At 32.2% G+C, this 127,609-nt stretch overlaps 15 protein-coding genes, 2 long non-coding RNA genes, 1 other non-coding gene and 1 pseudogene across 26 annotated transcripts; 7 read left to right on the top strand and 12 right to left on the bottom strand.

The window, feature by feature from the left end:
* Positions 1–8,432: 8,432 nt before the first annotated feature.
* LOC100779548 (probable BOI-related E3 ubiquitin-protein ligase 2) lies at positions 8,433–10,794 on the bottom strand. Its single transcript, XM_006590525.4, has 4 exons — positions 10,116–10,794; positions 9,906–9,997; positions 9,498–9,829; positions 8,433–9,351 (listed from the first exon to the last, which is right to left on the bottom strand). Exons 1-4 carry the CDS (start codon positions 10,163–10,165, stop codon positions 8,836–8,838), a joined length of 990 nt encoding a protein of 329 aa, XP_006590588.1. The 5' UTR covers positions 10,166–10,794; the 3' UTR covers positions 8,433–8,835.
* A 3,286-nt stretch (positions 10,795–14,080) lies between these two features.
* Positions 14,081–16,220, bottom strand: LOC106795156 (uncharacterized). Its single transcript, XR_005887093.1, has 4 exons — positions 15,065–16,220; positions 14,879–14,989; positions 14,510–14,586; positions 14,081–14,429 (listed from the first exon to the last, which is right to left on the bottom strand). It is a non-coding gene; the product is annotated as an uncharacterized lncRNA (long non-coding RNA).
* Positions 16,221–18,180: 1,960 nt separating this feature from the next.
* On the bottom strand, positions 18,181–19,690 carry LOC102664213 (uncharacterized). Its single transcript, XR_416644.4, has 3 exons — positions 19,529–19,690; positions 18,772–18,876; positions 18,181–18,678 (listed from the first exon to the last, which is right to left on the bottom strand). It is a non-coding gene; the product is annotated as an uncharacterized lncRNA (long non-coding RNA).
* A 19,498-nt stretch (positions 19,691–39,188) lies between these two features.
* Positions 39,189–42,755, top strand: LOC100784912 (beta-amylase 3, chloroplastic). The gene is made up of 4 exons (XM_003539077.5): positions 39,189–39,795; positions 40,753–40,963; positions 41,303–41,413; positions 41,643–42,755. Exons 1-4 carry the CDS (start codon positions 39,239–39,241, stop codon positions 42,426–42,428), a joined length of 1,665 nt encoding a protein of 554 aa, XP_003539125.1. The 5' UTR covers positions 39,189–39,238; the 3' UTR covers positions 42,429–42,755.
* A 2,246-nt stretch (positions 42,756–45,001) lies between these two features.
* Positions 45,002–47,773, bottom strand: LOC100782248 (probable serine/threonine-protein kinase PBL19). Its single transcript, XM_003539075.5, has 4 exons — positions 47,175–47,773; positions 46,370–46,630; positions 45,811–45,933; positions 45,002–45,557 (listed from the first exon to the last, which is right to left on the bottom strand). The coding sequence occupies exons 1-4, from the start codon at positions 47,517–47,519 to the stop codon at positions 45,186–45,188; spliced, it is 1,101 nt and encodes a 366-aa protein (XP_003539123.1). The 5' UTR covers positions 47,520–47,773; the 3' UTR covers positions 45,002–45,185.
* Positions 47,774–52,419: 4,646 nt separating this feature from the next.
* On the bottom strand, positions 52,420–52,492 carry TRNAE-CUC (transfer RNA glutamic acid (anticodon CUC)). Its single transcript has one exon. It is a non-coding gene; the product is annotated as a tRNA-Glu (tRNA).
* Positions 52,493–52,596: 104 nt separating this feature from the next.
* On the top strand, positions 52,597–54,109 carry LOC100499850 (uncharacterized). The gene is made up of 5 exons (NM_001249960.2): positions 52,597–52,644; positions 52,887–52,926; positions 53,501–53,589; positions 53,719–53,801; positions 53,899–54,109. The coding sequence occupies exons 1-5, from the start codon at positions 52,642–52,644 to the stop codon at positions 53,960–53,962; spliced, it is 279 nt and encodes a 92-aa protein (NP_001236889.1). The 5' UTR covers positions 52,597–52,641; the 3' UTR covers positions 53,963–54,109.
* Positions 54,110–57,564: 3,455 nt separating this feature from the next.
* LOC100780095 (putative casein kinase II subunit beta) lies at positions 57,565–60,937 on the bottom strand. Its single transcript, NM_001357453.1, has 6 exons — positions 60,480–60,937; positions 59,930–60,148; positions 59,362–59,471; positions 59,116–59,281; positions 58,080–58,236; positions 57,565–57,962 (listed from the first exon to the last, which is right to left on the bottom strand). Exons 1-5 carry the CDS (start codon positions 60,712–60,714, stop codon positions 58,106–58,108), a joined length of 861 nt encoding a protein of 286 aa, NP_001344382.1. The 5' UTR covers positions 60,715–60,937; the 3' UTR covers positions 57,565–57,962; positions 58,080–58,105.
* A 2,168-nt stretch (positions 60,938–63,105) lies between these two features.
* LOC100778656 (NAD-capped RNA hydrolase DXO1) lies at positions 63,106–67,940 on the bottom strand. Of its 2 annotated transcripts, none has more exons than XM_006590524.4 (13): positions 67,563–67,940; positions 66,557–66,792; positions 66,117–66,182; positions 65,932–66,010; positions 65,698–65,780; positions 65,577–65,600; positions 65,307–65,431; positions 64,545–64,761; positions 64,375–64,428; positions 64,229–64,275; positions 63,961–64,045; positions 63,590–63,653; positions 63,106–63,424 (listed from the first exon to the last, which is right to left on the bottom strand). In XM_006590524.4, exons 1-13 carry the CDS (start codon positions 67,903–67,905, stop codon positions 63,321–63,323), a joined length of 1,527 nt encoding a protein of 508 aa, XP_006590587.1. In that variant the 5' UTR covers positions 67,906–67,940; the 3' UTR covers positions 63,106–63,320. The 2 variants fall into 2 exon arrangements, with proteins under 2 accessions (XP_006590587.1, XP_003539118.1); XM_003539070.5 differs by having other exon boundaries at positions 65,698–65,777.
* A 1,748-nt stretch (positions 67,941–69,688) lies between these two features.
* On the bottom strand, positions 69,689–73,244 carry LOC100779020 (calcineurin B-like protein 1). Its single transcript, XM_003538711.4, has 9 exons — positions 72,982–73,244; positions 71,971–72,120; positions 71,712–71,794; positions 71,216–71,275; positions 70,761–70,869; positions 70,617–70,669; positions 70,293–70,373; positions 70,086–70,198; positions 69,689–69,988 (listed from the first exon to the last, which is right to left on the bottom strand). The coding sequence occupies exons 2-9, from the start codon at positions 72,041–72,043 to the stop codon at positions 69,922–69,924; spliced, it is 639 nt and encodes a 212-aa protein (XP_003538759.1). The 5' UTR covers positions 72,044–72,120; positions 72,982–73,244; the 3' UTR covers positions 69,689–69,921.
* Positions 73,245–75,020: 1,776 nt separating this feature from the next.
* SPK-2 (protein kinase 2) lies at positions 75,021–78,901 on the top strand. 4 transcript variants are annotated; one of them, NM_001401174.1, is made up of 10 exons: positions 75,021–75,122; positions 75,550–75,711; positions 76,253–76,327; positions 77,096–77,197; positions 77,288–77,341; positions 77,418–77,510; positions 77,606–77,698; positions 77,818–77,922; positions 78,014–78,112; positions 78,428–78,901. In NM_001401174.1, the coding sequence occupies exons 1-10, from the start codon at positions 75,042–75,044 to the stop codon at positions 78,701–78,703; spliced, it is 1,140 nt and encodes a 379-aa protein (NP_001388103.1). In that variant the 5' UTR covers positions 75,021–75,041; the 3' UTR covers positions 78,704–78,901. The 4 variants fall into 4 exon arrangements, with proteins under 4 accessions (NP_001388103.1, NP_001388102.1, NP_001388101.1 ...); NM_001401173.1 differs by lacking the exon at positions 75,021–75,122 and adding an exon at positions 75,129–75,306; NM_001401172.1 differs by lacking the exon at positions 75,021–75,122 and adding an exon at positions 75,381–75,474.
* A 1,502-nt stretch (positions 78,902–80,403) lies between these two features.
* Positions 80,404–85,384, top strand: CYP32 (peptidyl-prolyl cis-trans isomerase CYP32). Its single transcript, NM_001255497.3, has 5 exons — positions 80,404–80,976; positions 81,494–81,601; positions 82,561–82,605; positions 83,453–83,590; positions 84,788–85,384. The coding sequence occupies exons 1-5, from the start codon at positions 80,599–80,601 to the stop codon at positions 85,130–85,132; spliced, it is 1,014 nt and encodes a 337-aa protein (NP_001242426.2). The 5' UTR covers positions 80,404–80,598; the 3' UTR covers positions 85,133–85,384.
* Positions 85,385–85,606: 222 nt separating this feature from the next.
* Positions 85,607–87,015, bottom strand: LOC100306332 (uncharacterized). 2 transcript variants are annotated; one of them, NM_001250231.2, is given in 4 exon segments: positions 85,688–85,993; positions 86,276–86,333; positions 86,438–86,715; positions 86,811–86,992. In NM_001250231.2, coding segments are annotated over 4 exon segments (588 nt in total). In that variant the 5' UTR covers positions 86,912–86,992; the 3' UTR covers positions 85,688–85,842.
* Positions 87,016–88,187: 1,172 nt separating this feature from the next.
* On the top strand, positions 88,188–96,416 carry LOC100812359 (DNA repair endonuclease UVH1). 2 transcript variants are annotated; one of them, XM_006590523.3, is made up of 9 exons: positions 88,188–89,371; positions 91,836–92,059; positions 92,467–92,552; positions 92,741–92,905; positions 93,561–94,370; positions 94,555–94,665; positions 94,758–95,018; positions 95,354–95,577; positions 96,048–96,416. In XM_006590523.3, exons 1-9 carry the CDS (start codon positions 88,503–88,505, stop codon positions 96,256–96,258), a joined length of 2,961 nt encoding a protein of 986 aa, XP_006590586.1. In that variant the 5' UTR covers positions 88,188–88,502; the 3' UTR covers positions 96,259–96,416. The 2 variants fall into 2 exon arrangements, with proteins under 2 accessions (XP_006590586.1, XP_006590585.1); XM_006590522.4 differs by having other exon boundaries at positions 92,464–92,552.
* A 909-nt stretch (positions 96,417–97,325) lies between these two features.
* On the bottom strand, positions 97,326–100,881 carry LOC100778489 (cationic amino acid transporter 6, chloroplastic). Its single transcript, XM_026124508.2, has 3 exons — positions 100,701–100,881; positions 99,342–99,375; positions 97,326–97,905 (listed from the first exon to the last, which is right to left on the bottom strand). Exons 1-3 carry the CDS (start codon positions 100,879–100,881, stop codon positions 97,326–97,328), a joined length of 795 nt encoding a protein of 264 aa, XP_025980293.1.
* Positions 100,882–103,156: 2,275 nt separating this feature from the next.
* On the top strand, positions 103,157–106,824 carry LOC100777957 (glutamate dehydrogenase 2-like; annotated as a pseudogene).
* A 2,081-nt stretch (positions 106,825–108,905) lies between these two features.
* LOC100777427 (expansin-like B1) lies at positions 108,906–111,247 on the top strand. The gene is made up of 4 exons (XM_003538709.5): positions 108,906–109,177; positions 109,589–109,695; positions 110,087–110,401; positions 110,834–111,247. Exons 1-4 carry the CDS (start codon positions 109,042–109,044, stop codon positions 111,029–111,031), a joined length of 756 nt encoding a protein of 251 aa, XP_003538757.1. The 5' UTR covers positions 108,906–109,041; the 3' UTR covers positions 111,032–111,247.
* A 1,622-nt stretch (positions 111,248–112,869) lies between these two features.
* Positions 112,870–118,242, bottom strand: LOC100776895 (histone-lysine N-methyltransferase, H3 lysine-9 specific SUVH6). Of its 3 annotated transcripts, none has more exons than XM_006590521.4 (3): positions 118,095–118,242; positions 117,731–117,835; positions 112,870–116,856 (listed from the first exon to the last, which is right to left on the bottom strand). In XM_006590521.4, the coding sequence occupies exon 3, from the start codon at positions 116,779–116,781 to the stop codon at positions 113,461–113,463; it is 3,321 nt and encodes a 1,106-aa protein (XP_006590584.1). In that variant the 5' UTR covers positions 116,782–116,856; positions 117,731–117,835; positions 118,095–118,242; the 3' UTR covers positions 112,870–113,460. The 3 variants fall into 3 exon arrangements, with proteins under 3 accessions (XP_006590584.1, XP_006590581.1, XP_040862518.1); XM_006590518.4 differs by having other exon boundaries at positions 117,933–118,234; XM_041006584.1 differs by having other exon boundaries at positions 112,870–117,536; positions 117,933–118,223.
* A 2,303-nt stretch (positions 118,243–120,545) lies between these two features.
* Positions 120,546–126,288, bottom strand: LOC100798504 (GATA transcription factor 26). The gene is made up of 8 exons (XM_003539037.5): positions 125,754–126,288; positions 123,931–124,308; positions 122,932–123,361; positions 122,587–122,659; positions 122,353–122,456; positions 121,821–122,007; positions 121,584–121,722; positions 120,546–121,063 (listed from the first exon to the last, which is right to left on the bottom strand). The coding sequence occupies exons 1-8, from the start codon at positions 125,791–125,793 to the stop codon at positions 120,759–120,761; spliced, it is 1,656 nt and encodes a 551-aa protein (XP_003539085.1). The 5' UTR covers positions 125,794–126,288; the 3' UTR covers positions 120,546–120,758.
* Between the last annotated feature and the right edge of the window lie 1,321 nt (positions 126,289–127,609).

Genomic DNA, 127,609 nt, shown 5'->3' with positions numbered 1-127,609 from the left:
AACTGCACATATATAGTTCCTATTCCATCTTGGATCGCTGATTCACTGTTGTACCCAATTCATGAGCCATGATTCTATGACTCGTGAATTTCAATGTCTCTGAATAGGTATTATGTTACGTATCAAAAGATACGGATCATGAAATTCCTCCTGCTGTGATTGATAACACTTCAAAATTGTCTTCTCTACAAATTGGCGGGCAAATGCTCATAAAAGAAGATACTATTTATACACCAAAATGATGTACAGTTAACAAGTAAGAAAACAAACAAAAGCTGTACTGTACTATGCCAATTGCTATTTACAGCTCAATTTTAATATTTCTTTTAACTTGTACACTTCAACCTTACAAGTTAAATCCTGTCAACCATTATTTTTATTCTTTTCGCTTCCTACCCCTAACAATCTTTGTGCTTTACAGCTCAACTCCTAGTCACAACTGTGGTAAGTGTACCATATTATTTAATTAGACCATACACATGTGTATCATTGTTATTTTACAAATCTTCTTTACCCACCGCCACTGACTTTGACACATTCATACCAAGGGACCCTTTTTCATACAGATTTTCAGCTGCATACTTCAAGTATTGCAATTAGTAGTGTGTTGTCACTGAAATATTCAACCCTCAATGAGAGTGTTCAATATTATTTGTTGTGTTGCCGTGCATGGTGCATTATTAAACATTAGATGTGAATGCGTGAGACTTTTTATTTTTATTTTTATGGACAAATGTTTATTGTTAGTATTATTAATGGGTGATTCGAATTCATAATTTCTGCCCACTTTCTTTTCCTTTTATCATTAAACCAACCTTATATCTCTAACTCTATCTTCCTTTTACATTGCATAGTGTACTATTTAGAGTAATTGACAAGAAAGGGCACCAGAATCCGTTACCCACAGACCTAAACATGCTATTAAATGTCAACATGCCTTTCAAGACTCTGTCACTGTCTTCTCTTAAACGCATATCCTCTTCTCTTGCCGTCTGAAACGAGGGCACCCACACCCCTGACCCAGATATTTGACTTGCTAAATTAACTTCACTTCCTCCTTCGGTCATAAATGCTTACTGCACAAGTCTTTTTGAAGGAACAAAACATGAAAATCATACTCATTAGCAGTTGCTAGAAAATTGATATTATGACGATAAGGACTCTTTTGTTAGCAAGAACATTAATTAGTTTATGACTCCTAGAAATTACACAACCCCTCACCCCCCAAATGAGGAGAGTGATAGATGTGAGTCTCAGAATGAAACTTAATGAATTTGTTGATAGATGTGACTCTTTCTTTGAGAGTTAGATTATCTAAAGATTGGATTAAGGTGCAAAATATGAAATATTGATGCTAAGCCTGATGTAAAAGAAAAGAGCTACCACTAAGTTAGTATCATAGAGTGAAGTCGTAGTGGATGCCAGCTCTTAAGGAAGTTAGCAATATTAAGAGTTTCACATTGATTAGAATAAAAAACTTAATATGATAATAGTATATACTTAAGTCGTGATTTCCCCACCAAATATATTAGACTTATGGTACATTGGTGCTAATGCATAGTGCTCTGTCCTTAAGTTATAACAGCGAGAATCTGAAAACCAACCGCAACTACAAACTAAACTTTTATTTTTTTTAAACGATCTCGTATGCTTCATGCTTGTGTGTGCAACAATTAATTATCATTAGCTTTTATTTACCGCGTCAAGTTTGTGTCAATTTTAATATTGCAGCTGTATACATTGGATATTTCTAACCTTCTTTACCAGCCAATTGTGACCAATGCTTGTGATCTTTACCAAATTAGTGTCAAGCACAGAGTAACCATGGGATGGGACCATCATGGGTGATGACTGATTAGACAAAACACGAAGTGGGCTTAACATGTCGGTGGTGAGACCAAAAAAATACGTTGCAAGTTGTCAAAAAAGTTTAAAGGCCTTCGTTTTCTTGAGTGAATTGGGGAACTGCAAGTGCGAGTGATGTAATAGGAAACTGCCATTTCATGTGGTTGTTGCCCGGAACCACATTTCTACGTGTCTGCCACATTGGTTCAACACCACCAGCTTTCATACCCAACACAACACTTGAAAGATATACTTCCAATTAATTTAAGTACATTTTTTTTTATATCTCTTGAGAGTATGGTGGAAGCATGGCCATATGTGTCTTAAAGAGTTTAATAGATCGAACTGTTTATATACATAACATAATTTAATGATATAAACGCTTAAACACTGAATATGATTTAAATAAAAGGGATTAAAAAAATAAAGCAACATAAGCTAAATAGACCAGTCAACACTCAATGCAATAACTTCAACAATTTTTTTCTTAAAAAAAACTTCAACAAACTGTAACTTGTTTTCTTTTGCTTGGCCTGGCCTAGGTTCGTTTCCTTCATTGATATTTCTGTCTTCTTCTTTTTTGACAAATGATATTTCTTACATTGATATTTCTTTCTTGGGTGCTTTGTTTTAATTTCTTGGTGGGTTCTTCAATTTGAGGGTTTTAAAAAAATGACAGCAACCCTCTGCCTTTTTAAGAAATTTATTTAGATATTTATATGTGCTATTATTTAGATGAATTTGATTCTATAAGAGTTTAGCTTTGAATTTGCCAATATACTTTTTTTTGGTTGGCAGATATGAAATTTATAATTTTAGTTTTTTTTTTCATTTGATTGCATGCTTTGGCTTTATAAAATAAGAAAGGATAATTTTTAATATTTCATATCTTTTAATCAAATGCAACTATATATATATATATATATATATATATATATATATATATATATATATATATATATATATTAGTAAGCAATTTAACTTATATAATATAAATACTGGCTCATATAATTTAAATATTAATTTATATTTATGCAAAGTTTTAAATCTTTGTATGATTATCAACATAAAGCGGATATTAATTCTCTTTTATGTAAAATTTTATCTCCCTATTCATTTTGATATTATTTATCTTGTGATTTAAATATTAATATAAAATTTCATATAACTATTTTAACCTCCTGTACAATCAGTATTTACCCCCTATAATTAATATGTTTTTATTTGAAAATTAAACTCCCATATAAAGAAAAAATTTATTTTTATGATTTAAATATTGATACACTTTCAAATAAACATGTCATCATTGTGAGATGTAAATATTTAATAACTTATAATTGTTAATAGAATTTTATGAAAATTTTCATCTTATCTAATTAATTAAAAAATTAACCATAGTTTTAAAAACTAAAATATGAACTAATAACTTTGGCTGTTAAGTAAAAACAAACATTATTTTGGATTTCGTGCACAAATTGTAACTGCTGCCAAATGCAGAAATTGCCACGTCCTTAGTTTTTATTTTTTTCCCATCTAATCATATAGTAATGAGAAGTCCCAATTAATGTTATATTAAACTTTCTTTTTTCTTTCGAATTACAGGAAGGGATATACACTACTTATACAACCCCAAAAAACCAACTACGCGTAAGATTTTCACCAACAAGATCCCTCCAGAGAAGAGAGCCGCACCCAACTATTAGTGAGATCATGCTGCATGCATTCGATCTCACCTGCCAAGAAAATTGCATATGTGAATATCAATAATATTGGTTTACTTCCACCCCGTGAAAAGCATCGACCTTATTGAGTCATTAAAGTTTGTTTTATTAACAACATACTTAGTAGTTTCTTGCTACTACTATCTATCTATACCCCACCTTCTGGATAAGCATACAAGTGTACCATTTATTTATTCACACTCACTCACAGGAAAATTCTGACAAGCTTTAATAAGGTTCACTGGTTAAGATTAATTTGAAATTTTGAATGCAATCATCAATATCAATCACGAATTAAATTTTACAAAAGCAAATCATGATCCTCATTGAATGAAATGGTAGGAATCTGTCATCTGACATTGCATCCATCCATAATATATATATTCATGACAACGCAAACTTGTTTGATCTGTAAACCAACAAATTTTCATGTTACGTACTCTCACCGAAACGAAACCATCTTGATGTAATTATTTCCCATCTTCCGTTATTTTGTTTTCCCGTTTCAAAATAATTACATTGGTTTTGTTTCTTCTCATGTAGTTGGAAATTAATCACATGTACATAGAATTGATAATTTTTTTTTCAGATAAATAATAAAAAAACAATAGATAAATAAATAAATTTCAGTAAAAATTATGGACAAGATGTATTATTATAATTAAATTAAACATTTTTAACCAAAAAAAAAAATCTTTTAATTTCTCAAGTATTACTGTTAAGGAAAAGAATAATTTTAGTTTTCTTTCAAATTTTCTCATTTAATAGATAAAGAAAATTAAACTTTTTTTTCCTTATAAATACTCCTAAAAATATATAATATTACTCCGATAGCAATAATTAGCAATGTTGATATATTAATTTGAGGGAAGCAACGTGGACAAAGTGGAGCGTGATCACATGTGGTAATAATTTGATAATGGTGCCTGTGTACATGATATCCATACGAGTCAGTGCCATAACCACTCGGTATTATCAGTTAGTAGGAGTCATATAATAGCAAAACAAAATAGATAGACCTGAGAATGAGATCCGATCTGTTTTTGACCACGTATTGCATCTAGAGTCTTCTAATAATAGCGAACCCCCTATGCTTCTCTGAATATATACCAATTCGTATTCAATTTGAGTTCCATATCTTTGATACTTGATTAGACAAACACTAATCAGAAGCTTAATTAAGAACTAAGAAATTATAAATATAAATTTCGTTAGAGGTTATAATATACCTTTATAATTATAATTTTTAATACATTCTCAACTTAATTTTCAATAAAAAGTTTCTATCATTAAATTCATAATCAGTGTCTTGATTTTATTAATTAACTAGACTTCATATCAAATGAGATGCTGAGGCTTGTCCCTTTCTCTTGTTTGGCCCGATAATACTAGTAGTATATCTTTTTTTCTTTGATTCTTGATTCTTTCGTTTTCCTTTCACACCGAGCACAAAATGATGTTGTTAATTTGATTTTCAAGATTTCATTGTTTTTTTATCTTGGAAGTTGAAACAAAGGGGTGTTTTTGTTTTCTTCCTATTGACTTTGGACTACATGGATTCGCTAAATGCTTGGATAATAGTGATTTTGGATAATCTATGTTAAAGATAATCAAGGCATGAAAGATGGGCAATTTTCATGGAAATTAATCACTTGAACTGCCTCTATTTGTAATGACTTACCAGTCCCCGTGTCTATGTGTGCACGACTATAACTTGCTTTAATTGAAAGGTTGGTTTTCGGTAGAAGCAAGAAAAGGAAAAAGCAGGTAATTAGTCATTATATACTGCAAAAGGTAAATATATTTATAAATAGTATTAGTTGGCAATTAAAGATATTTCAAATCTTTTTTTTTTATATCAAGATCTTTTAAATCTAATAAATATATTTTTCTGAGATCAAATTGTGTCTGTAGTTATGTACGACTATTTTCTGTATTCTTACAAATACTATTTTGGGAAGAGTTTTGAAAAGAAAAGCACAGACGAAAACAAGAAATAAAAAATCGGGATGGGTCCAATATTTCCTGGAAATGTTCTCAAAACCCACATGGGCCTTTATAAAGTGCTTTGGGCTTTTCTGCTGAAGTTATTATCTTGATGGCCACCCGGGTTTCCTACACTAAACGACAAGTAAATAGTATTATCTTTATGACCGTTAAACTATTTGAAAGCAAGCTTGATTTTTTTAAATTACTTGTTTTTCTCTTTAAAGTAAATCTAAGAGCCAAATCTTAAAATATCATGTCTCTTCTTCTGTCCTTCTGCAATATCCTTTTCACGTTCAAACTTTTTCCTCTTTATTTTGGTTATATGTAAAGAAATTTTTTATACAATTATTGTAATACTATAAGGGTCTCATGATATATAAAGAGAATAGTTTATGCACTAAAAATATTTTTTTATTTTATTTTTATTATTGTTATTCATCCATAATAGAACTGTTTATAATAAATTTATTAACTTGTATAAATTACTTTAAAAGTCATTCTAAATTCTTGATAATGAATTTTAATTTATTGAAGATAGTTCGTAAAAGATAGTGGATGACAATTAAAGTGAGATAAATGACGTCAACTGTGTCTTTACTACTTGAGTTTATTAGCATCAATTTCAGTAAGTACTAGATGAGCGACGATTTTCTGTTATGGAAAAAAGTACTTACTTGAGTTTAGAAAATAATTGATTCACCCATATATAAGTATGAATTGTAGATATTACAACTTTGCAAATTGCCTTTGTCTTTGAGTGCGTATGTGGGTGCGAATTTTTCGTTTTTGTTGCCTTAAAAAATGCATAAAAAACGGGGAGTCATGGAGTGGATTGACAACATTTGCAGTTAATTACTTGAGAATTGAGATGCTAGGATGAAGAGATTAACTCAAATTGATTATTTGTATAAATAAGAAATAGAAGTGAAAGGGGGTGAGGTTTGGATTGACCAGTTTGCAGAGCATCGACAGATAAAAGTATCTTGACAAAATAAATAGTGTCATCACATCAAACAAAAAGGGGGTAGGAGAGGAAGAGGTGGATGTTTCCATTGCAACATTTTGCAATGAAGAGTGTGATATTGTTAACATTCCTTGATCACTTACTTGCATATTCTAACAATGTTTAGGAAGATGACAAAATAGAATTCAACACTATAAAGCATATTAAGCATAGGCATGATACATAACAAAATAGCTTTTATTTTTTAATTTAAAATGTATTTTTTTTTTAATAATGATGTTGACATAACTAAATCATTCCATTTTTATTGAATGCTAATGTAAAAAGCTTTTACATACATTAACATACATGTCTATTAGATCCTATATGTGCATGTATGCGTGCGTGCCTTGGTAGATATGTGTGCCTGTGTGCATGCACATGAAAGTATGGGGAGTATGAAAAGTAAATCTTAACCATAAAATTATAGATAATCATGCTAGATAAATTGTGATTATTTTAATTAGTTTAATGTTAACCATATATTTCAATTATGTGATTAAATTGGCTACTCTCATACTTTGATTCCTCACCTAAATATACTTTTTATATTCTCATTAATTTTCTTTTCCATACAAATTGATGGAAAATTCAGGAGTTATAATAATTTATACATTTTATTTAACTAAGTGAGATATAGACTCCATCAATATCTCATGATTATTAAAGTGTTACACAAAACTTTAAAATATAATAAACCCCTTAAATTTTAGAGTGAAAATGACAATGACTTAATTCTTCTTAAACTTATTTATTCTATTAAAAATTAATTTATATGCATTAACATGATAAAATATTTTTACATCAACATTTTATAAAAAAATGTATCATACTGCCACATAATATTAATAAATAGGATGATATAATAATAATCACATTTCTCCTTACAAAAAATGATCACATTATATTCAATGTATATATAAATTAAATTCTTCTATCAATACTTCAATATGCATTTTGAAAAGAAAAAAGACAAATAATTTAAATTTGAAAACAGAGGTAATAAAATTTTACTTAATACAAATAAAGAGTGTTAACTTTGACCTAAAGGTAAGAAAATTATGGAAAAATATCTTAATTTTAATTCATTATTCATATTTTTTTATTCTATTAATCTATTAAACAGTATCCCAATTCGGTTATTTAAAGTACCTCTATTAGCAATTTTCAATAATAATATTATACATTATTGTCAATGTATTTTAAATAAACATTCAAAAACGTAATTCTGATACTCTATCTTTATAAATAAGTTAAACATAAATTATAAAATAAAAGGAGAAAATTCAAAATCCATATAATTAAAGTGATCAAAAGATAATCAACTGATTGGATATAAGTGATTAACGTACTCAAATTAAAATTAAATTGTTTGAATATTATTTAAATTTAATTATTAACAAAAATAATTATTGATTAAGTTTTACTTATTTTTTATTTTCAAATTAGTTAATATCGCAGGAGGGTTAAAACAAAAAATGACAAAAAGATATTTAATGTGCTCTGTACTATTTCCACCCGACAGTGGAGTCCATGAAATGTAGACAGCCATTTGAGTTCGATCAAAATCAATGGGTTCCCATAACCGAAGCCATCTCCTACTATTATCCAACTTATATGCCCCTTATAATACAGTGCGTGGAACCTGAATATAGTATACTTTTCAAAGAAAAAAAAATAATGTCTTGCAAATTAAGCATATACTACTACACAATTACATATACTCGAATTGAAAATTAAAAAAACCATTCGCCAGAGCAATGAAAAGCTATTAAATCAATGTGCAATTAGCATCATATTCGTAAGGATGACAAATTAACAAGACTTTTTGAAATTATGCAAGATTCTGACATCTAAATGGAGACAACAACACATTGATGACACCCTGAATTTGGAAAGGCATCTCAGTTAAGTATTTATCCAAGAAAGAATATAATAAATATCAATTTCTAAAAGAGAGAAATATCCCAACAAAAAAAACAGAAGCCACTACCCATTTGGCCATCCATGTACATCACTGAGAAAATGTAAGGAGGACTGAAAACTAAAAAAAAAAAAAAAAAAAACGAACATTGAATCTCACGGCCAAATTACCCAACCTTCTCAGTTTTCTCACCATCATGTACAACAACAACAAAAAAGTTCCTCGTTCCATTTCCATTCATTAAAAAGATAGAGAGACCGGAGAGAGAAAGTATTTTTTTATTATTTAATGAGTATTTTTTTCATTTTAGTCTATTTTTCTTTTGTTGTGATGGGCAGACATGTGAATTGGCACTAAGATAGATAGACTTGGATGGTTGAATTTTTAACGGTGAGGCAAACAGGGCAAGCCCGAAAATGCCCGTCGCATTCGGCGCAGATGCATAGGTGGCGACACGGCAACACCACCACCGAAGCCACCCGTTTCGCACACCCTCTACATTTCGGAGTGGGACCCACTCGCTCCGGGTCAACGTACGCTGACTCAGCATCCTCCGCTTCGCCCCCGGCGCACGATAGCCCTCCCCCACCACCGTCCTCACCGCCGCCGCTGCTCATCATAGCCTGGTGCAGCTGCGCCTGCAACGCCGCCGCCGTCGCTTCCTGCGCCTTGGCCTTGGCCTGCCAAAGCTGTGCCTCCACGCTAAGCTGCGCCGCGCGTGCCTCCAACTCCGCATTGCGGCGCGTGGCTTTCTCCACCTCCGCTTCCTTCTCCCTCAGCCTCCGCAACACTGATTCCTCCGCTGCTCTTAGCAGCGTCCGATAATGTCTCTGCCTCTTCTCCGCTAATGTCCGCCGCAATTGCTCCCCCTGATCCACCCACAATTCATCATCATTATTATTCAAATTAACAAATAATAATAATAAATTTATTCATGTTATATAAAAAAAGAACTAGTCTTTTTCTATTGTATACGGATTCAAAGGGGGGGGGGGGGGGGGGGGGCGACTAGTACATGGGCTTGAAGGAATTGGTCTATTTCGTCACGCTGTTGTTTGATTTGAGAAGACAAGCCTTCTTCGGATAATAGAGATATGAAAGGAGAGGAGTGACACCCATGCTGTTGTTGATGATGTTGTAATTGCTGTCTTTGTTGTTGTTGGTCGCCAAAGGATAAGCGTAACCCGGTGGAGACTACATTTTGATTATGATTATGAAGTTGAGTGAGGTCTATGAGTTGTGCCTGTGGAGATTGGGATTGTAAAGAGAATGAGTTGATAACGTTTGGCGCAATCCCGGTAGCTGCTGCTGTTGTTGTTTCTCTTCCTCTCTTTCGAGAATTAGTACCTGTTCGATCACAAATAATGAATTTTGGGATTTTCGATCAATTTAATATCATGAAAAAAATCTGCATGAAACATACCTCCGTTGTTGAATAGCATATGGGATTGATCAAGGAGTTGTTGTCCTGGCGGAGATTGCAATGAATAATCATGTGCTTCTTGCCCGGTTTTGCTGTTGATATTGCATTATGTGTTAGTAATTAGGATTATTGATATTGCATAATATGTGTAAGAAGGAGGATGGATGGATGGATTGAGAGATTGAAATGAAGAAGGAAGAAGATGCAAACCTGTTTAGGAAAAGTACATTGGAGGGATATTGAGCTTGAACGGCGCCCATGAGTTTTGTTTGCGAGAAGAAAAGGAAGAGTGAGAGAAAGGTGGGAAATGGGTGGGGGAATTAAAGGAATGAGCAATGTCAGAGGACAGGGCAATAATCACAAACACACAAGAAGAATGAAAGAGAAATAAAGATGCCCCTATAAGGCGGAGTCTTCAATATGAGGGTGGACCAAAAAAAAAATATAGTAAATGAGATGAGATGGGTAGAAAGAGAAGGAATCAGAAGAAAATGGAAATGGAACAAATGGTGTTTGTGTCTGTTGAGAAAGAAGCCACCGGCACCACCATCATCCTTTTCTTTGTTTTCACCAACTTTGCCTTAAGAGTAGTGGGTGGTAGTAGAAAGAGGTGGGAAAGGAAGAGATAGATGCGTTTGAGGCGAATCAGTCCAAGAGAGAGAGAGAGAGACACCTTTCCTTTCTCTTTTTTCCTTTCCTTTGCTTCCCTTCTTCGCGTCCAGTTGGCTTTTCTTCACACCTCTTATTATTGTTTTCCTAATGCCAACATTATTTAAATACCTTGTCAGAAAATACATATATATACTACTAGTATTTCATTTTATTTTTCAAACAATCCTCGTAAACAATAAGAAGAGAGAGAGAGAGAGAAATATGTGTGAAGGAAGGAGGCGTTGGTAAATGGGTGATGTATGTATTGTTGTGGTTGTAAATGTAATAGTTGTTGGTGTGTGCAGGTTTCTGCCGCCGGAATTGTTTGTGTATGGCCCATGCGTCTCGCGTCAGCTTTGCTTTCTTCACAGCCCTTGTTTTGCCTCAATAAACTTTACAAATCCATCAATATTGTTAGACACGTAATTACCAATAACTCCTCTTCCTTATTTGGTATTTTCATTTCACAACTTCTCAAAATAAATATGACACTTCAAAGTTATATTATTATTTATATGGATTAAAATATTTTTACATGCGTGCACACGTACGTGTATATATATATATATAAGTACAAATATGAGCCCATAAGGCATGACATGTATTGAGGTATTTGTATCCGCATTCATTTTCTTGAAAAAAAGATTGTAGATAATTACTTATACCTCTATCCTTACTCATTAAGCTCACAAATACTTTCCATCATCAACAATTTTTACATGTATTCATGAGATCTGTAAATTATTATTCTTCCTGTAAATGTGTTTTATTATGCTTAGTGATAAAAGAAATATGCTGCATGCAAAAATAAACAGAGAAAAAAGATATGAAATAGGGTGAATTTTTGGATTATTTGGTTTGAAAGAAATACAAGTAAAATTGGAAAGAAAACAAATATTATGAGCTTATTTGATCTAAATTTCTAAATTTATCAATTGTATGAGGAAAAAACACACACCAATAAATCAATATTTTAATATCATAACAGATAATTAATTAAAAAGTTAATATTTGAATTGTATTATTAAATTTTAATATTACCCGTAAGAGATTATATTATTAAATTAATTAACTATACTTAATTTTTATATTATAATTATAATTATTTTTACGATGAAAGGAGAGGCAAAAAAAAAAAAATTGAAATTTAAAAAATATTACTCTTGTACTACCTTTAACACCTTGCATATAAACAATCCAAAAGAGTATCGGTTTCTCACCACTTAAGATGCAAAAAAATAAAAAATTCATTGCTAGGCGAAAAAAAAACACACACAACAATCAATCTTAAACGAAAATAATCATTTTTGGGTGATGCAAAATCTCTCCTCTCAATTTCTCTCATATTTCACCTCTATTTTTTTATCCTTAAAAATTATAATAGAGTAAAAAAATTTACAATAAATAATACACACCGCTCAATATCACCTCTACTAAAACAAAATGAGAACATATTATCTCAAATTTTTTGTCTTAGAAATTGACAAATATATCAAAATATCTCGAATCTATTTGTATTAGTGGATGAACCCCATTGATTTCTATCGATGCTAATTTGTTTCCTTCTTAGAGAGGATTTCACAGACGACTATTTTTTTTTTTTTAAGGAACAGACTACCATTTCAAACATCCAAAACTAAACTTTCAAATTATACCCATCAAATTTTAGTAAAAAAATAAAATAAAATCCATCCGTAACGCTCAAAAGTGAGAGGAAAAAAAAGTTTTCAAACTTGTCATAATTTAGGTTTAGTAAAACTGACAATCATAACATCTTATCATCTAACAAAAATCAAGACTGAATTTGTTTAAATCAATATAAGCAATTTTGTTCTTGTAATTTTGACAATCTTTGATTTATAATATTCCTGATTTTTAAAGCCTTCATTTTTGTGTGTGCATTTTGTAAATACCCAAACTATCATCCCTCAGTCTAATTCTTTTTGTGGATGAAAGTTTGACATATTAGGAATGAAACTTAATTAGTCCAATTCACATGCCTGCCCATCACAACGAAGAAGTAGACTAAAATGAAAAAAATAAATGGCATTAAACAATAAAATAAAAGAATTTACTTTCTCTCTCTGGTTCTCTATCTTTTTAATGAATGGAAAGGGAAGGAGGATTTTTTGTTGTTGTTGTACATGATGGTGAGAAAACTGAGAAAGTTAGGTGATTTGGCATTTTGGCCGTGAGACTCAATGTTTTTTTTTTTTTTTTTTTTAGTTTTCAATCATCTTTAAAAATTATATGAATAATAAATTAAAATTAAGCTATTTTCCCATGATTTTCTTATCTTTTGGTCAAAGTCAACACTCGTTATTTGATTAAGTGTTAAAAAATGTGTTAGTTATTATTTTTTATCATTTATTATTTTTCAGATATTTTATCCCTAAACATTTGTCTGAGGAAAAAGTTTTTGAACTTTTCAATACATTAAATATTTTTAATAGTTGTTCTGAAAGTTCAGTATCCTTTATCTTAAATGTTATTTGCATATGTTCCAACTACTATCTGCAGTTTGCAAATTATAATGCTAGCAGTAACATTTTGTCATGTGAAATCTTAATTTTTAATTAAAAGTAAGAGAGAAAAATTAAATAATACAAAAAAAAAACATAAGATTTGAATGGGTGAGATTTATATTTCAGAGGATTCAAGTGAAAATATGACATGATGAGACGAACATACCGGCCGTGGATGCTAATCACCGATTTTTTCTGGAGTTTATACATTTAAAAGAAAACTGGCAATTGATGGAAGTTCGATTACATGACTAATGGCTAAAAATTAGGGACAATGAATATTGGTTTTTCTTTCTTCTTACTAGAGCATTTCGATCATTTTTCTTATATGGATTGTTTGGTAGCCTTGAAAATTATAGTTGTGGTGTAATTTAAGGTTAGTGAGTGAATCCACGAGGAAGAAAGACTGGGGCCAGTATTGGGTGAACTTCCCCAAAAATCATGAAGGGTTTCAAAACTTTAATTAATGAAGGAGAGTGATAAAAAAAAAGAGAAAATGCCACCAAAAAAGCCGATGGAGGAAATGTGAAGGAGAGTATTGGATTGCCATCACGCAATTTGTCTTATTTTAGGTCCCACCAAGAGGGTCGGCTAGCTCCCCTTGACTCTCCTTCTCATTGCTATCACAACTAGAAAAATGGCTTTTTACGACGGTTAATAAGTGCTTTTAACGACGGTTGTAAACCGTCGTTGTATATAACGTCGTTGAAACGCAATTGCTTTTTATGACGGTTATTATAACAACCGTCTTTGAAAGTGAAAAATTTTCAAAGACGGTTATTACATAATAACCGCCTTTGAATGTTACGTCTGGTCGACATTCAAAGACGGTTATTACATAATAACCGCCTTTGAATGTTACATCTCCTCGAGATTCAAAGACGGTTATTATGTAATAACCGCCTTTGAATGTTACATCTCCTCGAGATTCAAAGACGGTTATTATGTAATAACCGCCTTTGAATGCAGTGTCTGGTTTTTTGAATTCAAGGTATTTATTCCCTGGCAGAGGCTATGACTGAGAGTCTGAGACAACAAATTATAGAATTCCAGGAAACAGTTACTAGTAAGTAATAGCATGGAGTCTATCTTAATTTTAGCATTTGTAAAAACACACCATCACCAGACAAAATTAGGAAGCTCTGAAATAATGGAATATCCTATCAAACCAAACTACCAAAGGTATCCCAACATGAAAATTAGCAAATATGGCATCCATTTGAAGACAGACACAAACAAATAGATTGAAACACAAGTAAACCTGTTTTGAATTCACTTCTTGGTCCTCTTTGGGCTTGTCACTCATCACTTTCAACTGCAACTGCAACAAAGCCCTTTGCCTGTCTTCCTGCAATATATTCCAAAGAATAAATATAATAATAAAAATTATGACAAGAAATTAATTTATCATATCAGGGTATTCCATACTTTGGATTTTTGAAGATGCAACTCCTCTTCCAGCTTCTGACACTCATCTTCAAGTTCACACCTCAATGCTTTGATCTCTAGACCACATAGTCATAGAGAATTTCGTACCATGTCATTAACAAACTATCCAAAAAGCTCAAGCTGCTAGGTAACGATACATGAATGACTTTATATTGCATCTCTAACAAATACTAATCAGATAGTAACTTTATTTAAAAAAATGGTTTTTTCAATTAATTAGAACATTAAGTAATTAAAAATATAACTAAAGACAAATCAGAACACTTATGATCCCATGTAATAGAATGCAATGATAGAATATTTCTAAGCAGCCAATAATTTCAAATTCAAGACTTTTTCTATGCTTACGAGCAACGTGTGTTCATCTTCAATGCGCATCAACTGCTGCCTTTGTTCTTCTTTGCATTCTTCAATTTTTTGGCCACACTTTGCCTCAATTTCTGCAATGGCTTTGTCAGCCTATAAAGGTTCAAATTAATTAGAAACATGTTGATGGAAATTACATTCTACAAATACCAGGAAATCATATCGAACCTTTTCTTTTTCCTTGTTCACAATTTCCATATTCTCCAACTCATACTTCCTCTTAATATGATTAATAGCCTGTTTAGAATCAATTGCCAACGGCCCATTCTCTATCAAATAAAAAATACCAATAAAGAAATTTCTTACTGATATACAATTTTTTAATAGAAATGATCAATTTCCTTACCTGTAAATTCTGGTCTTGTATATCGATCAACAGGCTTAGTTGATATCATATGAGCAAATGAATTTACAATCATATCCAGCAAGCAGTGTCAACACAGAGACATTCTCACGAATGTCATCCATAAGTTCTGTAATTTTTTTCTATTACAATAGATATAAATGCAATAGCTGAAAATAACCTCCCCTATCCTGTAACAAAAATAACTCCTCAAGCCATGACTTGATTGGTCCTCGTGTCTTGGTTGGAATTAAATGCAATTACAAGTATACAACCTATAACTTTTTTTTAATCAATTAGAATATTACTAAGCAAATATTTTTGCCACTGGGATGTGATCATAGAGTATAAAGCTTTTCTATCAAAATATTCTTGATTCAAAAGTAATGTGTACGTACAATGAATCTTGATTCAAAAATATTCTTCACAAACTGCAAAACTACAAACAAAATTTATACACAGAACACATTAGCACATCACGTACATTGTCTTTTGTTTTTTCTTTTATCTAGGAAGGGAGGGACAGAGGAGGCAAGTGATTAGAAGGATACAACCAACAACACTACCTGTGCAGAGCTGCTTGCCTTATCTTTAATGCTCCGGAGCTGTTCCAGTGCGTGGATATTATTCGAATGAGAAGATATGAAATTCATATACATTGAATTCCTTGATGTTGCATGGAAGTGGTCACAGAACTGCTCAAACAACAGATAAAGCTCCGTTTACTGCCTAAAAAAACCAGATTATTTCTATAATTTATTCATAAATAATGAAGTCTGTTTACTTCTTGAGTCTGATATGACAATCCTCTATTTCATGCATCAAATTTTCCTGCATTTGGCTAATAAAAACTATTTTGAGCCGCACAAAAGAAAAAAGAAACAGTGTACATCTAAGTGTAAGGTGTCAAACTAGAAATATACCTACTAGAGTCTCTCGACCACAGGATTTGACCTTGATTTTGCAAACTCCACTCAAAAATCTGACAACAAAGAATAAATTAATATAAATGTACAACCCATTTCACAAGCTGGAATAACATTAAATTTATAATACTTGCCTTCCCATCAGAGCCCAGGCTAAAAATGCTAGTCTCATCTGGTCCAAACAGAATTGAACTGATGGAAGAATCATGTGCAGGCCAGCCAGTGATTTGTAGACCAGCAGACATGTCTTCGACTAGTTAAGGATGACATGATTGTCAAATCATGTGGCCACTGCTAGAACATTCTAAATACATTTATCTTTAAAAGAAATGCACCATTTTATTTCACTGAACAAGAAATCCCAGCAAATTGGCAACTCCAGCAAGGGAAGATATAACTTAATAAATGCAACCAATTGTTGAAATTGTGGGGATTTAAGTGTGATGGATATTATTGATAAATAATTAGAAACTAAAGAATTAAGAGAAATTAGAAAGAAATCAAATAACAATAGAAATATGGAAATATGACAATCAAATCAAATTATATTGGAAATATGTTTAACAGCAACAAAATTACATTATATTTTACTTCACATATTAATCACTAAGTATATCAAACCAAGGAAACAATCAAATGAACAAAATTAAGGATACCAAACATGTGAATCATTCCATCAACGGCAGAAGCTGCCAAAATCTTTCCATTGTGATTAAAGCATAGAGAAGTAATTGCTGGTGGATCTTCTCCAAGAGGAAGGACTGTCTTTATGAAATCCAAAATTAAAAATAGCCATAAACAACATAAACATAAAACATTTTATACAAAGCAGAGTTCCTGTCTATTATGAGCATTTTGTATCTTATACAGCATTTTGTCATCCAACTGAATGCTTATTATTAAGCAGGGATTTGATGAATCCAATATTGGAGAAAGGGCATAGCAGAGTTCCTGTCTATTATGAGCAGCCTACAAATATTATTGGACTTGTTCTGGTATCATATGCACCTAATAATTTTTTATTTTCAAACTGACAGTCTACCATGATTGTATATTCATTTTTCTTTCCTTGAAATCTCTCGGCTCCTTCCATGAGGCCATTTTTTCTCTCAGTGAGTACGTTTTATTTTTATGCCCTCAAAATTAAATATTATGTTTAGATAAATGTTTGACATAATTAATTTTAAAGTGATGTAACTTATATTTAAATTTCATAGGTTTTTCTTTTACTTAAAATATTTTTGAAGTGACATAACTTATGTTTAAATAACACATTGACATTTTTATTTGAATTCAAAGGACCATACAACACCGTGTATGTTCTTTTCTTTATGTTCAAATCCGCGTGAGAACACCAAAAACAGCTATAATAGTATAGTATCTAAGTTTTGTCGTTTGAAATATCTATGGTGAAACCAAACATTCAGACAATGGATGGAGTTAGGTGAAGAGGAAAAGTATGTAATGTATCCCCTCACCCTGCTGACACCCCTTTAGCGGACAGCAACCACACGTGATGAGGCTGAAGAGGGCCGGGCCCAGGGCCCATGGGCCCATGGGCCCAAAGCACCAAGTGAAAATGAAATTTGACCTGGGCCCACACCCTGCCCTCTTACTTGGACCAAAGTCAGTGTGGTCCAAATCTAAATGCACCAGATTCTTGTTTGTATCAATACCCCTCTAACATCTCTTATTATTATATGAATGAACTCACAAGTCACAACTCATGGTCATGTTTTCTTTAAGGAGGCCGAAGACAAGACACACAATATACCAACTTATAGCTCTTTTTGTGGTCTCTTTCAATTTACATGACACTAGACAGAACAACAGCTTTGGCAAGTACGAATATATTTTATTTTTCTTTGCAAAATTTAGTCCAAACTTTCCTTTTTCTTTTCACAGTTCTCTTGACGCTTGCTTCTGTCAAGTGCTGTGATATTTTTTTGACAAGGGTTAGAGAAACCGCACAATCACATTATTGAAGGGCAGTATTCATTAATTTATTAGGGATTACCAAGGACCAAAAATGAAATTGTTATTTTATTGGGAACTCAATGTAAAACAAATATTTATAAGGGAACAAACGCAAAAGTTGGATTTTTTTAGGGATCAAAAATATATTTAAGCCAAATGTAAATTGAATAAATGTTCCTTGGAGAAGGAAAATGCCTGACAATTATGTCAAAAACATTCAAATGCTAAAAATCCACTTAATATGACATGAGCGATACTGTTTGATCTCACATATAATTGCACAAACTTTATTTAATTAACACAATCAAGTCATTCAAGTGGTAGTATACATAAATTAAAACTGAATCTAAAGAACAAAATTACTCGAGGATTCAGGGTTGTGTATTGTCAAATTTATATATTGCAGTAGGAGGCCAGCTATTTGAAATAGAAATTACCTCTGCTGGGTCAAAAACAAAGATCCTTGAGATAAGGTGGCCACACTCTGGAGATATTTGAACACCGCCCGGAATGGAATACTGGACACTAAGAACTCTCTGGAAAGAAGCAAGCAGCAACCACAAGTTATACTCAAGCAATCAGACACTACTCAAGAAAAAAATGAGCACATATCTTAATATCTGATGTACCTGAATTGTCTTGCGAAAGTCCTTTGGTTCATTAGGATCTTCAAAAGGATATGCTCCCACTAGCATCACATATAACGTTACTCCACATGACCAGACATCTGCAAGCTAATATTAAATGCAAGAAAACATAACAGAAGCAACTCATTAGACACTTATGAAAAAATATAGAAAATTAAATTGTAGACATAATAAAAAGGTTATAATTTATCAAGTTATTCTGTTCTTGTGATATATAAAAAATTTTACATTGATTTTTTTTCTTTTTTGCAAAATGCACGGAGACGACAAGTAATTTTAGTGTATGAGATATGTCAAACATGGACGCAGGTACAACACCGACATGGCTACAATTTTGAACTGTCTGTTTTCTTGCTAAGTAAAGATTCTCAGCTAGTGTACGAGATGTGTCGAACATGGACACAGGTACAACACGGACATGGCTATAATTTTGAACTGTCTGTGTTTTCTTGCTAAGTAAAGATTCTCACCTAGTTCGAGAAAGACCTAAATTAGGTGGAGATGAAAACCAAAAAAATACAATGACCTTTGTTTGGAGTGCAGACCAAATTAATGACCATTGGACTGGGTGAAAAACTAGACAATATTATTACTTTAGATCCTCATATCACGAAAAGTCAACAAATTTGCAAGCTCATAAATGATGACAAGTTAACAACAAAATTGTTCATTTAAGAGTAACAGTAATAAATCTACAGAAAAAGAACAATACCATGAAACTAAACAATAACCACTCTACCTTGCCATCATACTCTTGTTTCAACAATACTTCTGGAGCAATATATGCAGGAGTTCCCACAGTTGACTTTGGTTGTGAATGAAGCACTGAAGACTGGGCGAATCACACCATCAAACAGATTTGTGAGAAAAAAAAAACTCAAACAAATACAACTACAAACAATTCATCTATCTAGTGATGTTATGAGTTTACTCCCTAAGTACTGAGATATGCACTAGATCCTTCTGTGGACTTTAGTTCATTTTTGTTCTCTGAGGAATCTTTGGGTTAGTCTGTATTCTAGGCCGAGGTAGACTAGCTTGCTTGCTTTTGTCAAGTTTGGTAAAATAAGTATTAGTTAATTTAATCTTTAATTTTAGGGATCAAACTAATTCATAGTAATCAAATTCAGACTTTTAAATTGTTTGATTATTTTTTATAATTATTAGAAATCAAATTAATTGGATAGATCAATTTAGGTAAGCCTTCTAAATAAAAAAAATAATTAGGAAGAAAATCTTCACTAAAAATAGTCACTCAAATTGTTAATAAAATTTAGTCATAATTAAAATTAAAAGATACTTCGTACTTATAACATTAAAATTAAAAGATACTTAATACTTATAACATGACACTAACCCAAATATATCAATTTTATGAATTAAATTACTTCACAGTTTTGAGAGCTTGTGACAAAATTTATTTATTCATATTATCAAACAATAAAATGTTTAATTATTAATAAGAATCTTAAGAATTAAATTGATGTTTTAGTTCAATCTTTTGTTTTTGAAAAAATTCTTTTGACACCCAAGACCAATTGATAATTTGAGAGAGATAAAGAAATAAGAAACAAAAATATTTATATAATAGATTATATGTAACTTGATATGATAGAAAAAAAATAAAAAATAAAATAAGAGTTGTTAGTTTGAGGTTTAAAATAAAAAGTTGCCAAAATATCACCATTTTTTTGAAGAAATTAGTCTATTTATATTATCAACATGTTAGAACTGAACTTTTCAAACTAGTCATGACTCAATAATTATAAATTATATCAGGCAAAACAAGACGTAAGACAAACAAAAGAATTATTCTCTGTAGTTTGATGCTTCTTGATCATTCTCTCTACTTGGTTTGAAAATAAATCACAACTGTGTGAGAACTAGAAGCAAGCACAATAAGTGGCAGAGATGTCAAAGTCTCTCATTTAATCATGGACAAAGAAACTTCATTTTAGCCCATCAAGAAGACAGGGGAATTTTATAATGGAACATTCTATATGAAAAAACATATTCAATAGTTTCATGGACCCTAAAATATGTCAAAGTTCATTTCTCATATATTTGGGGTGTTTCTCTCAAAGTGATTAGGTTCTGGTAACAATACTTGGAATTTTTAAGTGTTTAGTTATTTTGAATGGTGAATGGATGACATGCGAACATAGAAAGATGTAAAAATTTGTTTTCCAAACAAATGAAATGCAATAAATAGGAGAGAATGCCATAAAAAAGAAAAGTAAAATAACACAAGCAGAAGAACACAGCAGTCGGCGGAAGCTATTGATGGTGACACCACAATTACATTGAAGTACCAAAATTAAACCAACCAAATTCCAATAGATGCCAAACTTTTCATATGCAGACAAGCTAATTAGAGACACCTTAATTATTAATGTGGCAAATTTAAATAGGCACTAGCAAAACCATGAATACAAAGGAAAAGAAAAAAACTCAAAGCTTTCGCAACCAAGTGAAGGGAACCAGATATATGAAACTGATAAAAGAAAACTTAAAAATGAGAAGGGGTCAAGTCAGACATATTTGTCTGGGTCCTAAGAGATTATGTTTATTAAATCGAGCACCCGACCATCAAAAAACTCATTCAAAGCATCATTTTCTAAGGAATTTATCACACACACAAAAACATATCATAAAGTAAATCAAAACACAAGCAATCATTTTCAACACAAACATCGATTTATCACTAACTAGGTAGCAACAAACAACATCAGTTAGTGGAAAACAGCTAACAAACACCCCTAAGAAAATTCTAGCATTGGATATGATCCCAATCTCCAAAGGGGTCACACCTAAAATGCTTGAAATCAACAAACCCCCAACTTGAATTCGCAGAATATCTATAAAAAAATTTAACTTTTCAATCAAATTCAAAGAGAACCCCCAAATGACGTTTCGATCCACACAAAATCTGTGGCAATCAAGCGTGCGCTAAACAGTCAATTATCGCAATCGGTTAAAAAAAGAAAGGCCTAAATAAAAAAATTAAAAAAATTGCTGCGAAATTTGGAAACCCTAGATTTGAAAAGTGAGGACATATATAATGGAAGAAAAAGAATAGATCTAGCAGATGAGAAACGAAAGAAAGAGAGAAGCTTGGAGGCTTACATTGCACAGTGGTGGAGTTGTGCAGTACGGTTGTTGTTTGGGTTTTGAAGAGCTTTGTATTTCGTATCAAATAATAATACTCCCCTTCCCTGCTTGCTTGGATTCAATTAGGGTTGCATCCGATTTGCCAGTTTTGGTGAAGGAGCTTCAATGGAAGAAGGAGCAAGCAGAAACCGAAAATCAGTAGGGTTCATGCAAGCAGAAAGCGAAAATCAATAGGGTTCAAACACAAAGGTCTAGGATTCAAAGCAGAAAACGAAGGAGCAAGCACAAAGGTCTAGGGTTCAAAGCAGCGCAATCTCGAAAGCTAGCAGAAACGTGCACACCCGTGAGGCAATTTCCCTTATTTGTTTTTACAACTACGACGGTTTTTTTCTAAAAACCGGCTTAAATTTTATAAAACATAACATTCTAAGGCGGTTTTCAATAACCGCCTTAGAAAGTGCGTCGTAAAATGAAATTTGTTACACAATAATTACAAAAATGCCACCGCACCACTTTCTAAAGCGGTTCCTCAAATAACCGTCGTAAATCGCGTGTCTTAAAAAGCCATTTTTCTAGTAGTGTATTAAGCTATTGTGCTGATTCCATAATTCTCTTTCTTTCCCTTTTTCACTATCCAAAGTTTTCCTATGTGAAATTATATATTTATTATATAAATAAAGAGGTTGATGTCGAAAGAAGATAGGAAAAAGATGGTAAAAATGTTAGTATTTGATTTTGTTATGAGTAATCAGCTAAACTTGATGTGCGTTTCACAGAAGTTATAAATTAATACTTATGCATAAATACTAAATGCATGCATGTATTGAACGTGATTTCACTATTGTACGTGTGTATTAAACATGTATCCAAATACATTTAATATCTTTTTTTATCGATATATATTTAAACTTAAAGGACTTAATCAAGAGGTTGAACTTGATGTCCAACACACAACAATGGAGTTTTGTTAGGAGTAATCAAATTAATTTTATGATTAAAAAGAGAAGTTTAAGGATCAAATTAAGTGAGGAGGACAAAAGAAAAGTTATGGTTCGAATCCCCATTAACATTTTAATAAAAAACGGACCTATATTGTTAATCAATTTTTTTTTCAATTTTAAAGTTTTTCGTATTATGCATTAATTTTGGTAAAAATAGGAAATGTTGTCTTATCTTAATATTGTGTGGTATATTAATATTATTTGATTTACTTTGAACATTAAGTAGTATAGCATATATAATACTTGGATACTACTCGTATGTATAAAATATTTGATAGTATAATAACTTATTATGCTTTTATACTATCTTATATTTTATCATATTATTTTATCGTGTCTTAATAATCAAATGGGTTTTAACTAAAATAAGTAAAAGTATTAGTTGGAAGATTATGTAGGAAGGTCAAGAATCATTCATTTACTCTTACATGGAAATCTCGGATATCCACCCCCTCTCACGAGAAATTTTTGGGGATAAGTTCAAAACTATCTTATTAAACATAGAAACTTAACATTCTCAGACTCAGATTTCTTAAAAACTAGCTTGATAAAGTCTCCAACCAAACACTCCTTAAAATTTGATTAGAAATTAAGAAATACAATTAAAATTTTAGATTTCACAAAAAAATATTTTGTAACTTCCTAATATCTCTTTTATCTTTCATATGAATTAGTTTTTCTCTCATTTATAAGGAAAAAATGTTTTAAAATTGACAAATAAAATGAGAGGGAGTGATAAATATAACTTTCCAATTCATGCGTGTCATATACTACTCCACGATTAAATTATACTGAATGGACTCAAACGAATGCATGAGGACTCTTGTCCACTGGTCCACCTCAAAAAGGGTTCAAAAATAGTCAGCGAATTATTTATGAAATTGTAAGTGTATAGAATGGGTATCGTCGGTGATGTTATAATTTAAGAGGCAATGTGCTAATACTGTAGTACGTTAGTACATGCACTGCCTTCCGTTTCTGATGGTGATAATGGCAATCACAAGAAGTATTGTGGCTTCCCGGTTTTTATGTTGATAGTGGCAGTCTCGCAGACAGTGTGCAGAGAGATGGGTAGAGGAAGAAGGCAAATCAAAAACGACTTATGAGAGATCGAGTGGGGAAGGAGGCAGTACTGGGTTTCTCTGCCTTTGCGATCGAATCCAACCCTACTTGCCTCACATTCATTCATTATTGCCACAGCTTTTATTTAGATCCTTCAATTCTCTTATTTTCCTTTTTCATTCTTCAAATACTTCTTCTAGTTTAAAATATATATCAACATGTGATTAGTTCATTTATAATCTTATCGTTTAATTTTAAAACTTTCATTTTATATTAATATTGATGAAATTTAATGAAAAATTAGGATATCATGCAATGGTAATGTCACTGACTCACTAATACTCTAGAGGATCCTTTCCCGAGTTTTAGGATGATTATTATTTTTTTTTTTGAGAGAAGGATGATTATTATTAAAAATTAACAAAGATGAAAACTTATACTGCCTTCCTATATAGTTACAACTTTTCATAAATTTATTTGTCTGTTTTATACGATTCTTTTTTTAATTTTTAGAAGAATTAATTATTTTTTCATACATATTTATATTTAATTATTCTTTCTTCAAATATTAATGAGAACTAATTAAATTGATAGAAAAATAAAAAATAATAATTTTAGAATGATAATATAAATAATTAATATATTTAATACGATTAATTAAATTAATTATTTTTTTAAGGGACACAAATTAGTTGAAAAAAAATCTTATAATTAAGAACAAAGTAAGTAATTACATGAGAGTGTAGTTTTTTTTACTAGTGCAAATATGATTTTACTCTTTTTATAGTTACTCATATAAGTACATGTTATTTTTTATTTGACGAGATTAAACAAGATTTTTTCTTATAAATTAAGTGTGTTATCTGCTCAGCTATACTCGTTAGATCTTTAGTGAATGTTAATTTACATCAATTTTCTCATAAATCAAAACTAAATTAATGTGTATTTGGATTAGTCTTATTATTTCAATTTTTTCTTACTATTTTACCTTTTTAGTTTTACTTAAAATGAAAAAAATTCTGATACCTCGTACTATTAGTTATACAAACACAATGTTTGATAGCATATACAGTGGTTTATTCTATGAGTAGTCAAACTTTGCTAGTTTCAAATTAATAAATGGAGTTAAAGTTTCATATATAAATGCAAACAGATAAGCATATCGGGAACGACGAGCAAGATCGCCATCTAAATTTGATTTTCTCCGGCCACTTTTCAATGTTTCTAGTGAACAAACAAATTATGTCACACGTAGAAAGTTGGAAAATAATTCAGGGGCGAACACGTACAAGAGAAAGCGACTTGTACTGCTAAGGATTGTTACTTATTAGCACCACGACTATGATGCCAAGCCAACCATTTATTTCATTAAAAGACACTAGAGAGTTCCATGTTGTAAATTGTGATGGGTTTGGTTGTAGCTAGCTAGCAAGCAAAGCAAAGCTAAGGTACCTTTTTCACTCTAACCACTAGTGAGAGAGCCCAAGGCACGACCCACCCACGACCCTTTATTTTGCTTTGAATTATAAAGATTTTGTGTCCTCACTTAGAAGCAAAAAAAATAAAAAAAATGACCCTAATTAGTGACGAAATAATAGTTAGATTATTCTCTCTCTTAAAAGGTTTTCTATCGTGATCATTGGCTTATATGGGGACCAGTAGAGAGAGGTGCTGCTAGGGGAAGATTGATAATTGGTAAGGAAGGAATCAATAAAAAAGGCCATGCCATGCCATGGGTTGGCATTCTTTGGAATGACTGTGGTGTTAATTGGCATTATACTGACTTTGGATGCAAACAAGGGAAGCTGCTATTGCCCTTCAAAGCTCAAATACCAGACGAATATCATATCTTGTCATTTCAACGATACATTATGTTTTTAGTTCTTCCGCATGGAGTGATGAAAAGGGTTTGGGAGGGAGGAGGATAAGATAGAAAGAGTTAAAGAGAATTGTCACTTTCCAAATTAAGTTATTTAACTTTTATTCTTAGGTTTGAAAACAATATAAGCATCCGTGCCAAACCTTGGTTTCTTTGATTAAATTAGGTGTTATTTTTTTAGGCACTAAACATTTTGATGATGGTATATTGATCAAACAACATATCCATGGAGTATATCAGAAGTGCGTACGAATTTGAGCTTCAAATTAATCTCCTAACTTATAAGTTTTTTTTTTAAATTTATAATTCTGGTTTTAGAAAATTAAACTTATTGTGCCTTGCAGATAAGTTAGATGATAATTCAAGACTCTCTCTATTTAACTCATAATTAGAAGAAAAAAAGAGAGTATTACATAATCTTGTTGCATATAATATAGATAAAATTTTCTTCTTGTTTTATATTCTCATAACAAATTTAATTTAAAAAGAAAAAAAAGATAAACGATACAATAAGAAATAAAAAGTATTATTGAAAATGTATTGTAAGATGACTTAAAAATATAGAAAGGTGAAGTAAAACTATTATTATTATTATTATTTTTAAAGACTATTACTATTTTTTCTTTTCCTTATACAGTATTCCAACTTGTCTCTTATTTCATTAAATAGCGTTGACGCGTCAGTCACACATGCAAATCACAACGCACCAAAGAAAGAGGCCTTTCTCTCGTGGTTTTTACTGCTTTTCTTGTTAGAATAAACCCATTTCGCAAACAAACAATAACTTAATGGCTGGTATCTCCAACTTCCTTCCAGGCTCCAACACGTAACATGAAAATATTAGTGTCCTTTTCTTTTCTCTCAAGTACTGATTTTCTAGCCTTAGGAACCTGCATGTGAAAAGTCCAAGAATTTCTCTATGAAATTAAAGCACTCCCTTCTCACTTTTAGGTTTTTTGTCGGTGTTGGATGGATAAGGATTAAGGAAAGGGTTATCGTTCGAATTTTCTTTCTTTCTTTTTTGAATTGCTATTGCTTATGCCCTATCTCTTATGTATACTAAACCTTACTTGGTTCCAATTTCAAATAGTTTTACTAAAACCACTGGCGTGATTCGTTTGGTAAGGAGTCTAATTTTCATATATTTTTAATATTAATCAGAATTATCTTAAATATTATTTAACATAACGATATCCTTCACTATTTCAGATCTAATTATGTTTTTTTTTTTTTTGTGTGTGTGTTAAGCAGAAAAAGTACTCAAGTACTGTAAGAGAAAAATTAACAAATAGGGTAAAACAAAATTTACGGCTCACATAGACGATGGACTAAACCAATAAGACAATCAGAGGCACACCAACACTCGACCCACTGATAGCTCCTAATTAATTGAATTCAAGTTGTCTTTTCTGCCACACTTTTGCTCCGTTTTTATGCATGTGTATGTTGTCTTTTCCAGTCACTACGCAATTGGTGATAAATGACAATTGATACCAACTACGCCTAACATGCTACTTTTTTTATTTTTTTTTTAAGGGAAAAGAGGTTAGCTGAGGCAAAGTAACGTTGAAAATTTCAATTATATTGACACCCTCAACACTGATAAGTCATACACAGCCAACCTGAAATACATATAAATAGAAAAGATAGGAACAAAAACGCAGGGGGGGCAAAACCAAGCCTAAGCAATATCTAAACTGTAGTTTGTAAAATCATATCTATTCCTATTCAATTCTAAAACTACCATTTGAGGGACCGAGTTCCACCAACGGAAACCGTTAGAAACAGAGTTTTTACTGGCAAGAAGATCTGTACAAGTATTTTTCACTCTAAAGATGTCCTAAGAAAAAGCTCATAAAAGAAGTCAATTCTATACAATTACACCATCTATTTTTAATCAAGCAGGGCACTAAGTCCGAGTTCTCAAAAGCTTTCACAACAACAGAGGAATTACATTCCAGCCTTTGTTGTTGGCGGTTTCAATTGCTATAATCAAAGAGTTAGATATCCCCAAAGAGAGAGAAGTAGCCAAGGAATTCCCCTTTGTAATCCAACCCCTCAACGGAGGATTCCAATAGATGGGGATGATGTTGTCAGATTTCCTTGGATGGTCCCTAATCCCAAGTTGCCTCCTGATGACAAACTTAGAAATGGAGGAATTCGGCATTACCTGAAATCCTGGTCTTTGCAATTATCAGGGGGATAGCAGAATGCACATGACTAGCTTTATTTCTGAAACAAAGGTTGTTCCTGCATTATAAATTTCATCCGTGCCTAACATGCTACTTGGGATTCCCATGGGTGACAAAAACAAACTGTATAAATTTCACTTTATATATAGTAACAAAAACAAAATCATTGTACATTTACGATTCCTGGACTGATGTTTATTCTCGTAGTTTGGTTTTGGCACAATTAGAATCCAAGTTTTTCTTTTTTAATCTCAATATTTTCAGATCTAAATCTCCCCCTAACTCTCTTCTTTAAGTTTCTAGCCATTTTTAGATTGCTAGTTGTGCAAAAGGGCATCCCTGTTGTTGACACATGATCACCATTTCACCAACCCCAATTAGATTGGGGGGTGGTTTTCTTTCAGTCCTTCTAGACTATCAGATTTTAATTTTGAAATGAAATTCTATAAAAACAAAATTGGATTAAAATTCTAGATGGAAATTACAATAAAAGCCATGAACTTTTATAATCAATTTCATTTTAATGCCACTCTCTATAGGTTGGACCATCCTTGCTCACGGTTATACTAATAGCTATCTAGTCATAGATTGATAAGAATGTGAACGGTGATATAAAAATCTCATAAAGATTTTATAATAAGCACCCTTTAGAAAACTTACAAACATAACTTTCCATAATAGATATAATGATAATCAATAGCCTGATTGAATCCAACTCGAAGTTCTTTTTATCTTTCTTCCCGTGTTTATCTCCTTCGTGTTTAGCCTTTTTGCCTCAAATATGGTTTTATTTGGCACGTTTGTATTTATTAATTAATGACTCTGATAAGGTCAGCCAGGAAAAGGCTTCCCATTCCCTATTGCACAATAAAATAAGTAGTAAGAAGGATAGAGAATTATGGTTAACTTAAGATTACTCCAACCTGAAGGCTCCATTTAAAGCTGGCTTATCCGAGTCCACACAGGACATTCTTAGAATTCAAACAACAATTTGGCAACCCCACATTACGAAGGAATTTACTCAACTTTGAGCAAGTAGACAAATTATTGTATTGGTTTGCAGTGTCTTGAAATGTTAAGTTAACCCAATATATATAGTACTCAATCATATTTGAAATTCTCTCGATTTTTATGCTTGTTGCTAGATTTCATGATTCTGAAGGTTTTAAATTATTCAATTAGTTGTAATTGTAATTCGATCGTTGCGTACATGCACTTTCCTCTTCTTGCAACGCTCTACTCAGTACTTAAATGGTTAACTAATATTTTCTGAAGCAAAGTTGTCTCTTTTCTGTGTTTGATTTGCCCCTCACTTCAACAAGATTCATGCTTTATGAAGAGAAATTCATAGATCAAAACTATGGTTTTAAATTGTGATTATTGTCCAAGTTGCAATTTTATGGGGATCTTTGATATTAGGAGAAATTATAGATAAATGGGACTGCTATGTTGCAATACATATCACAATTATGTTTACAGTATGTAAAATTATTTTGACAATGCAGTCAAAATTATATGGCAAATTATTTTTTAAACCTTGCTCAAGATTTTTACTGCTGCATGTTATATACGAATTCATTCATTTATTATTCATTTTCCTGGCCTGTACAAACCCTTATATTGTATCAAACTTTGATATGAAAACTTTCATAAGTTTCATCTAATATATCATGCGCATTAGCGCATATATGATATTGTGTCGTCTTTTACAGATTCTATTTTTTTTAATCCTCGTTTAATATTTGTTCAGGCACCATCTAACTTCAAAATTATGACGCGTAATCTTTGAAATTCAATAAGCATTTTGGATGCAAAACCCGATTACAAAGGAAATGGTGATCCTAGAAAAGCTTTTATTGAGATTCGGTGCGTGCATTGATTTCCACCACCTAGGTAGGACATATGCAGTAACCTTTATATGAATACAGAATTTATAAACACCACTAACTAAGAGTTTATAAATTAGCTATTTTTTAAGAAAATAGGATACTATAATATTCAAGTTACTATGTGTGTTTTAAAAAATATGCAATTGGATTCATATTTAATTTTTATCGATAATAATTTTAATATTAATATTTATACTTACTGAATAATTTTTTTTTTTGAGAAAGCATGCACTTATATATTTGAGAAAGTTCAATTAAAATAAAAAATGATTTTTTATTATTATGAAACGTGTGTAAATATTTCTAAGTATGTTTATCACTAACCAGATAGATTTTAGTCATTTCTGGACATTATAATTCTATATCTTTTTTCAACATTTTTTACTAGTCTTTCTACTTTTTTATATTTCAAAGAAATTGCATTATGTATTTTTATTTAATATTTTAAATAAAAATCATAATTCCCGAAATTTCATATTTCTCAAGTATCGAAAAATCTTCCCCAACTTAACGTCTCATAAGGCCATAAATGGAGTCGCCACCCCCAAACCCACCATTTTAAAAATGTTTAATATTTCATTTTTGTTACGCATTCATGCATACATACATCAAGTCTAAATAGTGCCACACCTATGTATCATTGGCAATATGTATTAAAAGGCGAAGGTAGTGAGCTAACCAAGAAAATCTTCCAACAAAAGAAATTCACTTTCTGTTGAAAAGTTAGATACTTAGATTGTCGTAACTGCGTTAGTCACTATGATATATTTACAAACTTTTAAATGCACCTCACAAAACAATATACGCATTAAAGATACAGTGTTTAATGTCTATATACTCATCAGATACAATAATTTTATATCGTTATTTATTTATAAATTATTATTTAAATTATTTTGAAAGTTAATAAATTTATTATACATAATAAATTATGATTAAATGATTATATAAAATATTTTATACCGTTATATATAAAAAAAATTCTGAAAGATATATCAAAAAATTATTTATGTACTTTTGCTGAATAAATTATTCATGTACTTGTATTTAATAATTTAAGATTTTGAAATGTAGTTAATTTATGACATAAAAAAAACTCTGATTAACTAGTATGTCTAGAATTTAATCCTTATTTCTCCATTATATTTTTCTAATAGAAATAAAATTACAGCGCAAGATAATATATTGAGCTTGTATTATCTCTCCTTTAACCTCCAAATCACAACCTACCCAATATAAGCTATCTTGGGAAGATACATAAAGCATGATCGAGCTTACATCAAACCCACAAACCACAATCCACTACGGAACGTGAACACAATATAAACAATTGCCGTTTGGTAAACTTCCAACATAGATGATATATATGCTGAAAAATGTGTGAATGTGTGATCTATCGATCACTACATTTGCAAGACTACAACTGAGAAAAAGCCTGTTGCCATTGTCACCATTTTGGATTTGGTGGAGAAAATAATTTAAAAAAGCACTTATGAAAGCTTAAGTTGCGATTGACATTTATTGTTTATATAATTTGCGACTTGAATCCCTTTTGGAATTGGTCGATAACGTGTTAATTAGGAATTAGGAATTTCCAAACATATACCGCCCTAACTTTGACTTGATAGTTGATACCACAAACCCCAACTACGCCCGTGACCATTAATGGACAAAGACAAAGGAAGGAAAAAAAGGTAAAGTTATATCTTATATCATTTATTAATTAACCATAGTAATGATTATTGATATTTGATAATGAACGAAGCTAGACATTTTCTTTCCCTTACAAGTTTGGTTGTAACTGTTCAAGGATTTAGGGGTATGGGACCGGAATATGATGAGATGTGCTTAACTTTTTGAATGTGTGCCTTTTAATTAAACTCATTTGGATTGCCTCCTTTGGTTGCCTTTTTCTAATTTGTCATTTTCACCCACACAAAAATGATGTGCTTAGGTAGAAATGATAAATATTTCCTCCTAAAAAAACAAACAAAAAAATTTAAAGAAGTTGGATTAAAGAAGTTGGATTACTGTAATTCTTTTAAAATTATTTTTCATTTTCATTATTTTTTTAAATCGAATAATTAAGATTAATTATTTATTATAATTACGAAATTTTAAGAAAATAAATAGTGAAAATAAGGGAATAACACTAAAAGAATTAAATAGATCTTTCCTTTTTATATATAAATATGACTGAAAACAAAATATATACTTTGTAGTTTTCTTCTATAAATAATTTATTATTTAACTGGCATTTCAGTGAACGGAAAAGAAATATTATTCATGATCAATGACCTCATAAGAAAAAGAAAATTCTTTGTTTTGAAACTTAGTAAATATTCTCTTCACATTATTACTTTCAGATCTAATTTTTAAACAATGGAAATTTTTTTTATTATCATGAATTGATTCAGGATATATAAAAGCAAGCATATATCTAAATATATATACAACTATTGGATCCATTTCTGTCGGGAAACCAAACCACTACTCCAAGATGTTATTCCTAATATAATGGCTTATAATGTCTAAGTTGTTCCAAACAATAATTTCCCATTTAGACAAGTATCTTATGCATCACCTACTCTGCGCGATAAGATTTGTGACTAGAAATTATAGACCAGTGTGCAAAACCATGTGGTCCCTGGCACTTGACACGCAAAGATGACTACTGATTTGTATTTATTTTTAGTTAGTTAAGAAGATCATTATTCTATGAACGTCTTTTTTTTTTTTGGTAAAATGTCTATTATTCATTTGATTATATTTATCCTAATATAATTAATTTTTTTAAATATGGAATCGATTTTTTGAGGATCGGGTATTGTAAATATTTATGGAGTTAGAGTTTCTTAGATTTTCTTATTATCGTCTATCTATTTGCATAAATATCTATTATGCGAATGAAATAAGGTATCGAATTTTATAAGAATAACCCTAATTTTATAACTTGTTTGTAATTTTGTATTAATTTGCTCAATCAACCTCAGTTCAGGTCATGAAGTTAACCCTGTGTATTTTTAATTTTTAACTGAAAATTGGTTTAGTTTTAAATAAAATGGAATTGATAGTTGAATTAATTTAATTGATTCAGGTGGACTTGTGGCATTTTTCAAATTAATGGAATTCAATGAACTTTCTTAATATAATTCGAAGCTTTTAACACGGATTAGATTACACTGAATTGGATTTCACACACTGTAGAAAAGCAAGGTCCAACCCAATGCAAGTTGATCCTATTGACGTTTTCAGCATTTTTCAGGCATGTTTAGGGCTCCATTCTGACAAAACCTGGCCCATGTTGTTTTATTAGTCACGTTTAGCGTTGTCCCATAAATGTGAACAAAAAAGGCTTGGTCCATACACAGCTATACTTTTGTTTTTTCAAATATAAAAGGTATTAGCAATATATATAGAGAGAGATTAGTGAATAGCGAGGTTAAGTTATTTTATCCAATATTAAATTTTATTATTTTGACTTAAAAAAAAAGGAGTAAATATCAGGGCGATCTTGTTGGCTTGCGAAAACTTGGAGACTGGAGTGGGACATATGCACGACAACGAGAGATACATCACCGTATCATAAAAGTGCGTTTCCCTCGTAAACTTCCACGGACTTGAGTTCCAAATGCTACTGTCCCATGAAAATATCTATGCAGACTCCAGATATTTTTTAAACGTACTCTGATTAATTGGATTTTACATGAATATCAATGCTAATTTATCATACTTAGGAAGTTAGGAATTAATGCAGAAACCTTACCATCGGCAGCATCCCCTATTGATTTTATGTACATTTTACATTGGTCGAAATATCGAATAAATAGTTTCTGACATGTCATGAATAGATAGAAGCCGTGTTGAATGACTTATATAACTAATATATGCAGAACAACCATATACCAAGTAACCAAGATGTTGATCAATAAGCGAAATGCGTAAAATACTGGGTGATAGAAAAGAAGGGAGGGGTTTTGTTTGGATTGTTTTTTTGGGGTACGTATATGATTGCAGCCTTCAGGAGTTTTTTTTTATTTTTATTTTATTGTTTATCGAGACTCGAGAGTAATATTTCTTAAAAGATTTTAAAATACTTAAAAAGATTACTTGTTTTCTTTTAATTAAATTTTTAATATCAATAGGTGTTGGGTCTACCGGGAAGGGATTAGCATCCCACATGGTACAGAATGCAACAAAGTGCAGAAAAAAAATGCTCCATGTTGAACCACAAGAAAAGAAAAAAAAAAAAACTTACAAAAATGGTGGAAGTGGGGGGTCTTTAACATTGTTAGCTAGTACTTAATTACAGATCGTGTTCCACGAAAGTAGAAGTTAATAAGAAATGTGCAAAACTTCAAATGAGATTTTTCTCTTGCTCTGTCCTAATCCATGCATGGTGACAATGAAACTAGGTTTTTAGTAGAAAGACAGGTATACATTCCGGGAAAGAGACTATAATATTGGGCCACCATGTTAGAATTCCCGCCCTAAAACAAAATTTCCTTTCTTGAGAGAAATGTTTAAATTATATTCTCTTTTTCTTCTATTTTTAAATATTCACCCTTCTATAAAATAAGTGTTACTTTAGTTCTTTACAATACAAATGGACCTTTTAAGTAACAATAGTAAATAATTATGAATGTATCTTTCAATATTTTTTTCCAACCACTTCAATGCAACCTTCAACTAATTTTAAACACTTATTATTAATTTTAATATTTTAAAAGATAAAATAAAGTTTTCAATGCCTTTTATAATTATTTATTATAAAAAATAATTTTGCATTCACAATGTATAAAAATTAAACTATTTATATTTTTGGAGATACAAATATTTTTAAATGATGTAATCATCGATTGTAATTTGTAAAGTGTGATTCGATTTTCCTAGATCAGTGATGAGTTAGAGCATTTTTAATGGTATTCATATAAGCAATTTAATTTATGTCATCTCAATTTTAAGTAACTCAATTAACTTTCTTTTTAATGAATTATTTTAACTCACAGATATTCTATTTTTCGCTTTTATATTTAACATAAAGTTAAACAACTAAGTCATAATTATTTATATAAGCAAGTCTATTTAATTTTAATCAATTCAAAATCATATATTAAAATAATATTTTTTGGTTAAACAATTCATTAAACAGCTCTCGTTATGATGTTATTAGAAAAGTAGTCAATCAGCTCAACCTAATTTCATGTGATATTGATATTGAAGAGGGGATTGCATGGTGTAATCGCATTAGTCACAGAACTTACGGGGTGGGAAATACAGTTATCAACCACTTGAAGAGAATATATATATATATATATATATATATATATATATATATATATATATATATATATATATATATATATAAGATTCAATGTTTTTTGTTTAGTTGGTTTTGAATATATTACTCGGGTACAGGAAAAAGATACATGTTAAAAAAAGAGATATAAGATTGAATTAACGGTGAAGAGAAAAAAAAAAGATAAAATGTTACATATTTGAATTTTTTTAGTAACAAAAACTAATAAACTAATATTTTTTTAATAAAAGAAATTCAGATTTGAATGAGAGAAGCTATTGTTAATAAATAATAATGCACCGGCATTAGAAGCAACAATGAAAGGCCCAAAAGTCAGATAGAGAAATTATTGGTCTTCTTACCCAGAAATAGATGAACAAGAATCCTTCAACTATTTTCATGTTTTGTACCCTATCTTTGGAAGAGGATACATAGATGAGTTGTGTCCCATGATAGGCCTACCACTACAATTTTGTGGAGGAAACGAAACCATATCTTCTTATTTCTCACACAGTCACACTCCCACTCGCCTTACAAAAAAAAACAACAAATCTTAGTAGTAAGCAGAAATAATGGGAAAGAGGAACATGGATCGGGCATATAAACAAAACCTCAATTTTTTTTATTTTTTTTATTAAACTAACAATTTAAAATTTTGAAATCAACAAAACATGACAAATGTTGTTCACCTATATGACAAATATGTTGGAATCATACTTGAACAAAATGAAAGAAAACTTCTATATTCACACAGAGGTCAATATGTTGATATATTGCTGAAAATTGCACAACAGTTTTTTACACAATAATTAATTTGACACAGTAATTTCAAAATTTTAAATATGCATTACTAATAAGGCAATTAATTTTTCATCTTTCGACGCTATCTTAAAGAGAATACTATTAGTATGTAGGAGTGTGTTCTATTCAAGCAAATTAACATAATTATTATCTTGTTAACTTAGAAAACAGAAACAGTGTGAAAGCTGAACAGTGTTTTTCTTTTCAGAATAGGGTTGTTCAAAAACTGGTAGAAAGAACGGTCCAAGAGTAATAATGAAAGGGAAGACTTCCCCCGAGCCACAAAATGGACCTCCGGCCTTTCTTATCTTAAGCAATGGTGCAAAATTAAATCAGAACCAAGGGAATATTCAAATTATGAGATATTTTCACCCACGAATTTACAGGACAAGGCATAAATCATAAATCAACAACTAACTTGCTCACTTTGTAGAGTTTATCTTTGTAAGTCAATACAAAACCACTCATCAATTATCATTAACAAATTTCCATAATAGAAGAAAAGGAGAATTCAAGTAGAAAATTTAGATGCTCAGGCATTTTTTTACTGTTTGCAACACAGGAAATCTTTCACCTGTCTATGATTTCCTTATGAGCAATTTCATTAATTTGGATTAAAATGGATAATTTGTAAACTCTCAGCTTCATTTGTATTATTCATTTTATCTTATCAAACTCAAGCTTATAAAAAAACATCTTATCAAACTCAAAGATTGAAAATAGCAATCACTAAGGCAAAATTTTTTTCCCCCCAAGTTGAGCACCTTCTTTAGCAGAGGACTTGAAAATTGGATCTTTTTGTTTTCAGTTAGTGAATAATATCCCAGTCTCCATGTTGTTCAACCTTCAGTTTAGTCTAGTGATCTGAAATAAAAAGGACAGAAAAATGGGGACAAAAATAAAAGAGATTAAGGGTTCAAGTTATAATTCAAAATACCAATATTCATTCAAAGGTTCAAATTCACCAATGCCCATTTTCCAAAGTAAGGGGAGACTATTCGTTAAATACTAATTTAAAATGATTTTAGAGAGAATGAACAAATTAAATTTCTTGGCATATTTAGCTTTAGAGTATATTTTTCCTTATTTTCTTTTCTACATGTTTTCTTGTTTTCAACCATTTTTTTAAATAAAAATTAGTTTTTAGAAACAACTATCAAATAATGGCAATTTCTACACCTCAATTTGTAAAAATAAAACTAATAAATGATTGGGATTTAAAATAAATAAATGATTGAGATTTCTTCTTTGTTAGTAGTATAACTCTTAATAGACTATTTTTTAAATGGAGTGTATTTTAAGTTGAAGTTGAAATTGAAATTAAAGTCTTTAGGTGCAAAAAAAATCTTTAAGGAAGTTTATGGTTCTATTTGCAAATGAGAATTTTTTTAAAGATTAATTAATACAGAATTAAAGTTTAAAGTGTAGTTTAGGATATGTTAAAATAAAACTTTTGTCTTTCGTATTTTCTTAAATTTATACTTTTACTTTCTTATTTTTTAATTAAAACATTTTATTTCTCATTTTTTGATTGAGATATTTCATTTCTATTTTTAAAATTTCACAATTTTAGTTCTTATGATCAATTTCAAACTTTGATCTATGTATTGTGTAAATGTGTATTTGCTTATTATACACATGACAATTTTTTAAAAATTTATTTAATTATTAACATGTTTAATTTATTTTAAAAAATACATAGTCAACAAATTTAAAATTAACCAATGAAACTAAAATGATAAATTTTTTAAAAGTGAAGGACAAAATGTCTCAATTAGAAAATAAAAGAACTAAAATTATGAATTTTTTAAATTGAAGAACCAAATTTCTTAACTAAAAAAATAGGAGAACTAAAATCATATATTTAAAAAAATGGAAAGATAAAAATTATATTTTTATATATCATTTTCTTTAAACTTAACAACCTAAATCTTTTCCAAGAATTTTGAGTAGGGAATGTGAGCATCATAAATTTTCTAATATCATTTTTAATTTGGATTAAAAAAAAAACACATAAAACTTGTCCTCTCATAGGTGCGTAAGTGTTGTTGACTAAAAATTATTATAAAAAAATAGTTTAAATTTACATTTAATTTCTCTTCCATCATATTTTGACCTCATTTTTGCTTTTCTCTTCCTGCTCAACACATCACTTCAATCTGCATATATTTGGATACACATAACACGTCCTGCCAATTTGATCCGTGTCAATTTATTAAGTGCTTCTCTTTATAGCTTTCATGAGATATTTAAATTCAAATCCATTCAAATTAAAAATCTTTAAAAGAAAATAAAAAATCGAATTAAATCATTTTTTTAATTTACTTGGATGATTTTTTTAAAATCAATCGATTTGATTTCATTTCTGATTTGTATTTTTAAAATTAAACAAAATTATACCACTTATACTAAATATTAGTATTTATATTATTTTAGTATTATTTTACTTGAATTTTATAATATTATATATAAAAATTTATACAATACATTTCATTTTTTTCAGATGATTTTTTTAAGAACATCTTTCTTTTAAAATTGATCAAAATTTGATAAGTTTTTATTTTAAAAGATTTAGCATATTAATATGTTTCTTAGATTATTGCTAGTAATTTTTTAAATGTAACTTAGTTTAAAAGTTGAAAAGAAAATATATAAATTTTAATAAAATAATGGTTGAATAAAAAAAAATTAAATGCATCAAATAGTAAAATATTAATTTGATTTGATTTAAATTTTATTTTAAATGAAAATTAAATTGCATATATTTTTTAATTTTAATTCGAATGACTTTTTAATAAAATCGAATCAGAACACTCGTACCTTCCGCAACATTAGGTGCTTCTCTTTACGATAACCTGTAAGCAAACACACGCTATTAGCTACTCTCTCTAATTTTTCCTTTCTCATTCTTTTTTATTACACAAATCTACTACAAACTTGATGCACGTTTAACTTCTTCCTCAACTGAAATCCTACGTGATTTTTGTTTGGATAAGAATGGAAGAGGTGGAACCACGTAAGCACGTCCCATACACAGCCAGCTAGTGTTGATTTTCTTGCACTTTTTCCACTTTTCGATATGGGACCTACCCAAGTGTGTCACTATCGATTCCCAAAAGAGGCTTTGCTTTTTAGTTCATAAATAAACCATCTAGCACTTGAACACTTCCAATATATTTTCTCCCTCCGTATCAAACACAGACACAGAAAAAAAAATGGCTTTAACACTTCGCTCTTCAATTTCCCTCGCCAGCCAGAAAGAAACCAAACTCCAAAAACCCGATGACGAGGTTCCCACCAAAGTGTTTAACTTTGCAAAAGCCAACCCATCTTTCCGTCTTAGAGCAAAGAGTTCCATGCAACAAACACATGTCACAGGAGACAACAACAAGAACAAAAACAACAACTTCAACTCCGAAGTAACGATGATAAACGAGAAAAGGGAGAAGGTTCACGCGCCATCGGTTGCACATAGCCACAATGATTCAATGAGAGTTCCCGTGTTTGTGATGCTTCCGTTGGACACTGTAACAATGGGAGGGACTTTGAATAAGCCGAGAGCAATGAATGCTAGTTTGATGGCACTGAAGAGTGCGGGAGTGGAAGGAGTGATGGTGGATGCTTGGTGGGGTTTGGTGGAAAAAGAGGGACCCTTGAAGTATAATTGGGAAGCCTATGCTGAACTTGTGCAGATGGTTCAAAGGCATGGCTTGAAGCTTCAGGTTGTCATGTCTTTCCATCAGTGTGGAGGAAATGTTGGAGACTGTTGCAGGTATCATACACTACTCATTTTAACTTATTTAATTTTGATGTTGAGAAAGAAAAAGCATAGTCTTGGTCTTAGATTGATTTTGGATGGGCTATTGTAGAATTGATTTCTAATGAAATTGATTTTTATTATAATTGATTATGAAATATGGGGTTAATTACGGAAATGATCAAATTTTTAAAAAATTATCATAATAATAGGTAATTTTTTTAAGAATTATGAAAATAGATAATGTACTTTGATATATAATTTTATAATAAAAAAATCATGTATTAAAGTATGATTTTATTTTTTATTTGTTTAAAATATTATTTTTTTCTCTAAGAATTAAAATCATATGTTAAAATATAATTTTAATTTTTTCTAATGAATTTATATGTAAAATATAATTAAAAAATACATATGTTAAAAAAACACGTTGAAATCGTATCTTAAACTACGATTTCAACTTTTCCTAATAATAAAAAAATTAAAAAGCTGAAATCGGATGTGCATATATGATTTAGTGTAATAATTTTCTAAAAAATAAAATTATACTTTTGAAACACAATTTCTTTATAATAAAATTGTACTTCAAAGTAACATTTATTCCCTCGTAATTTAAAAAAAAAAAATCCCATTATGGTGTAAGAGCCGAAATATGGTGATAAATATGAGTTTTTTTATTTTAAAAGAAAATTAGTAGTGAAATTTTTTTATTGAATCAAAGCAAAATTTATTAAAAGTTGTTTTAATTTGAAAACAACTCTCCTCTAAAATTATTTTTTCAACCTAGAACCAAACTTATGAATATTTATTTAAAATCAAGCGAACTAGTAATTTAGTTGGGGATTAATTTCGAATGATATCAATCACGCAATTTAGTTTATTTATGATAATATAGCATATTGCTTGTTTTGCATTTATAAATAAAAAAATTGGGGATTAATTTTGTTTTTAATTGAGTTTTTTTTTTTCCAGCATTCCTCTACCTCCATGGGTGTTGGAAGAAATCAGAAAGAACCCTGAGATGGTTTACACAGACAGATCAGGGAGGAGGAATCCTGAGTACATCTCATTGGGCTGTGATTCAATGCCTGTTCTGCGAGGAAGGACTCCCCTTCAAGTCTACTCTGATTACATGAGGAGCTTCCGTCACAGATTCAGAGACTATTTGGGCAGTGTTATCATTGTAAGTAACACACCAACTTGTGCTTCAACTTTGGGGTTAATTAGTGGACAGAGTATGGAAGAAACTTAGCTCAAATTTTAAGATAACAACGATCTTAATTGCATTGACTACATTAACAACCACACATAGCATCCCGATTATGACTAATCAATAATATCAAATCATGGAACTAGAATTTGTCCTTTAATTCACCCTTGAATTTTCAACCATATGTGCATAAATAATCAAATATAATGGACTAGTTTTAAGTGGAATGGAGGGGAAGCACTTTTAATTGATAATAATAAAGTAGAAATTGATGCATTTGTTGACAGATATTAAGCCCTAATTTATTTGCAGGAAATTCAAGTGGGGATGGGTCCTTGTGGGGAGCTGAGATATCCGTCTTATCCAGAAAGCAATGGAACATGGAGGTTTCCGGGAATTGGAGAATTCCAGTGCTATGACAAGGTATTGTAAAAAAAAAAAAATTGAAGTCATAAATTTGCACTATTTTTCAAACACGGTGTAAAAGCATGCTAATGTCACACATGCTCCATAACAATTGGACCCCTAAAATCTCGAGCTTTGTGATAACAAATACATCTCAAATATGACAAATTTCAAAATATCTAGAAGTGAATTTTCTCCTTTTTGGGTTTCCTGTGTGTTTTACTAAAAGGACTCGTTTGTCATACAGTATATGAGAGCTTCCTTGGAAGCATCAACTGAGGCCATTGGGAAGAAAGAGTGGGGGAAAAGTGGACCACATGACTCAGGCCAATACAACCAATTTCCTGAAGACACTGGATTTTTCAAAAGGGAAGGTACATGGAACACAGAATATGGACAATTCTTCCTTGACTGGTACTCCACCAAACTTGTTGAACATGGTGAGAAAATCCTTGTATCAGCCAAAGGCATATTCAACTCATGTGGGGTGAAACTATCTGCCAAAGTAGCTGGAATTCATTGGCACTACAAGACTAGGTCACACGCGGCTGAACTAACTGCAGGCTACTACAACACGCGGTTTCGCGATGGATACCTACCAATAGCACAAATGGTGGCAAAACATGGAGTTGTGTTAAACTTCACCTGCATGGAAATGAGGGACAGAGAGCAACATGAGCATTGTTCCCCTGAGGGGTTGGTTCATCAAGTGAAGATGGCAGCCAGAACAGCAGGAGCAGAACTTGCTGGGGAGAATGCACTTGAGAGATATGATGCAGGTGCATTTTCTCAAGTTCTGTCAACAAGTAACTCTGGTTCTGGATTGGCTGCATTCACTTATCTGAGAATGAATAGGAGGTTGTTTGAGGGAGACAATTGGAGGCACTTTGTGGAGTTTGTGAAATGCATGTCTGAAGGTGGAAAGAGACAAAGGCTTCCTCAATCTGATTCTTGTGGGACTCATCTTTATGTTGGACACATCACAGGAATTCAGAAGCAGCAAGAGCAAGCTCAAGAGGTTGCTCTTGTGTGAATAAGTATAGCATCATGTGGAGGGGTCACTGTGTATACTGTCTAGTTAAGTTAAAAGCATCATAGTTTTATAGAAGAGAAAAAGAGATAGAATTATGATGGGTATACGCAAGGAAAATGGCGTATTCTAGACCAAACCCTGAGATCATTAGGAAAAATATTGTTTTATTTCATGTTAGAAATCCAATAAGTGCTGTGCGGTTAATTCCCGCAAATTGATCTTATGTGGTATTTCACATGAATTCGTTTGTTAATTTGTTCCAATCATATGTTCAAACTCTTTAAAGAGAAAAATGAAAAATCTTTCCATATAATTTGATTATTCCAATGGCATTTCAGCATCCAATTCCTAGCTAACAATCTTTAAGCAAAAGCAAGGAGAATATATTACTTACTAGGTGAAGGAAGAAGCGCAAAAAATAGTACAATAAATTAAGATTAGCAAAAAGAAAATAAAGTTCAATCTCTTTCTTAATGTGGTTAAGTTTAACCTCTCTCCTTTTTGTAACACACTCAGTCTCAGCGCTGACAATGATAATAATTATTTTAATCATTTTTGACAGGATAATCTTAGTAATAACAAAGTTCTCAGCAAAATCCACTTTGCAATTATTTTAATCATTTTTGAACTCCTTTTTAAAAAAATCATTTTTGAACTCTTGATTACTCGTATCCATAAATAGCATTCTGAACAAGAATTATCTATAAATTTTGTGGCCGCGAGGCTCTGCGAGGTGTGGCATTTTTTCATTCTTGGTTGCATTCAAGTAAATGCCTGATTGACGGTCTAGTTCAAAGTCTTCTTTTGAACGTATTTGTTAAGTCATTGACAGAACGTATAGGAAGGGTTATAGCAAAGTGTGAAAATTATCACTATGTAGTTCAGTCATCACTAACTAGCTAGGGACAATTAGTCAAACATGAAACTTTAACATAATTTAGTCAAACATCATTTATTAAGGTCACTCTACTAAAATCCTGGAAATTTCTTTCAATCCGTTCTTCAAGAGTATTTAGAAAATTATAATTTCATTAAAATTAGATATTCATTTTGTTAATTTTTACAATATAATTTATTAAGATGAAACTCTGATTTTTTTTATTTAAAAAACACTCATAAAATACCTATAATAATGTATAATGATTGAGTGTTTTTTTTTTCTCTAGGTAATCAAAATTCAATCTCGTAGACAATGCATACTATATTTGGGATCACATCGCACTAGCTAGACAATTTTGAATTTTTGCGAATTGTTTCAAACTTTTCCGACAATAGTTCTATTGACAAGCACCACCCACGTGCCAATCTCAGGAAGAGGAAACATTAACATAATTTTGTCAGAAATCACTTTTAAAACTTTTCCTTGACTATAATACAATGTTGAAAAGAATAAACTACGCAACTCTGAAGATTTCAGCCAGTAGCAACGGCACTTACACCGCTCGTTAGAAATCAGGAGGTGGTAATTTACAATTGGAATGTACTTTTTCAATGGTATACTTTCTTTTATACTTTGGGACATTAGTTTCAAGCGAAAAGAACAAAATTGGAGAGTACACAGTTATGAATATATTCTATAAGAGATTTTAACTCCAAGCTCATACTTTTAAACATGCTACAAGGTTCCTATGAACTTCCGGATAGATTTGTAGATACAGTTAGACCCATTGCACTTCCACTAATATTGATTATTTTTGTAAAAATAAAAGCCAATATTCAATTCTATTTTGAGAAATTTCTCCTTAAGCATGAATAAGAGGGGAAAAAAATAAACTGAGTTTACTCTATAAGTTAAAATAATCTTACCCTTTACTTTTCAATTTTGAGAAGCCAAACCTAGTTTATTCTTATATGATCTTCTAGTGTTACCTTTATTATATAAAATTAGTCTAAATTATAGAACTTATATATAATTTTGATGAATTTGTTTCAAAAAAAATAAAAGAGTGTATTTGAAAGTGATTAATATAGAAAACATAATTCAAGAGGTTGAATGCACTAAAAGGTTATTTCAAATTAAAAAAAAATCAGTTCGAGCGGTTATATAGAAGTTATACGAAGATATTTAATAACATTAGATCAATATATTTAGGAATGTCTTTATACACATGTCGAAATCATATAATTTGATTGTCAGTAGAAGTTTATCTTTATACACATGTCGAAATCATATAATTTGATTGTCAGTAGAAGTTTATAAATATTATAAAAGTAATCTTTGAATCGAGAACACCGACAATGTCTACCATCCAAATTGACTAAAGATTTACTATCGAAATCAAAATTATTATAAAAGTAATCTTTAAATTAAAAATACTATTATTGAGTTGCCTTACAAATAATCTTATAAAATACTATTTATTGTAATAAAAATGGATGTTTTTAATGAAATTATTATTATTATATGTATTAAGTATTAAACAATTATCTGATAATTTAAAAATTATAAACTTGTTTGTTTAATTAAAAAGAACTCACAATTGAGAATAAATCTTATGTCTCATCTTTAAATATTTATTTTTTAATAGAATCATTTAGTGAAATTTTCCTTTGCTGATCTAAAAATATATTTCTTTCATGGATAAGTGTAAATTTTACCATTAACAAGGTACTTATAGAAAAGTTTCTACAAACAAAACGTAGACTGAAGACCGTACAGGGGACTTGGCTTTGTGGTGATGAATCAAACTAATTACAAAAATCATTCTCAAGCTGCATCTATTTACCACTTGGGACCGATTTAGAAGTCATATTGCGCTAAGCGTTTTTGGTTTCTGAATCCTGCAATGCTTGCTTCAAGCTTTCCACTATCTGACTCATGGATGGTCTATCTTCAGGATTCTTCTTCAAGCAGCTATCTGCCAACTTGGCTACTTTCCGAGCTGCACCAAGAGAATATTGGTTCTTGAGACGAGGGTCAATGATGGTGCTGAATCTGCTACTGTTAGCAGGGTAGTTTTTAACCCACTCTATAAGCTTTTTTTCCCCTATTGGACGGTTTCTATTCAAAGCACGCCTTCCTGTGAGAATCTCATAAAGTACCACACCGAAACTCCATATGTCACTCTGAATTTTGAGATGACCTGTTTCGACATACTCTGGAGCAGCATATCCTTGTGTCCCTACTACCTGATGAGGAAGTAGTTGGTGTAATATATACACATTATTAGAATGCTTATACTTATTTCTTTCAAGAATGATGAGTGTGATTGTAGATAATTAATAGATAAATAAATGCTTGCTTAAATTACGGCTTTAGGGATTGGTCATGCATCAAACAAAGGGACCAAATGTAGTAATTGGAATGGTGACGAATAATAGCATATGTGAAAAGTCATATAATTGAATAGTAGTGAAAATTTATTATAGGACTTCAACTTACCGCAGTAGATACATGGGTCTGATCACCCGTTGGGCCCTCCCTAGCAAGACCGAAATCTGAAAGCTTGGGATGGAATTTCTTGTCCAATAACACATTTGAAGATTTGAAATCTCTGTAGATCACCTTCCAATAAAAAAAAAATTAAAACAAGAGAAGATTATAAACTAAAACCAGATAACTGAATATCTAATTTGCATTAAGAATATTCAGCATCATGTAAATCATTATTATATGATTTGGGTTTCCATTTTATTCTTCCCATCAGGGAAGTTGGGTTAGCTGTAGCATTATATTATATTAGAAGGTCAACATTATATTAGTTCTGCAAAAGACATGATCCTAGACGAAAAGCTTACATCTCCTATAGTATGTATGTTTCTTTAGTTCCATAGTTCTACTATGACACAAACAGAATGTTTTATAAACATCCAACAGGTATGATCCAAAAAGATTAAACTTAATATCAATCTGTTGTTTTTAAGTACTAGTGCCACTACCTTAAAGTATACTATAATCAATTACAATTACAAATGTGAAACATTTCGCAACTACAAGGTACCTTAACCTCCAATCCGTTATGTAGATAATGTAATCCTTGAGCAGCACCGAGCATGATTTGCAATCTTGTTTTCCAAGGCAAATGAGGTAAAGAAAGACTGAAAAGATGATCTTCCAAACTCCTGTTAGACATGAACTCATACACCAACAACCGTTGGATTCCTTTTTCACTATCTACGGAGCAGTATCCCAGAAGCTTAACCAAATTCGGGTGGTTAACAACGCTGAGAAATTGAACTTCTGCAAGCCATTCTTTATGCCCCTTTACAAAAAAAAGACAAACATGAGAAATCAGGTATATTTGTAAAGTACAAGTGTTGGCATAATTCAGAGACAGCATAACATAATTGGAAGGCATTATACAGTTCCTAACAGCCATGAAATAAACTTTTTTCACGAGTTATAATTAGCTTATAGTGTTACACGTAATTTATACAAGTTTCTCATTTTGCGTTTCCAGAAGCTGAATTTAACTTGTAGGAAGAAAAAAATCATGTTATCCTTCCAACTATTCTAATCTAAACAAAATGAAGGGTCCGAGAATCACTGGAGCAAGAAATAGTTATGAAATCCACAAATTACTGGGGACTGAGAATGAGAAAACTACTTTATGGATAGCACTGGAATAACTGAATGGAACATTTAGACCAATACATGCGGCAACAAGAAGATCTAACAAACTGTAACAAACTTTTGTAATTCTAACAGAAATAACAATCCTTGAGTTATATGTGCAATACTAACAAAGCAAAAATAAAGAGGAGAAAGCTAGTGAAACAGGGTGGGAGTATATATATTATATATACCTGTAAGCCACGCGTGTTAAGTTTTTTAATTGCGACGACAATAGGATCAGCTCCATCTTCAGGGTGAGGTTTAATTGTTCCCCTATACACTTTCCCGAATCCCCCTTCTCCAATCTTGAGCATCCTATTGAAGCCATGTGTTGCATCTACCAGCTCTTGCAAAGTGAAGATTCTGAAATTGTGTTCGTTCTCTTTGTACAATTCTTTTATGCTCCTTGGCGATGGTAGCGGCGAGCTGGTGGAGGACTTGCTTGCTCCATTATTCCCCACCTGATTTTTCTTCTTCCTTCGCTTTGGTAATTCTGCGTCGGATTTTGATTTGTTTTTCAAGAAGAAACAATTCATCTTCTAATCATCAACTTACAGAATTTTCTCAGTCCAGAAAGATGAAGCAATTATGTTCCAAAATGAAGTAATGAATGAAGCGGAGAAAATGAAGAACGTGGAAAGAAACGGAAATCCCGAATTTTAATGAGGGTTTGTTCCGTGAAGTGAAGGAAATTGAACGATGAGAAGAACAAGACTTCAAAAGAAAAAAAGTCGCGTGGGAACCCGCGTCTATACGGAGGATTAACGGCTAAAAAGTTAACCTTTTTGGTTCAGGCTTGAGGGATGATGGAAATTTAATTCTCAAAATTTGTATATATTAAAAATGTATTTTAGGATAAAATAATTTTTTAAATAGATTCTAAAATCGTGAGAGATTAGTTTACTATAAATAATTAAGAAAAAATTATTTTAGCTTAATTAATAATCTTGAATTCAAATTTTGATTACACAGACTACTCGAAACAAAATGTTTTAAGTGAATAGTAATTGTAATTTCTACAAAAAGAAAATAAGAGATTAGTCTGTAATTAGCGTGTTAAATTTTTTTGCTAAAGAGTAATTAGAATGATGAAGACAGAAGTGAGACCCATGAAGATGAAGTCGGTCCGCATATACTTTAATAATAATAATAATATAAGCTAAGCGTTGAATGCCTAAAAAAGACTTTCAAACTTGGAAGATAGTAAGATACTTTGGCGTCTACAACCAAAAATCATAATAGTTTGTTTATGAGATAAACTGGAGTTGCTTTACTTTGATCGTCAAATAAAAATTCGTTTTTTTTTCTTAATCACGGTGTTGCAGTTTCAAACATGTTGTTCCTCATTAATCATTACCCTTCAACGTGTGACATTGCCTTTCTAAAGTGATGAAGCCATGTTGGTCTGACTGTACTTCATCATGTTATATAGTGGGAAACCAACGGGAAATTATCCTGTCGAACCAATCCAATGAATTAAGAATGAAATTTGGTGGAGAATCAATTTAAATACAATTAAGAAAATCACGGGCATGCACTAAATATCATTTTTAAAGATGTGCAATATTCTTCCATATGTGTGACCATGCCGTGATGTAGATGTGCAATTGATGTGTTTGTAAGCATCGATCATCATGTTCAGACTATAAAATATGTTGCTCAAGAGCAACAACTATGGACATTTACATTCACTTTTCGTTTATTTAATAGATAATTCTTTATCCATCTTAACCTATTCTGTTAACTAATCATACTACTAAAATTGGCAGTTTTATTGATAATTATTTATTATTCATAACAATAACAAATACGAAAATATTTTGGTTGAAAATTGTTCACTTGGAAAAATATTAGAAAGAGATAGTAGAGAATAAAGTGTCTTAAGCTCAAGTCTCTCTCATCTCAGTGTCTTCTCCTAATTTTACCTAACCCTGAATCTGAGAAAAATTCATACAACCCTCATCTATTTATACATGATGTCTCTCCAACACATGGTACAAGTGTGTTGTAATGTGTCTTTGATGTCGTCTAGAATTGCCTTCATGCCTCAACATCATCAGGTTCATTTGGTAGTACACTCCCATGATACACAAGGTATGAAACTCGCCTCATAGAGTTAGTAGGGTGACCTGTGCGAGGGATAAGCTTACTCTTGGTTAGCTATTGAGTCTTAGACCTTAAGTGTGAGTTGGTTCTCTCACGAGTAAGTTGGTCGAATGGTTTTCAGTCCACCAACCATTGAGCCTATTGGTAAAAATGCTTAATTGAAGGTGCCTTTTGTGATGGAGACAATAGTACAATCCAAAAATCAATATTAAAAATTTATTAAAATTAATAGAAATGATGGATCGAAAGAATATAACTCAACCTAAGATAAAATTGTTTGGTAGGTTGAAGTACTTTTATTCTTTTTCAATAAATCATGAAGATTTACCTGTGTTTAGGACTTTGAAATCATTTTTATCCAATGGGGATAAAGTTTGGTTTTGACTTCAAAATTGATACTATTTAAAATATTAGCAAACTACTTAAACACAAATTAATGGTATGTTTAAAGTCTCAACCCTTTCCAAGTGCATGGGTTTGCAGCTTTGCAAAAGATGTTTAGTCATAAATATGATAAACTCTTTTAAGGTATAAAATTTAATCAATTCAAGTCAAATAAAACTATTTTAATACTTTTTGTTTTCATTAAAAAGAATCAAACCCGAAATTCCATACTTTGAATAGTCTTTTTTCATCATTTAGACTAGCTAATAGGGGCTAATTATCTTTTATTCCTTTCTTGTACTTCACTTTAACATACATGCTCGATTCATAAATGTAGTTTAATAAAATTAAATAACAAAGACTTTCACTTTAACCTCAGCAGCAGGGATTTGAATATAACATTTTTTAAGTTTATTCTTTTGTCATTGTTTAATTTTTAATCTTTTTACTTTCATTGTGAAAAGGCTAAATTATAACTTTAGAACCTTTTAATTTATGATTCAAATTTTGGTTTCTTTCTTTTTTATTCTAATTTTTTTAAAAAAATCCACAATTTTAATTAAATTCTCAATTTTGTATAATTTATTTATTTTATTTTTTACAATTTTTAATTAACATTGAGGATTGAAAATCAAAATTTGACAATTAAAAACTAATTTAATTAATTAAAACGTAAAAAATCAACATTTAACGATTTTTGGTTTCTTATTTTAAAAACTTTACAATTTTGATTTAATTCTTAATTTAGCATAAATTTAATTTAATTTTTATTTAAAATTAAGGATTGGAAATTACAATTTTTTTTTAAAAAAATAAAAAATAAAATCAATAGTATATTATGAATTTTTTTTTATTAACAAATGTTATTGATTAGTTTTATAAAAATGTTAGTGAGAGAGATTTAAATCTACAACGTTTCCCTTTTCCTCTCATTTTCTCCCTTCAACTAACAACCAACAAGTTAACCTTTTAACTTCAATTGCATGTTAGTCCTTTATACGAATTGCAATTTAACCTTCTTTCTTTTATTTCATTACCGTTTAAAAACAAAATGAAAGATGAAATTCTTTATATATTTAAAAGGACGTTAATAGATTTCTTCTTAAAGATTAAGGTAACTATTGATGAATATGAGTTTAAAAAAATTAGGATGTTTTTAGGAATGAATGAGTCAAATAAGTAGCGCTGGAATTAACTTTTTGAAATGCATTTTTTTTTAAGAAAACTTTTTAAATGCATATTGTGTTATGTTCATTACTTTTTAAAAGTAATATATATATATATATATATATATATATATATATATATATATATATATATATATATATATTAACTTTTATGATTCTTTATTAAACTAAATTATAATTTTAGTTTCTTATATTTAAATCAAGTCTTTCTATTTTAAAAAATAAATAATTTTGATCTTTCGGTTAATTGACCGTTAGTTGTCATATAAAGATGTGAAACTTATATATAGGCTGTTACACTATGCTTATGTGAAAAAAAAATATTTTAATAAGAATTGAATTCATAATCATTTATTAAAAAAATAATAAATTATTAAGACATTGTTTTATTTAGTTAACTATATTAATACTATTTTCTATGTACCATTAATCAAGAATTATTTTTTTTAAATTATCCAAATTCATAAATTAAAAAATATTTAATAGATAAATATTTTTTATTTTATGTAAGTAATTAGAATAAAAATAATATGTATATTAAATTTAATTTACAAAAAAAATTATGTAAATAATTTTCATACCGGTAAAATAAAAATAAAATTATATAAACTATTCAAAATAAAAACGTATAAAATGATAAAATAAAATTAAAAAGAATTATACATTAAATATTTTTTAATTATAAATTTTGATAATTTTAAAAAATAATTCTTATGTAATGATACATAAAAAATAAGATTAATATAATAAATTAATGATCAACTGACGAAAAAATCAAAATTATTTATTTTAAAAAATAAAAAAATTAAATATTTTATTTATAAATAGGAGAACGAAAATTATAAATTTGAAATTATAAAAGAAATAAAATTATAATTTAACTTTTTCTTGATCAAGTTTGAAATATTAATTTACAAAATAATATTTTATCTTTTATATTTAACCATTTAAAGAGAAGTGGTTAACTTGTCTCTCCTTTTATATACTAGAAATGGCTAAACCCAACATAAAAGATAAAACTACAAAATCAGTCTGGTAAAATAGAAATTCCACATGCATCCTAAAGTCAACAGAACACCAAGATTGACCAAATGATAAACTGCTCTCTATTAGCTTTCCCCGTAGATATGAAGTAGAGAAATTTGCTACCCTTAATAGACCGTATGAGGGAAAATCAATAATGGGAGAAAAAGGAAAGAATGAAAAAATTACAAAAAAGTTATTTTTTATTGGTAATATTCACAAATAGCCAAATACGAGAGGAGACAAATTAATAGTATTTAATCTTTTTGCCAAGTGACAAAATCCAATCCTACACTATTTTTCTTCCATGTTATATATGATCAATTTCTTGAATATATATGATTTTAATTAAAAATTCAATTAAATACATGAAACATTTACTAATTACAAACATATTTTTTCTGGTGAATTTAAGCTTAATATACTGATTATTGGTAATTATATATGATAAATTCTCTATTAGAAATGGCTAATATAATATTAAATTTTTTGGGTTTAATACTCTAAGAGGAAGAATCAACTTACAATATTAACTATTCAGCGAAAAAAAAAAACTTACAAGACTATTATTTTCAAATTTTAAAGCATAATAATATTTTTAATACTTTTTTTCAATTTTTCTATGATACCCCGTTTTTTCTTTTTTGCCGAATGTTCTCAATGGCACTCACACTACTAACATCTATAATCTAATAAAGAAGATTTTTGGCGAAAAAAAGAAAGAGAGAAAAAAGAGTTCCGTTGCCGGGACTTGAACCCGGGTCTCTCGGGTGAGAGCCGAGTATCCTAACCAACTAGACTACAACGGATTTGATGCTTACTTCAGACAATACTTAAAATTTAATGTCAGTATAATCCCAAAGAACAAAAAAGGAGGGATTGCTTATTAGGGTTTGTGTGAAATTGTTGATTCCCTTCTCTCTTGTCCTATTATCAGCACGCCTTCGATCCAGAAACCATGGTATGTATACTTGTCTCTTCCCATTCCATTCCATTTTGTTTTCTTAGATGTCTGCTACCACCTTCTCAAGCTTCCACTTCACAAGTAATTCGTTCGTGTAAATTATATTTTCATCTGATCCTACTAAGATAAACCTCCATTCTGTATCAGTTTTTATTTTTTTTTTATGCTATCACGTAGATAAACGTACCTTTTACTTTTCTCTGTTTTTATTCACCTCCGCTACCCTTCATTCGGTGCAGACTAAGAGAACGAAGAAAGCAGGCATTGTCGGAAAATATGGTAAGTTTTGTAATCACATTATGTTCTAAATTCCATATAATATGTCAGTTAAAGCTTCGAGTTAAGTTATATATAAATATGCTGCGGTTTGGTTTGAGGGAGTTGTTATTGATTATGCAATTTGTTAAAAGATTTGAATGTTTACTGGGCACCAGGTTGTTAAAATACTTGCTACTTGCTATTTGGACTGCATTTTGCATATGTGATGGTAGGATTGTTGTGGGCTTTTCAGATTAAGGTGTCTGTCCGCAGTTACTTTTTCATCAAGTTAATAGTTATAATTTCCACATTCCAAACATGGTTTCTTACTTCCCAACGGAGTTCCAAACACACTATGAACCAGTTTCTCTCTCCTTCTCCTTTTACTTTTTTGTTTGTGATTCCAATATAAAACTATCTGAACAATATAATGGTAATTTTATTCTATTCTATTTCAACTAGTTTTATCTCATCTCACCCACAATAGGTGTAAGGAATTTGGATTTAAGTATGGCTCATTGTATATGCATTTTGAGAAGACACTAGTTTTGTTGGATTAAATTTACAAGCAGCTATTTCATCGTGTTTATGTTAGGTACCCGATATGGTGCTAGTCTGCGGAAGCAGATTAAGAAGATGGAAGTTAGTCAGCATAGCAAATTCTTTTGTGAATTCTGTGGAAAGGTACATCTTCCATGTTCTGTGAATGTTGAATTCACCTTGTTTTTTTTTTTTTAGTAGATTGAATCGAACTTAGATTTCCATTATTTTATTTTCTGAAGATTTGAATCCTAATGAACTTATTTGTTGCAGTATGCTGTGAAGAGGAAGGCTGTGGGAATATGGGGATGCAAGGATTGCGGTAAAGTAAAAGCTGGCGGTGCCTACACTTTGAAGTAATGCCCTTTCTGCTTCCTTTCCACTCATAAATTTTGATATTTTTTGTTTCCCTTGAGATAAACTAGCTGACTTTTCTCTTCACTATTTTGACAGTACTGCGAGTGCTGTCACTGTGCGCAGCACCATCCGGAGGTTGAGGGAACAAACTGAGGGTTGAGCTTTTTGGTTGATGTTAGATTTTGAGCAAATTAACTTAAGAAATGATTCGTTTTTGTTTAGGAGGCTGTATTGTAAAAACTTACAATGCAATGTGAACTGCTTTCTGTTCTTGTTGGATAATATCAGAGTACTTTAGTTTAATGGCTTGGAACTGTTTTCTGTTTTTATGGGAAAATTCAGCAATGTCCGTGATTGTTTTATAATTCGAAGCTTTGATTTTGAAAAAATAATTTTGATCTGTTGAATGGACTTAAATTGTTTAAATTAATTTCAATCACAAATTTTGTATTAAAATGAGAGAAATTAATTCTCAAGATAAAACAAGTGGGTCTTACATCGTTTTCTTTTGCACAGGTTTGCGAGGCATTATGCTTTCAAAGCCGAAGTTTAACCTAAATTCGTTTTTTTTATTCCAGTGTTAAATCCCTAAGGATAAATCCCTTATATGATTGTAGTTGGATACCAATCAATAACGTTTTATAATTTCATTGTTACTAGCCAACAATTTGGGCATTTAAAATATTTTCGAATAATTGTATAATTTCATCTTGTTCATTGCCAAGTGCTAGCAGCGTTTGGTTCCGCACCCTACCTGTACAGAGTAGTTTTCCATGTACTAAGAAGAATCTACTCAAGCTTTTCATTTAATCATTTTAGAGCTTCATGTATGTTTTGTTTGGATTAAGAATGAAAGAGGGAAAAATAGAAAGAAGAGAAAAAGTGAAAAAAAAATGTGTTGTTGAATGGATAAAAATTAGACGAAATTGAGTGGAATTTAAAAGTGAGTGAAAATAAATAAATTATATGAAAAATGTTTTTAATCTTATTATGTTTTACAAAAAGAATATTCATATATCATAAAAAAAAATCATGAGCTCTTTCTACCAAAGATCATGGGTAAAGTGGAAGGAAATATAATACGGTGAGACTCCTAGATTTTGTCATATATATAGATATAGATATAAATAAAAAAGTATTTCGTAAATTTTGCAAGTACTTTAAATTTAAATAAAATTTAAAAACAAATAAATTAAAAAGGCAAAAATAAGACTCTCAATATATTTCATCTTTATTAAGTACTATGCTAAAATTTAAAGCTTAAATTTTACTAAATTTCAAAAGTAAAAAATTCTAAATAAAATATAAATTTCGATTTACAATATAGTAATATGTTACAAAGGTAGAAAAAGCTACCTGACTCAACTAGAAAGTGTATAATTCTAAATATATTATGGCTTATAGAGTAATGATTTAGATTTACAATATAGTAATATGTTATTAATCTTTTTTTACTGGAATATGTTATTAATCTTATTACTTTTTTACTAAAAGTTAAATTATCAATACAACAAACATGATTATCATTTGTATCGCGTTCCAATGCACACCAAACAAAAATGGAAGGAAAACTGAAAAAAAAGTGTTTAGTTCAATAAATTTCCAAATATAACCTAACTCCAGATGGAAAACGATTAAAATTATATTTTTAAAAAAAACACATAGTATGAAGACAACATCGACAAGCCAAAATCATATAATTGAACATGCGTAAAAAAATTGAAGTTTAAATATGATTTTATTCTCTTAAATTTATCGTAAGTTAGCTTTTAGTCTTCTAAATATGATTTTTTTCTTCTTCAAAATTTAGAATTAACTTCTTTTAATCTTTCGTCATAAACGGCGTTATACTTGTTAATGTAGCTAACTGTGTTCATGTCATCACATGCATTAAAAATAACACACTCGTAACTAAAAAAAGTTGAAATCAAATTGATGTAAAAATAAAATGAATAGGTGTAACAACACACACTTTTTTAATAATGCATCAAAAAGAGTAAATAAGTTTTCAAAAAAAAAGTTAATAGTAAAAACATAACGTAGAGAGTTAAAATGTGAGATTTGTTAGGTGAGTTGGTGGTACACACCGTGAACCATTTAAAATTACCATTAGATATACTATTAAAAATTTCATGATTGAGATTAAGGAAAGGCAACTGGCATAATCAGTAATCTAATAAGTTTAAAATTTGTAACATATACCTAATTAACCTAGTTAAATTGTAACAAAAGAAAACCTAATTTAACACCCGATTGAAACAGATGGGCATTCCTCGGGGACATTTAGAAAGTCAAGCCTTACATGATTAAATGTGCAAAATTGATAGTTTTTCATTTATTTGTTTTAACCCCTCCCTTTTTTTTTTTGCGTTATTGTTTATTTTACTCGTTTATTTGTTTCTTTCTTGTAGTCATTAATTAATTGTTTTAAATATGTTTACTTGAATTAAATCCTAGGATAGAAGATATGTTTCTTTTGTATATTTATTATTTGTTTTGCATGTAGGCCGTTTAGGATTAGCTCATTCACACATTATACTTACACTTTCACACACCTTCGAATGGGGCCCTATACCTGAACCTTGGTCTTTGTGCCCCCACCTCCAGAAATCCATGATGATGTCGTTTGCATCGATGCCGACACCACAGCCCGCAAAGTGCACCTTGGATCTCCTCATTGGGGAGAAGAAAGTCCCTCAAAGATTGAAGAAGAGAGTTCGCATCAAAGATGGTGAAGAAGGGTTCGCAGTTGTCATTGATGAAAAAGAGAGAAAAGACATGCAAAATAGGGGAAAGAGAGAAGCGTGAAAAAAGGATGGTGGTAGAGATGCGAGCGGCCACGCTGCTAGGATCGACACAAAGGAAACGAGGAAGAGAGGGGAGACAAAGACAACTGACGGTAAAAAGAAGCCCGCCGCATACGGCGGTCGAAAATCGCCGCAGCAACACGCCGCATACAAATGATGCCAAGTCATGATTTTTTTTCTCTCTTTCCCTCTATTTCTTCTCTGTTTATATTGCTGATTTTTTTTAAAGCTTCGTGGCATTAAGGGTCAAATGGGAAATCGCCGCATCAGCACTTCGCGGAAATATCTGACAACTCATTATTTTTTTTGTCTTTTTCCCACTATTTCTTCGCTATTTATATTGTTATACTGATTTTTTGTAGGTTCTTGTCAATTTTGAATCGGATGGGATCTGTTTTTTGTGTTGTTTTAGTTCTCTTCTGTTCTGGCAACTTTATTGTTGTTTTTATGGTGGTGTGAGTTGATGGGATGTAAGAGTGGTTTTCATGGTTGGGTAGGTGGATATGGCAGAGGAGGAGGAATCTAAAACGGGGTCTGGGGGAGAAGGATTAGCCTGGAAGCAGATTAATTAATTATTTCTCTTATTCCGATTAAAAACCTGCTGCATCAAGTCATTTTGGTGGTATACTGGCGTACCGTGTACCACCAACTCAATTGTTTCATATTAGACAAATCCTAAAGGGCGTGTTTGTTTTCCCGTTTCACTATGTGGGCACATGTTCTAAACTCAGTTTTGTGAGAAGCTACAAATTCTAACTTCTGGCTTCACGTCTGTTTCATAGGTTATAAACAGAAAAACAAACACTAAAAGACGTGTTTGTGTCGAGTAAGGTCCCTCTGGTCCAACTAACTCTTAAACTAAGATGTCAGTCTTGTATTTCACCCATACAATTAATGACGAGAAGATATGTTCATTCTTCCACATCTAGAGAGTACTTATGCATGCACACGAATCAGAGTCTCGAGTTCGAGGGACATATATTCACCATATAATCATTATCGATGTCTGGGCGAACCGGTCTAACATTATTATAGCAATTGAGGTCATGAATATCAGACTAAATGTGTGAACCCATTGAGGTCCAATCCACAAATTCAAACGCTATGTAAATGTGGGAGGGGAGCAAATGGAATAAAATAATATAAAATAGTAGAGTATCTGTAATCTGAGACAAACATAAACAACTTTAATTAAAACTAACCGCAAGAATACAATTTGCAATAAGCACTTAGAGTGCATTGAAGTATTACGCACTTGCTCATTGAACTTGAAGCTCACTGAATTCCAAGCTGAAATTGAAACTAAGCACTTGCATGACATGTCGCGTCTGCAATTCTCTTTACAACATGCTCCTACAACAAGAACAGAAATTCTAAATGTTACTCAATCTGAAAGCTTATCTGATCAGCAGCATCACACAAAGACTACTGTACTGAGAAAGATTTTAAATAAGACATGTGAACTCTTACTTTCATGGAAGCTTAAAATTTCAGCTTCAGGGCTTGTGAAGTTTGAAGCCAAAAACTCTCGGGACATAGCTCTGTGATGGTTTCTGTGGCTTTAGTTGTCCATAAGTCATCAAGAACAGATGAGGAAACGTAGTTCCAAAATAAGCTCCATCAATGTCTAAAAGACAATTAAGGAAATTCGGAAGTACAGGGTAGTGTGTCATCATAAATATAAGCCACAATTATATATCACAAAATATATAGAGAATTAGAGAAGTCCATTCCTCGTAAAATTCACAAACACGTAAGGATTTAATGATTAGTTAAAAAGAATGGAAACAAAACAAAAAATGAACACAATAATATTTGCCTTCATTTAAACTTTTAAGTGTTCGTTGTTCTGCAGCTTTTTTTTTTTATCCACGAAACTTTTTAGGATTTACATGATTTTGATAACATATGTTTCTAATGTCACTAGTCAAGAGATCTAGATTATGAATCCCATAACTAAATCATTCATAATTTAAACATATACTCTCAATTCCACTATAGACCAGCTAGTGGTGAAGGGAGAAAGGAAGGGGAGAGGTCACGGGTTTGAATCCCCCCGCTAACAAAAACTAATAACCAACATTTGCCGATAAAAAAAAAAAGTTGTGTATATTAGCAATGCATTCAATTGAGAGAAATCTATTTAGAATAAGTAACAAGAATTCACAGCCTTATCATAGGCATTTGAGAATGTAGTTTAAGATCTACAGGCAAATTTATTCCACATTGCAAATGAAACATAACATATAACGTGTGTGAAAGAGAGGGATAGGGAGAGGTGAATCGCCAAAAAAACCAAAACTTCAAAAGAAATATCCATACAAACATGACAGTTAAGAGATCAATATATATATATATATATATATATATATATATATATAACAGTCAAAATCAAAAAGAGGAGAGATGCACAAGACACAAATGAATAAGAAAAACTTTCTGGAAAATGTTGATGCATAATCAACTATAATTCAGACAAGTTCAATAATATAACATATAAGGATACTGCCTTGATACTTGGACCGAGGATAGTAAATGTCTTCACACCGAGGGCAGTATATTTTCACAGTACTAGACCTAGGGATGTCTGACTGACCAACTGGAATACAAGGTTGTCCAGAGCAGTAAACTCGTGGGCATCTGCCAAAATCATAGTTCTTGTACTTGTCGAGCTGTGGAAATTCCAATATCATCAACACTACAAACCTTAATGAAGAATAATAAAAAGATAGCAATTACAGAGAAATCTTACCATTGCAGCCATTCCTTTGCTTGTCAATATGTACCGGGCATGAATCAGACCATAAAGCATCTCGGCTGCTGATTCAATTAACTCATTCTGTTCCTCGGTAAACATGTCACCTACATAATCCCACCAATCCAATTTAGACTTGAACATTCGGTCCTGTTTGGATAAATTTTTCAATAAGAACTTATAGGAGAAGAAAATAAGGTAAAATGAATTAAGGTTCTCCTGTGAGTTAAAATTAGCTTATGCATAAACTAAAACAAGCTTTTGGAGAAGCTAAATGAGAGAGCTTCTATAAATTGACTTATGCATAAGCTAATTTTTACTTAATTCATTTTACCTTTTTATTTTCTCCTTGTGTAATTATAAAGGCTTATTGAGAAGTTTATCCAATCAGGGCCGAAGTACAGAATGATCAAAATACATAATCCACACAGCATACATGCAAGTGCACAATTTGAATCACAACATAGTTAGCATGCATTGCAAAATATCACGAACAACACACTGAATCCGATACAGCAACACATTTTGGACTTGAAAAGTATGAAAAGCATAACCATAAGCTTACCATGAGAGGATTCAACATCCAAAATCAAATCCAGAGCATAATCATAGTAAGGCACTTGACTGCTCAATCCACAGAGGTTGAAGTCGTCCTGGATGTAATCGTCATCAACCTCGCAGAAGAATTCATTTCCTCTCAAATTGCAGAACCACGAGATCCACGACGTGTCATCTCCGTCGGAGCCACTAACATCAGACTCCTCGCTGTCTGTTTCAGATTCCTCTGCATCCAATAACGTATGTAAAACAAAGTCAGCTCAATACTCACTCTATATCACACTTCTCCTCTATAAACTTCTTGTCCAAATCAATTTTCACCGTGTTTTACCCCTTTCACGTCTCAAAAACCCTATCGGAATCTAATTCAGCATCTCTACGCTATTTTTGCAATAAATAACTGTAAAAACAAAAGTCACGAGTCGTTGATGGCACGAATTAACATAACCCTAAGTGAGTATAAAGATAAAGCTAAATATTTAAAGGATTAGGATTCGGTTATCGAGATTGGCATTGACAAGAGATCAGATCGTAAGAGAAAAGGAGAAATCGCGAACCGTCGGAAGCGTTGGAATTCTTGGAGATAGGGGCGGTGACGGAGGCGGAGCGGGAGTCCTTGGCGGCGGCTAAGAGGGAAGAGGAGGAGCGGTCCTTGCCGTTGATGGCGCCGGCGGCTCTGGATGTGGACGGCGAGGATCGTTCGAGCTGTTTATCGAGGACGTCATTGATTCGCTTCCGATCAACGGAAGTTACCTCCGATTTGGATCCGACGCCTCCTCGCTCTCTGTACATAACTATAGCCGGTGTTTTGCTTCTCGTCGAGATGATTCGATTCGATTCCTTTGGATTCTCAACTAATCATAACGAGATACTGAAACGATGCCGTTGCAGACAAGCCGGCAGCTAGGGTTTTGAGGTTCAGCTTCAGGGATGATGCAATTTACAATTTACAGACGCAGACAATGATTCCCCGTTTCGGTTCGTTTCTATTCCTCGCAAATATTTTTTTCTTTTTCTTTTTCTTTTTCTACGTTTAGTGCCTTTCTTACGGGGAAGATATTTTTCTTTCTTTTTAAGGTATTTTATTTTTTATCACTTTAATTTACATTTTTTTTGGCACAAAAATATAGTATAAAAAAATACCAGAACATTCTTTAATGCATATTTTAACACTTTTTCATTGTTTTTCTTTTTTAGGATAACACTTGTTCATTGTTATTATTAATTGAAATTGAGTGGAAATTAAAAAATTAACTTAAATAAGTTTTCACTCTATGAACTGAGTGATTTAATATTTTGATTTTTGTAATTTATTTTTATCAGCTCTAAAATTTTAAATTAGTATTTTAATTAATTTAAAATGAGGGAATTTCATATTTTTTAGGAATGAAAATAAAAAAATGTAAGAAACAAAATTAAAATTCACTAATTTTATAAGAATTGTCTACAAAATTTTATGAATCTCATTCGTTATTTAATAAGTATTACTTATAAGATTTTATAGTTTTAAATAAATTTTAAGTAATATAATAACAATTTAAAAGTTTTTTCGTGTCCTTCAACCATATAAGTTTGTTAACTAATATAATAACTACCTATCAAATTCTCAATCATAAAAAAAAACTACCTAAAAAATAATAATTTTTTTTATTAGAAGTGTAAAATCGTTATACTAACGATACATACCTATTAAACTATACTGGTTTTGTTTGAGAAGAATTTATCTATTTGTTAAGTACACCTAAGCGACCAACTAAATTCATTTACAAGGTCACTTGGAATTTTTTTATTGTCTCCAAATTATTATGACAATATAAAATTATGCATAATCTGTTTTTTTCTTCTAAATTTTAACTATTGTTTTTAATTCTTCATAAAAAAAATATTATTATATCTCACCATGATTCCAATTTCACGTCTCTTTTGATAACAAAAATCTAATATTAAATTTTTATTTATATTTTTAAGACATTGATTAACATTTTCTTATAAAATATGTAGTTATTGTTTTTTTTTGGTGAAGATATGTAGTTATTTTTCTAAATTTGAATGTGATCAAACTTGACATAAATTTAAGATAATCCATAATAACCTTAAAAGGGAAACAAATCTTTATTTTTGATTTGTAATTATAGTAATGTCACCACAATAAACTCAAACACAGAAAAAACTTTCACTGTTTATTTCACAATGAACTTCAAACATAAGGATCAGCCGAAGCTGGGCATAGCTTGTCAGTGACAGTGCCAACCTTTTGTCCCAAATACTTGCACGTTAGCAAGGAGGAAAATTCCAACTTTGATTAGCACTAATTGAGCTGTTTTACTGCTTTCTTTATACTTTTGTAGTATGTAAAAAAAATTAAAAATGGGGGCTTTTTGAAGTAACTATAGTATGAAATATCTATAAAACTAATTTCTGTGATAAAACTAAATTGATTGTCTTTAGTAGAATTTATCCAATCTAAAAAATTTGAATTCAAGAGCTTATTTAAGATATGAGTCAAATACATCAAATAAAATAATTCTAGTTATTTAAAAAAAACAAATAAAAGCCGATTTATATGTTTGACATCTGAAATACTTGGGAATCGAAAACAGGAGTTTACAACGTCAAAAAAAAGGCAGGAGTTTTCAATAAATGAGCTGTGTCTATACATAAACTGTAGGGTAGTTTCTGTCAACTGCTAATTCGATCGAAGATGGCTTACAGAATTGTCTTCAACGAAAAGTTATCACAATAGCGCCAGTGTACAATTTATTAGTTCGAGGTTAATAAAGTGGCAAATTGAAATACTAGAATCTGATTCTTCTAGTTTAAACGTCACATTTGGGCTTTCTTGTAAAGAATAAATAATCCCGTTTAACCTGAGTCTTTAAAAAAAGGTAACATGCAAAACAGACGAGAATCGTTCATTGCAACTTCGATCATAATTGATACCGAGTAATGTGTTCCAAATATCATATATTTGCAAAAGGTTGGCAACGAATTGATATGCTTAGGTTCAGTATCCACCTCTAAAACAACTATAAAATGATATTAACATAATTTGGTTTTCGTATTTACTTTGTGTTCTCCAATATCTAACTCTTGGAAATAAATTTTTGTTTCGACTAAGTTAATGCATTTTTTCAAGTGTTCCAAACTCAAGTTTAGAAAATGGAAGCATAAAGGTCAAAACAGTAAAATGAAGAACTACTATATTCCAACTAAGCAAGGCCATAATATTTCCACAAATTTCTATAAAGATGCGAATGCAATTCTCAGCACTCACAGAGGGTGCCCCCTATACTACAAATTAGTGAACTGATCAAAGCAGCGGGGGAAAATCCAGAGTTGATTCCCCTTACTTCGTATATTGAGTTGTTTAAATAATAACTGTTAAGTTCTCTAAATTTTCACAACAGCTCCAGATGACTAGTGATTACATCTGGGCAAGACTGGGATTGCAGAAGCTCCAATCGGTTGAAAGGTGGAGCAAACTGCAAAATATAATCTTCACCTGAAACCCCAAAACATACACATTAACACAAAATAAAAGCATTTGGTCACTGTATATGAACTGTATTTTTATTAGAAAAGGAGTTCCTTCAAGATATCATCATCATTTCTATAATGTTAGTGAGTGAAACAGCCAAACAAAACAGGTGGGATCTAGTATACTCACCTTCTTTGACTGTTCCATACAGCCAGCATAATACCTCGTCAGCAAACGCCAAGCAGACTCCTCCCTGCCAACAAATTTTGTTGATTATGGGAGGAAAACAGGTCACATTCAGCATTTTCTTCAGTTAAATATGACTTTCTGATGTATTATCCAATTAAGAAGGTATTAAATGATCCTTAGTTAGCTATGCCTTGTGATTGCACGTATATGTAGGTACTTATTTAGACATACTCGCTGATGTTGGAGAAGGAAACAATTTGGAACATCCTCCGAGCCCCACAGGGAAGTTTACTATACTTTTAATTAACTAATGCATTGGCCGACCAAAACAAAGATTAGCCACCATGCACCTCACAGCAGCTAAAATGTACCTGCCAGTAGTTCTTCATTTTCACTCTCTGTGTTATATCTTTGGTTCTAAGTCTTTCTGTCCGAACAAGACGACCTGCATCATCCCTGTATCACAGCCAAGTTATATTAACATACACACAGGCTAGAAACCACTACCGGTATGATTTTTTTCATTTGTCAAACATGCCAAATGGAAGAAGAGGATTAAGTTTCAATAAGCGGAAATCAACCTTTCCAAATCAAGTTGAACTGTGTAATACTGTAATTATATGAAACAGAAACAATTACCTAAATCCTATGACAATATATGGAACACCAGCCAGAAATGACTGAATCTGCAAGCAGAAAAAGAGGCTTGTTGAATTTATCACACTAGTGAAAACGAGCACCTAAGAAAGTAAAAAAAGATTGATGACAAAAGATAGGAAATGTACCCAAAACTTCAACAGTTTCTCCCTCTCGAATCTTTCCTCGGTGTGATAATTTAACTGCATCGTAAGAAATGACAGTTGTATATCGTCAAGCCAAAATAAATGCGCTATTAGAAAAGAAAAATAAGAACTGAGACTAAAGTATAACACAAGACAGCCGGAAATATGTCAACCTCACAACTTGTCTTTAACTCCACATAAAATCTCTTTCCCTCATTAGTCGAATCACAGCAATCCATCTCAGCACCCATTAAGATGCGGTGAGCTCCTAATTTTGTCTTAATCACAGCACAAAATTCAACATTGGCATCAACATGATGTATCCCCTCTCCATCTGCTCTATTAGGATCTTCAGTTGCAAGGCTCTCAAAACAATATCCTACATAACATCTAATTTCCAAACACATTAATTTTAAGGTTTATCCAATAAAAAATTTAAAAAACGGAAGCAAAAAGTGGGAACTGGAAAGTAATCTTCTATTTTGTATAATAGTTAAGTAGAAAGCAAAACATCATATTTTTACAAATTAAACACTGTTCTTTTTCCCTTTTTTCCTTTCACTTTCAAAATTAAATGTTTCTTTGAGTGTGTTTAGTTTTCTACATTGCCAATATCTTCTGATGTCAATTAATTTGAATTTTCCAGCTTGGTTCCAATTCCAATATAAGGCATTATTTCCAACCATAATGAGGGAAGAAGATGGTGTGAAGTGGATGCAAACCATTTTAATCAGCTTGATACCACAGTCACACACTTCCCCTGAGCAAGATGCTTTTCCATTTTCCCTAACATCTACCCTTTTTTTGCTTTATTGGTAACATTTTCTCTCACACAGATGAACAAACCGAGATCATCTGCCTTGATTGCTGCTCCATTGATTATATTAAAGATTTACATATCCAAACATCATAAATAAAAAGGCATGTAATCTTACCTCCTGCGATCCAAATCACTTTGAGGTTTTTCTGGTAATTTGTGCACATCAAGATAGACAACACCATTCCTTTTGTGCACTCCCATTTCCCAAGGCTCGTGACGGATATAAGCTGTTGCCAGTATCTGCAAAGACAGGAATAATTAGTTAATACTCATTCTCATCACTTGTAGTTAAATTGAACAACAACACACAACTCACAAGGTTATAACCACTTGACTTGGAAATTTCTAAAATGCCAAAATCAAACAATCCAAAATGAATAATTACCTTGTTAAGATTGTTACGGAATGTCTGCAAAAATGAAACAAGATTGATGTATGACCATCAGTAATTAATTCAGCAACATATTAAAATATTTTGAAAACATAGATCATGATATACTTCATACCACAAAATGAATGTTTTGAAGCGGGATATTTTTGTCTCTAATGCAAGCAAGAAGATCACCAAATCCCTGTGAGCCTAAGTCTGCTTTACAAATTAACAACAGAAGAAAAAAATTACTAACATAAATAGCAGTGTACAATTGAACATTGTTTCTCAGCACAAATCATCCAAGTAGCATTTCAAAATCTAACTAAATTCATAAACCAGAAGATTAGGTTATAGACAAATCATATACCTTTTTTGGGAATGTATGTATCATAACCTTCATTCAAATCAGCTCCAACATCCTCAGTGATATGGCGCTTAAAAAGTCTCTAAATAAATGGGGGGAAAAATGCTTAAATGAGCATAATATCACAACAGACCATTGCAAAGAGAAACAAACAAAAATCAAGTAATCATGGATCTCAAACAGCTTACCAAGCTACGATCGTCGAAGTATACTTCTCTGCCTTCTGCACGACTATAGCAGGCAACTTCACAAGGCTATCAAAATAATCGACAAGGGATAATCAGAACATATGCATCCAGAAAGGCAATTTAACAACATTACACCAAACAAACGTGTCGAGAAAATAAGACAGGAAAAGCAAAGTAGCTTCAATATTTAAAACAAACAGAATCATTTACTTTTACAATACAATACAATATGCTGATCAAAAAAAAAAAATTACTTTTACAATACAAACCTGATAATTCCTTTAATCCTTTTCCTTTCCTCACCAAATTAGACAAAATGAGGAAAGTTTAAAATTGAGATGTTCAATCTTCATACCAATTTCAGGAATTCTAAAAAGCAAACTGACCATTAAATTGCTTGATGCAGAAGCAGTTAAATATAGTAAAACGGCATTCCCTACCTCCTGAAAAGCAATGCACTTTCTTGATAGAGTTTCTTCACTTTTTGAAAGCTTCAACTCAGAGACAAATCGCTCGTCATGGCGGCCATCCTGAAACCTATTTCCATACCCAAAATTCTGCCTCTGAGGATAAGGTCCGGGACGAGGAAGAAGGCCAGCTCCTCTATCATTTTGCCAACGACCACGGCCAAACCCCCCTCTACCCTGATTATGCACATTGCGGATGGCAGGCAATACTGCCAGAGAAAATCACATCTTGCCATAAAACGAATTAAGAAATAAAATCAACAATAACATTTTTTTTAATTCAACAACATTTTTCAACTGCTGCAACAAAACTGAAGCACCATCGCAGAATAAATTCCTAAAATACCTTGTAACACAATTAAGTACCATTTAAACTCGAGAAAAAAAAAAACAGTGAAGCCTTTTTCCATTAAGCAGGGCTTACTGCATAATCATGGGACGCCATAATATTTTATTGTGAATCATATCTACCTACAAACATTAACCACTACATCCTTCTTAATTAATTTTGCTATTAGTTTTTCTTGGTCTCCCTCAACCTCTAGTCATAGAATTGCACTCCATCTTATTCACTCTCCACAATTCTACCGTTTCCTCCACACATGCTAGAGCCACCCAAGTTGAAACTCTATCATTTTTCCCTACTATATATACGCTACCCCAACTTTCTCTGTAATGCATTCCTTCCCAAGTAACACATGCTATATTTTTTTGTTAGCAGGCATAGTAATTAACCCTCCTATTTTATCCTAAAACTCCATATCGTAACAGGATACGTTCATACGTGAGCGTGAGCAAAAACACTAACTAACACACACTATTTAATTTCTCAACCGTGAAAACCTTTTACCCTGGCAAAGGAATGATAATGATGCAGGATCATGCATCAGATAATCACGTAATCACGAAAAGTAGCATAACAATTGTTCAACGCATACTTCAGCGACGGGAAAAAAACAAAAGAGAGAGGAGAATTTACCAGGAATGGGGTAAGGACTTCTAGCGAGGGTTTTACAGTAATCTTCATTATCGGAGCCAAACAGATCTTTGTCTTCGTAGTCGTGATGGTGATGGGCGCGGACTTTGGTGCTATCTACGACGTCGCCATTCTCGTCGTCGTTTTCGGCGCCGCTGCTTGCGCTGCCGCTGGCGGAGGAGGAGTCGGCGGCGGCGTCGCTGGCTTTGGAGGAAGAGGCGGAAGAGGAGGCGGAGGATGATGAGGAAGAGGAAGCGGCGGAGGAAGAAGAAGAGGAACCGGAGGAGTGGGACCCGTTGTCGTTGTCGGAATCTTCGCCGAATAGATCCTTCTCCGTGAAATCCATTCGACACGCTTTTCTCGTTTCAGTGAAATGCAATGCTCATCAAGGCTCAAGCATGCTTCATTTTTAGTTTCTTCTCTCTCCTTTGTTGGGCCATAACTAACTGATCCAGCCCATTTCTCTTTTAGCCCAATGAAACAATAGTGGGTACACCGTACATATCTCTTAATATTATTTTATTTTAAATTTCTTATCCTTTTCAAATCAATGTTTTATAAAAAGTTTCACAACCAACAAATTGTTAATTTCCATTTCCTTAAAGAAAATCTTAGATTTAAGTCTTATAAATAAAATAATATTAAAAAAAAATCATTTAAAGTGATTAATTAAATTTTCTAACAGATATTAATTGTCAATGAAATTAATAAATACTTTATATTATATTACGGTGATAAAATAAATATTGTCTAGAGGATAAAATCATACATTTAACATGTGTGTTTCTAAAATTTGTTGTCTTCCTTTTACATCCAAATTGGAAACATCAACACGAGTACACAACGATCAAATTGTCCAGTCTCACCAATGCATTATCTAACGATTATGGAAAACTAGCTAGTAGCACCAATCGCAATTATGCCCTCATTTTTCTAATGAAACCATCTAGTGCAACTAGTAACTGATTTAATGCCATATTCATGTACATTTGGAACTTTGGATTTCGGCTTCCTCCAATACTATAGAAGGTGCTCACTTCCTCGTAGTAGGAAAAATATCCCTCACCCTCTGTGCACCAGCACCACATAAGTCTCCTCAAGTATATATAAGCAACACACCATCTAATTTGCATTATATTTCCATTTACTAGTGCGTGTATTGTGTGGAGCGTCTCTTGTTCTTCACTTTCATTTGATTCTGCTTGCATGAGAATGCTCCATCGAGATGCATATATAGAATACTACCTTCAGGGGGGCAGAAGAAAAGAGGGGGTAAGAGGAATAAATTAAAAAGGGTATTTAAGGAAATTCATTAAAAATATAGGATGTGAGTATATTTATCGGTAGAGGGATACATATATATATATATATATATATATATATATATATATATATATGATTTGCCCTATCTATAAAACTTAACAAAGGAGTCTGACTCTAGAGAAGCTTGGAGGACCAAGGAGGGGTGTAAGACTGGTCGCATGTTTGTCGCGAGGCAAACCAACCGACATATATCCTGTCCTATTTCTTCTGATAGTCACATTTTTTTTCCTTCCTTTTTGTGTAATGTTGTTCTAGCTGACAAAGCATCTGTTTTATTCCCGCGTGGGTATTAATAAAAGTTGTCTTTACTCCACCAAAAAAAAAAAAAACTTAACAAAGGAAGAGCTACTATTGTTTAGAAAGTGTACTTTCAAAATTGTTCTTGAGTTATATATATATATATATATATATATATATATATATATATATATATATTGCGCGGGTTGGCTTAACTAAGTTTCATAATTGGCTCAATATCAATGGATTATGTGATGGGGTTCTACTATCTGTTTTTTTCTCTCTTCATTATCTCACTGAAAACATGAAGAAAAACCGTATGCACAAAGACATGTCTAGAAAAGGAATTTTCGAAAATTCTCTCATTTTTGTTAATGAAAGTTGCAAATTTTGAATGTGTCTTGTTTGACATTTAATGTTCTACCAAAGTTATAAAGTAATTTAGGAAAATGTTGTTCCATTTTTTAGAGTAACAGTATGTCTCAAACCATTATAAATTTCCAATCACTTTTGTAAAAGCATAATTAATTGAATTTTAACCCATCGTCATCACATGAAGCTAGAGAAAAGTAGTCAATATTAGTTATATATTAATTAATAGTTGTTGGGTAACATAATATCTATGCCAACTCATACAAACTAATTATGACTTGGTACCATTTTACAATAACCACACATTAAAATTAAAGTTGAATGAACTTTCAATGAGAATGTGATTTGCAATACACTAAGAGATACTAACTTTTTCATGTTTTTATGTAAGCTAGTAATTTTATCTTTTATAAAATGGTTGTATCCTCATTTAATCGGCAATTTCATCCTCCGCCTTTGAGTGAAATACAAAACTTGGAAAAGTAGTTGTTATGTCCCTGCATTAATTTCACAATTTACGAATTAGTATATAATGATTGGAACATCTCAATGAAAAGTGTTTAAACATTTACCAAAAAAAAAATTTGCACATACCTTAGGTATGGCAGGGTCATGACTTTTAATAATGAAGGATTTTCACAAACAAAGTTTAGCCACTCAGACTTGTCTATTTTTCCATCTTGATTAAGGTCGGCATCCAAGAAAGTCTACACATAAAAACAAAATATCAAGCTTAAGCTTTTTTATTTGTGATATAATTATAAGAGCTTATAATGTATGATTTTAACAAACATAAATCACCTTGTTAATAATTGTTTCTATCATTTCATATGACAACTTAATTTCAGCTTCACAAAGAAGTGCATTTAGCATTTGCTCGACCTGTAAAAAATATCACCAAATACATATACAAACCAATGAACTTATGATTAAGGATAATAATGCACAAATTTGAGGATGAATGTCACAACAAACATTTTTATAACAACACTTAAATATATAGATTGCGATTGTCATTATAAAAAAATGTATATCTACATAAATTGGTTTTTTATTAGGTTGCATCTGAACAAAACACTTATTTATGTATATTGAAGATACATGAATAAGCAATTAGCGCCTTACCTCTTGACGCTCTATAAATCCCGTATTGTCTAAGTCGTAGAGCCTAAATGAAACTGTAAGAAAATCCCAAAAAATTTACACCAGGTATTAGTCATTTAAGGATATAACCCATAAGACCATGATGAAATTATGTGTTCAACTTACAATCTATCTTGACTTCTATAGGTACAGATGGGTGGAAGACATTGAGCGCTCTAACGAAGTCACCAAAGTCAATCATTCCCTTTTTCTTAACATCAAATAAATCAAAGATCTACATGTAAAAAATAATAATATGATGTTAGTTAACTTCCAATCAATAGAAAAAGGTTACTTATATTACATAATCAGATTTTTGTATATGAAAGAACATCTATTAAGAAAAGAACAATTCTAAAAATAGATCTCAATAATTTAATTAAGGAAATAATATTTAACTTTTAACTAAGAAATGTTCAAGATAAAGGAAGAAAAAGTCAAAATTTTCTACTACTTTGCATTACAAGACATTTATCTGAATGCTAAATAGTGGATTTATGTTATCTCTCAGACAATCTTGCAAGCAATCTTAACTATAATGACATGATTATTTGACAAAGTAAAATAGTGTTATACAGTACCCGACTTGTAAAAAGATTATCCTTTTTCTTATTATCGAAAATGGCCAATTGAAATTCTTCCTGCAAAAAAAAAAAAATGCCTATAATTAGTTATTACAATTAGGTGTTAAAAGGTCAATACGAAGAACACAAATATTACAAACGTAAATATAACTAAATAAGAATGATGTACCAAAATGTTCCTTATAAAACAAATCAATATATAGTGGGCAAGAAAATAAAATAAAAATATGTTGTGAATCTTTTATTTACTGAAACAACGTCTAAGAAAATTAGAACCATATATTCTTCATAAGACACATAATATATGAACCTGAAATTTCAAAATAATGGCATTGCAAATAAAAGTGGTATCTAAATTATTCAAACAACATATGTTCTCAAAATTATGAATATGCTCGTAATAGGGAACAAAGGGGAGGTAAGAAACAGCTAAAGCCAGTAATAATCATAAACTTATTGTTGTTAGAAAGATACATGGATTTATCTATGTTACCTTACTTATTAGTCCATCATCAACGACGGACCTACTGATGCTCTTAAAAAGCTCATATAATGCTTCAACATCATTAACACTGACTGAAAAATAAAAAAAATTAACAAATAAGTTCAAACTACAAACTAAAATGAGTATATGAGAAAAAGATCAGACAATTAATTAAACGACAAATGCATCACAAGGATTTTTTTTTTAATATTATATGTTATATTCATTAAGACTCAAATTCATTAATTAATCCATAAAAAAAACTTACAGGCTGTCTCTGATGCTAGAGCAAATGGGTCTTCTGCCGGAAATTCCCTTACTTTGGAATGCAAACAACCCATTAATGGAGTAAATGGAAGCAACGCAGCACGTACTAAAGCAGTGCTCGGGCTTCACTAAAATATATTGACTAAAACATCTTCAAATGCCACAAACACCGTAAGAAGAATTAGTTAGTAACAAGCCACTCACATGATTGCACATTAATTAGCTATCACATGTTAATTAGCTTAACCTAAAATTTAACAATATGAAGAAAACAAACAACATTATAAACGGAAAATGAGCATAAATTTGAACATCATAATAATTTTTTATAACTCAAGTGAGATACTTATATATGCATCTGTGATCACAAAATGACACTTTAGGTTTTTCTTATTGGTTCACAAATATAAAAAAAATTATTGGGAAAGAGATTGAAAATAAATTTGGCCCTTTGAAATAATACGGATGATGAGAAAATATGAATAATAAATAAATTATAAAATGAACCTTGACGTCAAGTTCCTCCTTTGTTAAAAAATTAATGCCCCAAACATAATAAACTCACACATCTCTCTCTCTTTCTCTCTCTCTCTCTCTCTCTCTCTCTCTCTCTATATATATATATATATATATATATTTATATATATATAATCAATTCCATGGATCCGATCAACAATTACCTAAATTGAGAATTTCATAGCCATCATCATATCGTTAATGTATAAAGCAAAGACGGAAAAACTTTTCGATTAAATTCAGCAAATTAACACATGATACAAATGCTAAAACAATAAAAAAAAAAGAAATTAATCCGTAAAATTTTAAGACATTCAAATTATTTCTCCCTCTTCATGCTGAGAATATCATGCATATGCACTCGTCAAACCTCAACAATAACACGACAACCTAAATAAAATAAAATCAACCTCAATAAACATTTAATGTTTCATGAAAGAACACGGACGTGGGAATACAATGCCATGCAAGAATGACGTGGGGGTAAAAAACTTACCGACTTGAAAATTTGTCCTACAAAATTGACACTTGATGTTTCAACTAAATATATGGCCATTGGTATAAGGCGAAGAACACAAAAAGATAAAGGAGAGAAAAGAGAGCAAATACGAAGTTGTTAATCAAGAGAGGAAAAAGAAAGTTGTTGGGAGAGGTAAAATGAAATGTAAGAGTGGTGTGTAAGTGTTATATATAGGAGGGGTGTTGTTGCTAATATTGTTCATGGGATTCTTGAACCAAGTAAGGTTGGCAATGGCCAACAACGACCAAGTCTATAAAGACAAGTAAGACAACCAATTTCTTACTAAAAAAAAAAACTAAACAGATATACAACGCCTTATATATACTAAAATTAATAGAACAATAAAAAATGTTTCAAGAAAATAATCAAAATGATTCCCGTACTAAAAAAATAATGAATTTAATTTGAATTTATTTATTTTTACTGTAATTTATTCTCATGTTTAATTCAATATCAATTATAAATTCATATGAAAAACATATATTTTTGTTAAAAATATCAAAATTAACAATGAGAAAGCTTAATAAGTCGAGCGATATAAGCTCGGTCCTTTGAATAAATTTCAAGTCTGAAATAGTGTGATTAGAAAAGAAAATTTCATAAAAAAATATCAACCAAATTTTTTTATGAAAATTAATAGTAAAGTAAATAATATTATATTGTAAAAAAAAAAAAAAAAAAACCTTAACGAAGTAGGCACGGGACCGGCTGCTGCGCGTTATTCTCCGGTGAAAGCGACGTTATCATGCGTTCCATTCCAGCCGACGCACGCACAAAACATTTTTTTTTTTCTCTATTTTAATTTTCAAACACATATTTTGTCTCTCTTTACAGCCAATGAAAAACCAAGGATCGGAGAAAGAGAAAATCCTACGCGTATATCAATCATCACAACACTGTTAAACGTTCAATACAACAACATTAACAACATTGGAAACTTGCAAGTTACCCTTTTTCTTGCATCCGTTGGCACGTCCGATACATCATCTTTTTAAAAAATGTCTTTAAAAAGTGCTTTTTAAAATATCAAATAATTCCATTAAATATTTTTAGTTATTTAAAAATGCATAAATTATACTTTTTTGTTTATATTTTTTACATAATAAATAATTTTACTATTTTTTTTTCTTATTTTCTTTATTAACATTTACTTTTTATGATATATTTTCATTAGTTAATAAATTAGAGGTTGAATATCTTTTTATCTCTAAAGTTTTTCAATTTTTTGCTTTTAGCCCTAAAAATGTTTTTATGATTTTTGGTCCCTAAATAATCTTAGCAGAAACTAAAACTATTGAAAGAAAAAAATATAGAAACAAAAAACACTAAAAAAATTAGATATTAAAAACAAAAAAATAGGAACTAAAAAAATATTAAACCCTAAGCTAAAATAAAAAATTGACGTGTTAAATATTTTTTATAATTTTGATGTAATATTTTTTTTAGCTCTAACCTATTTAGTGTATAAAACGAAAATATTTTTAATATAACTAAATTAACCTTAAACATCATGTTTTACAAGTAAGAGTTATATTTGTTTTAAGGATTAAAAGTTGATTTTTGGGAATATAACATGATAAGATTACGTACTCATATTTGTTATAATTTTTGAAAAAATTATTTCTATCTATTATTGATTTCTAGGAATAAAATAACTATTATTTTTATCATATTTTTTTACATTTGTATTTCAATGAGAATGGATGGGTAAGTGGTATTTTCATGGGAATAAGTTATTTACTAAAATATCAATAACTTTGTTTTATATTTACATTATTTTAAAATTTAAAAGATATTCTCAATAATTTTAAAATATAATCAAACATTTTTTCTCATTCTCAAAGGTCCGATGTTTTCATTCTCATTCTCTTTACACTTTTTGTCTTTATTATCGTTAAATATCCTAAAATTTGATTACTTTTATTTCCTAGACATTGGTTGGTTGGTGCGTGTAATTATCATTTACCAGTATCAATTATCAATCATTAACAAATTTTGGTATGTAATAAAGCCCTATCTACTCGTAGCTCCATTTTATGCAACAATCACATATAAATGCCACTCCTTATCTTTGGTGTGAACAAGGATGTCCAAATCTTCAGTTAGCTTCTTTTGAAGTAAACTTTACTTTTTCTTTTTGAATAATGTCTTTTTCTTGCACAGAGTTCTGATCAAACCTCCTCAGCGTACTCGATAGTTGATACTCCGGACTAAGAATTTACAGCACAACAATAATGAATAATAAAATGCTTTTACGTTTCAAGAAAGCTTGTTTGTTGTGGTGATTTTGCTTGGACTAAGGTAGAGGCTGAGTTCAGTTAATGGAGTTTTTAACATTGATGACAACTGCACATGCTTCCTTCCCTCTTGTCTCTTGTTTTTATTTTATTTTATATAATTCAATTTGAACTCTTCTTTTTTTTCCTTGCGTAACTCTTTATTATATTTGGCCTCCTTGGACTTTTTAAGGTGATAATGTGTTATAAAACCAAAACAAGACCATATCCGTTTCCTTATTTTTTTCTTCAATTCTCTTGTATACAGTTTTGGTCTGTGATTTGTTGCTTTGGTGAGAGAGTGGATATGGACGAACGGTACGAGACTTTGAAGGAGCTTGGTTCAGGGAACTTCGGAGTGGCAAGGTTGGCCAAAGACAAGGAGACAGGAGAACTTGTTGCCATCAAATACATAGAAAGGGGAAAAAAGGTTCAGTGTTCATGAAATTTAGGAAATATTTAATGATATTCATCTTTCCTTGAGAAATCTCAAATTGACTTCTCCAGATTCCTCTTCTGCTTTGCATTCTGAATTTGGTTTGCGTGTCATTTGTGAAAACTCTAGTCACCTCAATTTCCAGATATGATCAATTGCCTTATCCTTTGCTGATCTCATTGTGCTGGAAAATATCTATAAGTTTTGTCAATAACTAATTTCTATCGAGGAACCACACTAATCACGTAGTAAAGCTGATGTGTGATAGATTCATTTTTTTTTGTGATGATAGGAAATAATCAGAGTTTTTTTTCGATTGTGTTATTTATCAAGCCAAATTAGCTTACATCATCATATGTGCAGCACTATTGTTTAGAACTTTATTAAGCTTAATTAGCTTATGCCGCCTGATCCTTCCTTGTTTTGCACAATGAAGTAGAGCAACCTCATAATTTGTTTTCTAATAATTTCTCTAATTCTTGCAAATTCCTTCTCATGCTCCATTCTTCTGAGTGTGTTACGTTTGTGGTATCAGATTGATGCGAATGTTCAAAGGGAGATAGTTAACCACCGATCTTTAAGGCATCCAAATATTATCAGGTTCAAAGAGGTGAAGAGTTTGTTTCTATACTTAAACTGTTCTTTGAGTGTGATTTTTTCTAGATATGGAATTGGTCAATGAATTTTCTTAGTAGTTATCTGTATTTTTTGGTTCTTACAGCTCTCAAAAAGCAAAACTGTGCAGTTCATTGGATGTTATTGTTGATTCATAAAGAAATCCAGGTGTAACTCAATGGCTTCTGCAATGAGTTATTACCGTTGGCATTAATATGTCAAAACTCAAAAGCTATAGGGTGTGTAGTGTAGCTGTAGCCTACTATCTTGTGAGATTATTACTACAAGAAATATGGTCACCATAAATTGCATTTTCTGTTTTCATATTATGTGTTGAGGATAAACTGTCCAACATGAATCTGTTAGGTGAACACTTAGCTTTTGCTCAGTTGGCCACAAAGGCTCTAATGCCATGTCAAGAATCAGCCATTCCAAAAACTTAAGTTGTCTCGTGAAAACTCACCAATGGTTTTGTATCTAACACTACGCAAACAGGGTTGCAAACTATCATGCTTATTTTCTTCAGGAATTATTGCCAGTAATGTACTTTAGTTCGAACATGTCTGCAGAAATCAAATAGTTCTGTTCCTTCGAAAAGATAGGGAAAATAAAAAAAATACTCCATTTAGGTTTCATGCATTTTAATGTTGTGATGAGCATGTCCTTTCTTTTGTGTGGGCTAAAGATTGAACAAATAAGACGTGTTCTATTGAGAGCTTTCTGAAGTTATATACACATTCTGGAAGTCAGATCTTTTCTGCAGGTATTTCTGACCCCTACTCATTTAGCTATTGTCCTTGAGTATGCTGCTGGTGGCGAACTCTTCGAGAGGATATGCAATGCTGGTCGATTGAGTGAAGATGAGGTTGGTTGTGTGTGTGTGTGTAATATCCCTCTATATGACTGTATGTATAAATTATCAAGTGATGGCTTTTATGAATTCCCTATTTTGCAGGCAAGATTTTTCTTTCAGCAACTAATATCTGGAGTTAGCTATTGTCATTCCATGGTACATATGCATTCAGAATTTTGTTGTTGTTAATTTAAAAGCCCTTTGTAATGTCATCTTATGTCTCCTACTGCAGCAAATATGTCATAGAGATCTGAAATTGGAAAACACTCTACTGGACGGAAATCCAGCTCCTAGACTTAAAATTTGTGACTTTGGTTTCTCCAAGGTTAATAACATCTCACAAAAAATGAACCTTTATGAAGTAATCCTTTCATATATTTGTTTGTTGACTATCCTATTTAATTTATTATTCAATTTCAGTCTGCTTTGCTGCACTCTCAACCTAAATCAACTGTTGGAACTCCTGCATACATTGCTCCAGAAGTTTTGTCGCGAAAGGAATATGATGGAAAGGTATTGTGATTTGTGCTTAATAATTTTGTCAAGTGAAACTCACAGTATCACATCAAGTAAATAATTCATAACATCGTCAACAAATGCTCAATTAATTTTGCAAATCGACAATTCTGTAGGTTGCCGATGTTTGGTCGTGTGGTGTGACACTTTATGTCATGTTAGTTGGAGCATACCCATTTGAAGATCCAGAAGATCCTAAAAATTTCAGAAAGAGTATTGGGGTGAACTCTTACTTGACTTAAAAGAGATCTTTTATGATTAATATCTTTGATCCATAGCAGCAAGTTTAAACTCTGATTCTCTCGTTGGCAGAGAATTATGAGTGTTCAATATGCCATACCCGACTACGTACGTGTCTCTAAGGAGTGTAGGCATCTTATATCTCGTATTTTTGTTGCCAATCCTGCCAAGGTAAGTATTATTAAGATATACAAAACTAAAAATTGCATACACCACAGTCGTTAGGGAGTGTCTTCAAGGAGAAATTACAAATAGTCTTAGACTAGTCGTGTTTACGGTCTCGATCAATTTTTACGTGACACGAAATTGAGTGTTTCAATTATGAAAAAGAATTAATGACACTTGATCATATGTTGTGTGAAAATTAGTTGTAACCATAATAGTCCTTGATCATGTAATAATTTCTTGTATTTAAGTAGGTTTGTTTCTTGTACACTGAGAATCCCCTTGTGTTTTTCAACTTACTATTTCTCATCATTGTTAAAGAGGATCAACATCTCGGAGATAAAACAGCACCTTTGGTTTAGGAAGAACTTGCCAAGAGAGATAATTGAGGCTGAAAGAAGGGGTTACGAGGAAACACAAAAGGACCAACCAAGCCAAAGTGTGGAAGAAATCATGCAGATCATTCAAGAAGCAAGGACAAAAATCCACACTGGTGAGCAAGCTGGCACAGGAACTTCGGATGTTGTGCGTGGTGATGAGGCTAATGAGGAAGTTGATATTAATGACCACTTTGCCAAATACCTAACCCTTGATTAATTTGTGGTTGGCTAAATTCCCTCTCTCTCTATATATATATTGTTTACCGAAGCTAGTGTGCATTCTTCGTGTGTATGATATAGAGTTGAATGAGACACAACACTTCATCGAATTTGAAAGTTGGGCTATTTTGTTTATCAATTATAATAAGAATTAATTTTTGTTGTTTAGATAAGTTTACTGAAAAACAGTGTTAAGATAATTAGTTTCATTTGAATGGAAAAAGCTTATTAGCTTCTATACCGTACAAGAGTATGAAAACGGCTGAAAAAAATCAGCTGTTGAAAAATAATAATAAATTTCATATTTTCATATAAAAAAACAGCTATTTTAGAAGAAAAAAACTTTTCTAAATTTCAGCTGTGTTTTCAAATAACTTTGTTATTTTGCAAACATTTTTTATTATAAAAAAATAGTTGAAATAAGAGATTATAATCTTTTCCAAACATAATCCTTGTTTACAAAAATATATTTTGTGAGAACTTAATACATTTTCCTTATCCAATAATGAGCTTCATCTAGCGTATAATAACTCATAAATTTTTATTAGTATAAAAAAACTCATAATTTATAAATAAATTTAATTTATTTATATCATTAGTTGACTGACATTTATCATTCTGAGTATTTAGCATGTTGGAATTAGTTTATTTTAAGACAAAAAGACTCTTCATCAAAAGTTGATTGAGAGTTTTTAAAAAACTAAAAATTATTAATTTACCAAACATGTTAGCCATTACATTAAGGATTAATTTGGTTTCTTATTAACTAAAGATCAGATAGAAAACACATGAAAACCTTGATTAAAGTAATCATAAAATTATAGTTTTCTCTCATTTAACATATGTTAAATTATACCTTCTATAATTTTCAATATATGATTTGGTCTAGTTCTCCATTTTACATATACTTTTTTTATCAATTGAACTATAGATTTAAATTTTTTTTTCCATAACATATTCACTAAAAATATCATAAAAATAATTTTATTTATTAAAATATAAAAATAAAAATAAATGTATGTAAAATTAAAAATTAAACTGAAATTGTGATTTTTTTTAAAACAAGAAACCAAAATTTCAAATTAAAAATGATAGATGGACCATTGGAATTTAGTCTTTAATATAATGCCCATCTCCAAATTTTTTATTTGAGTTGCGAAAACTTGAACAGATATTAATGGTTTATATATATATATATTGGTGAATTCACGTGAATGTGAATTTATATAAGACTCTCAATGTAAAAATAGAACGTATTATCAATTGAATTATAGTAGTATAGTAGTATTATTCGTCTGACAATATATTTCATTATGATAGTTTAATTTCTGTATCGCAGCCTATTTGTTCAATTAATCTCTTGGGCTAATAATGGAGCTCAATTATTCCACCACTTTCTTCTGGATTTCTTAATTTTTGGTTGCATAGCATGCGATTCGAAATCGAACCAAAAAAACAAAACATCAAGTTCAAGTCAAATATTGGAAATAATTTAAGTCCTGTATCCAACTAATCCTACATTAAAATATATAACTGAAGGACAATCCTCATCCCTTAAACTAGTTTTTGGGTTGATTTAGACATAAATAAAGGACAATCCTCACCCCTTAAACTAATTTTTGAATTGATTTAGACACAAGTGAAGGACAATCCTCAACCCTTAAACTAGCTTTTGGGTTGACTTAGACTTTTCATATTGAAACACTTCTATCTAAAAAGTCTGAACTCAAAACATCCCATTTCCATTTCCAACTCTGTTTCACTCTTTCTTCAATTCAACACTTCTCCGAATCATTATGATATGATCACTCTCTTTCTTGTGTATCCCACTTTTATTCTGAGGTCAACGGTCTTTGAATCTTCCTTACTCAATTGTGTGTGCAACCTTATCAAATGGGTCGGAGGAACAATGAACCAAACTCCATTCTTTCACACCGTTTGATCCTCCCATTGGTGTGTTTCGCTTCGTGCGGTTTGGTCTACGCGTTCCTCTCTGCGGTGCTCACAAACAGCAGAAACAGAGTTTCAGAGTTTCAGAGGTTAGTTGAAGATGGCGTGGCGTCGGAGAATGATGGAGGGTGCTGTAGAGGGATTGAAAATTTGGAGCTTTGGGGTGCAGCAGTGAAGTGGGGTTCCGAGTTCAAATTCAACAGTTCTGAAGGGTGCTGCAACGCGTGCAAATCCATGTGTTCTGGGAAAGATGGGCCTTGTCTGTGTGATACTTGGGTCTTTTGTGGGGATCGTAAGGCCTGTGGATCCAAGTTCGGTGAGGTAAGTAAAGTTTGTTACTTTTCACTTTTGCTGATTTAGCAGTTGCTTATGTTTGAAGATCTCCCATTTGGGTTGATCTTTTTGGATTCATTCTTTCTATTTAGAGTTGACCTTGAACTTTAGGCTCTCCTGGACTAACTTCGGCATAAGAACTCATAAGAGAAAATATAAAAAAAGTAAAATGAAGTGAGCTTCTCTATAAGTTAAAGGGTGCTGCTAACTAGTGCACATGAATAAATAAAAAGTTTATATTATTTGAGTTGTATTGGAAATCACAGAGAAGAGTATACTATTACATTTTCCAATGGAAAATTTCCATTTTTGATTCTTAACCAGTGCCCTAAGTTAAAATCAACTTATCACATGGAAAAGTTAAATGAGAAAACTTTTATAAAAGTTAAAGTGCACAGCTTTCATAGTATCAAATGGGAGAACTTCTATAAAAGTAATTTTTTTATGAAAATTTTGACATGGAACTTGGAAGTCAGCATAATAGCATTTGATTTCGTTGGTTCAGTGTTGGTTGAAGAAACAGAAGGACAGCTTAGCACCTGAACGGCAAGAAGGAGCGCCTCAGGGGGAAGTGATTGGTTGGACTTCTGGTCTTATCTTTGGGAAAGGAGAGGTAAGAGAGAAGTTTGGTTTTTCTGAACGATCATTTTTATTTATTTACTAAAATGCTGCTTGTCAATTATAATGCAAATTGACGGACATTGTGTTGGATTAGTGGTTACAAGGAATTAGTGGCATGATTTAATGTTCTTGCTCAGATGGCTTAGAAATGCATCTTGAACCTGAAACAAAGTTGTCAAATGTTGTCTTTAAGTGGGTTCTGATGCTAGTTATCTCTAAAATACATGTTTTTCTGTTAAACTGTAGCATGCTTTGTTTGTTTTCTACTTCAACAATTTAGTTGATTCTGTGCTGTGATATGTACTATATGGATCTAATTGAAGTAGTGAAGGTTGGTTGACTCAGGCAAACAGATTCAGTAGATGGGCATAGATAGTTGTAATAATTGGACTCTAGGAATGGGGATTTGTGTTTCACTCTGGTGGGGGAGAAACCCTTGCTTGCAGCCACCTATCATGTTGTTCACATAAGCTATTGTTATCTATGTTACTGTTCTTTGACTTTGACATGACACATACTAATTTTGTGTAGATATGTCTTAAGCCTTTGAGGTTTGGGGGGGGGGGGGGGGGGATCTGAGATTGAATTATATAGTGTATTCATGACAGCACCCAATAAACATTTACTGTGCTTCTAAATCTTAAATTCTATAACTAAGAAGCCAGTTATTTTGCACAATCCCTTGAGAGATGAACCGTGAGATATATAACCTAAAATCCAAGTTTGATAGAGAGAGTACATAAGCAGAGCACCAACTTTGACATCTGTCATGTGATTAATTGAATCTTTGACCAATTACCAATGCTGTAAAATTGTGTCTTCTCTTGCCATTGATAGTTATATATCTTGGTCTCTCCCACCTCTTTATGATGTTTTACCTATTTGGAATTTTATCAACTTTTGAAGGGCTATCTTATTTATCAGTACTCACTCTAATTCAACTATTTTCAGGGTATTATTGGACTGGAAACTGAATATGGAACTCTTCATATTAAAGTAAGTGCTCAAGTTCTCAGGACCTCTAAAATATCAATGCTTTGATGTTGCAGTTACACCAATGACATGTTTGTGAAAAGTTAGGTATTTGTATATTATTTATAGAAGCACATGGGTACATTTCAATAAAAAAAAGAGTTCTAGAGGCAAATAGAATTCTTGCCAATAATAGTATACTGCATGGTCAGGATGCAACCTACATCTGTGTTTGAGTTTCTATAATCTATATTTGTTTGGCCTCCTTGTCCTATGGAACCACTAAATCTCTTATTGTATGTGTCTTTATTTTCAATAGTAGAACATGAAAGTGATGAAACCATTACTTGAATACAGATTATTCATGAGAAATATGCACCATGGAGATACCTCAGAATGATCAGTTAATAATAAATTCTTCAGTCTTGTTCAACGTTGTATTTGGTTGGTTATGGCAATATTTTGGTATGGATTTTGCATGCCTTCGACTCATACGTTCTATGTTCTAACAAATATGATCAGATCATTGAACCTTTACTGCATAATTATGGAGAACTTCACAATTTTAATAGATCATAGAGAAGATGGAGTGTTCCTAAGATGTCTTTCTTTTCTGATATATTTAAATAATTATGCAGAGGCTTCATTGACTATTAAACAAGATGCTCATGGTTTCTGACATTCTGTGACTTCTGTCAAGCTTTGATGTCAGCTCTGCTTACTGCATTTTATTTTTCTGTTAATATCCGATGCATCTTGACTGGGTCTTGTTTCTGCTTACACTAAGAATCTATTCTACTTTGTATTTTGAAATTGCATAGTCATGAGTGAGGACTATGTTTAACTCTGGGAGATTCTTTGTTGGGTGCAGCTTTTACCTGACTGTGCCCCACACTCTGTTGCCTACATTCTAGAATTGTTAGCTTTGCACCATTGTGCTGGCTGCCAATTTTACCGTGCAGAGAGTCGAGGTCAATCATGGGATTCAGAAGGAAACCATATAAAAAATGTAAGATTTATTTTCCCATCTGATGTATGATTGGACACACATTTACATCTGTATCAATATGCAGTTATCTGTGCAAATTGTTTTATGAATTTCTGCATTAAAATCTTATTCTCATGCATCAGTTACTTTTTTTTGCAATTCTGTATTATACTAGATCTTATCATTGATAGCTATACTCATTCATTTGACATAATATTTTTCTTGTTTTCTCTCAGCTATTTGAGATCCTTCTTATAACCATAGAATATAGATTATCATCAATATAAACAGCATGCATATTGTTTACAGATAACAAATCCAAAACTTACCAAATATAATGGAATTATGATGCTTGATTCATGTTGAAGCAATTCAATCAATATGTCTCAGGATTTTCATAGATCAAGTACAAGTATGAACCTTGTTTGCACTTTTGCATAAATGAAGAGTTAACCCTTGAGGAACAGACATTTTATAATCGTCCAAGGCTACAGAAAGTGTCCCTATTTTTTTTGCTAAAATGAGTTCCAATGTCCCCTCCAGCTCTCCTTTATATATTTTCAATAAATTGGCAATCCCTTGTGAGATTTATTTCTTCCTCTCGAATTTCTCTCCTATTCTTTGTTCTCATATGGAGTAGGTGATAACTGAGGTGTTTACTTCCTATTTTATGCTAGAAATCCCGATACATTTTTACTTGGCTTTAATTTTATTGTCAAAAATATAAACTGTCAATCCCCCTTAAATTTATTTATTTTAGTTCCTACATTTAACAAAATTATGAGTTTTGAGCCCCTCACCACTTACTAGAAACTTAAAAGCACATTGATCAACACGTGAGGAATCCTCCCTTAAAAGCTACAATCAAGACTCAAGAGGAGAGAATCAAGCCACTTAAGTATTCCACGGAGCATCTCATACTACTCTATGCAGAACTTTGATACCCCATAAATACCCAAGTCTCTACCAAACATAAAATTTTATCCTTTTCTCTTCATATTGGAAGACATTTTTTTTTTGCCAAACAAAATTATGACTTGAGGTTAGAAAATATTATTGCGCATCAAGCTGAGGCCATTGTCATTCACATATTATTCCCAAAATGAATTTATTTGCATATTCAGAGTAGCATTTTCAGTGTAACTGTGCAAGCAAATAGCAATAATGTTTATAGTGTTGGATTGTAGTAACAATAAATAAATGGTCCTCATTTTGCAGGCTGCTTTTGGTCCCCCTTATGCATTAATTCAAGGGACACTGGAAGCACAAGGCACAGCATTCAATAATCTTCCGGTGGAAGATTGTCCAACCCTTAGAAGGGGTTCAGTTGCTTGGATTGGTTCTGGCCCTGAATTCTTCATTAGCCTAGCTGACCATTCTGAGTGGAAACATGAATACACTGTCTTTGGTTCTATTCTTCCAGAAGACATGCATATAGCTGAGAAAATTGCTACACTCCCCACAATACCCGATGTGTGGAACAGTGTTAACGTGACCGTTTTGGAAAAACCCATTCCCTTGTTGCTCCGAAGAATCCAGAAAAGTCACGTAGATGAAATGTGAAACAAACTGTGCATCCATGCAATGAAATGGTGCATCCATGTAGATTGCAATTCTTTTGGTTTCAAATCTTATAGTTAACGTTTGCTGTAACTTCTCTTTTTCCTTTTTGGGTAAACTATTTCTTCTTCTTCTTGTTCTTCTTCTTATTACACCCCCCCTTTTTTGGATTATTGTTTGTTGTAATTTCAAGCAATGAATTTTATTTTGAGAAGGGCTTATAAGAGAGGGAATACAAAGCTTTTATGTTGCTGGAAGAATTCTTACGAACAGAACAATGATCATATCTGAGGACATTTATAACAATGCTGCATAAAAATTGCATAAGCATTATATCACATTTCAATTAGTTCAATTTGTTATTCTTATTGCAGCTCAATCTACCTCATTTTCTGCTGCATGGCATGAACTAGGATAGTTTGAGAGAAGATATGCAAGCGCCTGAGAGGAAAAACTGAATTAGGTGGAAAGATGGAATTTGGTTAAATGTGGCTCACATACTAGTAGAAACCAATTGAACTATAACAAACAGACTATGGTTATAAAAAGATAACCCTAACCATAAATTTTACATATAATACATGTGACATTGAGAATTGAGAAGAATTGATTCCAATATTTTACTAAAACTATGCTAACCAAACTACATTTACATTACTTTTTTGCCCAAAATTGCACTCTTAATTATGATAATAGTAAGCCATTAGCAACAGCTAAAATAACACAAAGCTGGAGCTGCTATCGGAATCAGATTCGTCTTGTTGTGGTGATTTAGGTGCCAAGGTGAGCCATGTCATGGATTCAGCTGGCTTATTAAGGGCTGCCATGTGATTGCTTGTTTGATATGGTGCTCTGGCAGCAATTCTGCAGAAACATTAACAATACATAAATCAATTGATCCAAAGCAGTATAGTTAAACAAAAAAGGCAAAATGTATTGCAGGCCCTCAAGATTTATAAAAATGGTGATTTTAGCTACTGTATTTTTGAAATATGGTACATTTTATACTTGACCCTATACTTCAATTTCGAAATAAGCAGAGACCAAATACCAAATCCCCCACATATTAGAAAATACAAAGACCAAAATGTAGAAGAAAACTTGAAGGTATACTTTTGTTAATGTATCATGACTCAGCCTACTTACCTATCCTTTCTTTTCTCCAAGAACCGATGAAGTGAAGCTTTCCTAGCCAATGGTAGATCTGAACAAAAAGGAACACAAAGCGCGATGGATCAGAATCACATAAACCGACACACAAATCTCTCATCATCTTCTGAATAAACATCAGAGATCCAAAAAAATTACCACAAATAACAGGTTTGGATGGTGCTTGAGGGTGGTCTTGAACCGAATTGTTGGCACTGGTTGGAATGATATTCATAAGAAAAGGAAATGGTCTAGTGGGATTAGCAGAAGTTGTAGCAGGGAAAGTGTTAGCATAATCGTTCTGGTTTTGAGACATTCCCTTGCCGGCAAAAGACAAGATGTCCTTGGCTTTTTTAGCTTGAATATCATCGAAGACAAGAACTTGGCCACCATAGAAGATTGTCAGCTGTGAACCTCTAGCATCCTTGGTCACAACACTGCACAACATAGAAGGAATTGATCTTCTATGTTAATTAAAAGCAAAAAAAGCCATAAAGTCATGGACTTTAAGAACAAAATTAAAGAATGGTACCTGGAATTTCCCATGTTTGGAATCTCTTCTACAAAGAGATAAGGAGGATAAGAAACTTGTTGAGAGAGTAACTTGGAAGTTCTCATGTTCCATGGATTCATCTTGCTGTATTACAAACAACTCAGCTGAAGAAGAAGGGTGTGTGGGAGAGACTGAAGAGAGAGCACAAGAGATGTGAGTGTGATGAGATGGTATCGATGATTGAACCTTATATTCATTTTTGTAACTACAAATTGTCACAAAGACGTGGAATTAAAGCACGAGGAACACATGGTTGTAGTTTTATGTTAATTTTTTGGGTTTTTTAACTCTTCAGTTTTCAAGGACAGCTGCATCTGGTGCAAAGAGGTGACAGGTCAGCTGGTATTGTCAGGTCAACTTGCTTTGTTACATCGATTATTGGTCGATGTCTTTGTCTGGTTTCTTTAGTTTTGAAAATTCCACAACGTGTTATTTGCTTCTCTTAGAAACACCAAAAGAAGACTATCCCTCGGGGCCCTCCCAAAAGATGTAATGTCATATTAGTACTACCATTTTTTTTCACGTGCTTTTTAGGTGTGCTCGCACGTTGGTTAAGCTTGGTAACATCTTTTGTACGGTTTTTTAAAATTTAGGTAAGATATAGACATTCAAAAGTTTAGGCAATTAAAAAGGCACAAATTAGTTTAAAGTTACAGACTAACACAAATTTTCAAATCACACACACATAATTATTTTTTATTCGACCCAAAAAAATTAATTATTTTTCAGTTAAACTATTCACTATTCCTAAATTTTGAGTTTTACATAAAGATTTAGTTTTGGACCTTGCTGTTAAACGGTTCTGTTGTTAGCATTGCCATAAAAACTTTCAGGCGACATATATCTGTTGCAATTTTTTTTGCTAGGTGTAAGAATGTAAAAAAAAAAACGCACTTGAAAAACTTTTTATAGTGATTTTATTTTATACTTAGAAAGTTTTTGTAACACTTTTGCATTATTAAAAAGTTTTGTAGTGGTCATCGTCACCACATTATCTAATAGTATAGTATTAATGACGGCGACTAAAATTTTCTCATATAATAATTAAAACTTAAAATAAGGTTAGTTATAGGATCAAGTGAATAGCTTAACCTAATTATTTTTATTTTATTTTTCTTTTAAAAAAAAAAGCTTAACCTTATTTTTGATACATTTTCTTACAAGAAATGTGTTGGTGAGTTACGCCATGGTGGAATAGCCAGATATTTTATGTCGGTCCTAATCAAGAAAAATTATAGAGGGAGTTTGATTATACACGTTTTGCTCGTACCATGCAAGCCATATAAAAATATTGTAGCAAAGGGCCCAGCGACATGATTAACTCCTTCAAAGAAAGCATACCTTTTGAACTTAAAAATTCATCATTTGCGGTAAATACTTAATTGTAGTTTTTATCATATGATTAATTCATTCTTTTGCATTTTTTAATTCTAAAATCAAATACATTTCCTTTCACTAAGCATCTGGACGTGACAAGAACGCAACCTCCGAGTGAGTCGTTAGAAACAGAACGATGGCGTATGGGCCTCAATTAGAAATCGGGGCAACCCAACAGCTCAGATGGGCCAGCCCAAATTAAAAAGGCTTAGGTAGAGAGTTGAGAGTTGAAATTTCACCGCGCGAAAACCCTTCCCTGATTCTGGTTTTGGCGCAGAGTGCAACCGATTTTCGATGGTTCAATTCCACGAGCACATAATCACAGAGCTTCTAGAAGACTCCAATGGCGGTCTCGTCGTTCTCTCCTCGGGCCTCGCTCTCTCCAAACTCATCGCTTCTCTTCTCATTCTACACTCCTCATCTCAGGGCACGCTCCTCCTCCTCTCACCGTCCTCCACTTCCCTCAAATCCAAAATCACCTTCCACCTCAAAACCCTAAACCCCCAATTCTACCAAATTCCCGCCGAAATCACCGCCGACCTCCACGCGCCCCACCGCCACGCACTCTACACCTCCGGCAACGCCTTCTTCATCACCCCGCGGATCCTAATCGTCGACCTCCTAACTAACAAGTTACCGACCTCCAAGATCGCCGGCATAATCATCCTCAACGCGCACTCGCTCTCCGAGACTTCCACCGAAGCCTTCATCGTTCGGATTTTCCGGTCGCTGAACCGCGGCGCGTATGTCCGGGCGTTCTCCGACAAGCCGCACGCGATGGTGTCGGGGTTCGCGAAGGCGGAGCGGACGATGAAGTGCCTGCACGTGCGGAAGCTGCACCTGTGGCCGCGGTTTCAGGTGTACGTGTCGCAGGAGCTTGAGAGGGACCCGCCGGAGGTGGTGGATATAAGGGTGCCGATGAGCAGGTACATGGTGGGGATTCAGAAGGCCATTGTTGAGGTCATGGATGCGTGTTTAAAGGAGATGAGGAAGACCAACAAGGTCGACGTGGAGGATCTGACGGTGGAGAATGGGTTGTTCAAGTCCTTCGATGAGATTGTGAGGAGACAGTTGGATCCAATTTGGCACACATTGGGGAAAAAGACTAAGCAGCTCGTGTCAGACCTCAAGACTTTGAGGAAGCTGTTGGATTATCTAGTCAGGTCTTTTCATTGCATGCGTTATTCATGTTTGTGGAATTAAATAAGTTACTATAATATTGTGTTATGATAAGAGTTTAATTTCTATCAATCTTTTTATACGTTTATGATATGAACCCATTAGAAATTATCAATGGTGTAACTTTTAGACTAGTTATATTAAAAGTCAACAAGCGTATCATGTTATAGATTGTAACTCGATGACAATGCAATTGTATATTTACTCTTATGATTATTTACGCCTCATTTTTGGGGTGCACAAATGTGAAAGGAAGAGAGAACAACAACAACAACAACAACGCCTTATCCCACTAGGTGGGGTCGGCTACATGGATCAACTTCCGTCATAATGTTCTATCAAGTACCATACTTCTATCCAAATCATTAAGTTCGAGATCCTTTTTGATAACCTCTCTTATAGTCTTTTTGGGTCTTCCTCTGCTTCGAATAGTTTGTCTTCTCTCCATCTGGTCTACTCTCCTCACTACAGAGTCTACCGGTCTTCTCTCTACATGCCCAAACCACCTAAGTCTATTTTCCACCATCTTCTCTACAATAGGCGCTACTCCAACCCTCTCTCTAATAGCTTCGTTTCTAATTTTATCCTGTCGAGTCTTACCACACATTCACCGCAACATCCTCATCTCCGCTACACCTACTTTATTCTCATGTTGGCTCTTGACCGCCCAACATTCTGTTCCGTACAAAATCGCCGGTCTTACCGTAGTCCGATAAAACTTTCCCTTTAGCTTGATCGGTACCTTTGCATCACATAACACCCCCGATGCTTTTCTCCATTTCATCCATCCTGCTTGAATGCGATGATTCACATCCCCTTCAATTTCCCCATCATCCTGTATTACAGACCCAAGATATTTAAACCATGTGACTTGAGGGATAATATGGTCTCCTATTTTCACCTCTGAGTTAGAAACCCTCCTTCTTTTGTTGAACTTACATTCCATATACTCCGATTTGCTTCTACTTAGGCGAAAGCCATGTGTTTCTAGAGCTCGTCTCAAAGTTTCCAACCTCTCATTCAACTCCTCCCTCGACTCTCCAAGGAGGACTATGTCATCTGCAAAAAACATGCATCTCGGCGCTATCTCTTGGATTTGTTCCGTGAGGACATCCAGAATTAAGGTAAAAAGGTAGGGGCTAAGGGTTGACCCTTGATGTAAACCAATTGTGATGGGAAAATCGTCTGACTCTCCACCCTGTGTCCTAACACTAGTCGATACCCTATCATACATATCTTGGATAGCTCGAATATATGCAACCCTAACCCCTTTCTTCTCTAGAGCTTTCCACAAAATCTCTCTAGGCACTCTATCATACGCTTTCTCCAAGTCAATAAAAATCAAGTGCAAGTCTTGTTGGGCCATGCGATATTGCTCCATCACCCGCCGTAATAAATAAATCGCTTCCATGGTCGACCTTCTCGGCATGAAACCAAATTGATTCTCAGTAACTTGAGTCTCCTTTCTTAATCTCCGTTCGATCACTCTTTCCCATAATTTCATGATATGACTCATGAGCTTGATTTCCCTATTATTTGCACAATTTTGTATATCCCCCTTGTTCTTATAGATTGGCACTAACGTGCTTCTCCTCCATTCCTCCGGCATGCGTTTTGACCTCATAATTTCGTTAAAGAGTTCGGTGAGCCACTCAAGACCTCTATCTCCAAGAGTTTTCCACACTTCAATAGGTATGTTGTCTGGCCCCACCGCCTTATTATTACTCATTCTTTTCAACGCTTCCTTTATTTCCTGTTTCTGAATCCGACGGTAGTACTTATAGTTCCGGTCCTCTTCTCTTGTGTCTAGACTGCTAGAGTCATATCCATATCCATCATTAAATAAGTTGTGGAAATACACCTTCCACCTTTCCTTGATATCTTTTTCATGCACTAAGACTTTGCCTTCTTCATCCTTAACACACTTTACTTGATCCAAATCTCTAGTCTTCCTCTCTCTACCCTTAGCAAGCCTATATATAGATCTTTCTCCATCCCTGGTTCCTAGAGCTTGGTATAGTCCGTCAAAAGCTTGGGCTCTTGCCTCACTCACCGCCTTTTTGGTTTCATTTCTAGCTATCTTATACTTATCCCAAGTTTCAGAATTTCTACACCTAGACCACTCCTTGAAACACGGTGGAGAGAAATAAAAAGAAAAAAGAAAAGAAAAGAAAAAGAGTGACAGAAAATACGGTGGAAAGGAGACGGAAGAGAAAGTGGGTGTATGTTTATAATTTTGCATATTTGGTTTTCAATTTCAAATAGTGAGTTGTGAGGATAAAATGCCTTGGTATATGGGTACTATACGTGTGACTTTGTAATTGCAAATTGTAATATCTTTAATGATTTTTGTAGCTTGAGTAACCTTGCTATTTTGTTGGATTTTGGTTTAAATTGTTTATCTGAAGAATGTAGTGCTTATAATAGGGTGTGGCTTCCTTTTGATAGGTACGATGCAGTAACTTACTTGAAATATTTGGATACACTGAGAGTGTCAGAGAGTTTTCGGTCAGTTTGGATATTTGCTGAGGCAAGCTATAAGATATTTGACTATGCAAAGAAGCGTGTTTTTCATCTTGTGAGAGCAGATGGTGTGAAATTTAACGAGTCAAGTAAGAGTGTCAAAAACAAAAAGAGAAGAACTAAGGGTGATGACAAAGACATTGAAGAAGGTGAGAGATTATTACTATGCTTTGTATAGTGTGCTTTATTCTGGCATAGATCTTGATCTGTTGATTAATTCTATAGAAAATTAACATTAAAAAATAGAGGAAGAGTAAATGAGGAGGAGTGCTAGCAGCACACACCCTACTGTTGGTTGAAATTTATTGAAAAATACAACATCAAGATAGTCATTAAATAAATAGTGGGAACCACAAAAAAAATTGTAATTTCTAATAAATTTCAGCCAATAGTGAAGAGTGTGCTCAAAAGAGTGTTTAGACTTTAGAGAGTGTGTTGCTAATTCACTAAAAAAAAAGTGTTTCTAACATTTATTGTAAATGAGATGTGCCATGCCCAGCATAGGGATGGCATTTTTGTCAGCTTAATTTTTATTTTATATATGCTTGTGTAGCAGTTGATGGCACTTCATCATCTAGTTCAAATGCTGGCTTAATTTTGGAGGAAGTTTTGGAAGAAGCACCAAAGTGGAAGGTCTTACGTGTGAGTCAGTGAGTTCCAATTCTAGAAAGTCTCCCGACATTAATTTGGCATTGTTTCAATTCATATATTTTAAATTTTGTTGTTTCCAAATAGGATGGCCTGAAGAGAGTTTTGAAAAAAGAAAAAATTTGAATTTGATGAATGTTGGATATTTTGGGCTGAAGCTCGATTTGATTATATCATTATAGAATGTTCTTGAGGAAGTAGAAGAGGAAAGACAAAAGCAAGGTATGTTGAGGGAAGAAGTATTGGCTGAAGGTGAAGACACTAACAATGGCATTGTATTAGTGGCATGTAAAGATGAAAGATCGTGCTTGCAACTTGAAGAATGCATCACCAACGGTCCAAAAAAGGTTTTTGTCTCCCACTTGCCCTATGATAAGTCATCTTATAAAGTGTAATCTGAATGTCACCATGTCTTCTTTGTTCTTCACTTGGTTTAATTGGTGGTACTGTGGTAGTAATAAAATTCATTCTACACTGCCAAATTAGCCAGACTATACTGAATCCTTTGTGAAATAGATGATTTCCTTTGCAAAAAAAAAAAATCCTGTAATTTTGAAAAGATCGAGGCAAAATAATATGAAATTCACATTGTTGATGGCAATAGTTGGATAGCTAGGTTACTAGAAAATTTTAGACGTAGGTTGGGAAACAAAATCACTTTTCTTTTTTATTTTATTTTTGCCTATGATGCTAAATATTCAACCTTGTGCTGCTTTTTTAACTTTAATTTGTAGTGAGGGCTAGATCCTCTGAAGCAACCATGCTTACTATATTTATCTTGAATGTGATTTCTTATTGATTTTGCTGCATGCTTGCTATAGATTGCTATTAGAAAATACTTATTGTGCTATGAATATGTTGCATGTAGTTTGAAGCTTTATTTTTGTAATTATGATGGCGTTTGTAGGTCTAGATTTCTTTTTATAGTTTCTGTTGGTTGATAGTCAACAAGATTTGAAGAAACTGACTTTTGTACTTGCTTATTGTTTGTTATTTGTGAAGGTCATGCATGAGGAATGGAAGAAGTATTTACTAAACAAAGTACAGCTGCGTGACATAGTGAATAAGAAAAAGAAGCCTAAGGATCCCAAACCCAAAGGTTTTGGGATTCTTGATGGAGTTACTCCCATAAAACCTGTTCAGAGTGCAGAAACCACCAGCATTAGTAAGCAAGAGCATGATGCGCTTTTGGCAGCAGCATCAAAACTGCGGAATATTGCTGAAAATGATCATGTTGGTGAAGATACCCCTCAGCCTGATTCTGGTGGACAGGGTCGTGCTAAAAGAAAGAGGAAAGTGGGGATTAGAAATGACCCTGTCATTCTTGATGGTTCTGGAGTTCAGAACAATAATAAAGCGCAATCAACAAGTGATAAAATTGGAATGTCTGATTCAAAAAATAAAATCGATGAAGATGAGACTAATCCTATCAGTGCAGGTAGATTTTGTGAAACCATGCAGGGTGAGACATCTGTGGAAAATATAGTTCTTCGAAGGCATACTAATCCTGATGCTGCAGCTAGAAATGGGAAATCACTACCACCAGTGTATTTTTATGCCCTAGAAAGTGATCAGCCTATACTGGATATATTAAAGCCGTCTATAGTCATTGTTTACCATCCAGATATGACCTTTGTTAGGGAAATTGAAGTCTACAAAGCTGAGAATCCCTCAAAAAGGTTGAAAGTATATTTTATTTTCTATGAAGATTCAAGTGAGGTTCAGAAGTTTGAAGCAAGTATACGTAGAGAGAATGGAGCATTTGAATCTTTAATTAGGCAAAAATCTTTGATGATGATTCCAGTTGACCAGGTTTGTTTGACCGTTGTCTCCTTTCCCTCCTATTTCTATTTTTATTGTTGGTTGCTTCTTGCGTCCATTGTTTTTGACATAATTGCCTTCAGTATAACAAGATAGAGTCAACTACTTGTTGTACTGATTATTTTTTTTTGGTATTTTGTTCTTATTCTGGTGCATTTACCCTGCTGTTAATCAGAGTGGGCATTCTTTAGGATTGAATTCTACTTTAGAGTCAGATTTAAATACTCCTCAAAACTTCGTAACCAGAAAAGCAGGTGGGAGAAAGGAAGCTGAGAAAGAAATGCAGGTTTGTGATATTTTCTTTTGGATGATGTATGATCTTTGATTCATTAATTGTGTTGTGAGGGAATTTATAGTTTAGGAATTTCAAAATTTCAGGTTATTGTGGACATGCGGGAGTTCATGAGCAGCCTTCCAAATGTTCTTCATCAAAAGGGAATGAACATCATTCCAGTGACCCTAGAAGTTGGTGACTATATTCTATCACCATTAATTTGTGTGGAAAGAAAAAGTATTCAAGATCTCTTTATGAGCTTCACATCAGGTCGTCTATACCACCAGGTGGAGACAATGGTACGATATTACAGAATACCTGTACTCTTGATCGAGTTTTCACAGGATAAGAGCTTTTCATTCCAGGTTTGTCGACCACAATACTATATCTCTTTTTATTCTATCTCTTTGCTTCTTCTACTATTACTCCTTCTCTTCCCCTTTCTCTTCCTGCCGCCCATTTCTATGAAAACTTGCCATTGAAATTTTGGTCCAAATTTGTATCAATTGGGCTTCACCATTTTACATGACTTGGCTGTGCTGATAAAAAGTATTTTTTCCCCGGCTTTGATAGAAATGATTATTCAAACATTATATATTTGTGTTGTATTGCATAGCATAAGGAGTAATAGTACTAAAAGAGTTGCATTTTGTTTTGTGAAATTGTGAATGATTAAACCTTTCATGGATATCTTTTGCAGTCTGCTAGTGATATTGGTGATGATGTGACACCAAATAGCATTATATCAAAGTTGTCTTTGCTTGCTCTACACTTCCCCCGACTACGAATAATCTGGTCTCGAAGTTTGCATGCTACTGCCGAAATATTTGCTTCACTGAAGGCAAATCAAGACGAGCCAGATGAAACAAAAGCAATCAGAGTGGGTGTCCCTTCGGAAGAAGGAATTGTGGAAAATGATGTGAGGTAAGTTGCTTTTCATAGTTTAAACTTGAATTCCTTTGTGCTTCCAAGTTCCAAGGATGAAGTGAAAACATTTGCTTCATAGGAAGGGTCCCCACATATAAATTGTTGTAACTGTACGAAACATCAATGAATTGTTTTCTCCCAAAATTTAAAGGCATGCAGACACACCTCCTTTCAAATCTAAAATGATATGGATCTCTGACATTGTTAATGGCTAATATTGATTCGTGGGCATATATTTAGTCAGACATTGTTACTTCAATTAGAATTGCTATTAAATACTTAGCATTGCCAGGTCTCAACATGCTCCTTTCCTTGCCTATAAATAATCACGGACTCTTTGCATTACAATATTTTAGAACGGAGAGCTATGATTCAAAGTCTTTAGAATTAATTTGTGACATGATTGAGTTTGTATGCAGTGATTCATTTTTTTTCTTCAAAATATAAAGGTTTCATTGCTGTCACAGGGCTGAAAATTACAATACATCCGCTGTGGAGTTTCTAAGACGATGTCCAGGTGTTACAGACTCAAACTACAGGGCCATAATGGATGGCTGTAAGAGCTTGGCAGAACTTGCACTTCTTCCTGTAGAGAAGTTAGCGGAATTAATGGGTGGTCATAAAGCTGCTAGGACTCTTAGAGATTTTCTAGATGCTAAATACCCAACTTTGTTGTGAGACTATTTGAATAATTTATTTGTACAAAAAGGTGCTATCCATTTATTCAAGTCTTCTGTTGTTTCGATTCTACATCATTGAATTATGATGGCAATCCATTGTAGGAAATTGGAAAACGATCCATTGAGTTATTTAATATTTCTCCTTCTCGTGGTTCAGTCTGTTGTAATTTAACAATATTGTATTACTTCACACTAGGTGAGTTCGGTTACTGTGGCAGTGGGATGTTGTATATGTTTAATATTGAGTTTTGTTCTCTTGTATCTCCCATTTATCTATTTTTTAAAATTTTATGACAAATGAAAATATTGACAAACGAGCACCCTATCTATGACAAACGAACAATAAATTATGACAAATGAAATATATATTTCATTTGTTATGAAGTAATGGGATACTCCTTAAAATTTCTTGAATAAATTTCAGCCCAACTTTGCCTGGACAGATTAACTAGCAATGAGCCAGTAATCTACAATCTTTTAATTTTTTAAAAAAATTATTTAAGCTCAAAATGTTAGATTTAGAGGCTAAATCCATTAAATCGGAGGCTGAGTATTCGTTCCACCACGGTCCATGTCCAATTCCATGAGTTATAGAGACTGGTTGCTTGGCATTGTCACATAGGAGCTGAAGTGGCATTGATGTGTGCATTGGCATGTCCAAATTGTCTTAACCCAGATACATACCCATCACCCGTGAATGATATGTGCCGCCGAAAAGATACAATGAACGAAACGTTTCAGCACTCCTCGCAATGTTGCGCCCTCCACTTGCCATCCTTTTCGGAGTTGATCCTAATCATCTTTCCTACTTCTAATGAATGCTATTGTTAATTTGTTGAAGAGCTTGCATCTTTTATCATAAATATCAGGAAGGGGCCTATGCAACATTTCTTTAGAAATTGATTCTCTCTCTTTGTATATCACACAACACAAGTTACATATATACAGAAGATTAATCTCATGTATTCTTTACTACTGTATACTTTTTATGGTAAGTTGTACTAAGTTTGGAGGAGGCCAGTAAGGGGACAAGAGTTAAAATTAAATCAGCATTAGCTGCCTCAACTATAGCACTTGAACTTCTACCTTAGTTTGTAGGTTGGATGAGCTTGAATTCAGTTGATTAGACCCTATTTCAGTTTCTTCTTCTGCTTGGTAAGTGGAGTGAACACCATAGAGGACATAGAAGAGGGTAATGAAACATGCCCACATAGCAAACCTTTGGAAAGAGAGGAGCTTTAGAGTGGTGATGAGGAAAACGTTGAGAAAGATGGAGAGGGCAGGTGGCCAGGGCATGAATGGCACACACCAATCAGCATCATCAGCATGGGTATGATGAGGCACCTTGTGGTGGTAAAAAGCTGTGATGGTGATCATGAGCCCACCAAAGAGTGGGAGACCCCACTGTTGCTGATTGAATTTCCATGAAAGGGAGAAGCCTAGAGCACCAAGTGAAAAGAGAAATTGGAACAAGAGAGTGTGAATAGGTGGGGTGTGGCTAGTGATCACATATCGACGGTATATCAGAGCATTGGCTACCAAGTAGAACACCAAGAGCGTGCGGATGTTGACCAACTCGATTATGATGCCAAGCTCAGTGAATAGAGCAATGGATGCTGTGCAAACTCCAGAAGAATAATTAAACCTTTATTTTATTATGAAACAGAAAGACACCTTAATATTAACAGCCAGTACATCAATAATATATTGGAATTGTCAGTAGAGACCCCTTAGATTAATTTGGTTCGTTTTTTCTTTTTTCTTTTTTCTATTTAGATTAACACTAATTATTTTTTATTATATTTGGACTAATTATTTTAAGCTTAAAAAATATGTCATATTAAAATATATAATGATAAATTAATTTTGTTATATAGTTACAAATAATTTTAAAATATGAATAAATACCAAGGTAACCCCCAAAAGTACAAAAGTATTTTTTTATCGACAAGAATTAAAAATAGATAACAAGGAATTTATAATAATTTAGAGAGTCTTTTCAACCAATCTACATCCCAAAATAATTTAAAAATATTAATGGTGTTATGCTAGTTAAAATTGAAAATCCTTACCCAAAAAGAGAGTGGCATTCAATGGGGTGTCGAAGGATGCACTTTGACTAACCAAGACAGCACTAGTCTGGCCCTTGCTATAACACAAAGGTATCTAGCTTGGCCTAACATCACAACTAAGAGAGAAGCAACTATGCCCAAACTTGCATATGCTCCAACAAGATTATTCTCCTACATCCATCCAATCTTAGCAAAAGCGATTGAAAATGTTGCTTTATCTGATATCTATTAAAGTCACAAGAATAATTGCTTTATCATTTATTATCATTACCCACTACAAAACAAAGTAACATTTATATGTAAATATGTAACATATGATGCATATTTAAGTTCAAACATTTCAAACTTAATTAGAAGAAAATTCATAGGAATTGTTCAATTCTTCACTACTTAACTTGTTGTAAGGAGCCATCATACCCAAAGATAGAGCCATTAAGCAATAAAGTATGGTGGTTATGAGAATTGAACCCATAATTCCAATAGGCAGGCTCTTAAAAGGATCTTTGATCTCCTCTGCCAAGGTTGAAGCCGAGTCATAGCCTATATAGCTAAAGTAGACTGTGGCAGCTCCATTCACAACTCCTCTTAAAAGATCGGGGGTACATATTATAGTGTTGGTGTATGTTGATGATCTAATCATTTTGGGTGATAATCATGAAGTTATCATCGAATTTAAAGCTTATTTACACAATTGCTTTCACATGAAAGATTTGGGGATCCTCAAATATTTCTTAGGTGTTGAAGTGACGTGATCTTTCGCGGATATCTTTCTTTGTTAATGCAAATATGCTTTGGACATTATAGTTGAAGCTAGGCTTCTGGGAGCTAAGCCATCAAATGTGCCAATTGAACAGAATCATCGTCTGACACTTGGAACAAACTTGCTTTTTCCTCATCCTGATCAGTATAGGCGATTAGTAGGTCGTCTCATTTACCTTTGTTTTATCAAACCCGAGCTTTCATATTGTGTGCATGTGTCGTCTCAATTTATGCAGGCACCTAAAGAGACCCATTGGGAGGCTGCTTTCCATGTTGTTCGATACCTGAAAGGGAATATAGGACAGAGTGTTTTGTTATGTAAGGATTGTGACCTGCAACTATCTGATTGGTGTGACTCTGATTGGACTAAATGTCTTTTAACTCGTAGGTCCCTTATCGGATGGTTTGTTCTACTTGGATGTTCTTCAATTTCATGGAAAACTAAGAAGCAACAAACAGTATCTCGCTCCTCTGCTGAGGTTGAGTATTGATCCATGGCAGTTGTAACACGAGAATTGAAATGATTAAAAGGTTTTTTTTATAGTCTTGGTATCTCTCATTCTCAGCCTATGTGACTTCATTGTAACAATCTAGTAGGGCTTCATATTGTCAAGAACCCGATTTTTCATAAGCGCACCAAGCACATCAAAGTGGACTGCTACTTCATTCGCGACAAGTATCTCATTGGCAATAGTGCACCTATTTATGTTCCTACACATGCACAATTAGCTAAAATTTTTACTAAGGCTCTTGGTCCCACTCAGTTCACCTCTTTGCTGTGCAAGTTGGGGATATGTAATTTACATGTTCCAACCTCAAGGGATAATGAGATCATGATGAGATAACATAATCTGTGTGCAATTATGTGCAATTATTAGATCATGATGAGATAGTAGAATTTGTGTGCAATTATGTGCAATTATTATCCCGTATTATTAGTCTGTGATCATGTAAATCAATTTGTTTAGTCTAGACGTAACTCTCTTGTATATATTTATGCCTTAACAAAGCATGAAATACAAAACAAAATTATTCTATCATAGAATCCTTTAACAAGAAAACAAAAAGAGTGTTTAGCATATTAATTAATCTTAAGCATATTAAAAGGTATATTTGATATTTTTGTAAAATTAATTAATACTAGCTAGTTAGTTTTGAGCAAAATCTGCATGTCCATACATATGCGGCTACGTTTTAGCATGCATGATTGAATGCAATAAGATAAGAATGACATTTGGCATAGAAAGATACACATACAATTAATAAATTAATTGATTACGAGTCTATGCTGAACTGTAATCAATATGCTTCGATCCATTTGTGGACCTTTTCATCGGTATGCATGTTAACTCACTACACTTTCACAATCACAGTTTCACTGATAGCAACTCAGACACCACCAGGCCTAAGAGAACACGCACGAGGCCGCCCAATTACCTCAGTGATTTGGTGTAAATGCAGGAGCAAAAGAAGACAAGACCATTAGATAATTTTCTCACTTCAAATCAGAATTATATTTCATACCCCATTTTGTTATCCTTAGAAATATTCTCTGTTGGCATGGCCAATGATTGGCATTTCCCCCCTCATTTGTAAACGTTATAAATACCACCAATAGTAATGAAATCAGCAAATTGTTTTTCCACAGTTTCCATTAGCAATCTAGCGTAGGTAGTTACTTTATCATTCACTTTCACGTTCTTCCCTTTCACTTTTCCCCTTTCGATCGATCTTTCAACTATGAACGCCTTAGCAACCATCAACCGTAACTTCTGACGTGCAGTTTGCATTCTCGGTTTGGACTCTAAGCTTGAGAGTAGCCTTCGGGAAATCAAAGTATTTATTCATTCTCGATCTATCTCTCTTTTTAAATTTGTTTATTAGTAATTTGCATGTTTCTTTCGATTTAATCATTTACTTTATTCATATCATAATACCATTCAATATTTTGCAGGTTGAATGCACGATCCCAAAAGATGGTGGAACACTAGATACGTGTGTAGGGTTCTGGATTCAACATGACAATGTCCGTGGACCGATGAAAGGGGAATCCGTTATCACCCTAAGGCATGTTTCTTTCTCTCTTCGATCCGTTATTTTTTGCTTCTTTTCTGTGTCATGTCATGTTCTTGCATGAACTCCACGTTGCTTACACTAATTTTTTTTTTGGTGATATTATATAGCACATTTTTATAGCATAGTAGTATGCTTTTATTAATAAACTAAATTAATATCTCATTGTCTTGAATCTTTATTTATGTATATATATTAATATATTAAAATATATTTTTCATTTTATGAAATTTAAAAAAATTAATACTCCGTATCAATTATTTTTTAAAAATCTTTATATTTTTTTTTATTTTTTTAAAAATAATATATTATTCTAACTCAATTAAAAAAAAACTATTCTAAAACTATTGTGTTAGATATACTTGAAAAAAGTATTATCACTAATCACTTATTGTTGTCATACTAACTTTAAGTAGGATTACTAATATTAAAAATTATTGTGGTCTACATAAAAAAAACATTATAACTTTTTAAGAAGGATAATTGTCCTAAAATCATTTTCTCATAATAATTTGATTTTGGGTAGTTAATTATTTTCTTTAAAAAGTATATATACATTAATTTTTTGATAAAGATAAGGTCTAACATTTATCTTTTTATAAATTCTCTTAATACCTTATAAAATAATTATTGAAAAAAATTAAATATAATTAATATTTTGAAAATATGAAATGTATTTTATTCTTTTTTATTTAGTAAAGCATGAAGAATATTTGTTAGATTACATATAAGAGAATTTAGAATTATTCTACCCTTATACAAATTTTCCTAATATTTTATAAAAATAATATAATAAAAAATTAAATGTATTTAATGATTTCAAAACATATAAAGAGTAAATATTTAACTCTTTCTTTATCTAATAAATAAGAGGATAAGCACTAATTAATATGGTTTAGATTAATAATTCATATTTAATATTACTTCTGGTCATTTTTATAAGAGATAAGTGATAGTATATTTTATAGTTTCTTAAAAAAAAATTGAATGTAGTATAATAGAATATTCATTAATAATAAAATATCTAATATTTCCTTTAATTTATTTTATATATTTTATTTATATTAAAAAAACATGCAATATATACATAGGAAACTTGCTAATTGAAAGACTAATAAACTTGTCAGAGGAAGAGTTAAATGAATAAAATAAATATATTCATTTTTTATTCATTTAATAAATAAGAGAATTTTTAAGAAATTTTTATTGAAAGATTTTTTTTTTAATTTCCTATTCTTCAACTTATTTGAGTAGTATTTTAGTCTACATATTGCATCTATTATATAATACATATATTTTATATAATTAAAATTTGTAGTAAATAAATATTTTTAATATTTATATATATGAGTTATATTATAATTAAAATCATAATAAATAAATATATTTGAATATATAAATTATATTTTGAATTTATAATGAATAATTTAAATTGTTACATAAAGTTGTTCTTAATTATTAATATTTTTTCAAAAAAGATTGAGTTTAATTTTAAAATAAAAATAAGTGACAAAAAAATAAAAAATAAAAATGTCCGATTCACTGGATGAAGAGATTGAAAGCCTCACCCTTCGATATATATTTTAATTTATAATATAAAAATATATATGACCATAAAACTTTTTTATCCAGACATCTAATACCGTGGTTATTTTTTTTAATTAATCATGTAACTAACGATATTATATCACACTGATTCGTAGCAAAATTGTATGAATTTTTTTCTTATGATGCTGCAGCTCTGCTAAAAATATATAGGAAATTTAAGTCTTGCAAAAAAAAAAAATCCCATTTTTTTAAAATCCAATCCTGTCTCTTGATCACATTGTCTGTCTGCCGTCCGATCATATTACCCCTGCCGCACTTCAAACCTTGACCAACTATCTACTTTTATTAGTTTTAACCTTAAACACCAATCGTAGAATTTACATTTGCATTTGCTAATGTATCCCTACTTTGTTTTCCTATCATTCGTTTACTATTTCACTGACAATGGCTTGGATTCTTGATGAGTATTCAAAGTTTCATGGACATTCACCAGCAGTTGTGACTGGGAAGCCTTTTGTAAGTATAATATGCATAATCATCCTTTGTTCTTGTGTACACAATGATAATTTATTCGTAGAAATTGATTTTATTTTTCAACTTTTTTTTTTTGTGGTGTAGGTTCTTGGAGGTTCATTGGGAAGAGAGGCTCCCACAGGATTGGGAGTGATTTTTGCAACAGAGGCTTTATTTGCTGAATACGAAAGTCAATTTCTGATATGACATTTGTCATTCAGGTATTTCTTTACTTACTATGATCATCATGGCTCCATGACATAGATATTCATATTTGATCCCATTTTCATGCATATGATATGATTATTGGTTGCACAGTATATATGTGAAGGGATTTGGAAACGTGGGGACTTGGGGTGCTAAGTCAATTTATGAGAGAGGGGGTGAGGTGGTTGCTGTGAGTGACATCAGTGGTCCCCGCTCTGCTGAAACACAAGGAAGGCAATGGAGATTTGAAGGAATTCTCAGGAGCAGATGAATTGCTTGTTCATGAATGTCATGTTCTCATCCCTTGTGATTTGGGAGGAGTTCTCAACAAGTATGTTTACTTATTATCTAAGTCACCTATCTATGTTCATCAGAAATCATCAATCATCAGCATTGAAGTTATCTAAGAAGTACATTTTGCTTGTTCATTTAAAGTTCTATTTATTTTTTAAATTTTTGGCTAAACTTAATTTTGAAGGGAAAATGCTGCTGATGTGAAGCAAAATTTATAATAGAAGCTGCAAATCACCCCACTGACGCAGATGCTGATGAGGTAAGGCTATTGCTATGTTGTTTAGCATGAGATGAGATATGACGAATTGATATTAGAGAATATAATGGAAGTTATTAATTTCTTTGTTGCAGATATTTTCTAAGGAGTGTTGACTTTTTGGTAAGCCTAAAGTAATATTAAAACGGTAATGTTTTTTATATTATATTATATTATAGTTTTAAAGTCATGAATTTAATTTATTATTTTTTAGAAATATATTTTAAAGTAACTAATTATAAAAATAAATAAATTTGTGCATAAATAGTAATATTAAATTAATATAAATTTTTATATTTATTTTATTTAATAATTTTTTATTCATATTAATTCAATAGGTAAAATTAAATATTATAAATAATTTAAATTATTATTAATATGAAAAGTTATTAATTTTATTAAAATATATTAACAACTATTAATTGGTGTTACTTTTGAATTAGTATAGTAACATCAAACATATGTTTTTTTTTTAATTATTATAAAAGTTTAGTTTTTATATATTATAAATAGATTCTTTTATTTATTTATATATATCAAAATCATGAGTATTCAATAAAAACATTTTTATTTTGGACTCCTTAATCAGTGTTCTTAGCCTTTCTCTTTTTTAAATAACTGCCATTAAAGAGCAGGCTGTTGTGGCTTTCATCAACCAATTGAAGTCCATCCACCTTTCTTCGCATGCCCTTTGAGCCTTCCCATCTCTTGAAGCAATAATAGATTGAAGGTTTACATTGAGATTTAGAAAAGAAAAAAAAAACTTTTTTGCTTTATTGAAGAATACTAGTTTATTTATGCCAAACAAGTTCCACGTCTCAGAAATCTAAAAATATAGTAGTATTACTTAATCAAATATACTAAAAAAAAATGAATAGCATTTATGTATGACACTCATTTTTTCGGGACATTGTCTATTTGAAAGAAAGACTTTTTTTTTTCTCTTCACTTTCTTTCATATTTCTTTTTTTTAGTACATTCTTTCTTTCTTTCATTTTTTTTTACTGCATTCTTTCTTTCGTTCTTTCATATTTCTATTGTACTAAACAATCTAAAATTTTACTCTTTTCTCACCACTTTCTCTGTATCTATTTTATTTTTCCTTTTTTATTCCAATCAAACAGAATATAAATGTATACGCCTAAATAAGAGGTAAGGAAAAAAAAAAGAAGAAAAATACGTCATAGATGGTTTGATGTGATTAGATAAAAAAGATGGAGAAAAAATGAAATGAGAGAGTGGTGGAGGTATTACGCACGTCTATGATTATCATTCATTATTTTAGTATAAGCATGAGCTCGTCTTAGTTTGGGAAATGGATCTGTAAATTGAATTCTTCGAATAATTTTTTAAACTGTTACTAGATATTCTCAATCCTTTTTAATAATTAAATTTGATTAAATTATTCTTTTATTTATTAGGTTCTCTTTCATTGAACTTATAAATAAAAATTAATATAACTAATATTTTAAATTAGAGGTTATATAAAAAGGTTAATTGCTTTTTTTGGCAAAAAAATTTGTTCTTTATTAATTACCTTATGTGTGTGGTTTACACTGTGTAGGGCAATGTGACTACCAAATAAGTTAGCGTTTAAAGTTTCTACCAAATAAAGAAGCCCAAAAGCCCCAAGTTATTGAACTTTTTGGGCACGTCATGCTCTCTCTAAGCTTGTAGGACCACGTTTAATAATGATGTAATATTAATCTTCTACTATTTGACATCGACATCCACAATCTCTCTAGTTTCTATTATTTTCTATTCCACTATGCTAAGTGCAAGATAATTAGGCTAGGGTCTTGAATAGGAGAGCAATTGCTTGTTCTTTTCATGGCTATATACGACCCATGCAATTATTCATCCCACCCTCTAAAAAATAGAAAAGAAAGGAATCGTGGAGAAGGGACACGTAGAATAATACTATCTTACTAAAGTTGTTGCTTGGCTGTTGGGTGTACTTATTTACACCTTGTCTAAGTTGCATTTGCATTACATATTTGAACCATACATGGCTCTTAAATACAGATTAATTAGTGCATGTAAGTGTGTAACTGAATTGGTGGACATATGACACCTTTGTTTTTTGTTTGATTTTAGGTCCATATGTCGTTACTTGGCTGATGGTTTCCGAACACTTGGTGGAGTCGGTGCGAGGAAGGGAGACATATTGGAATTATGAAACTTGCACAAAGGATGGTTCTTTAGATAGCAATAATGATCATGTCTCTTTTGCACTGTCTAATTTTTTAAGTGCTTTGTTGTCACCCATTGGTGGAGAGTGATGCCCGTATCTCTTTTGCACTAATTTTGGGGATGGAAAAGGAAAGACTGGATGGTTCTTCTTTAATTTGAGGAGGAGATTAGATTAATGACAGAGAATTTTAAGAAGAGAATAATATAATTAAAAGAGTACCGTATAAAAAATGCTATAAGAACACTAAAGCATAACAAAATAGACTGAGATCTAATATAGAATAGAATGTGTTAATTATTGTAATTTTTTTTTTAATATTATCTTTGATTTCTAAGAGATGTGAGAGTTGGAAAACATAACATAAAGAGGAAATGTGAGTTATCTTAATTTGTTTTGGCAGAAATGTTTAATATGTTAAAAAGAAGGTGCCGAAATATCTGAATGTTTTGTTAATGCATCACCTTTGTAGTATATAAGCATGACGAAATGAGTTTTGAAATTTAAGGATTATGATATAAAAAAGTTTGGTGTGATTAATAAAACATATTATTTACTAAAAAAAAGTTATAGCAATGTTTAATTCATATGCATCCGTAGGTGCTGAACAAGAAGTGTTCTCACATGTACAATTGGCTAGAATTAAATTAAGTTATTGGACGGGAAGAGTGGTGCAAACCACCATGCTAGAGACTGTATGTGTATAAGCACTTAGTAGTATAAGCATTAATTATATATGATTCACAATAATATAAGTTAATTAGATCTTGCAAACTGGGAGGACATAAAATTTGTTCAGTGTCTTATATGTGACAAAAAGCTTTAAATTAAAGTTCCCAAAGGTTATATATCTTCGTGCTGTATGCATCAACAGTTTCCTGATGAATGTTGATTGAGCTCTCTATGTTGGCAAGCTTCGTGGACAAAGAAAGGAGTGACCAAATGGACGGGTTGGATTAAGAAGCACCTACTCCAGTTTATATAATTAGTTTTTCTGTTCGTGTTTGGATGCCTCCTTTTCAATGTAATTACGCCCACAACACATTCATCTCTCAGCTGTTATATATAAATAATAAATAATACAATATTATCTTCTGTCTGAAACAAGTGATAGTATATTTTACCATATCACATGTTTCTTATAATAAGGATCAGAGATAGGAATATGAATAGTGAAGCAGAGTGATTTCTTATGAAAAATATTGATGTGACAGCTGTTTAATTAGTTGCGGGAATAAATTGAATCAAGTGAAAATACACTTTTATCTTCAACACAGTTAACTAATTCCTTTCTTGCAACTCTTGTAAAGTGAAGTAAGACAAAGATGATGAAAAAGAACAAGGAAAAGAGTAAGTACCAAAAATAATACTAATAAAGTAATGATTGTCGTGAGTTTGATGAGTTATATTAGAAAACTGTATGTGTATCTTTAAGATGATTTGATTTGCCCTTAACGCGTCCAAAGTTGAATCCAGTTACAACTTGTGCTCATACTAAATAACGAATCACTACTGAGTGGATTAGCGAACTGGGTGCGTTACAACCAAACGTAGCTGCTAGATATTTTAGTGTCTTGATGTTAAACAATAATCTAATCCATTTGTTTAGGACATTACTTCCTTCTTCAGGCTTCATATATTAATTTATTCTATGATAATGTTATAATTTTAATATTTATCTTGATAATTAACCAATAGTATTAGCTTTTGTTAGAAATAAAATAAATAGTTATATAACTATACTACAAACAGACATGGTGTTGGGTCGAGTAGTTATTTTGCAAGAATCATACTTTTCACAATTAGTTAAAGAAATATACAAGATAATTTGATCCTAGTGTGGGGATAATATCCCAGAAGGAATTGAACTGTTCCTTATTCTTAGGCAATTATGCGGTATGCCATTTTTCCGCACTTAAATAGTATTGTAATTGAATGACATGCTTAACATGATAAAATAGAAAATTTAAAATATAAATATAATAGTAATGAAATATTAACATTTCATTAAGACTATATTTTTTATTTTAAATATTAGAAATTCTATTATTATTACGTTATAAGTTATAATTGTTATAATTATTTATAACAAAAATTCTTTAAATATATAAATTTTATTATATTCAAATTCTAAACTATTCTAATTCTAAACTAAAAACTTATAATAACTACAAAACCATGGCAATTAACCATTAATAAACTTGTTCAAAGGTTTTTGTTAGTTCTGTTTTTAATCGAGGGGAACACCAAACACTTATCGTTTGATCCTGAACTATGCACATGGTAGATTTGTCAGCATAGCTCAAGATTTTTATACACTTTTGCATATTCCTCTTCCTTGTTTATCCTTTGAATCTATCGGCATACCAAGATGGAATTTGAAGAAAATTATGGGATGAGATAGACACAAAGAAGAGTATCTACCAATATCTTCTTTCCATTATTTTGTTTGGTTAAATTTTCTATCAGGATTCCGATCCTTGAGTTAAGCTGCAAGTGCATGGATCATCCAAAAAACAGTTACAATAGAACAAAGTTAGGCCTTTTTCCATTGTAATAAGAAATTGGTTCTAATATATGATGACCCTGGCCCTTGAGGGGTCAACATTAGGGTCTACATGTACACATCATTATTCCAATCCTCTTGCATATTCCATAGTCCCCAGTTAAAGAAAAAAAATGCGTACCACCTAGACCTCAGACCTGTACTATAAATATGACTCTACATCTTTGCTTTCTATTTCATAAAGCTTTCTCTTGTTCATAGTTATTCCAGCTTCACTTACATGCTTTAGTTTCTAGCATTGATCACTCCTAATTACTTGCTGCATTTCTCTACTCCTTGTGCTTGGCACTTTGTCATTTAAAATGGAACTTAATTTTAAGTACCAACTTAGCATTATCTGTGTCACACTGCTCTTACCTGCCCTGCGTACCTCTCAGGACTCTTTTACATGCTCCAGAGCAACTTATTATGGTAGCACAGATTGTTATGGAAACCCAAGTACGTGAGGCTTCTTTTCTATCTATTATTGCACTTGTTCATATATGGTGTGAGTACCAAGCACATTTTTATATTGTCTGTGTATATTTATAGGACAAATTAAACTTGCATAAGTTCATTGTATCGCAGTAAAGAAAAAAGCTCATTGTATCCTAGCTATCATATTCATTCAAATGATGACACATAGATGTGCTTTATAATAATAAATAGCTTCTATTAAATAAGTGTTACAGAATTTTAAATGCCAAAGTATAAAGAATTTTTATATTATCATTGAATCGCAATCGTCTTATCTAATAACTTTAAAAAACATATTACCTTAAAAATTATACTCATCATAATCTTTTAATGGCTGAGAATGTAAAAAGTTTGCACTCACACGATATGATTGGTCAATTGATAATGTTTTAGGGGGAGCTTGTGGCTTTGGCGAATATGGAAAAACGGTAAACGATGGCAGTGTAGCAGGCGTGTCTTGGCTATGGAAGAATGGATCTGGCTGTGGAGCATGTTATCAGGCTAGTGTACTTAATTAATCACTTTCATTTTATGGACTAATTAAGAAAAATTACACTATTGTAGCCTTTTCATATAAAAATATAGTAGTACCTCAAAACATGCCCTTTGCATGAAAAGTATGGTTTATTGACAATTTCACATTCCATACCACTACACTTTTACACGCCCAATTAAAAGAAACATGAAGAAAAATAGTCTTAGAATTGATTACCTGGATCATTCGATTCATAATATGATAATATCTTTCCTTTCCTTATTAATTAATAAAATCCTCAACGAAAGAAGACTTCATCATTGAAACATAATACTACTACAAAGTAAAAACTTTGCCAACCTCCACTAGTAGTTGCTTTGCTAACTTGTGAAATAAAAATGATGATGATGAATCAGGTTAGGTGCAAAATACCCCAATTCTGCGATGAGAATGGAGCATACGTGGTGGTGACAGATTATGGCGAGGGAGACAGAACAGACTTCATAATGAGTCCACGTGCCTACTCAAGATTGGGAAGTAACGCAGATGCATCTGCAGAACTATTCAAATACGGTGTAGTGGATGTAGAATACAGAAGGGTCCCCTGTAGATACGGTGGCTATAACCTCTTGGTTAAGGTTCATGAACAGAGCAGAAACCCTCACTACTTAGCCATTGTCATTCTCTATCTTGGTGGAACCTACGACGTAACTGCTGTTGAGTTGTGGCAGGTATAATTCATAAATAAGTAATATATATACAAGTTTTTTACACCATCATTCCAATCATATGTTGCTGTGTACAGTAAATTTATTGTTTTTTATAATAATTACATTAAAAATCACGCTCACGGTGTATGTCTAGTAAACTTATAATTTATTTGTTTATTTGAATCCAAAGTTTAATATAAAAGCTCTTAGTCATTTTTAGAATGTCTAATTCAGTTGGTTGACAGGCATGTAAGTTATTGTAAATCTTACACTATTTTCAATTCCAGCATATAAAAAAGGTTTAATATAAAAGGAGTTTAAAGGTACAATAATTGTACCATAAGCTTTTCCATATATCCCAACTTATATACTTTGAGAGTTTGAGTGTTGTTTATATTCAATTATCTTACTTGAAACTAAAGTGGGATCTTGAAATGTTGATGGATGGAGTAGGAAGATTGCCAAGAGTGGAGGCGAATGCGCAGGGCATTTGGGACGGTGTTTGATGCTGAGAACCCGCCACGGGGCGACATAAAGTTGAGGTTTCAATTGGGTGGTGATGCACAGCAGTATTGGGTGCAATCCAAGAATGTTATCTCTGGTAATTGGGAAGCTGGAGTTGTTTATGACTCAGAAATTCAGCTTGGTTAAAATGAAAAAGGCACTTTCTGATTTCAGGAATATAGATAGTGACTAGATTACTAGTGTTTTAATTGTTTATGTTTTGTGTTATTCTAAGAATGTTCCTTTGTTGTGAGTGGATCTAGTGCTCTTTGTATTGGGGACTAAAACTGTGGGGATTCATATAGTTTCCGTATGAATCATCACAGAATATGAATAAATAAAAGTGATGCTCTGCTAATGTCATAAGAATTCCTTCAGCTTTGTTATTGTTTGATATCTCATGCATATAAGGCATAGGCAAAGAACTGTACTTCATTGGGTAGCTTAAATTAATATCTAGTGGCAATGCCTCCAATAAATCAAGCAAAGCCATCATTGGTTTACACTCAACAACTTTGACAAGGACACTAGTGGTAGTGGGGAACGTTAGGAAAAAGAAAATAAAAACTACTCTAACTTTATTAACGGAAAATGGCTTTCTCCATTCCAATTAGAGGTGTGATATAACAACTATCCGGTAGGATGCAGGTTGCAAGTTATATCAAGTAAGGTAAAAAAGAAAAATTAAAGAATTTAATGAAAGTCTCTAAAATGAAATTTCAGCCCCATCAAAATCTAATTTTTTTGGGATTTTGTGAGCTAAAGTTGTTCAGGTCATGATCAAATCAAGCTAAAAAAAGTTATCGTTCAATTCAAACTCAATTTAAAGTACTTGAATTTTAATGTTTAAGTCTTACGTTTTATTGAGTGGATTCCTATCAGAACAGCTAGCTCAATCAAATTTAGTATTAAGCTTAAAGGTAATGTGGACAGGGAGAATAATAAAAGTATTGAAGTAGGAAGCGCTTTCTCTTTTTTGTTTGCCAAACAGCCATCGAAAGGAAAGAAAATACCCTCTCTCTTTTTTGCTGAGTTCGGAAAGAAAATACCCTATTCTCCGCCTAATATTTTTTCAACAAAAATTATAAGAATGAATTTGATACTTTATTTGGGTGAATTTCATACTTAAAACAATAACCTTATTTAATAATAATTAAAAAATACTTATAATTGAATAAGGATTTTTTTGAAGAAATGTGATTAAGTATCTAATGTTAATGAATTACCAATTAAATTATTGATTTACTTGCCAACAGAGCCCCTGCCCTCAATGATTTCTTTTGGTGGGAGGGATTCTATCCCGCAGGCACAATTTATAGTTACAGAATTCTATAGGAATAAATATGTTCTTACGAACTACAGGTTTAGTTAGTTTGGTTGCTCATGGGTCATGTTACGTTGTTGCCCCCCATGGCTTTTGTTATTTTTTCTCCCTTTTTGTTAATATTATCTCTTGGCTTGCTACTCTAGCTATTTTTGTTAAAGGTGCCAACATAGTTTAGATGTTTAGCTCAAATTTGCTTTTGCTGGCCAATTTTCTATATAAAAAAATATTAATTAAACAAATCTAATAATATAAGGTAATTTGTGTGAAAATATTATAAAAAAATATGTTGCTTACATTAAGATCTACTTGCTTACATATAAGTACATTTTGTTTTCATTAAAATTACCGTGAATATCAAACTCTTGTAACATTCACTTTCTGATAACCCTCTAGACAAACGTGTACCGTTATTAATTATCATCTAAACAAACTATTATTAAAATTTAGTAAGACTGATTATTATTCATGAAAAATACTATTAATATTCATTTGGTGTAACTCAAGTAAGTAGTAGTTTAAATTTTTTAAGCATTCGAAAGGAGTTTGATTCCTAGTTATGTGAATAGAATAATATTTGTGGACGAGAAAAATTATCTCTTAACTATAACTTTACTTTGTCGGAAATTAGTATCGTAACTTTGGACGGTAGATACTTTACTTTTAGAAAAGAAAAAAAAAACTGCTGGCATTTCACTAACAATTATTTCTCAGCAATTTTCTGCTACAATTGTGATGGGCACCACAAGTCATGTAAAACCCGTTACACCACGACCATAAAACTGTGACCTGTCAATTTTCTGTCACCCTGCTATTTAAGAACATTGATGACTAACACTTCTTCCTAACATTATTATCATATACACCTTAAACGTCAGCTCAATGTAACTTAAAAACCCAGAATATTTGGAAGCCTATCAAGAATCCCCCATGACAAGCTAATATTATGGTTCACTTTGGACAGACTTATGGAAGAAAATGAATCAAACTTTTTCCACATGAGAATTTCTGTAAAAGATAAAATACATAAATTGTGATTTTAATATATAAAAAGTTTAATTTATTTTTCTCCTTTAAGTTATTGAGTTTATTCAAACCGAGTCTGTAGAGAGAGGTATGGACAGCAACAATCATAATGGCTCAAGCTCAAAATCAAGTTGGAAATTTTTTGGATATTAATGAATTTTCATTAAGACTGCAGAAAAACACAATTACATTAATTAACCTTGTTGACCCTCGATACATCCTGCCATCAATACATCCTGCCAGTACATTCCACAGAACCACAATGGCAATACTTCTTTTTTATATTGCCACCAGAATCACGAATTTGATCTATTTCATAATTGTAATCATAAGTCAGCTCTTGCAGGGGAGGAATGTTATCAGCAGCAAAGAACATTATGTGAGGCATCCTGGTGTCATGGTTATCATAAAGGACATTCTGAGCAATAAGATTAGGGGAGCAACTATGGTTGATGAATCTCCCCACATTACCAAACTGAGCAGCGTCAATGGTGAAACCACCATCCTTCACAACTTCACAAGAAGTTGTGTGTACATCAGGCATGAGAGTCGAAAGATCATCCCAAAGAGCACTGTTGCTATAGTTATTTCCAATATCAAAAAGATACTCATCATTACCGGTTCTTTGTTCAGCTTCCTTGTCCTCAAGAAGCTCCCCTATATATTCACAGATAAAACTTCCTGAAGGGATTGAATTCAGGGATCTCACACCCCATCCCCTTGTATCGGTTTTAAATATTTCAAGTTGGAACTTTATGCCAAGTTGGCTGACTCTATTATGACATGTTGAAGGACATTTACAAGTAGGTCCACACTCATAGACCAGAGGTTTTGCTTGTACAATAGCCCCATTGTGATTGAATGGAATCTCTCCCCCATTTTTCACTACACACGAACATTTCTCCAAATCTGAGCATCCATTAGTACAATCACATCCTTCTGCAGGAAGGACATGGCAATTGGGGTATATAATGCTAGTTATGTAATTAAACGGAGGGGGCTTTTCATCATCTATGGTGTTCACAGCACATATCGGAATTCGTTCTTTTCCATAAGAAATATCATCAACACATACACCTTCTCTTGTTTTGAACTTTTTAGATTTCTTCACTTCCCTCAAAGCAAGCTCTGGTTGACCAGGAATTCTTCGCAGGAAAAACTTAAAAACCAGCTTCCCATGTGGTCCCACATCAGGCTGATAAGACTCAACCACATACAATCCATCATAAACATATATCCTGCACTTTCCATCCATTGATTCAGAACCACGTATCACCCTAACAGAATTTTTTTCCTCACTACTGTTCTTCAGAGCAAGATTGCCCCGCTCGAGCTTCTGATCTTCAGGTTCTTTATCAGGGTTCATCACATTCCCACCCTGCCCTGTATATATCAAGACATCTGGATTATCCAAATCATCAGCATAAGCCCCTGACGCAACAATACTAGTTGCAAGGATCTTACCATTGTGCTTCACATAATCGATGCCACCCTGAATCTGACGATGAAGGCCAACTATATTAAGCTCCACCCTATATTGAAATTCATCACCAACTTCAACCCCAGGGACAGCGCCCAGTATCTGCTTGCCCGAGTTAACATAATGCCCATTCTCCTTAAGGATCTTTAAAGCAATTAAATCAACTCTTTTACCATTTGCTCGCTCACTTAACTTTGATTCTACTTCCTGTAAAAGCTTTCTAAAAACAACTTGAAACAACCGCAATATTTTTATCACTTTTTTCCGGGTCACATTTGAGTCACCCTCATCACCAGTGAAATTAGAATGAGAAGGAGTAACATTTACATTGAACTCATGTGATTTCAGAACAATTTGAAGGTCTTCATTATTTTCATTAGGGTCAAGACTATCCTTCTTTTCCCAAATTACTAATTCACTCATACCTTCAGAAGTAGCATTTCCTTTTTTCTTTTTCAAAGGCTTCTGCCCAGAATAACTTAGTGCACCTTTACTCTTGATAGCTGTTTTAGACCTATCTGGCAATGCAGAAGCTACTTTCTTTTTCTTGCCTTCATTTTTAGCATCACTGAACTTAAATTTGGAGGAACCTTTGCCGGACCTCCAAGGACATTCTGATTCGGCCATCAAACCTAGTACTACTTTCCTGTCTGATGAGACCCGTGATCCATTAAAATTCCCTTTCAACTTATGCTTAGAATGTGATAGAACCAAAGGCCTTGTCTCTTCCCTATTTTGCTCTTTTACCACTGCCTTGGAATTTATTTTAACACGATGATTACTTTCTTCGCGAAGTGTAACATGCTTGTCTCTCTTGATCTCCAGTGGTTTCTTCACTCTCTTTGCAGCATTACTTTCAGAATCAGTTTTAAGGATGTCCACAAGCTTTCTCTTGCAACCATACTCATCCTGGATGTTACTTTTAATTTCTTTTACATCAGCGGCTCCTACTTCTTTCAATGGACTGTCATCTACAGCCACGGTTCCTACTTCTTTCAATGGACTGTCATCTACAGCCACGGTTCCTACTTCTTTCAATGGACTGTCATCTACAGCCAAGGCTCGTACTTCTTTCAATGGATTGTTTTCATCTACGGCCAGGTTCTGTAGACACAGTTTCTTGTTATTTAAAGAAGAGATCCCCTCTAGACACACATCCTTGTCCTTACTGAGATGTAGAGCATTGCGTCCACATAAAGTTGGGAAGTCTCTGAGAGCTGAAACTTTTCTTCGAGGAAGATACCTTCTAGTTACAGGCTCCACCATGCAAGCACTAGAACCAGCAGATATATTGACATTTGACAATAAGGGTTTTGAACCACCTGACATAACCACTTCACCCACTTGAGAAGATGACTTCAACATATAAGAGTCACATTTTACAGTGTTTGCAGTTCTTGCAAACTCTGTATTCAAAATTTCCATGTCCACTAATGGCACTTTGACAGGCTTGTCTTCTGCAGTAGGCCCATCCACTTTATGAGATGAGACCACAGGGTTTTCCTTGTTGAAAACACAGTCAGTTGTTTGGCCAATAGTCACTTTTGCAGCTTCATCTTCTGCAGTAAGTTCATCCATTTTATGACATGAAACAGCAGGGTTTCCCTTATTCAAACCAGAGTCAATTGTTTCACCAATAGTCACTTTTGCAGGTTCATGTTCTGCAGTAGACCCATTCACTTGAGGAGATGAGACTATGGGGTTTTCCTTATTTAAACCACTGTCAGTTGTTTGACCAAGAGTTTCAGTAAGAAGCGAATCTTTTACTTCAGAATGCTGGCCATCATTTTCACAATTGGAAGTTTTAACAGTATCACCCACTAAATGTTCACCATTCTTATCCTCAATAATTGTACCATTAGCTGAACCATAACCTGCAATATTTACGTTTAACACTGGATCAATCCTCGAAGCAAATGGTCCACATCCTTCGGGGAAATCACGAACAGCAGAAACTTTCCGCCACTTATACATGGGCCTAGCAAGAAAAGCGTATTCCTCGTTTTCCATCAATGACTTCTTATTTCTTCCTTCTTCAAAATGACTATTACTGACTGGTGTTGCCATTCCTCTAGATTACTCCAAAATCAGCACACTCTTGAAACTCCCACTCCCACCAAGAGATGCCAAAAATCACATGCCCTATCAAAGAAAGGTGTTCCAAATTACAAAAAGAAAGCAGCAAAATATTTCCGTATAGATTAACAACTCAACCATAACGCTCATGGTAAAAATAACAGAGTAAGATGGTCTTTTTTTTTGTCTTGGGTCAGAGTCTCAGAGATCACGGGTGTCCCCAATCCACTGGGTCAAAGATTATGGTTGAGTTATCCCACTTGTAGTATGTGGCTGCTGCTAAACCAAGGGAATTTTGCAAATAGTGGGAATCGAACACAGGTTCTCCTGCTAAATAAATCGTTTTCACTCATGTTAATGCAGTGAAACCTTACACCACTGCGCCAACCCAAATCATTTAACAATAAAACTAAACAGACTGCTGCGGAGAGTCCTGAAGACCAACAACACAGTTGGAATGAGACAAGAGTTTCAGAGTGCCAATATGATTTTTTATGGGTTTCAAATTTCATCATCTTATACATAATGGCGCAGTGTTGTTAAATAGCCGCTACTGTGGTGCCATAGTTCTATTGCTATTGCTATTGCGTTGCGGAATTCCTTGAATTAAGAATTTAAAGCCATGCATCAGTTGAGCCAAAAAGGCACTCCAAAGAGGCTTGTGATCTCACCTCAGCACCTTAGCTTAAAGACCATGATCAACCCTAATCATATTTTTCAGAACACCCCTTTCCCAAGGTCATAACCTAACCACCCAAAACAAAGCGTAATGTTGCAATTGAACATCATTTAACATTGCATTCAACTTTAAATTTCCCCTTCCCAAGTGGTTAAAGTAAAGCCCTCTAATATAATACAGTTAAAAAGGAATAAGAATCAACAATTGAGGCATAAACATGGAAAAAGAGGAGGGATGTTAGGGTATGAAAAAGATGGGAACCTTGGGGTTGAAGCGAAATCCGTAGCGGCGGAGGATGGGGAATAGGAGTGGGACCCCTGTGAGTGTGAGCGAGCGAAGAGAAACGAAGATAAGAAAGCGTCCGTCCTGAAATTGAAACATGGGGGAAAATGTGAAATTGAAGACAGGGAGAGGGATTGGAATGAAAAAACAACCATTAGCAAAACATGAAGGAACCCCGAACCCTTCAATGAGAACCCCAAGCAAGAGAAGGATTGCAATGACTCAGATTAGTCTTAACTTTCAACAGGTAGCCTCAAGTATAGTTTTTGACTAAGTATGACAAAATTACATAAATCTCTCCTCCATTTTCAACAACTCCAAAATCTCCCTAAAAAATGCTCACCAAATGTTACACTATGCCCTCTTCACTGATTTTGAGAATACACTATGGATGGTAACCGGTGGGCTGGAACTAGTTTGCCTATTTCCATCTTCGTTCTCACAAAATGGAAAATGAGTTCCAATTTGGGTTTATAAAAAATAAGGGTGAAAAATTAAAATTTAATCTCATTTTCAGTAGGTTTTATTGAGTTTGAGAAAGCTTTCAAGAAATTCATCTCATATTTAAAAAAATATATTATCTGTTCATATACTTGAAATAAATGTCAAAAGAATTTATTTTAATCGATTGATCAGGATCGTTAATATTATAAATCTCTTAATATTATCTTTAATTCCTATGTACCAAAAAATACTTTAATAAATCATAAATTATTAATTATAGTTTAATTCAATTAAAATATATATATAATTTAATAAACAATAAATAAATTAAACATATTTAAGAATTAAATTATATTTTTAGTTAACGTATAATTTTCAATTTTGTTATAATTAGTATTATAATTATAATATTATTTATTTAACTATTAAAATTATTACTCTATATATTATTAATAATAATCATAAAAATATACTTAGCGATATGGGTATAGGGGTAGGGGTGGGGGTGGGAGCAGGGGAAGTGCCGGAAGTGACATACTCAAGCATGTCCTAGTCCTTGCTTCCTCAAGTCAAGGAATTCCAAACCTGATCCAACTCCCATCAAAGCAAGTTTTTCTCATCAAACTCAAGGTGAGGTTAGATGGGTCCCCACTAGTTTGATTTTTATTCTCATGCCTAGCGACTATGAGTGACAAAATAGACGATATGGGCTAGCCTAGCCCCAGCCATCAAGTGAAAAAATAAAAATGCAGTGGTGGGAGCCTGATTTGTATTCTTTTGGGCTGAAATTTCTTAGGCTCAGTCTAGCTCTATGTTGGGCTGTTGGACCACCAAGCTAATTTAAAAATAAATAAAAATTGATTTTATATAAAAAAATTACAAAGGCAAAAAGTTATTTATTATACATTTATGCCACTGACAATGTTGTTGACATAAGTTTTTACACAACATGCAAAAAAAAAGGAAAGTGATTCTCATTCTTTCTAAGCCCTCATACAAATATTGACAAAGTCATTTAAATTATATTTAATAAATTATTATATTTTATTTAATATTTATTATATATTATTAATCGGACCAGCCTGATCCAAGTCCATTTTGTCCATCAAGACATATGAGTTGGACTAAAAATTCATTTATATTTGAGTTGTCTTTTTTGTTAGCTCAACTAAATTAATTTTAATTGTAAATCGATCCATCAAGTCAAGTCCATTTGATCGATCCTAGTATCTTATTATCTACAACTTTAAGAATACTAATAAAATATACTAAAAATCGGTTAACATTTACCTTATTTTATTGATAATTAATCATTAAATTTACAAGTTTTTCTACTGGCTTACATTTAATGTTTTAAAAGTTACTATAGCCTTCAAATAAATTTAATCAATAAATTATTAAAACTATATATATCATTATACCTCACAAATCACTATAACTAATCAACATTAATATATGGTTTTTTGGCATATTTTTGGGGAATGCAAGAATCAAACTTGCAAGTTTATAAATGATTGTTTATTGTGTGAAATTTAAATTTATTTAAACTATTTTATTTGTTAAGTACTAACTACTAACCATAAAGTTTGTTATAATTTATAAATAAAACATAAAATAACATTTTTATTTAATTGAAGTTTAAATAATGTATCCGCAAAGACTCTTTGAAATCTCTTTTCTTTGCTTTTACAAGTCCGGTGTCATGTTCAATCTGCTGGGTAAATGTAGTGATTGGATTAAACACTTACAAAATTGACGTTGGATGAAATTAATTTTATAAATTTTAGTTTAAACTATTTTTTGTAAATAAAGCAATTTATGCTTTTAGGAAAACTTACTATAATTTTTTATATTCTAAATTAAATGACTTTAATTCAATTAATTTTTAAATTCAGAATTAATTCCTCAACTTGTTTAATATTATCATGATTTTAGATAATAAAAAATTACCTAAAATCATGATAATCAATATTTTAACGTAATTTTAAATTTCATTGTGAATGTAAATACGGCACATGTTGTGTACGTAAAAAGATTTATTGGGTAATTCCGTGAACTGAGTTCTGACATACTGCCACTAGCAAATAATTCTATTCTATGGACCCATGATTTCATTTCACAGAACACTCTTTTGCCTCGTCCATGACAATTAAGCATTCGACAAAAGAATACATCAAATCAAATGCACCTTTAGAATGTCGGGGTATGGGGGTGTCACACACTTTGAAAGTTAACTTTAGATCGCATGATTGTCCAGATCCTCCACACACGTCCCATAATGTTGTCCTCTCATTTTATTTGTTGTTGTAGGTAAAAAAAAAGTGTCAAAATTATTCACAAAACAAAAAACTACACAAAATTTCTGGAGATTATTATCATTCCTCATTTCATGCTGTATGTTACAATTTGTTACCAACCTATACAGAAAAAACCCACCCAACTTCCATAGTTGGCAATCCAAGTTAAAGAAGGTTGTAAGTAACCAAAAGCAAAACCATCGTATGTTTTAAGATGTAAAATATGCACCATAACTAACCATCCAAATAAACCTGGTAAAGTGTACTTAATGGTGAACAAGATTTGAGTAGACTGAGCTGCTACCAGTGCTGGCTTGAGCACCAAGGCTTAAAGTTGGGTGCAAGAGCTCTGCCTGTGGAAAAGAAGTGTTAGATGGCACCTCTAGCAGCAGATCCTGATCACCACTCTCCTCAACAAAGTTGAAAGAATCCAGCAAGAGAGAACTAGCATCAGGAGGCAAAGCAAATAGGTGTTTTGGACTATAGCAAGCACCATCTTCTACAGCTTCTTTGCACTCAAAACTAGCCTTTGTGATCATTCTTTTGGGGCTCCTCATTATTGTCTTCAATTCTGAAATTTGCAAGATGAGTGTTAAGACTTAAGATAAGAATGATTCATCAGTTAAATCATAACCACAGTCATAACCAACAGTGTGTTCTAAATAGTTGACAATAATAACACAATTTTTTACATAAAAAAGAAAAATCAACATTTTAAGTGTCGTGTCATGTGTCCTACAAACAAATTATACAAGTGTTAGTTAGTCTTGTATGAATATAATTACAAATCATTAAAAGCAAAAAATAGTATTTTGTATGAATATATGTCATTATTCTTGTTAGTTGTTAATATTAATAAGAACCTAACATGGTGATTCAATCACCACTAATTACTGTTAATTTATGAAAAAATGAACTACTCTATGGAGAGAATCAAAATTAACAACTCCATTTCCGTCATCAAAACATCCCTGAGATGTACAAGCTATACACAACAATCACATCATTATTGTTGCATTAGATAGAGAATAATTGGAAGGTCTTAGCATATGATCAGTTTTTTTGTCTTTGATGTCAGATTTTCAACAAACCTGGAAAGTTTTGATTTCTGCTATCACACATTCTCTTGATATTTGCAACATTAGTTGATGCCCTGTTGTTCAAAACATTAATTGATGCTGTACCAGTAGATCCCATAGTATTAGATTTTACAGCTTTGTTTTTATATTTCTGCATCCATAGAAAGATGTAATAGCTTATAAGTATCAATATACTCATTTTATTTATCAACACGATTTCTAATGTTAACATAATAAACTAGTACAAACCTTGAGAAAATTATGGTGTTCTACCCATTTTGACTTTGACAGATTGGATAATGCAAGTATTTTCAAAGTCTTGCAGTCTTCAGGTTTTGCCCCCAACAAAGAGATATCAAAGACTCCTTCTGAAAGAAGCTGCTGAAAGTAAGTTAAGTTCTCCTTGAATTGAGAGCTATTGAACATGACTTTAAGGCTGCACATACAACAAAACAAGTTGTCAATATTGATGGTCTGAGTCTCAGGTCTCAACACCTTCTATTCCCTTAAAGTCATATTATCATATTATATATATAATGCACTGTAGAGCATCACTACATTATGTTCAAGCAATGTCCATGACATTGAGACAAAATACGGATCATTTACTACATTATTGTTAGAAATTCGGATGAAAATTAAATTCTTCGCACAAATCAACTATATAGATAATCATGTATTTAGACTTGCTATAAGAATTATAACATTAGGAATTTGAAAGTTCTTTTATCGATTGCAACATAAACATCACAAACTACAAATGAAAAAGTAGAATTCTAACCTATCAGGGAGTTTAGCAGTATCAACCACAGGAAGTAACTTCAGTAATTGCTGTTGCTCTTCATTTGTCAAGATTCTCAAAAACTCTTCATAGTTTACAACATCCTGACCAAACATAATAGCAATTATGTTAAGCACTCAACAATTGGACATATTTGAGGCCTTACAGTTACAGCCTAACGCACTAACATAATTTAAATCCATTGAGCACAATGGGACGGACTGTGTAACTCACATTTAAATCTATTGAGCACAATGGGGATTCATGATTGCCAAGAATTTGTACTCTTTCATGTTGAGACTTGTCACTGAAATTTAAAAGAACAGAAACATTAATATCGACATAGCATGTTTATCTCTTCAAAAATATTTCTGCTAATTTATCTTGAATATTCTTCACTAAGTTACATGCACAAATAAAATCCATAACGTACATACAGGAACAACAGACTTTATTTTGGCAGAAACCAACAAAATGTGTTTTTTAGGGTAACAATAAATGAATTTTTTTTTGTCAGGTTAAATAATGATAATCATAGCTGACTACAAATTATGCCATAAACTGTGTACAAAAACATGCCTTTTAAGTTGTTCCTGCAGCACTCCTTGACCAGTAGAGTTCCCGATCTTTTCAACTTCCAGAGATGAAGACTTCAAGCGACTGGAATCATTATGCATTAGAATGCCACCAGAACAAGAATATGCCTCACTCATTGGGCATTGTTTATTATCAACTGAAAGAGAGCTAGCCTCAGACTCTTCTTCACGAGCTATATAGCTAGGATGCCTAATGAGAACGCTTCCATGTCCTATCTCAACAGAGACCATTGGTGTATCACTTTCAAAAAGAAGATCTTCTTCAGAAGATGCCGAAAAATATGACTGTTGTTCATGAAGAATAGTACATAAATCTTTTGTTAGCTTCTCAACAGAAGAAGGCTTTGAACGACCAACACATGTCCTCTTTTTTGAAGGCACCATGGCATCCCAGACCACTGACTGAGCAGGACCTAAATTAGCCAAACTATCTATATTAGAATTACATGATTTCATAAAAGACAAAGACAATGGGTTACCTGTTTTATATGCTGGAGATTACAAGTTTTTGCATAATAACACAAAAGTAAAAGTTCTTGATCTGAGTCAAATTAATAATGAACTAGAGAGATGAAAAATATATGCAAGACTTGACATTCTATTATTGGGAGGGAAAAGTACTACATATTGTTACACACTAAACAAAAAACAAATAATCCACCATGTCTAATTATTGGACTTGCCATTACAAATGTTGGCAAGTATAATTAGAGCTTCATGGTGGTAAAATATTAAAACCACTTCTTCAATTCTTTTTGTCAATGAAGAGCACAACCGTACATAGTTAAAACAAAGTTCATTTGTTTTTCTTTTAGGAAAACCAATGACTACGAAACTAATATATTTCTTTTTCATTTTCCTTCGTTCCATTATCCTCTTCTGGATTGTGCTAATATAAACCTGGACAGGCAATAAAATCAATACTTGTTTCAAAATGATAAATGCTGCTGTAATCAGTTGTGAAGAAAGATCTTAATTCAACCTGTCAGATCACTAGCATCCATGCCACCATAACCAAATTGTGCACAGCTCTCTGAGTTAGAGATAGCTGATCCTGAACTCGACCGGTTGCTAATATCTTCATCTACAACCTTTTGGTATCCCTGGTTGTAATCAGGTGCAAACCCTCCAGACATTACATTATCATGGTTCTGTTTTCGTTTGAGCAATGCCACTTCTTTCTTCTTATTTATCGATATGCTCTTTATCCTGGAAACCCTTTGATCATCATAATCATCAGTTTCTGCTCGAGCATGTAAAGGGGTATAATTTGCAAGAGTTCCCTTTGTTCTCCATCGAGACCCACATGCATTGCATAGTACTGGCTTCTCGGGTGGTCCATTGCGCCAGAGTGGCGTGCCTGTTGCAATGCTCAATTGTCAGAAACCTACAAACATTTAGAGCCCTTGTAATCAAGAATAGAGACGTAACACAGATTTGATAGACTACTAACAATCACATATTCATATTTTCTTGATAATCCAATTCATGATGCATATAAAAACAATACATGTCAAGCTTGATGCTGGGAAATACCTTAAACCTCTTGGATTAAAATATTTTACAGCGGGTAGTATCTTTCATATACTAGAAAGCTGAACTCAACAAAAGCTTCAAGGTTCGGATAATATCATCTGTCAGTATTTACTTAAATAAGGACCTATAAATTCCTTTCATTAATGATGAGTATTTAACTTTTGTTAGCCAGCTGGTTTTAAACATTTAAGACTGATACACGTCATTACGTCAATAACCTCTTGCAAGAAAAACAATATTGATTTTCTACCTGAAGCAGTTAGTGGCAAGACTCAAATTAAGAACACTAGTAGACTCATAGTGAAGACAATGATTGCAGTTTAGCTGAAATGAGTGACAGTAACTGGAATGTTTCACTCAAGATATCAAAGTTAAGAAAGTTTAAATGAAACATTCCCTTGTTTTAGGGACTGCAACCATTGTACTATATGCAAAAGACCGTGCTAGTGTATTGAACAGAAAACCAGTTGCAATGACTTCAACACTTTGGAAAGTGCTTTGGAATTGTAAGCAAAGCAGTGGAAGTCTTAAGTTGCAGAATTAGTTCGATTAAGGTGATAGCTGATAAGTATTTCGAAAATATTAATAGTTTCGAATTGAGAAGAATTGAAAAGAAAATAACGAAGAGGACAAGTACTGATTATTCATCAGCCAGAAAGCAAGGGAGTAGTAAGACAAGTCTGAGGATGCTTGTCCAATATCTTCAGGCACGGTGAGAAATTGCTTTGAAGAGAAAATGAAAACAATTTGGAAAAATCCTTTCAAAAGACAGTAATTAATTAACTTTTGGCATTTTACAAATGCATAATTCCCTTATCTCATTTCCATCCAAATAGTAAGGCATGAACTCTGGGTTGACTCTTTGATAAAGACCTTAACAGCTGTAGGTGTTGTTCGTATCAATGCAAAGAGCAACTTCAATGAACTCTAAGCTTAATTTTGCACCAGTTACACTGGCTCGGATTTGAAACATGGACAAGGAAACAAAAAACAACAAAAGAGTGCAAAGACACATATAAGTGAGAAATCAACACAATTTTTCACAACTTTCAATTGCAAATGTTATGGGCAACAACACTAGTTGTATTTTTAAATTCGTATACATCCAGAATATTACACAGAGAACATATAAATTTTTCATAATTTATATGGTCAGCAACTCTTCCTTCAACGCATCTTAATTTACAAATATATAGCTTCAGTCTTTGGAAAGAAAAAAAAAAGTCAAAACTTAAAAGAAAAATATATATTGGAGAAACAATAACTCACTTGTAACTCCACAGTGATAGCAAGGTCCTTGCTTGCCCATGTCTCAATCTTTTCCGCAAATTAATAAAAAGGAATATGAAGAAAATTTGCAGAAAAATGAGGAAGAAAAAGAAAAAAAATTATTCTTTTGACAAATAAGCTAAGAAAAATGGATTTTTTTTCTGAAAAATACAACAGTTATCTTGAAAGGCTTTGTTTTATGAGCAAACCCAGAATGATAGTTTGCAGAAGAAAAAATAAATATAAAGCAGAAACCAATAAACCCAGAAAAGTTTTGTCTTTTACAGTCCTTAAAATTTTTTCACATAAACAAACAATCCCACAGCAACTAGAATTGAAGGGATTGATGTGTGTAGTGTAGCTGGGAATCTGTACAATCCAATGGAAGAGAGAAGAACATTGGAGGAATCTCACAAATGGTTGTGAAAAGAGGAAAAGAAAAGAAGGTAGAATGTTGAGAGAGAAAGAGAGAGAGGGAGAGAAGGTCTGTATATGTGACCTCTTGTATTGTATGAGAAGTAAAATGTTTCAGCTTCTTTTCTCTTTTTATTTTTCTCTTCTGGAATTTTGTTGATCTTATTTTAAATATTTCAATTTTGCTTTTTGTTATTGTTTAATTAACTTTAAAATTTAAAAACAATGAGCTCATCTTATTACAAAGGAAACAGAGGGGTAGGGGAATATTATTGCACATATCCTGTTGACTATGTACTTTTCTTCTTTGTTAATCATCTATTTTCAAATCCTCGACAAATAATAATAAAACCTAAAAGTATTCCCATCTTCTTCATCCATTTTTATTTTTGTTTCAAAGAGTTGTGGTAAAGAAAGAGGGAAAAAAAAAAGGAAACCCACTAAAAAAAAGGAGAAAGAAACAAGGAGATGTTTTTGGCCTTTCCTAATTTTTGTTCCTGCTGCTATGAATAGTTTTTTTCTCTTTATTTTATAAGACGTAAATGCTAATTCGTAATTTTATATTGTCCCGTGTGTGATGACATGATGTTGACAAGTATTTAATGTGGTATTTTGTTTAAAAAATAAAGGAATAAATTTGCCTGTGTGACTATTTGTTGTCACAAACCCAATTATCACCGTTTGATTAGACAAGGGAGTTTGATGCCAGGGTCCTACCACTGTTGATATACAAATCAAATAGCCAAATTACAAGTATTAAGTTTTAAGTAATTTAGTCTCTCCCATAAAAATTAAAAAAAAAAGAAAGTAATTTAGTCTCAATCCAAGGGTGATTAAGGGGACATGTGATTATGAGATAGCCACATGAATCTCGCAGGGTATCACTCAAAGCACAAAGCCTTTGACATAGTTATAGAAATGTTTAAAACTGAGTAAAATCATTTTGAAGTTTTTTTTTTTTTTGAGGGAGTTTGTTTTGAATAATTAAGTGTTAGTTAATAAAAAATTTAAAGTTAAATTGATAACAAGAAATTCAAAAATAAAAACGTATTTTTTATGGCAATTTGATTTGATTTTCGAAAATGTTTATCTTAATGAATATCCGTATCAGAATATGTACACGCACTGACATTGTTATTACCCATTAAACCCCATCTGCCTTTGATTTCCGTAAAAGGGTATTGTTTAATATTGAACCAATAGTGTTTAGACAAGTATTTTTGTACTGTCTTCGTGTGAACATTTTCATAATAACATAGCATTGTTGTTCTATATTTTGTTGTTCTCATCAAAATAGATTCAAATTATATTATTTATAATTATTATAAATAAAATAAACTTATTTGATATTATTTTTCTTCTCAATATTTTTACATTCAACTATTATAAATTATTAACATTTTATTTTAACTTTTAACATTAATTACATTCCATTACATATA

Source organism: Glycine max, chromosome 11 (assembly GCF_000004515.6).
Source record: "Glycine max cultivar Williams 82 chromosome 11, Glycine_max_v4.0, whole genome shotgun sequence".
Taxonomy (NCBI): Eukaryota; Viridiplantae; Streptophyta; class Magnoliopsida; order Fabales; family Fabaceae; genus Glycine; species Glycine max.
The sequence above is the reverse complement of the archived record's forward strand: the minus strand, read 5'-3'. Positions and strand labels throughout refer to the sequence as shown.

Excerpts from the sequence above, each read along its gene's own strand:
- LOC100499850 (NM_001249960.2), top strand. Across the intron at positions 52,927-53,500 it reads AGGCATTGTCGGAAAATATG|GTACCCGATATGGTGCTAGT; the intron begins GTAAGTTTTGTA and ends TGTTTATGTTAG. Across the intron at positions 53,802-53,898 it reads GGCGGTGCCTACACTTTGAA|TACTGCGAGTGCTGTCACTG; the intron begins GTAATGCCCTTT and ends CTATTTTGACAG.
- LOC100812359 (XM_006590522.4), top strand. The coding sequence starts at position 88,503 with ATGGTTCAATTCCACGAGCACATAATCACAGAGCTTCTAGAAGACTCC. Across the intron at positions 92,060-92,463 it reads TGACAAAGACATTGAAGAAG|CAGTTGATGGCACTTCATCA; the intron begins GTGAGAGATTAT and ends ATGCTTGTGTAG. Across the intron at positions 95,578-96,047 it reads ATTGTGGAAAATGATGTGAG|GGCTGAAAATTACAATACAT; the intron begins GTAAGTTGCTTT and ends TTGCTGTCACAG.
- LOC100777427 (XM_003538709.5), top strand. The coding sequence starts at position 109,042 with ATGGAACTTAATTTTAAGTACCAACTTAGCATTATCTGTGTCACACTG. Across the intron at positions 109,178-109,588 it reads AGATTGTTATGGAAACCCAA|GGGGAGCTTGTGGCTTTGGC; the intron begins GTACGTGAGGCT and ends ATAATGTTTTAG. Across the intron at positions 109,696-110,086 it reads GCTGTGGAGCATGTTATCAG|GTTAGGTGCAAAATACCCCA; the intron begins GCTAGTGTACTT and ends ATGATGAATCAG.
- LOC100798504 (XM_003539037.5), bottom strand. The coding sequence starts at position 125,793 with ATGGGCAAGCAAGGACCTTGCTATCACTGTGGAGTTACAA. Across the intron at positions 124,309-125,753 it reads CTATCACTGTGGAGTTACAA|GCACGCCACTCTGGCGCAAT; the intron begins GTGAGTTATTGT and ends GCATTGCAACAG. Across the intron at positions 122,660-122,931 it reads CTGCAGGAACAACTTAAAAG|TGACAAGTCTCAACATGAAA; the intron begins GCATGTTTTTGT and ends TTTAAATTTCAG.
- LOC100778656 (XM_006590524.4), bottom strand. The coding sequence starts at position 67,905 with ATGGATTTCACGGAGAAGGATCTATTCGGCGAAGATTCCGACAACGAC. Across the intron at positions 66,183-66,556 it reads AGTGCATTGCTTTTCAGGAG|CCTTGTGAAGTTGCCTGCTA; the intron begins GTAGGGAATGCC and ends TTATTTTGATAG. Across the intron at positions 65,432-65,576 it reads TCCGTAACAATCTTAACAAG|ATACTGGCAACAGCTTATAT; the intron begins GTAATTATTCAT and ends CTGTCTTTGCAG.
- LOC100779020 (XM_003538711.4), bottom strand. The coding sequence starts at position 72,043 with ATGGGTTGTTTGCATTCCAAAGTAAGGGAATTTCCGGCAGAAGACCCA. Across the intron at positions 71,276-71,711 it reads ATGATGGACTAATAAGTAAG|GAAGAATTTCAATTGGCCAT; the intron begins GTAACATAGATA and ends TTTTTTTTGCAG. Across the intron at positions 69,989-70,085 it reads ATGACCCTGCCATACCTAAG|GGACATAACAACTACTTTTC; the intron begins GTATGTGCAAAT and ends AAATTAATGCAG.
- LOC100784912 (XM_003539077.5), top strand. The coding sequence starts at position 39,239 with ATGGCTTTAACACTTCGCTCTTCAATTTCCCTCGCCAGCCAGAAAGAA. Across the intron at positions 39,796-40,752 it reads AATGTTGGAGACTGTTGCAG|CATTCCTCTACCTCCATGGG; the intron begins GTATCATACACT and ends TTTTTTTTCCAG. Across the intron at positions 40,964-41,302 it reads ATTTGGGCAGTGTTATCATT|GAAATTCAAGTGGGGATGGG; the intron begins GTAAGTAACACA and ends ATTTATTTGCAG.
- LOC100306332 (XM_006590197.3), bottom strand. The coding sequence starts at position 86,911 with ATGAATCCATGGAACATGAGAACTTCCAAGTTACTCTCTCAACAAGTT. Across the intron at positions 86,716-86,810 it reads CCAAACATGGGAAATTCCAG|TGTTGTGACCAAGGATGCTA; the intron begins GTACCATTCTTT and ends TATGTTGTGCAG. Across the intron at positions 85,994-86,275 it reads TTGGAGAAAAGAAAGGATAG|AATTGCTGCCAGAGCACCAT; the intron begins GTAAGTAGGCTG and ends ATGTTTCTGCAG.
- LOC100780095 (NM_001357453.1), bottom strand. The coding sequence starts at position 60,714 with ATGTACAGAGAGCGAGGAGGCGTCGGATCCAAATCGGAGGTAACTTCC. Across the intron at positions 59,472-59,929 it reads GGATGTTGAATCCTCTCATG|GTGACATGTTTACCGAGGAA; the intron begins GTAAGCTTATGG and ends GGGATTATGTAG. Across the intron at positions 59,282-59,361 it reads GCAAAGGAATGGCTGCAATG|CTCGACAAGTACAAGAACTA; the intron begins GTAAGATTTCTC and ends GAATTTCCACAG.
- CYP32 (NM_001255497.3), top strand. The coding sequence starts at position 80,599 with ATGGGTCGGAGGAACAATGAACCAAACTCCATTCTTTCACACCGTTTG. Across the intron at positions 81,602-82,560 it reads TTATCTTTGGGAAAGGAGAG|GGTATTATTGGACTGGAAAC; the intron begins GTAAGAGAGAAG and ends AACTATTTTCAG. Across the intron at positions 83,591-84,787 it reads AAGGAAACCATATAAAAAAT|GCTGCTTTTGGTCCCCCTTA; the intron begins GTAAGATTTATT and ends CTCATTTTGCAG.
- LOC100782248 (XM_003539075.5), bottom strand. The coding sequence starts at position 47,519 with ATGAATTGTTTCTTCTTGAAAAACAAATCAAAATCCGACGCAGAATTA. Across the intron at positions 46,631-47,174 it reads TTAACACGCGTGGCTTACAG|GGGCATAAAGAATGGCTTGC; the intron begins GTATATATAATA and ends TTTTTTGTAAAG. Across the intron at positions 45,934-46,369 it reads ATAACGGATTGGAGGTTAAG|GTGATCTACAGAGATTTCAA; the intron begins GTACCTTGTAGT and ends TTTTATTGGAAG.
- LOC100779548 (XM_006590525.4), bottom strand. The coding sequence starts at position 10,165 with ATGGGCGCCGTTCAAGCTCAATATCCCTCCAATGTACTTTTCCTAAAC. Across the intron at positions 9,998-10,115 it reads AATGTACTTTTCCTAAACAG|CAAAACCGGGCAAGAAGCAC; the intron begins GTTTGCATCTTC and ends CAATATCAACAG. Across the intron at positions 9,352-9,497 it reads ACCAATTCCTTCAAGCCCAT|GGGGAGCAATTGCGGCGGAC; the intron begins GTACTAGTCGCC and ends TGGGTGGATCAG.
- LOC100778489 (XM_026124508.2), bottom strand. The coding sequence starts at position 100,881 with ATGCAAACTGCACGTCAGAAGTTACGGTTGATGGTTGCTAAGGCGTTC. Across the intron at positions 99,376-100,700 it reads TGATTTCATTACTATTGGTG|GTATCGAACAACATGGAAAG; the intron begins GTATTTATAACG and ends ATTCCCTTTCAG. Across the intron at positions 97,906-99,341 it reads GGAAAGCAGCCTCCCAATGG|GTTTAATTATTCTTCTGGAG; the intron begins GTCTCTTTAGGT and ends AATAAAATAAAG.
- LOC100776895 (XM_006590521.4), bottom strand. The coding sequence starts at position 116,781 with ATGGCAACACCAGTCAGTAATAGTCATTTTGAAGAAGGAAGAAATAAG.
- SPK-2 (NM_001401174.1), top strand. The coding sequence starts at position 75,042 with ATGCAACAATCACATATAAATGCCACTCCTTATCTTTGGTGTGAACAA. Across the intron at positions 76,328-77,095 it reads ATATTATCAGGTTCAAAGAG|GTATTTCTGACCCCTACTCA; the intron begins GTGAAGAGTTTG and ends TCTTTTCTGCAG. Across the intron at positions 77,699-77,817 it reads GAAAGGAATATGATGGAAAG|GTTGCCGATGTTTGGTCGTG; the intron begins GTATTGTGATTT and ends ACAATTCTGTAG.